This window comes from Leuresthes tenuis, unplaced genomic scaffold (genome assembly GCF_036924035.1).
Source record: "Leuresthes tenuis unplaced genomic scaffold, fLeuTen1.0.hap1 SCAF_11, whole genome shotgun sequence".
Lineage (NCBI taxonomy): Eukaryota > Metazoa > Chordata > Actinopteri > Atheriniformes > Atherinopsidae > Leuresthes > Leuresthes tenuis.
The window spans coordinates 21,758,653-21,897,898 of NW_027325365.1; the positions used below are offsets into that span (position 1 = coordinate 21,758,653).

Genomic DNA, 139,246 nt, shown 5'->3' on the forward strand with positions numbered 1-139,246 from the left:
TTTCTGGCTCAGCTGACTGGAAGGTTCTCCACTCATTCTGATTTTATAGCTCTATGAAAAGCCTTTGAGTACCAATTACCCCAAAGTTGTTCTTGTCCAGGTTTACCTGGCAATAAAATGCAACTCTGGGCCATCTCTGCATTCATTAGATGAGCAATCTAACTGGCCCACTAAGCTACAGTCACTTCATCCTGGAGAGTCTCTCTCATTTCAGTCTAATCAACAGAAATGCTCTGCCGCCCCACACTGCTGTTTAATAGGATATTAACATCCTGATCAATCACCTTAATTGATATTTTTTAGGCATTAACGCTCTCAAAGTCTAACAGATGTAATTGTCAGATCGGGAGTAGGATCCCCATCGGCAGTAATTGGGCCATTATGGATGCAGGCATGACTGAGAGATTTAGAATGCCAATGACATGGGAGATGGATAGAGCTGGGGCTTTTGTGGGTGGATCTGTATATCACTCATGCTTGGGCACCAGAGGATTTCCTGGTGAAACGATAGCACTTGATGTGATTTTAACAATCTTATGTGTGTGTGCACGAATGCATGTGAGAGCAATGTCTGTGTCTTCTCTCAAATGTCCCAGCGTTTCAGCCCAAAACCTTCCCTGTGTGTCGGAGGCAATGAGGCCATATGGCATGTTGTGTAGACTGCATTTGTGTTGTGGGCTGTGCTATGAGAGCCAGGAGCCAAGGAGTGTCTGTGGCATCTTCATTAATCCTGGCTAACTTCTGGGTTTCCCGGGAAGACTAGTTCCTTGACAGTCTGCTGATGCTTGCACAATTGTCACAGCTCACTCAGTCAAAGCCCCTTCTACTCTTGGTGCACAGCAGGAGATGAGAGGCAAATTGTTTGCAAAATACCTCTCATTCCTTCATGACTCAAAGGATTTGAAGTGAATATGTGTGAATTGTTGTCCATTGCTAAGTTTACTAGGAAAAAGTTTCCTTAAGCGTACTCAGCACTTTAATTCTCGTTGGATACTATCTGTGTTTCTGCTAAGGATTCATATCAACTGCAACCTATGTGTGTAAACTGCATAAACTTGTTTACTGGGGTCAGAAACAGTGTCTTAAATAAAAGTGTCTTACATTTTTCTACTTATGATATTAAATAGAGCTCTAGTAAAAACAGAGCAACATATTATTCCAGAGTAGGAAAGAAATCACAGCATAAATCATGCTTTATTTGATTAAAAAGAAATCTGTATTGAGTTTTTTTCATTGTCAAAAATAATACAAAGTGTTTCACATATCTTGTTTCCATAACAACTAGCTGCAAGTTCCCCTCCACAGAACCTGTTGCCTTGTTACAGACATGTCAGATTATTTGACAATGTTTAATTATTGCAACTACATTTTTTATTTTTTTTACAAAGATTACTGTTTTTTTTGTTATGGGGAAATATGAACCCAGCTTTTCCAGTGTTTTAGACTGACTTGGAGCATAAAATCATGTATCAGCATTACCATATGTTGCTGCTAATAGTCATTTTTCTGTAAGACAGTTGCACTCAAACACAACTCGAAACAGAGACAACCAACAACTACATCTGTTTGATACTTAAGGAAAAAAATCCATACTTAGCTGACCTTTGCTAAATTAATTTCTCACATGTTTTCAGCAATGTTTAATTGTACTGCCAGTAATCCATAATCCATTCACTGGTTGGTGTGGCCAATGCTTCAAAGTCATGCATTGTTTTACACTGAGTATTTAGAAAATAGCTGATTATATGTTACTTTAAACATACAGGAGCATATATCTTACTGATTCATTTCAAAATGTCATTAATTGTGCATACTGGTGATTCACTATCAACTAGCCATTCTCATATATATATATTGATCAAATACAGTTTCTTGTTCTGTGGACTGATATGTGATTAATGCCCAGTCAGTATTACATACACAGGCTGTATATTTACAAGCACATTTCAGTGAAACTACAGTTCTAGTTCAGCTAGGTAATTTGACTGGACTACTGTCCCTGTCCCAGTATACAAGCACGTATGGCGACAGTATGCCCCCTTCAGCTTGTTAATATTGGCCATTGCGCTAGTTGACCTGTTACATCATGGAGTAAAACATTTTACAATTTAGCCGGCAACAGCTTAGTAGTCAAGTGCTGAAATGAATAGTTTTAAAGCTCTTATCATTACATAAGCGCAGTAGAGTTTGCTCTGTTATCTTTTTTTTTAATTTACAAAAAATATCCATATTATCCTTTATGATTATTTACTAAACACTTCTAGTGTTACTTTGAGGTCAAGTCCTAGGACAGTTTGTGAATTTTTATTGTAACCTTTATTTAACCAAGAAGATCCCATTGAGATCAAGAACCTCTTTTTCAAGGGAGACCTGGCCAAGTTAGGCAGCGGCAAAAACAAAACACAGTTCAAAATTAGACAGATAAAAAGACAAACAAATGAAAGAAAAAGTATCAAATTTACAAGCAGATTATGAAAAACAAGTACATGTAGTGGAGTCGGGCTCAAGTATTCTCAGTTTGGATTTGAAGGCAGTCAAAGGGATTAACCCTGTTAGTTTCCAGTCATTCTGCAACATATTCCATGCTGGAGGTGCAGAGTAGCCAAAAGCCTTTTCACCCAATTTAGTACGGGCATAAGGAACAGAAAGCAACGCGTAATCTTGAGAACGGAGGGAGTAAGGACCAGCACCTCTCTGAGCAATTAAGGAACAAATATAGGAAGGCAGTAGACCAAGTAATGCCTTATATATAAAAGTATACCTATGACTGAGTCTTCGGGTGGCCAGAGCAACCCACCCAACTCGAGTGTATAACTCACAGTGGTGTGTCAATGGTTTACAATGAATGATTGTTAACATGCTAGATTGATTTGACTCCCATCAGTATTACCTGGGTTTATTAATTTGAATTTAATTTAGAACAGTTACAATCAGGCTAACTTATTAACAGGCATTTTAAATGTCTGTATTTTCCGACTAACACAGTTGATATCTTAACATTTATATTTAACAGGTGAGTCAAGCTTCGGCTTGAATTTGACTCGGACATTGATGTTTAATTTTTCTTACATCTGTAAATGTACTAAATGATTTGAAGGCACACAATATAAAGAACCTCATTTGTATTGAAGTACACCATTTAAATTACCTGTGATAAGCAGCAGACTTATTCTTAAGTAAAAGTGCATCCAAAATACAAATTGACAGAAATCTTGAAGTGATCAAGCTTTAAACTCGTACCTGTGTTTCAGTATTGCTTAGAGGAATATGACTATGAATTTCACAAGGTTTATTTTCTCAATAAACTTTATGTCCCAGGTACTTTATGTCAGAATCACAATTCTGTGATTCTGACATAAAGTACCTGGGACTTACTTCCATACCTATATTGTAGACCAGATGTTTTCAAGGTGGGAGGCATGCCTCTGCAGACGCGGCTCCAAATAGTTTCAGGGGGCAATCAGTGAAAGGAGGTGAGGAAATGTTGAATTAATTTTCAAAAGTTCTGATGTCTTTAATCCATCAAACAATATCACAATGTGGTTTCTTTCTTTTTAACATTATCTTAGGGGATGCTTGCTGTCTCAGACTCTGAAAAGCCCCGTTATAGACTAATGGTAAAATATTGTGGGACCCCTAAAGGCACATTGTTCTGATTTGTGGCTTGGAATGCATGATTTCATTGCTATTATTCTGTATATGGCTGATAAATTTATTGGCTGTGGTTGTCAGTCATTGCAAAGGAAACACTCCATCCGTAACCCCAAGCTGTGTCTCATTCTTTTGTCGCTTACTGCCATAGCCTCTGCTAAAGGCAAGCTGAAAAATGAGCACATTTGTTTTTTAAATTATAGTGATTCATTGACTCTTATCTTTTGATTAGCTCTTATCATACTTTGCTCAAGCCATTTTAATTCCAGAATCTTTTATCTGTCACCATGTTGCTGTGATACCAAATATTTAGCTTTTGAACCTCTTGATGCCTGCATTGTTGCCCTGCTCACTATGACATGATGTTATGACAGAGCAGGAAGGCTGGTTCAAATAGAGCTGTTTCACCAAAATCAGCTGTATTTGTTAGGACTTTACATTATCTCAGTCATTCTGCTTTAGGGCCAGTACATCTGCTCAACTAGCAAATGAGCTCAGAAAATAACATAATGCAGACAGTTTCCTTCCTGTATTGAGGTCAGAGTGTCTGGTAGTTAGAAAGGCAGATAGATCAAACTCCCTCATCGCCAGAGGAGACTCTTTTGTCTCAAATTGTGCCTTAACGTGAGTTTTGTTTTTTTTTAATTCAACACTTCCTCTGTCTTGTATGTCAGATTTATTAATATACAATTTTAAGGTTTTAATGCTTGTAGCTGCAGAGAGTGGTTATTATTTTTGCTTAGTTGTTCTCACAACAGTGTGCTGAGTTTATGAGGTGACATTTTATGCGTTTTTCTCCATTCTTTCTGTAAGATGTTCTGTCTTTTTGTCAAATATTCTCTACTGAAATACACATTGATTAGGTATTGAAATTAAGTATGAATAGAGCAGAATATGATGATGATGATGGAGCTGCTGTGTTTTGTCACCAATTAAAGATTTAGGAAAATAGGCCTGATGATGGAGCTGCAGGCGGAAAAACCTCCAATTATTACAATTTGTCCCCTGGAAAACATTGTCAAAAAATGTGAAGTTCTTCTGTTTCGACTATGACCTTTGGTTTTTGTGTCTGTCTATCGTGAATTATAAGTAACAACTCGAGAACCACAAAGATCAGTGTCAAAAGTTTGATGTCAACCTGTCATATTTTAGAATAAATTGGTGTATCAGGTTAAACCAAATCATCAAGGATGTTCACTGCCGAAACCAGATGGAAAAGACAAGCACTTTCAAAAAAAGTAATTACCAGACAACTTGATGAGGTATTGTGTTCCAAGAATCCAGCTACATCACAAAGTAAATTTCTGCAACAAATCTGAGGACTGACCATCAAACAGCCCAACATTACCGTACCTACTGTGATGTGACTGCCATAAGGCTAAAAGGCTGGAAATAATATCAAACAACAGAAGACATTTGGAAAGAGACCGTTCTTGCTTTGCATGTCAGAATTAATTAAGAATTAATTGGACCCACTATAAAATAGTGAATCGCACTGATTGTGAGTAATATTGGTAGATTCTCTCTTTTTCTGTGTGATAGAAAATGTCATAATACTGAGAAAATTGCCACTAATCTCTGGCTCATTTCATGAAAAACGATGCAGATTGGCACAAAAAAAAGGCATGACAGAGATGGCACTCAAAATACTCAGAGTAGAATTAGCTGCAGTGACTCAGAACTTCAATCACAGCAAAAGGTCTTACAAAAGGGTGGTGTCATCAGTTGATCTCAATGCATGAGTTGTGTCTCTGTCATATTTTGACAAGTGTCAAGCAAAATTTGGATGTAAAGTTGCACCTCTTTGTCAGCACAGAGAACTTTATGAGAATAGATGAGATAAGTGTTTATCTGACTGCGGGCATTCTTTTGGAGACGGGCAGACTGCTGCCTGACTTGGCACATTTGTCTTCTCAGGCACTGGGACACATCAGCAGTTCATCTTGATAAAGGAAAGGGCTATGTGAGCGGATTGGGTGAAATAACCTTTTGTGACTATAATTTGGCAAGAAGTGCAGGGGTGAGTTTCCAAAATAAACGGAAAAGAAGTGACTGGCTCATCAAACATTTCATCTGAGTGGCTTTTCCAGTGTTGACCCGTGCCACATGAAATCACTTGATTACAGACGCCAAGAAAGGGCTTAACTGCAATAGTTTATTTTGATGCCATTATCTCAAGATCACGACTTGATTATTCTGTTGTCCCGAGATAACACAGCTCGTTTTCAGGTGATAAGTTTACTTATCTTGTTTTCTGAAGAAATCCCTATTTAGAGTTCTCCACATCATGACATATAGTAATTAGTTTTCACGAGAAAAAACGTGCTTTGGTTTCCTGAGATCACAAGGTGATTATGGTGAGCTGGAAAATGCAATGAAACCAGTGTTTGCTGTTACATGAAAACTAACTTTACTAGGCCAAACAAACAAAGTATATTCACCATTATCTCAAGGAATGCAAACCTTGCCAAATCCACATAACATCATAAACTTATCCATAATCACAACAACATAGTCATTGTTATCCTAAGACAATGACATAATTAACATGCTATCATTGCAAAACAAACTTTGTTATATCAAGATAAACAGAAAATTAATTGTGATCATGAGATAATGACTCTTCAAGAAATTTTCAAGCATTGCCACTTTTGGGCTCTGTACTTTATTTACCATTGCAACAAGTTTCTATCTTATTTGAAGTCAGTTGCTTTCTGGAAAATATAGTTGTAAGGTTGAAAAAATAAATCTTTAGTTGAAAATCATTACTTATACGGACGGTAAAGTGCCTCAAAGATGCGACCCGAGATATAGTTCCAAGTATGAGTGACAGAGGAATATAAAGTAAAAGTTGTTCTCCGAGTGTTGTATTAGTGCATCCAAAAAAAAATAAAGTATTTTATGTTAATAGGACAGTGAAGTGGCGAGATGGACCATGTGAATGGAAAGAAACTGCAAGTGGGACTCTAAGAGGCCAAATGGAACCCTCTTCAGACAATTAGAGTCCTGGACGGTACAGTGCAGTTAATCCCCATGGTAACACGGGTGAAAGGAATAGTACTATGTGCTCCTCTTCTGTCCCCATCTTTTCACAGGGAAATGTATTCCATTGTTTCAAGCTCCTCATATGGAGATGGCTTTCTGGGAAAAACACCTTTTCTAAGGAAGACATATGAGAGAGGAGCAGAAGTGCTCAAAAAGCACCAGAGAGGATATTTCTGATGAGATGACTAAAAAAAACTGCCAGGATACAGACGTTGTTTACCAGTCGTTGTTTTTTTTGAGGAACATAGAAAATGTACGTTGAGTGCAAGAAAGCAGGGATTCAGAAATACATTAGCACATGCATCAAAATCAGACAAATCCATTAGCATGATTGTCAACATCATGTATGGAAATACAAGACTTGCTGGAAAAACGGATGGATTTAGAAACCAAAAAACATGTTTGTCACAGCTTATTTACATTCATTTCACCCATAGTAGTGCAGGTAAAGCTCACACCTGTGGTCAATGCCTTGGGGTTGATGGGTTGAAGACTTGTTTGCTTTGAGTAATGATTATGATTTCAACAAACATTTCTATTCTTTTTTCTGAAATGTGTGTAATTTAATGCATGTTGTAGATTTTATGTATGAAACTAACATGCATATGTGATCTTTAAAGGCGTTTCACAGAACAGGAAGCTGAACTGAAGCTGTGTAATGTATGAGTGTGGTAAATTTGAGAGCAGAATCATCATAGGAAAAGGGAAAATATACTGTAGAAGTTTTTTCTTTAGATCAAATCTATGTCAGTATCCATTTACAATGCATGTAAATTTGGAATTTATTTGGTTTTGTGCTTGTATTTTATTTTTAAAGTATTTGTTGTTCTTCTCATAAAATTGGCAGAAATTATTTTGGTGACAAGATGATGACAAAGATTAAGAACAATAACAACAGTAAATGATGCCTCACATTGTTTTCTAACATTGCACAGATCATATCTTGGGAAATGAATGACTTTGTTGTGGAAAAGATTCTTATGAGGGGCCCAGGGGGAGATGATGTAAACTTTCTTTCAACTCTCATTTCTCATTCACACAGGTGAAACTTTGTACCTCATACATAAGCAACTTCACATACTTCTGATGCATCCATCAGGGACAGAACTGAACTGTATTACCACATTAATACATGGGGAAAAAAGCAATATTGTTTTCATCTTTAAGAAAAAAAAAGAGGAATTTAGGTATTTTAGTAATGCAGATGATGTTTCCATTATGCCTTACAGTGCATTCCAATTTCATTGTTGGTCATGTTAGAAAACATTGGAAATGCTTGAATCTGAACTTAGCAAACATTTTCCAAGGCTTGCTTTTGGAAAATTATTAATTGAAGGAGATGGAAACTCTAAACACAAATCAGTTCTTATATACTGACCTTGGAACTTATATGACTGATCTCTAAAACCAATCAATTGTTTCTGCTACTGGGGAAATGTCTAATACTGATGGACATGGCAGAATGTACACAACATATCTAGCTAGACCTCTGTTATTCTCTCATATGGCAGCGAGTTTTGTTTGTTGTTCCTCCCAAAAGCAACTTAATTGTCTCTTACTGCCATGTATATCGTAGCCTATACTTTGCAAAGGATAACAGCCCAGTTTCTTCGCTCCAAGATAATAAATAGATGTCTATTGCACGTTTTCTATTAAGTCAAAATTCAAAAGTTTGCTTCTAATTTGCTTTGCCACTAAAAAGAAATACAGCTTTAATCCCTGACCGTGCACATCTTTGGACGGGCTGAGTGAGACTCGAATAGTTATAGCCTTGTCAATTTACCAGCTCCAACTTTACACCTGTAAGGCTACAATTATTAAAACCATTTCAGGTAAATGTGTATTTCTAAAATCTACGAGGAATTAAAGCTCTGTTCTGTGCCCAGTCTATCACATGCTATTAGGAAGGACCTCCACTTCTGCTTCTGTCTGGCACAGCAGGGTAAGAAGCACTTAAGCCCTTACCAAAATTATGACAGCCTTTCCCTATAATGGTATTTGTGTGTACACCTATTATGTTGATCTCAGAGTGTGTATATGAAAGAGTAAATGTGTGCACGTTTATGCACTTATGCAAGCATGCATGTACTTACAAGTGAGATTAGATGACCACGCTACAGTAACAGAAAAAAAAAATACAATTACATTTGCAGCTTTCCCTCAGATGAACTTAGTTGCTGTGATTGTGAACATTTAGGGGAGCCTGGGGGGATTCGCCAATCAGAGCAGGAGGTAGAAATAGTGTGAGACAGATGGAAAACAGGAGAGGAAAGGGGTAGGTGTGTGAGTGAAAATGCTCAATCTGGAAGAGTGGAGAAGAGCTATAATAGCTTCAGAGCCGGCAAATCTTGTAGAGTTGAATAGTGTTGAAAGTGCCAAGATGGAACACCGAAAACAGAGCTTAGTGTTTGATGAAAGCTACTGTGAAGCAGAGGTCTCATGCAGAAGGACATATGAGTCTAACATGGTTAGACTGCGCACATCTGCCTCGTGTGTGACAATGACGATGAGCTTGTTGGCTTTTCGCTTTTACACAAATTTCATTCTTTGTGCTCTTTAGATGACACCAGATGGGCCACTGACCACAGTACACCTTTATCATACACTCTGAACCAAAGATGTATCAAACATCCCAAATACAGCTGCTGCCAAGATTTCAGTGTATGAGGACACAACGATGGAAGAACAGAAGGTACAACATTCAAATGTCAGATCAAAGCTTGTTTGGAGGAGGGCACAGGATGAAAAGATTGTGGCCTTGATCTTGGTGACACATGAGCCAAAACATGTGCTCACACTTACAGTCTTCAACAGGAAGCCAAGTAGATGTACTACCTCCATACTGTTCATCCAGATGGCTTAAAAGATGAACCCCAAATTAAAAATTTTCCTCAGAGTTAAAAAGATGCTCTGAGACAGGTTGGATAAAACCGGTATGGGTAATGCAGGGTCAGCTTTATTTGTATAGTCTTATTTACAGTAATTATACTGCCTAAAGATAAATAGACAAGTTTATTGATTTATTCACAAAGTGTTTAACAATGAAACACAAAAGCAACTGTCAGCAAACGGGAACTTCCTGAATTCAGAACAGTATCACCATCACAAACAGCATTTTCTCCCTGTATTGCCCTGGAAACAATATAATTTCAGATGTGTGTTACTTCTGCTAATGTAACTTTAATACTGACAGCTAACAGTAGCATTTGTTGTATGCTAGCCATACATCTAGCCAACAAATAATAGCTTAGCTTGCTAATTGGGTACTTTAAATAGCAGTAGTAAACAACAATAGTTTGTTTCCCAGTTGAATGATGCAATTTATAGTTTTGAATGTTACGGTCTAATGGAAATTTATTCTCTTAAATTACATCCGTTATGATGATATTACTTACAATAATAATAATACACATGGAAAATTCAAAGCTTCTTTTTTTTTAGTTTGGAACTCAAGCGCAATGGGTATAACTATTCAACTTAATGTGAAGTGTTGAACAGTTGGTCAGTTCTTTCCTTCACAGTCAATCTGTCTGTCTGTAAATCCTCAGACAACAGCTCATATGTGACACATTGCTGAAGGATGTACATGCACATTCAACAAAAGAGAAGAAAGAGTGTAACGAGATTTGTTTTGTCACTCAGAAGCAGCAAAGAAACTTGACATCTTCCCCACTCATTTGGTGGCTGTTAAGAATTTCCAGATAAAAGCGGCAGCTAATAATCTATAACATCCCATACAGATATACAGTCTTCCGGTGTTGAAGCAAATCCTTGGAGACAGACAAATAACCCACTAGTTGCTCCTCAGAGATAATGAGCCGCTGAGTGCTGAGTGAGATGTTTGTTGGGCCAGAGGGCTGGGATTGGAGTTGGTTCACTGACTCTGTATGGACAGGGCCCAGGCTCAGCTCTAAATTAGTGTGCCCTCTGGATCAATGTGGGCTGTAATTAGCTACTATTGATCCCAGACAGATCAGCCACTACAGTAGGCCACAGCCAAACACCCTTCAATGTCCATCAAACTCCCTCCCCACAGCGCCGCAACACAGCCTGAGATCACTCCGGGAGCAAACAAATAATATCAGCCAGCACACTCAGCTCCTGGTAAGTGCACTAAAGATATGGTTCGACATTTCAGGATTCACTTACATATTCCATTAGGGCACAGTGCAATGCATCTTTTTGATTCAGTGTTTTATCTTTGGTTCCATTAAAACTTATAGATTACATTATGTGCTTGTGTAACATGCAAGAAAAAAAGGGCCAAATCTGTGGTTCTTATCCTTATGCATGAACCATAAATCAGTTGTCATTAGTCACCACAACCGCAGACGACTACCGAGATGATTTTAATGCAATTTGCCATTTGGAAAAAGAGATTCAATCTTCTCAAAGATGATCACAATCAGGACTTTTTTAAATATCTCATCAAAGCGAGGGAAGTGATTTTGCTCTTTTCACCATGCTAATCATCTTGGCGTTCATTAGAAATATGATAGGTGTTTTTCTCTGGGTGGCTTGAAGTGATTAGCAACAACAAGGCTTCATGTACCACTGTCAATACAAGTTGTTCCAGATTACCAATCATTTCACCCATTTTAAGAATTGTAGCTGACGCTTATAAGTTTCCTTCTCTTCTTTGTCTTTTGCCTGAATTTGTAATCACAATGAAATATGCAGTTTATAATTAAACAGGGCCTGTCTAACAGAGATTAAAAAAAAAACTGAATTCAAAGAATTAAGTCTGTGAAACTAATCTAATTCTAAACAAAAGCAAAAGATCTGTGAAATGTAGTCAAAATTACACTCTTTGTGTTCAAATTTCTCTTTATGACCTAACAACTAAGGGCTTCATGCTTTCACACCTAATAGACTTGAAATGTCTCCACGTGTAAGTTAGAAATGATCATGCTCTAACTGCTTCACAAAGCAAGCTTCAAATAACAGTAATGACTGCATTAAAGATGCAAAACTGTCCATTCTGTTAGGAGAGAGTTCATGAACATCATCTTCAATGTCACAGGGACATTCATTCTTGCGAAGTGTATAATTAACAATGTTGACCTTTTCTTGCAAAACAATGTCTTTATTTAGAATTGCTGCCGAGAAAAGATGATCCTAGCTGATGGGGGGACGTAAAGTCAGGCCCCAGAAGGAAATCAGTGGGATGGAAATAATGACTGTGAATATTCTCAATCATCTAGGTCATAAGATATGTAATAAGGTAATGTTAAAACAGTTCATCCTGAAGGTTTCATCAGCTCCACTATTTGCTGTAATTACAGCATTTAGATGTGTTGTTTTATTTAAAAGCAATTCAGACTTTGGCCAACTTTAGTGTTGAACATGAATAATAATGTATTTGCCTCCATCCAGTCCTGCCCTAAAACTTATTGAACTACTGGAATATCCAATTTCGCTCAGTCCAAATGTCCTTTTGCTGCAGTCTGGCTTGGTTAGATTCAATATTGTGGTGATGTGTGCAATTCCAAGCCCAAATGAATCTCCCAGCACAAACCCATCTCAGAAAAGATGTTTCCAGAGATTGAAGCACAGGGATACCAGGTGGAAGAGTAGTGGTGCAAAGTGAGTGAGAGCAATTTGCACTCTGCAGGTTAAAACAAACTTTTATTTACGTATATATAAAGAAACTGGAATCAGCATGAAAAGACCAACATTTTCTTTTCGAAAACAATCTCTAAAAAGAGATATTGTCCCTAGATTACCTCTGCTCACATGAGCACTATCTTGTTGGTTGGTTGGAGGGCTTGTTGCTCTTTGCAGAGCTGCAAAAACTCTACTTCAGTTTTACTGCAAACACTGAAAATCTGGGGGTGGGACACATTTGTTCAGAGAGTAACTTTTCAAATCTTTACAAAATATAGCAATCATGATTATTGTTTAGATTCAGTTTCTAAATGGGTTACATGTTTGTTCCACTACTGAAAGAAAATTGTGCTGATCACTGTAAAAAAAAAAGTTTGAAATAAGAAACAACACAATACTCTTTATAAAAAGAAGAAGCTGTATTTTGATGTGGTGTCTATGCAGAAATGTATCGCCTCAGAATGTTTCAGAAGGTCAGTTTCTCTTTTCAATCTCTTCATGACACTTTGCACATAGTAATGCCATTCAAATTGCCCTGCCTGGATGACTGTGTTTGAGATTCTTGCTTTGTTACATCCGGCAGTGTCCACTGGAGTCAGAGTCAGCGCTCAGACTTCGAGATGTGTCAGTGGCTCCGATGCGGCTTGTCAGGCATGCTCTAGCTTCCGGCCAGCCTGGTCCAGCCAGCCACAACTCTCCACACACTCCTGGGACAGTACAAAGACAGCCATCACAATCCCAGTCTCTCTCTATCTCTCATCCTCTCATCACCCGTCTTCTTGTCCCTCAATCCACACCAGTGGAGTGTGAACATCAAGATTAGGTAAATGACAGGAGGAATCCAAAGTTGACTAGGCAAATATCCTTGGGGCCTGTCTTTTATCCTGATATGTGGACTTTGGAAAGATGGCCTATTTTTTAGTCCTTTGAGTTGAGAAGTTTTTCATTGCTCAGTATTTGTGTTAGTTTAATCGATTGCAATCAATGTCTCCATCAAATGCCTGAACAAACTTTAAAGGTTTTTCTTTCAGCGTGAAGCCAATCAGGAAGATTTCCCACACAGAGACCAGGAAATGGAAACACGCAAGAATGACTCACAGCACTTAATGTCATTACCAGAAGAAGGGAGGCTGTCAAAATGAAGGTGAGCTTCACTGCATTACACCTCCATTTCTCAGGATTCTCCTGTGTGAGGGTATACTTTTAAACAAAGCACCCACTCCTAGCACATTCACAGGGTTTCATTTATGTGAGACGCCTTTCACTTGATACTATTCAATTCACTAATTTCAGGAAATGAATGAGTTCTGAATGTGGAAAATAAAACGTATTCGCCTCTGTTGCATTAGATCAGCTCTAAGCTGGGTAAGTCTCTGCATCTGCTTCTGCATTTGCGCTGGTTTTAAAACAGTGATAAATCTTTACTCATGGTCGAATCCTCAGGGACGGTTATTATGTGGTTGTTAGTTTACTTTTATCGACAGTAAGGAAGTAAAATAGTAAGACTCTTTAATACTTTTAAATATAATTTGGCAGCTCTTTAATATTTTGCTATTTTGCCATAATGAATACCCCTGCTATTGTAGCAGTGATATATTGCAGTATGGGACCAGAGTATGGAATTGTATTCAAAACCATTTATTGTGCTGCAAATAAAGAGCCTGCCAGTTAGCCAATAAAAAGTTTCGTATGGAAGTTCTGGTTTTGGAGGCATGATTTATTACGGGAGTCTTTCCTTCTCTATTTGATCGTCACTTCATTTTGTAAGTCTTTCTCTTAACTGACTTAATTATGTTCGTACACCTCTTTAGATGTTCAGAGTCTTGTCCATCACACATCGCCATGCTTCATCACATGTGACATGAAAAGAGAGTCTCGCAACATAGCCCGGATCTTCACAGCATCAATACAGTCTGGGATTACATGAAGAAGGGAAGCAAATGATCAACACAAGAAATGGTTCATGCCCAAGACCATCAGGATATCCTATTTGCCACGCAGCTTGCAGAACTCAAACAACTTAGTATTATTTTCAAGAAAAGAGGTAGCTGCAACATGTTGTTTTTTTATGTTTTCTTCATTTTGCATGAAATCAAATCATGAGACATAAACTCATCGCTTTTGAGATGTACTGAAAACACCATAGTATTGTTTGTACAAGAACTTTAAACATCCAGATACAAATCTACCTATTAATGCTCTTATCATACCTCACAATGGAGGATATATAGTATTGGTGACTTGGACTGTATCTTAGTGCTACACATGGTGGTTTAAGTATCTCTCAAACTGCTGATATCCTGGGATTTTCACACGCAACAATCTACAATCACTGACAGTTCTGCAGATGGAAATGCCTTTTTGATGAGAGAGGTCAGAGGGGAATGGCCGGCAGTTTCAAGTTGATAGATAGGCAGCAGCTCAGATAAGTACAGTTTAAGAAGACCGTGACAAGTTCCAAAGCTGTCAGCAATGAGCAGAAATCTGAGGAGACTGCACTCGGCACAAGCTCACTCAAACTAGGCAAATGAGGGCTGAAGATGGTCTGATAAATCTCGATTTGTCAAGCACACAGATGGTACGGTCAGAACTGTGGGTCAGCAGCATGAAACAATGGGCACAACCTCCTTTGTGTAAACAGTCCTGGCCGGTGGTGGGTAATGGTGTGTGGAATGTTGACTTGGCACACTTTGGGCCCCCTAAACACAAATCAATCTTCATTGGAATTTCACAGCTTGTCTGAGTATGTCTGAAAATTTACCATTTTTTATGATGACAATTCACCGTCTCCAAGTAGCTCCTTCCAAAATGATATGCAATGTCACAAAGCATAATTTGTGACAAACTAGACACACGGATTAGAAGATAAAGCTCAATGTACAGCACATGAGCTGCCTCCCTAAGAACCAGATATGAATCCAGGAGGGCAACTTTGGGATGTATATGAATGCAATATTAGCAGCTTGAATGTACAGCTTACAAATCTGCTAAAACTATACACAGTATAAAAGTGGGACAGAGTCTCCAAGTTACATTTCCCACATCTTGTGAAATCTATGCTATGAGCAGCTGGGGCTAAGTGAGGACTAAAGGAGGCCCCATCCATGATTAATATGGTGTTTCTAACAAAGCTCACACTGATATGCATCTGCAGTTTTGTTTTGTTTTTTTCAAACACAAAAGGTTAAAAATCTTACATGTTGAACATCTGTCTCTTTATCACAAGACAGCATCAATGCTGACGAGTAATGTAATTAAGATTTAAAGAATACTCTGGCAATTACCTGTCTAATGGGGCGTTTATCAGCCCTCATTCTCCAAGCTGTCTGTTTTGCTGGCTTGCTCTCTAAGAGGCAAGCAGATGTATATGAAATTGCTTCCACTATACAATAAAGTGAGAAGTTGGTTCACCAAGATAGGCATCATTCTGTAAAAAGACCTCAGGCCTGACAACTCTGGAGCCTGCTTTTTCTCTGCTTCTGTCCTCACGAGGCTGATTGGAGTTATTAAAGGAGGAAGGACTGATATCTTTGTATGAAGAATAAGTATTTGATCAGCTCAGTGACCAACAGGCCAGGCTGCTACTTTCTTCAGGTCCTCTGGCACACATGGTTAAAGACAGGACAGCACCTCTTGCAGCAGGAGCGTAACCTGGAGCATGGAAAGATCCATATTCAGTGATGCAGTGATGTGGATGGGGTGGGGTTACCTTTTCCATCACTGGTGACACCTGAAAGACATCCAGCAGTGTGTTACCCTGACAACACTTATGAACCGCCGTGCCCCCCCTCCCCCGGGTGAGAAGTCAGGGTTGAGCGACATCTTGTCTTTCTGTCTTCTTGCTCCAGTGGGTGGTGCGGACTGATTGTTGCACAGCAGGATGTATGCGTATGTAAGTTTGAGCAGCGTCTATGTGTGTGTGGAGATGGGGGAAGCTCACCAGAAAGAGGCAAAGAGCTGTGGAGTGTGTCGGATGCAGAAGTTGATGGTGAGATTAAAGATGGCAAGTGGGGTATTTAAATAAGTTGTAAATGGGATAGAGGGTGGAGGAATTAAGTCTCTGGATGTTAATTTAACTTTCTTATAGCCTAATAGAACAACTTTTTCACTAAGGCAGTGAAAGTGTGAAATGGTTTTCTTTTTTCCTGTTTTTAAAGTCTACATTTTTGCAGCAGGACTTGTGGGGAAGTGGGGAAATTGAAAATGGAACTTACAACAATGATATTGTAGATATTGAAAAGGGTGTTTGTGAACCCAAATAATAACCTTTTCTTAAAACTTACTGTTGCCTGAATTCGTCCAAGGAGTTTTTAAAGCAGCAGTCTCACCAAACATTGACTGAAAATGAAATTATGATCACAAAATGAAACGTAGTCAACAAATAGTGTTAGAAAGTAATGATAGAAGAGAGTGATTGAACAAGAAACTGAACTCTCTGTCTTCTCCGTAGAAGACCTGTGACCTAAAATGTACCAACACCACCATTTCAGCCTCCTGATGCAGGTGGACTTTGTGTGGGGTTCTTGGTTTACAAAGTCTAACTAACTTACAAACTGACATGACAGCCATGTGACATGCCTGTTGGTCAATAGAAAACAATATAAATCCAGTTAATGTAACATGTTCCATCAAACCTTGAGCTGCCTGCAAATGGTCTATCTACACACAAGCAATAAACACCCTATAAGTCAAGGCATGTTTTCTGGCAATCTCTGTTGAGTTTCTACAAATTTGAGATCCCAGAAAAGAACAATAGAAAAATTGATGCTGAGCAAATTTTCGTTCCCCAACTCAATTGGGAGGGCAACACCGTTAAAATCTATCAGTGTTTCCCACAATGTATTTACATCAAATTACAGTACATATGATTAATTGCAATAGCTGCTGCTTGCATCCATGTGTGCTCATTTCTAACTCCATGGAGAGCAGGTTCATAGAATGTTTCAGTTTCTGGTTGAGACCAATTTAATATTTTCAGTACACAACTTTAATAGAAAAGTTTGACTATGCTACACCATGCATGTAATGGGACTACAGCCTATTCATAATTCAGATTTGGTAAAACAAATTTAAAAAGAATAAATATTTTAATCAAATGAAATAAAATTTGAAAAATATGCAAGATAAGAAATTTGTAAGCTTAACTGTAACATGCACTTGAGGTTTTGTTGAAGTGAGAAGGGAATAAAAGTTACAGTTTCTCCCATTATTTGCCACAGTGCACTAGACATGCAGTCTGCTAATTACATAAATCCAGCAGAAATGAGAGCGAGGGTTGATGAGTGGTATGGGAAGTGTTCACATTCAGAATTTATCACCACTCCAAAAATAATCCATTTCAAATTAAGAGGAATTACAAACAGAATTTCAGTTTTAAGGGAAAACTCACCAATTTACTTTTTGGGTTTGCAGGTTATGCTACTGACACTGTTGCTGATGCTATGCTTAATCAATGAGTAAACTAATGTTCTGTGTTCCTGTAGTTGCATTATGGGATGAAGTAATGTTTACTCTTCAGAAATGCAGATGTGACAGCAGTCACAGCCTGCTTTTCTAACCACTGACCATAAACATTATGAAGCCAGGAAATTCCATTGAAATTTGTTTGAAAAAAAATGCACCAATATGAGTTGCCAAATGGTGTTTAGTTTTTGCCTTTGTTTACGAGACAGCTGCCTGTTTATGTGAGTGTGTGTGTATGCTGAAGTACAAAAAAAAACAGTTTTGTCCACATAGATTGATCAGTGGGGGGAGGGTTGTTGATTCAATTGGCCTTTGTGGTGCATCAGGTTAGTGGTTGTCAGATTCTAGCTTTTAATTGATTGATTCATTTTCATAAGTCATGTAATGAAATTACATATTGACAAGTCAGGCAGGCTCATCCTGATCAATAAACACTCGTAGTGGATATGGTTTCAAGTAACATTTTTTGTTAAGCCTTTTCGTTTAAATTTCAGATATCATCAAAAAACAAAACAACTAATATTTTAACAGTTTAATTTCATGTATATATTTCACCATTTCAAGGTCATTTTTTTACTCACTTTGGATGATTATGAGACATTACTGTGTTCACCATTTAACAACTCAAGACACATAAATCATTTAATCACACAAAGAGAATCTGACAATTCAGATTTGTCCATCTTTATCAGAATAAGGTGTCTAATGGAGCTCACAGTGAAAATATGTATTATAACAACTTTTATTTGACAAACTCTTGTAGAACTTAAGCCAACATGCGTTGCAGTTTGTAATGTACGCATTTTTTTAGGAATGAAAATAGAGTGCAGCAATAAGAATACTTTTATTAAGTCATACAATATTGTATAATCATCAGTCCTATGAATTAGACATGACAAATTATTTCAATAAGAAAAGTGAATGTATTTCTGCTCAGCTTTTCCATTCACCTGAAAGAAATTGTCATAAGCCTAAGGGTATGTATCTGATATAGATTAAACATCATATTTCAACATCTCACCTTAAAAAGTCAGGGAATGCATTTATTTGACCATCCAACCTCCATGCTGTTTTCCTAATTGAGAACAGCATGGAGCTTGTACCCCAACATTACTTGGGTATTTTGTGTTTTAGGCAGTCTCTATGTTAATACTCCCTTGCTATTCACTAGTTTGTTTCTACACTTAGCTGTCTCTTTTTGCTGCAGGCATCTGCTAATAGGAACCTCGCCCGAGGCTTTTCACCTAACGCACATCACATCACTGCCTCAATGCTGGGGCATGATATGCACAACAAAATTGACCTTTTTCATTAATTCTCTTGTACTTTTACGAGAAAGTGTGGCTGTTATTAGTCTCTTGTATCTTGTCATATTAAAAACAAATAGGTTATTAATACAAAAAGATGGGATGATTGCTGTGTTCTCTCCTGTAGGCCATTCAGAGGACATTATCTGCTGCAGCATGCTGGGTCCACATCTTTACCTACAGTCTGACCTAGTTACAAAAGCTCTCTAAGACACAAAGATGCATGCAGCTCTCTAGCAGGTATTCCAAGAAATAACTGCTGTTCTTTCCTCAGCAGAGTCCTGTGGTTCAGCATCTGTGTAGAAACAATACAAGAAGAGTTGAGCAAATGGAAAAAATTGGCTAAGAGGACCCTATTCAATGTTTTTTTTCTGCAGTGTATGCATGTGATGCACATGCTGACTGACTTTCTTCTTCTGTCAGTGGCAGAGCTGCTCTCTAGCACACATAGCTCACTGTTCCTTCCAGTTCAGACTCCACTCAATCAACCAGCATTTGCGATCATTCCTGCCCCCTCATTCTTCCCCTCAGCCCCACCTCTTTCTCTCCTGCCATAGTAGTTTCTCTCTTTCTTCAAATCAGTTTTTTTTTTGGCTATAATTTCTCTTTTTTTATTCTTATATGTTCACTATATTTTGTTATTTTTCTTTAATTCTATATTGTTACGTCATTGTGAAACATGTGGCCTGCGAGTAAAACAAGGAAACTGCTTAAGTCAATGTGCTGGTTATGTTAGAATTCTCACCTCATTTCTTTAAACTTTGCTTCCCTGAAGCAAAAGCAAAACCACTTTTCTAAAGTAGTCTGGAGCAGTAGTTCTCCAGGCTTTCTGAAGGTCTTTGAAGTTTTTCTTTGGACATTTGCTGCGTTTTAAGTAATTTTCAGTCCAGTCCATGTACCTGACCATTTTTTGAGGAATGTGCTTTTTGTTTGATTCACCACTTGACTGGTTTGCAGCCTATCACAAAAACACATAATTTGTTCCCATTTCTTCAGTTGCATCTACAAAAAATGTCAAACGCCGTTTGACAGGCATAATTCTAATGATTCACAGAGAGCTATTAGCTGAAAACATGGCTTATCTAGAGTGCAATGAAGAATATCGAAGATAGTGAGGAAACTGGACAAGTGGAGGACAAAAGAAGAAGTGGCAGACCTAAAAATTGCTATCTACAGCAAATGAACAATACCTGAAAGTGATGTCCTGAAGAAATAGGGAAATTATCCTGCAAAGACCTGACACAGGATCGTAGACATGCAACTGGCCCTTGAGTTGAACCATTTGCTGTTCACTGAAGCCTCATCAGAAATGGTCTTCATTGAAGGGTGACTGTCAGGAAGCCATTCTGAAGGAAGGGAAACAGGGAGAAAAGGCTGAGCTATGGCAAATTACACTAGACTAGACTGGACTCAAAATCAGTGGCAACAGGGGTGAAAAGATCCCCAGGGCCCAGACCTCAACATTATTTAAGCAGTGTGGGATCATTGTGACAGAAAATGGAACAAAAGGCAGCCAACATTCAAGGAAGAGGTCTGAAAAGTCCTTCAAGGAGCCTGGGGATCTATTTCTGAAGACTACACAAAGAAATTTCAAAGAATCTTTTCTAAAAGGGTTCAGATTATGTTGAAGAATAAAGGTGGTCTAAATTAAATTACAATCTCAAGCTTGGTAGAATTGCACAAACTCCATTTTTGCAGAAATATATTGTATGTTTCCATATACTGGAGCATCCTTTTTTCCATTTTCCTACTAGTTTACATTATAAAGACATTAGGGGTGGCCCAAGACGACACTGTTGCATGCCTGAGAAAGTGGTTAAATTCTCAGAAAAGTACCATTGTGTTATAACACAGCAAAATGCTGAATGTGTTTGTTTTTTCTAAATAGTCCCATGAAAAAAGTGAACTACAACCTGCATAAGAAAAAATACATAATACTGAAAATATTTATATTATGTAATGCACATAGCTAAAATAGCATGCTATGAAGTGTGTGGGTGGTGGAAGTCTGTGATGGAATAATCTGCCTACATGCAGACATGAGTGTGTGATATGTCATGGGAATAACTGGCCTGTTTATGGGTTCGTTAGTATGCATACAGAGGGTCAGTACCCTTGAGGCTTTGGTCTGCCTGAAACATTGACAGAGAATGTCTGGAGGAAGGGAATGGAGGCTGATGGCAGACTTGTAGCCCAAGGCGTGAAAACCTGCATCCAGCTACATTTAATTTTTCTGTGTTTCTCATTCATCCCATGGACTCCTACAAACATGTATAACTTTGAACCAGAGCTTTTTTTCTACGTCAAGGCTGTGCTGTCTAATTCTTGGGGAAGAGGGTGTATAGTGTATGTGTTAGATACATGGATTCATGCCATGGCTGGAGTGAGCTCATGAGGTTTTTTAGCTTAGGTGAATGGCTGAGGCAGAAGTCTGTAGGGGGGCAAAAAGCCACCATCTTTGGCCTAGACTTTTGTCACGAGTCTGGCAGTGGTTGCTGTGCTGCAGAGCCCAGGGATAAAGTGCCTCCTTCCTGTCCTCCATGTTGTGCGACTCACTGGTGCCCCGGAGCTTGGAACCATGACATGGAGCATAGCTGACCTAACTGTGTCTGCCCTTATCCCATCAGCCAGCTGTTGCAGCCCTATGTGTGAAGAGAAAAAGTGTGCATGTGCCTTTGTGTGCCTCAACTAGCTGAAAACTAAAGATCATGGCAACGTTTTTAGCTGCATCAAGGCCTGTACTTAATTGTTTTGGTCAATCCGATGGGAGATCACCTATTTTGAAATCTGTTGAGAGTTCAGTCTGTTATTGAGCTTACTCTTCACCTACACCGTCAAGTTCCCAATGAGAGTGTCTCGAGGATCCATGCAATTTTGCTATTAAAAAGCAATTTCTTCAAGTGTTATACAGGCCAGTCCATTTCACAGAATACATGTTATCCATTGACTAGCTGATTTGCAAGAGCAAAAGCAGCCTTGCTCTCACTACAGCTTCACGTGTCCTTTGATGTGCCAACATTTCTAAATTATAAGTTATTCAGCCATTCTGTCTCATCAAAATCTTAATTTCTAGTGGGAAGCAATTAAAATCTGATTGCTTCATTCTCTTGGAAGTTGACCGAATCACATTGCTATTTGCACTCAAATAATTAAACAATAAAACATACAGTGAATGTTCAAAGTTTTTCTACTGTACAGAAGTTTTGAGCCACTCCTCATTTCTTTATATTTTGTTTCCAAGCAGACAGGTTTTCTTATAGTCTCTTAAAATAGTCTTGAACAACAGCTCTACAGGCTTACTTAAGGGCTTTTAAAGTTTGTCTTTGGACACTGGATGCTTTTTCAATCATTTGTACCAGCCAATTTTCAGAGGAATGTGTTTTTTTTTTTTTGTTTGGCTAACCACTTAATACTGACCTCTGAATCATTCAGTGGTAGAATCAAGCCATCAACCATTTTCTAACACATTTTTATTGATCTAAGCTCAAATAACCAATTAAATTGCATTTTTAATGTTACAATTGGGTTTCAGTTTCTATTGGAATTCATCTTTACACACCTTTCTAATGCCATTCTGTATTCACTAATTTCTTTGCATATGGGTATTGCCCTGTACAATCACAATTTCTCACAGTTTAGGCACCTACATATATATATTAGGACACATGAAGACACAGGCATATATGTTCTTCAGTAAACTTAGACTCACCAATTAACTTAATGCATATGTTGTTGGACTGTGAGTAGAGCACAGAGTGACTGAAGTCTTGACTCGTAAATGTTTGCCAGGACAGGCGTATACATAGCAAAAATCTGAAAACGACTGACACAAAATAAACTGAGCTGTGCCGTACAATGAGGGATACTGTATGTCACTTACTGTAAAGGTGCAGCTCATTTTAAATTTGAAAAATTGTTCTTGTGGGAAGCTCTATTGGATGGATGAATAGAATTCATAGGCTTCCTCTACATAGGCAAATACAGGTTAAACAAATAAATCAAATATTGAAAAGATAATCAAAATTATCTATTTTGATGCTGGTCCACAAGTATGGGTCTTCTATGAGTGAGTTCAGATATTTGCTCATGTCTCTGTTTATCTTCCCTTTTTTGTCTATAATTTAAAACAGATTAAGTAAAAAAAATAAAAATAAATAAAAGCAAGATATGATAAATGGTTAAAGCTTCAAACTTAAGTGGTTGACGTTAAAATATATATATTTGGTGAGTTCTTCATCATTTTAGAAGTAAAAGTAAAGGCTGTGTGTGTTTCCAGACACATTTCTTGATATGCTGTGGTGACAGCGAAAGCTGTAAATTCCATCTCGTTGCAATATGCCTTTTATGGTTCTGCCTGATTATGTAACCCCTCCTGCTGGCACAGAGAGCAGTGGGAGGTCTCGTTAATACGCTGGTTTAGGCTTTAATTTAACTAAAGGGGTCAGATTCATGCATTTTGAATAATAAACATCAATTTGCATTATCTCTGCTTTGCATGTGCATACGCATTTATCTATCTATCTAACAGCCAAAACTGACATTTTTGAAGATACAGTGCAATTATTTTTTAAGATAACACATTGATCCTGATTAACTGGTGCTGAGTAACTGTTACCAATATTCATACAATAATTTATTATTGTAATGATTTAATTTCCTTTTGAGATAAATACTTTTTTTCCCATTTAATTTATTTAATTTACTAAAAAAAACAGCATTATGGAGCTGTTTGTCTAAAAAACATCATCCACTAGTTTTTAAAAGTGGAATTAACAGATTGTGTTATTCAGGTTATTTATACCAGGTGACAGTGTCACTGTGATTTTAGAGATTTGAAAATAAAAATTATTCTTGGCTTGTAGTAGTAGTAGTAGTAGTACCTATTTTTTATTTTTTTTCTACTGATTAAAATGCTAAGCTTATACAAGCAGCTTACTAACTGTTATCTCCTAGCTTCAGAATGACTGACCTAAACGTTCATCCCGACTTTATCCAAAATTTGTCCTCTTTAGATGAAACTGTACCAACTATATTCCCTTTTATTTCTAGTGTTTTGAATTCAACCATGACCCAAGTCACTTACCCCAGGGTACCCCATGTTACCCAGAGTCACCCCTTAGTTCCTCTGCCCAAGGCTATGCAGCTCCCTCCTTTGTCCCAGATCCCTCTCAGCAGGATGCTGCTTTCCCCTTAACAACCATGATGTCAATTTGGGCTTGCTCCAGTTTCAACCAGAAATATCTGAGACAAACATTCCTTAGACAGACAACTACAAGCATACTTTCATGGTGTTTCTCCCCCTGTCATGCTGTCTTTACACTACAGGTACATGTAGAAGAAGATGACTTTGGGACAATTTTTCCCAATTAATCTGTTGGTAGCTGTCTGCCTATGTGGCCTTATTGATATTTTCAAACCAACACATATAGAATGAGAATGCATAAACTCATACAGTGGCATACATTTATTTCCTCTTTTGTATTCAACTGTCCTCTTTTTCCATGCATGGACATACTGACCCTAACTCTTTAAAAGTAACAAAATAATCAGTCAAGCAAGCCAAATCGTTTTCACATATTTTTTTTAAGACACAGAGAATTTCACATCCATAAAAAGGTACTGTAGCCTTAAGAGGAAGCTTCTGATATGTCCCATGATCTGCGCATACCCATGCAGACACAAATAAACACATAGAAGAGTGCTCCTGGGGTAAAGACCAAAATGTCAGCATTAATGGGTAAAATAAATTAATTAATTAAAAATATTCCAACAATTATGTTCTCTTTTTGCTCATTCTCTCTGTTTGCCATCTGTTGAAGGCCTCTCTTCATCTCATTTCTATTGATCTGTGATCTGAGGTGAAAGTGCCAGAAGTTGAAGTCACATGAGGGCAAAAACAGTCCAAATGAACACAACATTAAGCTTTCTAAATCAAAGCCATAAATAGACTTTTGTGCTAGGAATGTCACAAAAGGATAAGCTTGCTTGTAAGTCAGCACAGACACACACACACACACACACATACAAAGCAGGCTGCAGCAGCTTTCAGAGGGTGTGTTGACTGCTTTTAAGAGCACAGTCTGGCTTTGCTGCTGTCCAGGGTTCTGACCAGCTGCCATAAGTTAGGAGCTGTCCGTAGTACTGAAATCTGCTTCGCCTTCTGCATACTGGGCAAACGCAGGAAACTTGTTGACTCTAGATAAAATGGCAAGGATGTGTCAGGTGTGACAACAAACAAACAATTGTAACTTCCATACCTCATGTTTTTTACCCAGGTAGGTTTTTTTTTCCTTTTTTTTCACAAACATGCTGTAGATGTCACACACAGCTGGGCCATGGGCGAAATTTCTATGGTACAGTCTGAGTCATAGTGCTGGTGGCAAACCCACCATTTAATGTGATTTCTCATACTTCTCCATACTTAGCAATGTGGGACACAGTTCAAACGAAGAGCTCAGACAGAATATATCGGGGAAGCTCTGTGTATGTGTGTGTAACTGTGTCTATGAGGAAGAGGGCAGGCTGGTTGATGAAAATTGTGAGTGTACAGCGTCGATGTGTTTCCACAGGCCTGTGCATGTATGTGTGTGTAGGCATGCGCTTTCACTAAGTTGGGCGTAACGATGGATTCAAAGGGAGCCTTTGAAGTATTTTGATGTTCCTTGGCTGCTCTCTTGCCAGTTTCCTAAATAGGTCAGAGACTCTGCTCTCTGCCTTCTGCAATGTGCTAGCTGCCTGCATGAAAGAGTCAGAGAGGGCAAGAAAAGATCAATCTAACTTCACATAATCTGGAGTGAACTGAAAGTCATGCTATCCTGTTCAATTTTGACTTATTTCATATTTCAGTTTGAAACAAGTGTTGTGTTTACAAGACACTCAGCAGTTGCACCTTTAAAACCTGAAGACTGTAAACATTTACAGGCATAATGAGGAATGACAGATACAAAGATAGAAGACAGAAGGAAAGATAAGGAGAAAAAGACTGAGATAGAACAAGGTGTTAATGAGAGGGATGCCTCAGATAGAGCAAGGGAGACATGGAATGAGAGGGAGTTATGCAAGTGCTGGTGTGGTCCTTCAGGCCATCTGTTTACGGTGCTGCATGAGTTCTGGCTTCATGCTGCTGGTTCCATGTAGGCCAGTCATTTGCATCTTCCAGCCTGCTGATTAATTTGGTATCTGGAGGAAGCCTTTTCTCAGACATATCAACACAGTCATGTCATCTCAGTTTGCGTGTGTGAGTGTCTCTGTGTGTGTCTCTTAATTCTGTGTTTGGAGGAGGTCTTGTTGCAGCCTCCACAGGCTCAAGGGTGGGTTCAGAACAGTTCACACTCAGACTTGTGCCAGCCTCACAAAGCAGCCGCCATGTCGGGCAGTAAAAAGATATCAAGGTGGTCTAAATTTAGAATAGCAGAGCTGTCTTTTTGTCCTTCTTGTCTCTTATGCTCATAAAGTACCAATCATACATTTGGACACACCTACTCATTGGTTTTGAACGAGTAGGTGTGTCACGCAAGCAAGCATTCTTCTCACCATTCTCAGGGATCCTGTTAACACCTCCTCTTATCCTGCAATAGCAGGAATAAATCACGGGGAGTAAAATACTTGTTTTAGTTGCCAGTGGTGGCATGTCCAAACTCTCTGGGGATGGGGAAGTGGAATGATTTATTGTCGAGTGGCACAAAGCGAGAAGATTCTGCCATGGGAACAGGATTGACATCCCCACAGAATGTGATTTCCCTTCTGCTGGGCTGGACCATGTTAGCAAATAAGGCAGAGCCCATCCTTTGCTCTCTCCAACAAATGCAAATGATGAGCCAGAGGAACTGAGAGTGGGAGGCAAGTGTATGAAGGAGGAAAACATTCCTGTGTTGCAAAAAGCCAGATCCAAGTTTCTCTCTGCTCCACCCTGCTCATCGGGATCTTACAGCACCCCCACCCCCCCCCACCCCCCCACCCCCATTTACACACACACACACACACACACACAAAATAAGATTCTTCAACTTCTCTCTGATCTCCCTTTTTCTTCATTGGTCCACTCAGCAGGAGGCCTGGACTCAACCATAAACCATCGGCCTCCCTCTAGGCCTTTATGGTCTCCTGCATGTCCCTATCATGGATAAAAGCTTTCCTACATCTTCACAGATGTTAGGCCAATTTTCCAACACTCAAGGCCCCACACAGATGCAGATGTTTGTGCCACATTCAAGGGCACCATCCCCCACACACCCAGTCAACACATCCACACATCCACAGACACATAAAACATGCAGATCTGTTTACTGACTAATGTGTGTCACAGCCGCATATGTGTCCCTACAGAGTCCTAGCCTCCTTAAAAAGACACACTCCCACATACAGCCACATGCATTTCTTCTTTTTGACAGAAACTTGATGCACTTTTTTGCTGTTGTTATGTAACATGTTTCTGCAGAATAACCATGAGATTAAATGGAACTAACTGAAAACTAGACAGATGCCCCATCACATTTGAAGCATTGCCGCCTGCTGTGTTTTGAGAAATGAGCGTCTATATTTGAAGCATGAACGTCGGGTCTGCTACTCTCTACTGTTTGTCTTAGTTGACTTCCCATGGGGGATTGTAATGCCTGTGTCAGTAGGCACACTAATAGAGATGTGTGAGGTTAACACCATTGTATATATCAATGCTGGGGATCTGTGCTCCACCATTATAGGCCTGTCACCTTCCTCCAGGGATTATACAGGTTTTAAATAGAGGAATGGCTTTTTACAGTACTGTACTGAGGGGGTTTAATCTAGACAAACAACACCTTCATATGAGGTATTATAACAAACTGTCATCCTCCAGATCTCACTTCTTGTGGAACAGGATGTAGGGATTCTCTTGGAGCGTCTGCTGTAGAACATATGAGGAGAGGATTACAGTGAATATTCCTGGAAAATCTAAATGTGTTGAAACCTGATGTCTGAGCCTTAAATAAGAACTATGTATTAGCAAGGTCGGGAGGGTTACTTTAAGAAACATAATCTGTATCAGAATGAAGATTTCCTACTGAAGATTCCACAGGTAACGTGACATTTCATGTCTTTTGAAGTGCAGTTCCAACCTTTTTTTTCCAGCTGTAATATAATCCTCAGCAATACCAGAAGTGTGACTGAGAAGGCTACAATGGTCTATCAGTTGGCCCACCACCATTGTCCAGACTTGAATAAAGTGGACTCCTGTGAATGTTAAATACCTAAAAGATATTTCTGGACCACTGGTTAATGGATTGAACTCAATTCCTCCAGATTTTTACTGGTTTCCTACAGTCAATACTGTGTTAATTATTCTTTTGTCAGCAAGGTGTTAAACATGCTTTAAAGAGCTGTTAAACTCTTCACTTTCATCAGTTATTCAGCTTTGCGAAACAAAATGTTGTGATTGCACTTGGCTGCGGCACTTTGGTTTTGTTCTGAGTTCTAGGCGGGGCTGAGCAGGTATCCAGGAAGTCCGGGGTGGAGTCTGGATGGCTCCTGCCTGCACACCTGCAGCTCGTCTGCATTCATTTAGAGCTGGCTTCTTAAGGATCTGCAGGAGCTCCAGTCTTTGCCAGATTGTCTCGCTGTTTCTGTGGTAATCATGCCAACCAGTGTTCCACAGTGTTTGAAGAAAGCTTTCTTTTTTCACTGCCTCTCCCTGTGTTCTCAGTGCGACCTTTCTTCTCCTGAGCTCTTGGATATCTCCGCTGATTCCATCTCAGTGTCTAGACTGACAACCTGCAAACAATACCATTTTCCTGCTTTTTGTGCCTGCCTGCTCGCCCTGCTGCCATGTCAGACAAACCACACCACAGCCTGCATCGCTCACTTACCCCTCCTTCACTGGACCACTTCTGGAAACAGTAACCATTCACTGAGCGAACAGATTGTCATTACTGAATTCTCCTGGACCAATCTATCGATCCCCTCTCTTCATAGAGATAATCACCGGACTAGATTCTCTGTGGACTCACCTTGTAACCCACATCTATTAATAAATTGGTTTTCCTTCCATATTTCTGTCAGTCTGCGTTTGGGTTTCACCTTGTGTGTATCGGCTATTTCATAGCACTGACACAAAATTTATTTTCATAAGAAAAAAAGCAAGTACTTTTTTTTTTCTCCCTTTTTGTTTTGTTGAAAATATTTCTTCAAGATTTTGGAAGCCTTTCAAAACTGGGCGCTCTGACAATGATCAGAAAGAATACTGCTTTTTTTTTCTCGTTTTCCTTAATGATATTATTTGTCTTAGAACATAGACCCAATGTTTTATCATGCTTAAGTGGAAAATCAGAGCCAAAGAACAATTGACATGTTTGGCCCAAAAAAATTATGAGAATTTTAAGATTTTCATGCAGTATATAGAGAGGAAAACAATCCCTGTTAATGAAAGGCTCCTAAGAGGCTACCTTTAGTATTTGTTTATTTTTGTGTCCATATATATTTATATATACATACTTCTGTCTCTGTAAGGGTGTGCTTGAGTTTTTGTGAATGCAATTCTTTCTTTTCATTTTCTGAAATGGCTATCTGACCTTTTCATGAAGGGTTTTTCTCCTCTTTTGTGCTGTTGGCCATATTCTCCTCACTGAATCGATAGCTGTTGCTTCTACTCTAATGGCAAGAAGTGGCTGATGGCATGCATTAGCCATGTTTAGTAATGATAGCAATCTCAATCTAAAAACCTTACCTCCTACCTTATTTTTTTTCTCTCTTCTCTTTGTCTTTCTGTCTCTTTGTGAATGTATTCATAGAGTCATTAACCAAAAACCAAATGGCTTTGGCAAAGGCCTGATAGTCACGTAACAAGTGGAGGGAGAAAACACACCAAACACTACAGTCTTCATTTACATTTTCATTTAATTTTTCTTTGGCCTGTAGCGCTGTGTACAGAATCAATCTTTCTAACTCTATTTCCAATATATTACTGGAAGACAGAAGGAAAAGAGGGGAGGTATTGATTGACTGAGTGTTCATTGTGTCTTCACACAAAGTGCACACTTCATAAGAACAGCAATGAAATTGCTGTTTGTTTCCTCTTTCTGTGTCTTTATTTCAAGTGAGAGATTAATAATGGCTGTTTTGATTTGGCTTGGGTGTGACAGTCGATACAAGTCTGTCTCTCCTGCACAACACGTCTTCTCCTGTTTTGTCTTGACTCACTTACCACCTATTCTTAAAAAGATACAATGCTTTTGTATTGTGATCGATTCCTATGATACAGTACTTCACTCAAAAGAGAATCTAACAAGGCTTTTGTATTTGTATGCTTCTTCTGAAGTGTTTCATCTGTTAGAATTTACTCTTAACAACAACTCAACAAAGAAGACAATCTGCTTCCTTTTCTTTTTTTTTTTTGTTTGTATATTTTTCATTGCAACAAAGTTTTGGACACAAAACTTAAGAGTTCCTTAATTAGCTCCTCTCTGCCCTGAACAGATATTGTCCGATCATATCCTGGCAACAGTAACTAGGCACCACAGGTTTTTGCAGCTTTGGTATTCTCTGGTTCCGGAAATAGTGTGCTGGACAATTATTTTCGACTCATACTTTGAATGACTCATTCGCCTGGCATCTTGGCATGATACAGCAGTTTCTCATATGAAAAAGCAATTGTAACAATAAATGTCCCCACCAACTGACTGTTAGGTAATTGGTGCCATTAGCTGTACTACAGCTGTTGTCAGACATTGTCATTGTCAACTGTACACTAGAACCAAAAAGAGGTAATATTTTTCTTTGTTTTTACATTTCATGCAATCATACTATTGCCTAATATTGTACTTTATCCTTTGCACATCACTACACTTGATACCATAAAAGAAAAATATGTTGGGATGGCTTTAAACCAGTGTCATCTGAAAATGACATTAGGTCTGAACAGATGTGTTGGTTTATACTAAGTCCCTTTCCCTCACAAAAAATTAAAAACAGGCCATAGGTCTTTTTCTGATTGTGCTGTCATGAGCTTTAACATTTTACATGCTCACCGAGGCCTGTAGATTCTAAGATGTAGCTCTTTTCTTTTTTATTTTTTTCAGTATCTCCAAGCATCACAAGGCCTGGCCTTGAGGCTGAACTTGCTGGAATGTCTACTCTTGGGAGGATTGGCAACTATCTTGAGCGTTGTCCACTTGGCGATGATCTGTCTCACTGTATAATGATGGACCCCAAATCATTTGGAAATAGCCTTCTAACCCTTCCCAGATTGACAGGCAGCAGTAATTGATTTTCTAGGGTAAGAGCTGATGTTTTTCCTCCTTAGCATTGCGCTATCACAAACCTGAATGCTCCAGTCAGGTAAAACCTTTGCTTTTTTTAAAGGTGCTCACACTGGCTGATGATAAATTCTTTGAGTGGATTTGCTTAGTAGCACCTGGCTACGTACCTTCTGATTTCCTATGGATGGAGTAAAAATGTACACAGTGTACCTGCATGTTGGCTTAGTTTTTGTTCAATGAATGATAATAAGGTGTAATGTGTCATGTGCTGTTATTCATCTGAGGATATATTTACCAAATCTTAACACTCGGTAAGAACCAGATGACTTTTCATTATGACCTGATATGTAACCCCTTAGATCAAGAGGATGCATATATATATTTTAATGCATGGCTGTACATAAGCACTGCTGATAGTCGCTGTTATTAAAGCAACCTTTCAGAATATAGAGATGAGATGAGAAAATGATACCTCAAGCAAATCGGAAATCTTCTCATATTTTGCCCTGCATAACAGTTCCAGTTGTTTTGTTTATATCACAGTCGGTTAGATTAGTTATTGTGGTTATTAATGTTACTGATATTTTGAGGTTCACATTTTTGCTGAAACTATGATATTAAGATACAATTCAATTTACACGCCGTCAGGTTAATTTGGCTTCAACTTCCTCTTCTGTTAGTGACAGCTATTTAGTTCACTGTTTCCAGTATGCTTGTTTCCAGTGTTTAAAGGTTATACATCTGTTAACTGAAATCCTGACACTCATTCACACCTTCAGCTGGAAAAGTGGCCATTCTTTGTTAGGAAAAGCCCTCCACATAAAGTGTCAAATTGCCGAATCTACTGAGATTCCAGTGATTTTCAGTGAGGAGCAGCTACTCCTAATGGAGGTGTATATTAGGCAGCCAGCTGTCTGTTAGTGCAGCTTTGTGATTGATGGGAGGAGACATGCGCCATTTACTGGCCAAGCTGGAACTAGAGGGAATCTCCATCTTCTCTTTCAAAGCAGTCACAAGATGCTTCACAGAGAAAATTGGCCTGTTTCCAAGAGGGTACGATCCGCTAAATTCAGCTCCAGTCACACAGAAATACAAACAAGTAAATAATGTGTTTGCTTGCACACAATATACCTGGGCACTCACATGGACAGTAAATGAGAATCCACAAATGGTTACACAATTTGGAAGATACATACATTGGAATTTACTTGTACTTACAGCATAGTTTTAGGACACACCAAGCAAACACATTCACTCATTAAAAAAAATATGAGTGCAAACATCTATATGTAAAATTCCTTTTCCTCTTTCACCCACTTAAAAACCCAAGAAATTACAGCCCAAGGGATTTTACAAGAAGCATTTGTAGAAGTTACTGCTTTTTAGAGCAGTCAGGCTGAGATCCTTTAGCGTGATTATTACCAGCTACTTGCATGTAGAACAACTGACAGCATGGCAGTTAATTAAATAACGATCATGTTTTCTTATACATCTGCTGCTCTGTGTTTGAACATTGTAAATGTGTCTCTGACATATAGCATGTTGTCATAGCCCAACACATCAAGCTCTTTGAAAAGAATGGGCTGTTTTGAGCCAGCTCTACTGTCCCTGGTAGTCCAGTGGTTGATGGGAGCCAAAGGCAGATGCCGTCTCATCCTTCCTAATTTGATTTCCACTGTGTGCTTATAGCAACTACATGGAATGCACATTAATTGAGATCATGCAAATAAGACAGATCCAAATTTATTTCATTATAGTACCCATTCCCTGGCTCCCAAAAGTATGTTTGTCCCTTCTAACTTTCCATTTATCAGCATCCCCTTACAGTGTGTTTGTAGTTGTTGACAGCATTGTTTGATATTGTTTTTTATTTAAATTTCTTAGCTACATGGAACTGATGTGAAAAACATTTTTAGCCTGTTTTCTTCCAATATGTTATTGTCAGCTATGACTGTTAGAAACTGAAGATGTGCCAAAACTGTTTTTCAGTCAGTTCCACAGCTATGAAATTAATGTCAACCATTCCGCCTGATGTTTGTTTAGAACAAAGATAAACTAAAAGGAGGAGATGTTAACACAGAGAGCAACAGTAATTTGCTTTTGATAGACATCCTTAACTGTCAGTGCCCCTCTTGGCAGAATATTTATTGTGACAGAACAATATAACTCAAGAGACAATGCTTCCCAGAGCCATCCATATGAGGCACTGCTGTCTTAAAAGGCATTCTGAATGTCTTACTGAAATGTCTTTAAACTTGCTTGGTTCTGATCCAAGGTTTTTTTTTAGATTGGATGTGCTTCGTGAACAATCACCTTAGAAACCAGGGAAATAGTAATTAATTCCTTATCAATGCTTGACACATCAGTAATACTCTCTTAGAAAGCATTAAAAAGACTTCTCGATTACCTTTGGGTCAAACTTGGGAAGTATTTTTCTCCAGGAATTCGGGTATAAAGCTTTCTCTTCTTCAGGAATAGTTTTCCAGGCCTCTTGAAGGACATTCAAAGCTCTTCTTTGGATGTTGGCTGCCTCTTGTTCCATTCTCTGTCAAGATGATCCCACACTGCTCCAGTAATTTTGAGGCCTGGGCTCTGAGGAGGATTCATCTGTTGCCACTGATTTTCTGTATAGTTCTTGTGTCACTGGGCATACCTCAGCCTTCTCTCCCTTTTTCAACTTCCTTAAGAATGACTTCTTGACAGCCACCCCTCAATTGATAGCATTTCTAATGAGGCTTCAGTGAACAGTAGATGGATCAACTGAAAGGTTAGATCTATCTCTCAGGCCCTGTGTCAGGTCTTTGCTGGATTTTTTCCTATTTCTTAAGCACATTACTTTCAGATCTCGTTTAGGTGCTGTAGATAGTTGGGTTTTTTTTTAGGCCTGCAGCATCTTTTGTCCTCCACTTGTCCAGTTTCTTCAATTTTTTTTTTAAGTACACACTGCACACCATGCTGATATATGCCAAGTTTTTTGGCTAATAGCTGTTTGAGCTATTTTATGCCTGTCAAACTGTGTTAAATTTAGCACTTTTAGTCACGGCAAGAATAAAGAAATGGGTAGAAGTGGTGTGTCTTTGTGACAGGCTGCTAGTAACAAAGTACCAATAGACACTATTTGAATAGGTTCTTTGCTAAGTTGTCTGTTAAGTGTAGACACTAGTTAATCACTTAGGTCGGGTGCCTTTTTATTCTTGAATGATTCATAGGTCAGTGTTAAGTGGTTTAACAAACAAAATAAACTGAAACGGAAAAAAAAGAAAACTTCTGAAAAACCTTCTGAAATCTTGAAGAAATACTGCTCAAGACCACTTTAAAAGAATACAAGAAATTCTGGCCTTTTTGGGAGCAAAATTTGAAGAGATGAGGGGTTGCTTAAGACTTTTCTCAATACTGGACCTGCAGTCTGTGGTGACAATGCAGTGCTGGCTCATTAATACCATAGTTTCTTGACAGATGTTTTTTTGATATTGTCTGTCAAACGTAACCTCTGTACCAACACATCAGATGTTGTTGCAGAGGCTTAAGAAGTTTTTTAAATAAACTTTCATAGAGCATTATTTACATCAGACTAAGTCCAATTTGATAAAACAACACAAGAGTTTACTTCTATCATGACTTTCTTGAACCCTGAATTAATCTTCATGGCACTTTTTGGAAAATTCTGTTAACCCGATTCTTTGCCTGGGGTTTGTGCTGTTGTTTTGAAATCTCACACCAGCAGAGTGAGAATAGTGTTTTAGCCAGTTTGTTACAGTATGTCCCGGGAATTGGTGATCCAGCAGGCAAAAGTGTCAAAATGAATGATACATTTTTTTTTCCAAGACACACATATATCTGAATGCATTATCACAGTACAGTCAGACTATGATTCAGTGTATATTCTTATGCTCACACAGACTTAGCAGCTGCACAGTATCTGTGTTGAGGAGGCACCTGTGGATAACCGCTATCTATCTCAAACATAATAACATGAAATAGCGGAGGCTGAACTCTGATCCAGGGAAAAGTTGAGGAATATCAAAAGCAATATCTCACAGATGGCCACAGCTTTCATTCACATCTGTTTATTGGGCTCCGTCTCCTGCACAGTCACTCCAGTGTACATCTTGAAGACCTCACCATCTTGGGCAAACATCAGCCATCTCACAGGGCTGGGGATGCTCCCTCTGTGTGCTTAATACACTATCTGCGACTTTATTGGAGCATTACAGCGTTACTTATCTGCAGCAGATGGTACAAAATGATATCAGTCACATCAGCAGTATTGTCAGGCTTCAATGATTTTTACTGAAAAGCAGGTCTACTATTGTGCAGCCCGTCATGTGGCCAAGTACATGTTTGGTGAACAAACACATCATTTCCCACCTATACAGCCAGTGCATCACAGCTGCCCACTCCACCTGCCTCTTCCACTTCTTTCCCCTTGAGTGAATCTGATAAGATTAATTGAATAGAAAAGCAAGTAGCATCCTTAGGCAGTGTTACTGTTATTATTATAATTAGCAAACGTGGCATGGCCCACTGTTTCTGCAGCCTGTTAGCTCACGGGCTAAAGCATCTAATGAGATGGCAGTCGTGTGGTGTCAGCTCCATTGTGTAAGAGCAATGTAGACAAACTGGAATGGGCTCATCATATCTTTGTGTGTCCGTGTGCGTATCATTAGTGTGCCTATGCAAATTGACATGTCATGGGTAGGGTGCAGAAAGGGCCCCTGACAGCTTTCAGATGCGGTCAAGAATAAACAATTAGGATGGACCAAGAGCATTTTAGTCAGCTAATGCACCAGTTTAATTTTCAGTTCTGTTGCCATGTTAACGCAGACAGTACACTACTGTAGGATGGCAGTACGATACAATGGCACCTACAAAAAACATAGAGTCAGATTTATTTTAATGGAAGGCATAATTACTGTCAGAGCACACATGAAAAATGAACTGTGTCATTACTGGAAGGAAAGATAATTGTGAAGATGATTACATCATGACATCATCCAAGTATAAACACAAACATGAGTGAGCTTTAACTATACAGGAAGTCGTTAGGAATTTATATAATTAATCTTGTTTCTTTTTTGTTGCTTTGAAATGCTTTCTTTCTAAAATGTGCATCACACATTTTCTGACAGCTTCTCAAAACAAATGACGCCTTAATGCCTATTTGCACATTTGTTCTTACCATTGAAATTCAAATTCAGGCTGTTCACATAGAGTAGAGGTATCATATTATGAGGGGTTACACTGATAGCCATTTCTGACTGTTCTGTTGCTTCTGTTGTAGCTCTACTGCTTATTTCAAACATGGACCTTGATATCACTCTAAAACACATTTACAGTGTTAGCTGCTTTGTGCAGTATACAACATACCAACATACTTTGTGTTTTGAGATAGAGCAACAACAGTGGTAGAATCAATACCATTTTATCGAGCTAATTAAGTGTTAAACGTTCATGCTCAATTATCAAGTGTTAAAAAGTTTTGTCGAGTGTTCCTAAAGCAACAAAAACAATTAATAAATAAACAAGAGCAATGAACTTTGTTTTCACGTCTTCATAGATGAATGGCCCTTTGAATAAAGATCAGCACTATTAATGTTTTATTATATTTCAAGCCATAAGCTTGTTTCTGTTTATTGATGATTAGTCTTTGTATGAAAAATGGGAAATTGTCTTCTTTTGTAGTTATATTATTATATTACATTTTATGATCATTTGAAAAACACGTTTTTTTTTAGTACATCTATAAATCCTATAGAAGCTGTAATAAAAACCATGCATTAAGTTTTCCCAATTGGTTCCAGGTTGTAAAATACATTATTTAGGTTATAGACACTTATTTTGAACTGTATCATTCTGGTTAAAATATCTTAATGATACCAAAAAGGACATAAAGTCCTGTTTTTATCTGCAATGCACCCAACCCAGTCTCACAGCAAAGTGTGTCTCACAATGAAATCCCAAAAATAGCTTTACTAAACTTTTTTGGCTCTGTAAAACCAAAGTGGCAAATTTTAGACCTATCTGACCCAATACTGTCAAAGGAGTTTTCATTTTTCATTTTAGCAGTCAGCTGTGGCTAACAACCCCAACCATGAAAATCGTGGTTAGGGTTAGATATTGATATGTACTTAATTAGGAGCCAGTACTAGATTGACTCAGCTGGAGTAATGTTGCAGAGCAACACCTATAACTGCAGCCATGAAAGGATGGTTACTTTTAATCACTCAAAGTCTCTTATTGTAAGTATTGTATGTTGTGTTCACTGACCCAGAAGAGACAAAAAGGTCCAGTTAATGCACAATTATGACAGTGTCTCTCTTATTGCATTAACTTCAGCAGCAGTATTTCTTTATGTTGTATTTCTATTTTTATCTACAATGCACTTATTTTCTGTTGTCTTCCCATTTGATATAAAATCTCTGTTGGAATAATTACAAATGTATAATTTGTAATCCGGGTTTGGCTAACGCTTCATGTGAGGAATAATAGAAAAGACAGTTAGCAAAATATTATTTCATAAAGTGGCAGTTTTTTATCGTAAATGACAGCTAAAGTACAGTAGATCCTTCAATTTACAGATTAAAGAGACACAGATGTATGTCTCTCACTGTCTAGAAACCTTAGCTTGTGAGAGATTGTGAAATTGTCACAGCTAGTTGCCTAGCTGACTCAAAGAAAGGCCCAAAAGCTGACAACGACACAAGGAGATTGAGTGAAGACAAAGTTTAATAATAAGAAGTAGTGGGGAGCCAGAGGAGAAATCCAGGTGAACAGGAAACTCTGAGAGGAGAGGGATATGATTAGTTAGGATCTGATAGAGAGATGTATCCATTTAATAGTGTTGGTTTGTTGTTACTGAGTCCAGGTGGGGTTCCAGTGTGGAGGGGAGGATGCTAGCTGTGGTGTAGTGGTTCTGAGTCAGTGGTGGGGTGAGCAGGCAGGTGGAAACGGCAGGTAGATAATGCAGGTTGGTGTCTTGAAGTCTACAAAAGAGTGCTGAGACGTAAGTTTAGGAATCCAGAGCGAGGAGAACAACAAGGGAACGGCTGGGAACACGAGGAAGCGAGGGCTAGGGTTAGGTTAGAGGTGATATTCCTTTGGAAGCACAGGAATCTGCCTAATTACCACATATGTAGTTAGACAGTATGGCAAAAACTGGTTGCTCCTGTAGATCATTAAGAAGGTACCTCGATGAGGGCAGACAAGGAACAGGTGTGAGAGCAGGAGGACTTCCTGGAAACCTGCTCAGCTCAGCCTAAGACCCAGAAACCAAAACAAACACCACAGCCAAGCACCATCACGACAGAAATAATTTCATTCAAAAGTTGAAAACTCATACAATTACAATATTTTCCTTACTTTGTACCCTACACAGAGGCAACTTATCCTCCGCAATGTTTTTATGCCAGACATGGCACTTTTGTACATCCTTCCCAGTCACTATTTCTTTACTTGTCTACTGATCTCTTAGATTATAGAATGATTAGAGTTAGAATTTATGTAGATAGTTAAGTCCCCATATTGCTAAATGCATGACTGGACAGTTACAAAAATTTACATTATGGCTTCCACTCTTATATATTTATGTGTTCATTTCAATCAGTACAAATGAAAACAAGCAAGGTATAGCCTACGTGATGTCACATAATTTATAATCATAGATTCTGATGCTATTGCATATTGGAAGAGTGGACACCTATTATACATTTTCTAGTAATACTGAGTTGACTATACAGTACTATTACTATGTTTTCAATTCAAGCAGCAGAAAATAAATGTATGTGAGCATTATGTTGCAGAGCATTATGTTGCCTTTCAAAATAATTATATGAGCCTTACCTTTGGTGGGTAAAAACTAAAACCCTGAGTCTGTAATATATGAAATATTGCAGCAATGTTAAATTACATATTTACCTAGCTTAAATTAGGTTATTTCTGTCATGATGAAAAAATAATGTTCTAAAGTAAATGAGAAAAAGAATTCCATGAAAGGAGAATCTCTTGTAAAATTGGTTTCTGAAATGATGTATTATGAGAATCATCTCATAACCGGCCATTAAAAGAGGGAAGAACGAAAAGGTTGAATATGGGCGTAACCCAAGTGCTCCCAATTGAGATCAAAGGCTGGAGCGAGACAGGAGGCAGCGTGATTGTGGTGAAACTAAACACTAAGATTCATGGGAGTGTGCAGCTGTTAGAGACCTTGATTGTTAGAAAGCCTTATCCAACACATGACCAAAACAAAGCTGGTATGGAGGGTCTGTATGAGGGCTGCTGCCATACAGAAGTGCTTGGTTCCTCTGAGCCATCAGCTGGGAAATTGCTGAGTAAAAATAAGTGAGTGTGTATTCGTGTGCACTTACATGCAGACTTTGAAGTAGAGGGGGAGACTCAATTAAAAACCAGCTGTGCCCTATTCCTCTGTAAGCCCTCCAGCATTCCTCACCCCCTCCTCTCATGTCTCACCCCCATCCCAACCTCCTCCACTACCCCCTGCCACAAACTCCCCGCTGCTCTGTAAGCCGCCTGTAAGCTTCGAGACTCATGCTGATGGATCTAATGTTTCCTCGCAAAACACACACATTCACACACATATGGGCGTGCAGACATGTGCACACGTGGACGTAATGAGACGCACACACAAAACAACACATGGCCTTCCCCTCAAATGCACTCTAAGTGCTCATTTGCCCCCCCTGCTAATTGATGTAATTTCAGCAGACTTGTGTGCCAACTTAAGCCGACCCCCTTCCTCTCCTCCACCACTCTCTTCTACTCCCTGAAGTACCTGTTACTGCCTCATATATAGCATTGGCACTGGGTGGAAGGAGGGATCAGCGGAGAGGAGGCACAAATACAAAGTCAAAGCTTTATTTACTTAAGAGAGAAACAAGCAGACGGACAGAGAAAAACAGACTGAAAGAAATGCCCAGCAGCCTGTTATTATGGTCTTAAATAACCAGCTTCATTTTGTGCGGCAAAGGTTAGTGTGACCATAATTTAGCTGAAGATATTGTCTGCCTAACAGACACTACTATGAACATTACTGTTGCTTTTCATTCATCATCAGGATAGACCGAAAGCACACTACATGTTAAGTTTTCTTTTATTCTCGTCAAACTATTGTGAATAGCTTTAATATATGTTTTATATCACTACCAATGCTGAGAAATGCTCAGTTAATATAGCTTAATAAGGGTGTAGCCAGAGGGCAGCAGTAGTGCTTAGCCAGCTAATCAGTGGTAATTCTATAAGTTCAGGTCCTTTAATTAACTAATTTGCATTTTCAAAATTAATCACATTGATTATGTAATTAACAGCACAATGCATCTTCTTCTTAATGTTAGCAAGGCACCCGACTTCACCCCACAACACCTACAGACACTGTCTGCACTGAGCATTACCTGTTGAGAATCCAGAAATGATTGGTGGTGATACATGTATGAGAGAGAACTCTTTTCACAAGGTTAAATAAAACTCCTGACACCTGCAGTCTGTAATAGTGGAGATAGCACTGGGAACACAATTCACAAATACAGTGCTGTAGGGCTCAAGGACCCCTTAGCAGGGGCTTTAAGCAATATACCTTGATAGGTTATACTGGCTTGTGCTAATATTGGCTCATAATAGAGAAAGGTCAGCCAACTCATCTCCACGTAAAGCATCTGACAACTCGCCTCAGGATTATTTTTCCCGTTTTGAGTGAATCTCAAGCCACACATTTATTCAGGGGTCAGATCTGATGACACATCATTTGAAGATGGTGGTTTCTAAGTATGCCAAAGTAAGAATAGATGGCTGGGTAAGCAAGACATGAAACCTTAAAATTCAGTGGTTTTTGATCTTTTGTTTCATTGTGAACTTTTTAGGGTCATAGTTCTAGTTGATTCATTGTGTAGTGCTGGGTTATGAACAAGTTACACGGATCACACAAGGAGGCCAAACTGGAGGAGGGGGATAAATAGCTGACTTCCAAGCAATTACGCTTGAATTCATGTCTAACCTTGAGATTGTTGTTTTTCACTTACTTTTTTGTGTCTTTATTTGGACTTCCCGTCCATCAACTTTACAACTTCATCACACATTAAAAGTTCTTAGTTAAGGTCACGGAAAGCTCATGGCTAGATGTTGAATCATATGCAAGTAATGAAATATATTATATTGAGAAAAGTCCTTATATTACCAGATAGGAAATCACTGCATGGCCAAAACTAATGCTTTGGGGGTACCCTCTGTGTTTAAAAGCAACACAGTGGGTTACTGACCAACTGTCAGCATGTGAGGACTTTAAAGTACTAACAGATTTGACACTTCAGGCAGTCCTCACTTTCTAACACTCCTCCATAGTAAATGGCAAATGGTCTGCACTGATATATTGCCTTTCACTTTTAGCTATGCATGACTTTTAGAGTAATTTTTCCTAACCTGTTCACACACACACATTCACACTTGGAAGGCACTGGTCTGTTAATGGCAGCAGTATTGGGGCTCAGTGATGACCCTGAGGACACTTTGAAAATTGAAGGGTATAGAAACTCCAACCCTACTATAAACAGAAAAAAAACTTTCCCTGAGCAACAGCTACCCAGGCCAAAGAACTGTTGCTTGAAAGGTTTGCTGTTGCGGTTGAGCTCAATTTGTGTCGCCACTTTAGGTTGACAACACTGTATACCACAGCGCATACTTTTAGGTATGCTGTCGTCTGACTTTCAACTACCCAGAAATGTGGCTTTCCAACTTGGCAGCACAGACAACATCCATAACTGTGATTGATCTGATTGGTATGCTGTATTTACACAGTATATTGCCTTTCTCAAATACAACCGTAAAGGCGATTTCAATTAGCTGTGATTGCATCAACACAATAGCCAGTATTCCACTAGTCTCGTTAGATGGCTCATTCAGTACTCAGATATTTAGAATTATAATCCAGTAATTTCTGTCTTCTGTTACCTTTGTTTTTAGTACGCAATAAAGCTCCTTACTCATTAGCAATAAATCCTTTATAATTTTTGCTTTTTAGAAGAAAAACAAAAACATTTAAAATTTAAAAAGGAAGATAGCCACAACTGACCCTGTTTAATCAGAGGTGGAGCTCACAGACAACCTGTGAGGAAGTGAGTTAAAAATGCTAGTTAGACACCCATGGTTGCAGCATCTGGGTGATTTAATCTGGGTTTGCTCACTGGCCACTATCCACATTTAACAGGCTGAGTGTTGGCTTTCCATGGACCATATTAAGGTTAATCTCTAGGTGTGTCCATATGCAGGGATTTAAGTGCAAATGGAAAATAAAGAAAATTTTAATACTGCTAGCATCATGACTTTTAAGTCTAAAACAAGCCAGGAGGTCAGGTAGAATTTAGGTCTTACAATTTCATTCAATTAGAAGATTTTGTAAATGTAAATATGCTCCATGCAAATATTACCAGCCAAGCCTTGCCTTTCTGAAGATGGACCTCTGGGTAATCTAGGTGTTAAGTATGTGTTAAGCTGCACTGGATCAGTTGAAGGGGTGCAGTCGAGCAGAGCATACCTGCAGCTGAGAAAGCATGTCAAGTGGTATTACTAACTTTGTTAGTTCGAATGACCAGGTTGCAGAATACCAGACATAGTCTCAGTAAAAATGTGTAATAAGCAATAGACGAAATTTTAAACTCTTACAGGTGAAAAACATATTTCTTAAATGAAGTATAATAGTTACATGTGTTAATAAGAAACAGCTCTGTGGTGCATTACCGCCATAACAGCAATATTTACACTTTTTTTTGTCATATTTGTATTTGCTCTCAGTGGAATATATAATGGAGTTTAAGATGGGGTGAAATTTAATGCAGGGTAATGACATGATAATATTTTTGTCAACTAGTTACTTTGCTTAACCTTTGCATTTAAATTTTAAAAAGTGATATACAAAAATAGTTTCAACGTTATCCTTGTTGTTGTCACCTTTATGGAGCCATAAGTCAACTGATTGTATAAAAGAAAAGCAAAACTCTGGAATGGACAGTTTGGGGCAACATACAGCCCTGGACAGTCTGCACCTGCATGATTAAGAATGGATACCATGAGCTAAAGTCAAGGCCGTTATTAATTAATTAATTTATTTTTTACTCGGGTGTCACTTGGGAACTTTAAAATGGTTCAGTATGCTTACTCTGATCTGCATTTTTCATCTCATTCTGCACCTGTGTTACCCTCCCGAGATCCAATGATTCCTTCCTCTTTCCTCTCACCTCGCGCTCTCGACTTAAGCATGCCATCTGTATATTCAAATCAATTGGAGTTTTTTTTTTGTTTGTTTGTCCTTTTCACTTATCCTATAAGCTGACATCCTTGTTGATCTCAATCAATGTATAAGTGGCATTTAAGGTGATGGATTACAAAACCAAAAAGGGAAATGAAAGCGTAAAATAAAGAAAGAATGAAAGCCAAAAGAGGTGAGGCTGATGTCCCTTGTCGATCCCCAGTAATGCATAAAAATGCCTTTGAAATGAAATCCTTATCAAAAGAGCCACAAGGTTCTCCTTACAAGGTGTTTTCAAATAAGCAAGCGTTATTATCATACCTCCATTGGGAAATATGCATTTACAGCTTGGAGAGTGAGAGGCAATAGGGTAACTGTTAACAATGTTTTCCCTAGTTACGGTGCATAATTGCGTGCCTCTGTTATTGCACCTTTCTATTGCTACTAATACAGAGAAAGCCCATTAGGCAGTGCGCTAATGTGAGCAGTAGCCCGCAGTGCAGTGGGTGCACTGTTTAAAACGCGATGCTTGAGGACTACTGTAATGAGCGCGAGGCCATAGAAAGAGGGCATTAACACCCAAAGCAGGCATGCTCAGACTCTGAAAAATAGAGTAAGACTCAGCTGTGTCTCTTAGGCTTTGGAAATGCTGCTGCAGAGATCTGAAATTAAGCATACGATGTTATCCAATAGGCCTATTGTTTCTACAAATGAGAAAACAGCAGAAAAAATGACATAGCATATAAAAAAAAATATTATTATTGTTGTTCTTTCCAAATTTATATAGCCAGTACAAGGGTTTTCAGTTGAGAACAAGGACCCCAAGTGATTACGGTATAATTAAATATTTTAAACTGTAACTGTTTAATCACTACCACTGCTGATCCCTGCGTGCCATGTCGCGAGGATGCAGCTGCAGCCAGCAGTCAACAGAGGATTATACGCTGTTAATGACCATTGACTTGTCTCGGTCGTGAACGCGCGCTCCGCAAGTCTCGGTCATTCCTCTCGACTGTGTTGATGATCGCTCCCTGAGTTCCGCCGCGCGCAGCCTTTACCTACGGATCGTCCGTGTTCAAAGAATCAACTGGAGACTTCTGCGCACAGCTGTGCTCGTCCGTTGCGGCGCATCTTTGACACTCCGCGGTGTTCCCTCTGACGATCAGCTGCGGAATGGATTGTTCCGTTTGATTCCACGATCCGGTGAGATGTTGAAAGCCTCTCCATCAGCTCTCATCTCACTCCGTGTGCGATAGCGGCTTGTCAGGATAGACAGGGCAAAGAAAAGTATGCAGTAAACAAGTGTCAAGTAGCTTTGGTCTGTTCGATTGGAGGGAAGGAAAAGTTGAAGTTGAAGAAGGAGGATTATGCGTTGAGTCCCACACATAGCTGTGAACAGGTACGTCATATTTTGAAATGTATTCCTATGGTAACGATGCTTACGCGTTGCTGCTGTTTACACGCCAGTCTTTGTGGCCACAAACAGCACATGTGCCTCAGTCCTTGTGGCAGACAGGACGGGAAGGGCAGCCGTGACATTGAGGTGCCTTTCATCGGAATGACATTTGTGCTGCTCTTTACTTGACTCGCAGTAGACACAGAGGGTTTTCTCGGCGTGTCTGCACTGTCATTTGTGTCATATTTCGAGCTGTCAGGGTTGATAGTTTGATAGTTTGTGGCTTAAGGGGATTGCAAACAGCTGCTGTGAACTGCACGTCAACAGTCACGATATTTCATAAATACTCTGGGGCTTCTCTTTCTCTGTGAGGTCAAGGTAGAGTGTGTGACTGGTCTTGATTCATGATGAGAAGCGAGAGCTCTCTTTTTTGAGCTATACCGCATCGCAGCATCCCTATTTCACCACTTCCCGCCAGAAAGTGAGCGTCCCCCGAAAAGCCTGATTTCAGTTAATCATGCAAATGATGCGGTTGACTTGGTAGATTGGAATTGGCTGTGTCTCCTCTCCTTACTACGGTTATGGCTTTGCGGTGAAGCCGCCTGAAAGCAGACGCTGCCGCCTAATCCCGTGTCTCATCTTCTCTAAGGCATCGATTACCCCACTGTATCCTAGATTCATACTTATTTATACCTTTTTTTGTTTAGTTTTCATTAATGTTTCACCCACTCTGCCACATACTGGACAAGCCGTCTATTATGCATTCTGCAGAGCTGAACCAGAGGTGAAGGCAATGTAGCTGTGTTGAGCTGGGTTTAATATATCTCCTTTCCTGCCTTGATCTATATTTTCTAGTGACACAGAAAGGCTGACAGCCACAGTCCAGCTGGTCCCCCTCAAGCTGTATCGGAACATGATACTGCAGGACACTTATAAATGAATATTCATTGAGCTTGTGGGACTTTTAGTTCAGGATTAAATGTTATGTGCACGCATAAAGTTTAAGGATACATTTGAAAAAGTTTTGTTGGGAGTCAGTTGTGTATTAAGCAGGGTTTCGAAGGATGAGGCCCACACACCAGCTGTAGATCTCGAGACCTGGCAGTCATCGGCACCTTATGAAATAAAAACACACACACACACACACACTCACACATACCACAGAGATCTCGATGATGAGACGCCCCGCTGAAAATCACACTTCAGTCTAACTGGAACAGTTTCTCTCTGCGGTCCCTCTATCTCCTCCTCCACCTTTAGCTCTCTTGAAGCCTGCCTGAGTCTGTGTGATCTCTGACGCTCTTTGATCTCTCTTCTGCTTTCCATCCCTCCGTCTTGAGCTTTTGACAGAGGCGTAGAAATCAAAAAGGATGGAAAGCCCTCAGATTTGCATGTGATCCTCACTGACAGACTTTAAAATACATACATATGGAACCAAGTGCACATGTTTTACTTTGGACATATGTCTGTTTTACTCACTCGTACGCAAACTCGACTGCCTCCCACGCTGTTAAATCTGCCAGGTGTAATCATTATGACCCACTGTGTTGTGTGTGCATGTGTGTTGTGAGCCACAGTCTTAAGTGCTAAAAGGAGCTCACACTGGATAGCAGCAGGCCGTGTCAACCACAATCTCCAGACAAGCCCTCAGGGTGTCCTATTTGGCATGACCACACGCACAAGCGTGTACACACTCACACTTACACGCTAATGGGCCAGAGATGTTTGACTTAAGGGTCTGAGCACTACAGATTCCCTGAGTCCCAGTCCGTGTTGGACATTCACAGTTAAGAAACAAGATTAACTCTCTGCTGTTGACCTGGAAATGCACTGTTGATTGACTTCTACATGCAACCTTTATACGCATACAGAATATTTTTCCTAATACAAACATGGATATGATTAGGGAGTGAACATTTATAAATGTGTCTCTTCCCTTTGCCTTTGCTTCTCTATGTGGGTTACATATTTATACATTTGACTGCAACACCTGTGAGGCTTGGTAAGAGGTACATCAATCTTCATTAGACTGAAATGAGGCTGGCCTTGTTGAATAAATGACTAGCAGTGAGAGCACGAGTGTGTGTGTGCTTGTGTGTGTGTGTGTGTTTGGCTGTTTGTATGTGTGTGCATGTGTGATTCTGTTGAGCTCTGTGGTCCACTCTGACCTGGTTGACAGATGACTGCAGTGATTTCCAGGGTTCAGCAGATTAGGGGATTAAAGACTGAAGGCTTCACACAATAACACTAATGCATGTGCGCGTCGGCAAGCGCACATCAAACAGCGTATCGGACAGACGCGCACTTACACTTGGGGGCTTTGGGGAGGTATGGTCAGTGACGTCCAGTGTGACCCATGTGCTGTTTGTTGTCCCAGGTCACGCAGAGCTATCTTCATATACAGATGGAAAACCTCAAGGGTCTAATTTCCCTAATGCAATTTTCGCAGTGCAGGCATGACCTGTGTTGGTGCTGAGGGCCCAGTTAATACATTTGTTCTTCCCAGCAAATTCAGAATCCACTCAGTGTTACAAAATGAACCAGCATTGTGGGTTGAATGTTTGTGGCTTGGCCAGTGCAATTTTGCCGCTGATCTAGAGCCAAAAGTCCTTTTCAGACACAAACTCAGCACCGTTGTGTTGGTTGTTTTATATTCTGCCAATTGGAAATGCATTGCAATGAGTTAATGGATGTCATCACAAAAAACTGCTTATATGTCACTCAGGTGTAATTACCTGAGCACAGCAATGTGTGTCATGTTATAAGGCTTTGTATGATTTCATGTGTTGACAGGTTTCGTTTTGGAAAGCAGGTCTTTTCTGCACCGTATTAATATTTTTCCTTTACCTGGACATTTCCACAGGGTGTGAAACGTTGAGCTCTGTTGCTACTGACAGCGCAACCATAGCAACATTAGCAAGTTTTGAAACACTTTGAATCCATCAGAATTTGTCTTGGTGACCAAATTTTTAGGAAAGAACCTAAGTCTATGTACAAATCTACACTCGCAAAATCCATTTTTTATGTCTATGTCCTGTTTCTTTTTTTAAATAGGTTTCAAATTATTGAAATGTCCTCTCACCATCCAAAAACATGCATGTTAGGTTGACTGACTCTGAATTGTCCTTAGGAGTGAGTGTGTGTGTGGTCATCTATCTCTGTGTGGCTTTGTGATGGACTGGCAGCATGTCCAGGGTGTACCCTGCCTCTCGCCCAATGATGGCTGGGATAGGCTCCAGCCCCCCCTGTAGTTGGATTAAGCGGGTATAGAAAATGGATGGCTTAGAGGTAAGCAGGGTTTTTTTTTTCAAATAGCAAACACTTCAGTTGTAAGCCATATTAGACCTTAGTACTTTATCATTTGGGACAAGATGATACAGCTGCAAAAACAGCCTCTTGCCACTGCTGATTAACGAAGAACGGGGACCTTGAACGAGTGGATGAAAGGGATATTCTTGGCCAGAATATGAAAAAGGGGGCACTGTTTATACTGTCGCTGTAATTGTCAAGATGTGCTCTTAAATTGAAAATTCCAAACTTGGTGGCATAGCTCTATTAAAGGCAATTCAGTGTGCCCACTACCCACTCAGCTATTTCACAAGCTCAGGGCTTTTTTGAGCCAGATATACAATCAAGGGAGTGTCATAAATCCATATCCATATAGAAAAAAAATGCTGCAGTAATAGTTTCATTCCTGTAACACTGCCCTGTCTGGCCTCCTGCACAGTAGATTTTCTGGAGTATGACATGCAACAGTGAAAGAGATGCTTTTATTAGGATGAAGCAGCTCAGTTGACCAGTTGTGCTTTACCCTTCCCCCTTTTCTCTATTTTGTCGGTGTAGTTCTTAGTTTGATTCATTAATGAATGCATTGTTGTCTCTGTTTCGAAAATGATTATTTCCAGAATAATTTTTCTGCCTCGATACAATACCAAGGCACATGCAGGAATACCAATATGTGCTTTTTTTTCATTTTATTGTTTGAAATGCTTAGATTATAAAGATTTATTGATGAAGAAGCAAATGAAAGAGGAGTGTGGATGAGAACAGACCACAGCGTATGAAAGAGATTTCTGATACATCCTGTGGCTTTTGGAAGAGACATTTTAAGCCATGGGAAAAGAGGAGCAAAATGATTTTTTTTTTTAACAAAAGAGCAAGATATAATTTAGCAAGATCTTGATAAATGTACTGTGGTCCAGTGTAGTCGAATTTGTTTGCTTCAACCATTTTTTAAATGATTGCATCAGTTCTCTTTGATAACATTACTCATGCCTTGAGCTGTTCCAATTGAACTGAAACACTCGAACATCATATCACCTTCATATCTAAAAAAAGGCTGTGAGGCACATGTCTACTGCTCTCTGTATTTTTGTGATTTTGAATAAGAAAGGAGAGAGCTGTACCCCCTGCTAAAGTAGAGCCTCGGAAATTTCTCTTTTTGGAACATTGATCCTTAGAAACGCTGCCAGGACACAATATAGACGTAGTGAAATTAGCCACTGAGACACCAACTCCAACAATTACGCATGCTTTAGCTGAATACATAATAGTGTCATATTCCACTGCTGCAGTATGTTGTTTTTTCTGTGAATTATGTATCAAATCTGAAAGCCTTGAGCTCCTCTCCAGTCTGTTCCCAGCACACTCCCTTGCGACCTTTATGGCCTTTATTTTTTCTTCGATGGGGTTTGTGTTGCTCAGACTGCACTGCTCACTGTAGTGTGAAGATTGCATGCATGTGTGTGTTTGCGTGCGTGGCGTTTGACATCCAGCATTAGCTGGTCTTTAAAGAAAGTGACACTTGTAGAGTGCAGCCTTCATCTTGGATTATCATGCCCATGGATCCTGTGGGTTTTCATGTTGGAAGTAATGGCATAGTGGGATGATATTTACTATATCTGTCTGACAGCTGACTGACTGCTTTTAACTCATCCTCCTCATAGGCTCATAGTGCCTTTGAGTTGAGCTTCTTGGTTACATTTAAGTTGGGGGGATGGGGGAGAGTCTCTAGCTCATGTGCTAGCTGGAATATGTGTTTGTGAATTATGTCAAGTACCAAGTCTCTCATGAGAAAACATGTTTTCAAACAATATGTTTGTCCACTTGTCCAAAGCATAGTTATGTCACAATAAAAGTGCAAAAATTGTGAAATGGTAACAATTTGCTTTCTGTTTTGTATAAGGAAGTATTCAGGGTTGGGAATGGAATATTCCGAATAGAAATCCACAAAAAAATACCATGTACCAATTAAAGAAAATGCTTCATGTCTTCTTTTAAATTTCTGAGTGTTCCCATATACAGGTCCTGGAAGGACCATGAAAGGGATGCTAGCTAAGTTCTACAATTCCAAAAATCTTTGCAAATAAAGCATACCTCTCTTCTAGGACCTGTGTATATGATTACACTGTGCATTAACAAAAAAAAAGTAAAAAGTAAAAAGTTAATGATTTATGTTAGGATATTTCCTTTGAAAATTAAATATTACATTTTGAATTTAGATATTTAGTATAAAGATGTCTTTGTTTTGTTTTTTACGCCCGACCCCAACCAAACATGACTAACAACAAGTAAAAAAACTAAAAAGGTTGAACAATATGGTTTCGGATGGGACTTAAACTTGGCTCTCTTCCCTGACCACAATGGTTAGCACTGTCAGTTCTAAAACCAATGGCATGGATAATAATTATGTGGTTGCTATGGTTTATTCAACAAAACTAACTGTCCAATTTTAAAGTTGTTAACAACTGGTGCTCACCTGCAAAATGTCCAGGCTTCATCTTACACAGAGCTTAAACAATAACCAGAAAGACTCATTTATCTGCCCTAGTTTAGCAGTAAAATGTTTTCTTTCCAAACTGTTTCCCATCAGTGTGGAGAAGTAAGTAGATTCCTCTACACATGACAAATTGGTCTACTGCTGTTTCCTGAGGGATGCAGAGAAAAGTGGACATTTCCTCTTCTGCTACTTAGAGTAAGGTTTAGCTGGCTGATTCTTCCTGGTCATTGGTCACACTTAGAGAGTCATCGAGACCCGACCCCTTTGCTCCTCCAGACAGGAACTGTCACAAGAGCAATCACTGATGATACTTGAATAACTTTTGTAGGCATGAACATGCCCTCTGTTTGTAGGCACAACTGAGTGTTTTGGATGAGTCTGCTATATCCCCGACTAGTGGAGAATATATCATCAAAGGGGCACATCAATCACATACTGTATGCATCCAGGAATACACACATGTATTATACACACACACAATATTATTTCAAGGTAGGAATTACTGTGACTTTTCCCATGTACAGTACTCCTTTCCCTTTATTTGAGAGATCATTCAATTCCATGCCTTTCACAGCTGATGGAATTACACAAACTCTCTGTGGCAGCCAGTGCAATCAGCATATTTAGTGTACCTTCCGTCCTTCTGTGGTTTATCAGCTCTCTCTTTTTCTCCCTGTCTCTCTTTCTAAGCAGGCATGTCTGGTTACAGTCTAAAATGGCCTTGTGAAAGAGGACGGGAGTTAAGATGGCATCCCCAGAGACTTTTCAGTGAAGTAATTTAATAAACTGTGATATTTTCCCACTCCACAAGGGAAAGGGAATAGGTTCAGAAAGTAATGAAACTCAGCTCTTGAATTTTTAATATGAAAGAATCAATTTCCTGTTCTTGAACATAACCGAGTAAAGGGTCCGCTCTCTTTTACCTGTTTTGCAGCACACACGATGTGGCACTGATGTCCAGATAACTTCCTGTTCTCACCGTGAAAGGATGTAAAGGCTTTATGTGAGCATTTGCTCAATAGTGTCTTTTGGCTCCTTCCAATCATTCAGCATTTGAGTAGCAGCAGCAAACATAGATTTTCTGAACCACTGCTCAGAAAGTGGAAACAAAGCTTTTATTTTAGATTTGTTCTTATATAGGAAATGCAACCAATCATAGGTGTTATTTAGAGGGAGTGGTCAGGTAAGATCATATTTTGTTTCCTAGTTGGTCAGGATAGCAATTGGAATTTCCAAAGCAGTGCTTTTTTTGTAATTATTGTGCAAGACAAAATCACCATATGGGGAAAAAAATCTAGATGACTCACCTTATTTTTTATTTATAGCTTTCAGATTCAGTCTTTGCAGAACATAAATTTCGACATAACTCCTATGCTATGATCATATCATTATCATGTGGTTAAACAGAGATGCAATTGCAAAGTGCTACTTTGAATCCAATGTATTCCAAATATCTTCAAACCTATGTGCAGTTTATTCAGTTTTGAAGCACAAACTTTGTGCCCAGTGCTAGTTTTCATCTCCTTTATGTAGAATGTTTGAATGTAAGGTTGTGGTGGTCTGGGTGGTGGACAGATATGTAGCACTGGAAACTTCACTCAAGAAACCTAACAATTTCCATGCAGTCCAGTGCAAAACTAAAAGACAAAATAATGGTCTTACTCATTCCACCTCTCTCCTCATTCATCCCAATGTGGGCTTTGTTGCTCATGAGTAGAACATTGTTTTACAAGATGAAATATAGACAGACGTGTTCGATAGCACGTCATATAGCCACTGTGATGTTGCCCACAGCTTTGGAGAATATGGTTTTAAAACCTTGAGTATGTCATTGGACCCTTGAAGTAAAAAGTAATATGCGAGGGATGGATTTCTCTGAGCAGCAATCCCAAGGACACAATGCACGTCTATTGGTTTGCACCAGTGGCCTCACCTTGAATGATCCATAATTTCATCTTTATTCATCGAATTGTAGAAAAAAAATCATCGCCCATGCAATTTTATTTATTGTTCATTTATTTTTTTTTTATACATTTTCATAAAGGCCTGGAAACATGTTATTTCAGCTGTATTCAACAGTGGTCTGTTAATCATTTATGAAGCCATCTTCAAGTGGCCTTTTGAGGAAGCGCACAGTGCGCTGTTTATGACATTTCTGTGAAGGTTTCATTTTGATTTCTTGGTTTTTACTGTGACGCCATGAGTGAGGCATCACTTTGCATGTTTATTCAGGTTTGCTGAAGGGTTCTGTTTCTGGACAAATGAAAGACTTTCGGAGATTCTGTCAGCATTTGGAAGTCCTCCCTTTTCTCCAGATGTGGCAGAGGCAGCTAATGACAATATCTCTTTTTGAAATTGTTTTGATCTTAACGGGTTACGACAAATATTTGATCCAGACGTGGGACTAATATTTGACCAGTGTTGCGGTTTCCTGCCTCTCACACTTCTGTCAAGGCTGCTGGCTGTTTGTTTTTTGCAGATGTGCAGTGACATTGCTTTTACCCTGACTCCGTCGCTACGTGTGGCAGAGAGAAAGAGAGAGACAGAGAGAGAGGGGTCAGGTGATGATTTATGACCGAGATGCTGCATTCCAGCACAGGATGATTAATCTCTTCTGGGAACACTTCACGAGTACAAGTTTAACCTACCTCGGCCTTGCACACGCATGTACGCACACACATGCTTGAGAGAACAAAGCAGCATAAAGACACACAAGCATAAGCACACGCACACTCTGCATGCTGGACATAAATGCAGGGGCAGAGTGCATGTAGGTGCTGTTGTATGCTATCCATGCACAACTACACCCCTGCCTCCCTACACTTACACTCCTCTTTTAGTCTCTGCCTCCCTTGCTCTCTCTGCCTTTTTTGTTCTCCTCACTGGTCTCAGTGGTGCAATGTCTCCCATTCAGTCCTCTCCTCTTTAGCTTCTTCCATTCATCACAAACAGTCACAGACACTCACACTCACATAGGGAGACCGAGAGTGAGAAAGCCTCAGTGTAAGGCCACTTGGCCCCGGTATCAGTGAGCATAAGGCTATAGGATTAATACTGCTAGGTGCTAAAAGCGTCAATGTCTTAATAAGCACAAAGGAAGGCAGGGACTGGCCATATCTGTGTGATCCAGCTGTGTCTGTGCGTAAACAGGTGCTTTGCATAGGTACAAACTTTCTTTAGCAGTCATGGGCCAGCACATTGAGAGAATATGATGTGTAAATACCACAGGCTGCATCTCAAGCTCTATTACTTGAGCACACTTCAACAAATTGTTCCACAGTTATACTCATTGAAGCACAGGGGGAGGTTGAACACATCTTTATTGTAATTAAGTCATTTATAGTAATGGAGAGCATTTACAGTCAGTTGTTGCACACTAAAAAATCAAGGTTTATGAATGGTCCCAAAAAGGTACAAAAGTTTTGTTGCACCAGCTGTACTCTAAGCTATAAGCACTTCACCCTGAAAAATTACTTTTCTGTACCATCCTGTCTCTGTCTCTGACTGAACCATTCTGAAATCCCAGTGATAAAACGTGCCTTTATAAAGAAATATATCATGAAAAACAGTCATCACAACCATTTTAGAATCACCAGTAAACCTCACATGCATGTTTTTTGAGTTTGGGCGGAAAAACCCATGGAGGTAAAGAGAGAACATGCAACCTGGGACATAAAGGCCACATCTGAGATTCAAATGGGGATCCTTCTTGCTGTGAGGCAGTAGTGCTAATCCACCTACCACCGTGCAGCCTTCACATATCCATGTAGACTCTAGTCTGTCATCATTGGCGGCTACCCTTATTTGCACTGATTATTTTGCACTGTTAAAATAGAACAAAGGTCCACAGTATTTACTGGAATAAGGATTTCTGTAGAGTCAACACAGTGTTGTGCAGTAATGTGTAATAGCTATGTTAGTCCACAGTGCAAAGCATTGCAGTTTCATAAAGGTTCAAAACTTGTAAAATTACTACATTTATTGGGGATACCAGATTGATATTTGCCTACATATACTTTTCAAAATTGTAACATATCTATGTTTTCTTTAGCAAATTGTAACATATTCAAGTTTTGTGAAACTGTCCAAATGGGAAATTACACTTTGTGGGGCGACTGTAGCTCAGGAGGAAGAGCGGTCGCCTACCAATCGGAAAGGAGGTGGTTCTCCAGGCCACATGTCGACACATCCTTGGGCAAGACACTGAACGTTGCCTACCGATGTGTAATGCAATGTTTCATCAGTGGTGTAAAAGTGCTGTAAGTGGTTAGTTAGACTAGAAAAGTGCCATACAAGTACAGTTAATTTGCTCCTATTTGATAATGTTGGTAGAGCACAGACTTTTCTACAACAGAACCAGGTTTTTAAACATTGTTCAACATATTTTCACGTTGGTACAGTCATAGTTGGCCAGAATGAGGGATAAATCGTTCATAAATGTTACAGGTTCCATCATGTTGCCTGCATCCTTCTTCTACTTAATGAAAACATGTGGACAAATGTTCTTGTACTGGTACACTCACTGTCTCTTTTACATGGTCAGCTCTCAGACACTCTCGTGATCAGCTTTGGCTTCTGAACACAGTGACCCTCTCTTTCTATCCTGAGACTGGGATTATTTATGGGAACAGGATTTGCAGTGTTTCCAAGGGTTTTTTTTTTGTTGTTGTTGTCGTTTTTGTCCTCACGCTGTCACGCAATTAAATTTTTTTAGAGAGGCCTCATGTCAGCTGGCAAATAAAGTATGATTTATTAGGAGGAAATGTGCCAAGAAAAAAAAGTGACAGGACCAACTTACAAAGTGATTGAGAACATGCAATTAAAACAAGTTATGATCCATTTAAGAGACAGGGTGTGAGTAAAGGTTGTTATAAAATGTATCTCTTCATGAGTCAGTCATCTTTATATCAAAGACTTGCAGTTAAAATACATACATCCCTAGGACATTCAATGTCTTCATTGAACCTTATGTACCATGAGTTTGCTGTCATAAAATGTTTACCAATTAACTCGCATTGCAAAACAGCCATAGAAAAAAATGCACTGTAATTAATCATTATGAAAGCTGCAATCCCAATGCACTCAGTCTTACTTTGCAAGACCAGTGGTGTTTTTACCCTCCAGATGAGTGGTTACAGGCTCAAAGAGACGTTTGATGTAAACAGCCTTTAACCTTGGAACTGTTCAGCTATTAATTTGCCATATTGTTCCACTGCAATTTACGCTGACCTACTGTCAAAAAGTAGACACTTGTGAAATTAATTAAAAGATGGCACTAAATGGTTAATGCTGACCATAAATACTGGTGGTATCAAGTATACGACAAGATTATAAGAAAACACATTAGACTGTCACTAAAAAGTTGGCAGTGACATATCCACAATTAGCAGCTGCCTCTAGATAGCAACCTGTTTCACTGAGTAATAGTTATATTTAATATGATATCCACAATACACCAGAAATGCATTTAATCTGCTCTGCTGTAATGTGACATGTGAACGGATTTTACTGAAAGCATGTCATGCCATGACTCCATTCATGTTATTGCCACAGGGGATTTGCCCTGCCCATCATGAGAAATATGAAGATGACTTTCTATATAAATAACAGAATTACTTAAGATGCTTTCAGAAATAGACAACACACTGTTATTCTGTTCTCAGATGACTGACTTAGAATCTAAAAACTGATGTGGAGGATTAATTCTAACTGACAAAAGTTCAGACTCATATCTAACGTAAACATACTCACACACGCGCTTGGTTTCATATAGCTCCTGCTCTTTGGATGTTAATCCTTTATCTAACGCCAGCTCAATTCATAAAGTAACCAGTGTCCATTATCAAATGCAAACATTTGGAAGCGCATAAGTGGGCTGTATGAGGAGAATGAATGAAAATAATATAATCTTTTGTGAAAGTGCCATCTTATCGCTCGGTCCTACTCACAGGCTCGCTCTCTCTACATAATAGTTGAATGTCCTGGATGATTCTCATCTTTTAACACACATACATGCACACACACAGAAGCGCGCACACAGAGATGGCTTGTATGCACTACATTCATATTTTATGTACAATTCACACATGTGAATAGTAATGTGCATGAAAAATGACTATACTTCTGCATGAATATGCCATCGCATTCTTTTTCTGTGTGTGTGAGTATGTGAGAGTGCCTTTTGCGAGTGTGGTGTGTGTGTTAATGTGTCAGAGTTATGTAACTTTTGCACAGAACGATTTTTTTAAAGGTTAATTCTCCTGCTCTAAATTGGTGCCAGGTGTTGTCATGCTGGAAGTTATTTTTGTTTGTGTTATTGTAAAGTCTTGAGGGGTGTACTACAGTCAGTGCAAAAGGCAGATTAATGGCTTGAGCACATATGTTGATCCGGAAGCCAGAGTTTTCAATGTCACAAAGGTCGTTGTCTTATACTCAGGAGATTATGAAACAATGAATGTTATTATGTGTGATGAAATCCGTGAAAGAAAATGAATGGGAACATGCACAGGTGAACGCATTTTCTGAATCTATTTCCATACATATGTATTTCCATATTCTCTAAGATAATCTATATATATACTTATTATATATTTATATTACTATTCTACCTGTAGTTTGTAAATGTAATTTTCTTTTCATATAATTCCCTTTATTGATTTTGATCTATTCGTTATCCCAACTGTTTGCCTTGTGGCTTAGGCTTATCTCCTTTCTCTGTTGCTTTTGCTATTTGTTAATTGCTATTCCTTTTCCCAAGCCCCAGGTGTTTTTACTATTTATTTATTTATTGTTTGTGTTATTCATAAAAAGGTAAAAACTGAATATCAAAATATGGTCTTGAGCCATCAACCTTGTTCATCTAAGTCAGTATTTTCTAACTACAAAACAGTATGTATACATGCTTAAAAAAGTATAATGTATTTCTATATCTTTAGTCTATCTTTCTATCTTTATTCTTTTGTCATTGTTTTTTCTTTCTGTATATGACACATTCGATTCTCTTTGAAAGATTTTCAGATTCTCAGTTTAAGGAATATGTTATATATGCAAACCATACACTGCGTGGTTTGAATCCATTAGTCCTACATGAGAAATTCACCAATTTAAAATTTACTAACTCTAATATGCTATAAACAACTGGCACGGAGTGGTAAAATAAATATGTTTATTATGAATTTACTCAATTAACCGTTTTCAGTCAACACCCCCTTTTTACCTAATATGTAGCAACAATGGGGATTTTTTTTTCTAATGTATTTTTTAATCATGTGTAGCTCTCTATGAGTTGTTCCACACGACAGGTCAAATATGTGTTAAACACCCCCATTTCATTCCCACAAAAGGAACTAAAGATTGCTCAAAACTTTGAAAATAAAATGTGTGTCAGAAAGTTCATAACGACTGCTGTGACTAACATTGTCTCTGATTGGCGTCTGAGGTCTAGGTTTGTGGTTTGTAGCCATCTGATTGGGCTGGCAGTGCAATGTGGCAGAATGTATGCTAAGAGCACTGCACATCACAGTGTATGTATGTCTATCTTGGTAGATTGGTTTAGTCTCCAAATCCACTTAACAGTCCTCCTTGCATTGCTGTTACTGAGCATTGAGTGAAGAATGTGTCTGCAATTGAATCGTGAGATTAGAGAAGTAATTGGGATCGTTTGGGGAACAGTGTCTTTTATGTATGTAATAAAGTAAACTGGATCTTAAATGTTTGAATTGTTGGTTTGAGGCCTGTTGGTTTTGATATTCATATTTAGAATTGACCTCAGCTTCATGAAATCATTTGTGCATCTGTTCAGCTTCAAGTAGTAATCTGTATTTCTTAACTGAACTGAGAAAGGATAGAATTTTCACATCTATTCTATCTACACAGGCTAAAAGAATAAACAAGCCGATCTACTGTAAAAACAGTAATAATGTTTGTAACTGACAGACCACCAGTTAATATGTGATGCAGTACTGTAGGTCAGTGAACCACTTTTGTACTCATTGTGAATCTACGAGTAATCTAAATGGACAGAAAATGACTAATTAGGCAATCTGTCACAGCGGTTGGAATAATTATGTCACTAACTCATTACAGTAATAATTGATTATGTTATTTGACTTGAGAGTCAGTGATGTTGCAGCCAAATTAGGTGCTTAATAAACAATTATTTGTCCTGCTACTACCTGCAAAGCAGGAGCTGAAAGCTTTTTGTTCTCAAGTAGCACTCTGAAAACAAAATGTTGTTTTATATCTCCAATGTAATAAAATGCTATATCTTAATTACAATGGTTTTGTAGTGACAGAGAAACGTATTGCACAAAAAAGCAGTTTATTTTTAGAATTTTCTGTGATTAGTATTCAAACTTGAATGAGGAAGGTAAGGTTTGAGAAGAGAATACAACTTTTTAGCAATGCAACCATATCTTAACATACAATCAGTTGAGTTTGCAAAGAAAAGAAAATACATTTTATATTACAATGAGTATTTTTAGCTAATTTAAACCTGCATTGTGTTGTCGGCTTGAGAAAAACAACATGATTTTGGCACAGACTGAGTCTTACCCCTGAACTGCTTTGACAGCAAAGCTGAGGTCTGTGATTAGATTTTAAATTGGAAATGTGCTTAAAACTGAAATCACTCCAAATATCTGCTGTTAGGTCAATGTAAGATATGTGAGCAGGCTTACACACAATTTGGTCAAAAGAAACATTTTGCTTCTACTCAGAATGCATCTTAGGGCAAACATGCACATGCTGTGCTATTTTCATGGATTTAGTTGCATGGATTTTCATGGATTTGTGTTGGGAAGGCGCACTGACATAATCACTTAAACTGCCTTCATGTTTTTTATGAATGCCTTCATTTTATTTTTGTCAGCGCAGATTTTATAGGCCCAAAAGAGCTCAATGCAGCAAGTTTTAAGCAAGACAGGACTAGTCAAGTTACTTTTTGTTTCTGTAAACCATGATTCAGAACAATTTATTCAATTTTTTACACATGAATGGAAAAATAAATTTACACTTATGCAAGTGTTTAACAAATTTAGATTCACATGTACCATCCATTAAATAATGCCAACAGCTGTTAACATCAGCCTTACTCACTACTTGATTCCTTGATCAGCTTTGACAGAATGTTTTGTTCCTGCCAAGCAAAAATCTGTGACTGGGATTTGGAAGGGAAAGCTTTGAACAGCATTACAGTCATATATCTGTACATTTTCATTCTTATGAACAACATTACATTTCTCTCTTGGGTCTTTATTATTGCATCTGCTTCAATACTGCTGCTCTGTAACCTGATACTTTCATATTTCTGGCACAGCCAGGTTAAAATATTGCCATCTATTCGTTTGAGTCATGTTTGCTTGGGGAAAGAATAAAAAGATTTGTGTGGATGCTCATCGGCTGACTTGTTGCCTCACATCTCCTCCCTGCATCTGTCTTAATTTTCATCTCTAATAAAAGCACACACTATGAAATATGAATCCTAAACAATAAGAAAGAGAAAGAGAGAGAATCAAATCATTTGACTGCATTCAGACATGTTTTTTGTTCTACGGAGAGGATTACGATGAGGCTTTTAAACTCTTTCCTCATTCCTGCTGCTTTTTAATATCTTGTGTGATCTACTTGTGTCCTAAGCTGCTAATAGCGGAAGGGAATCAGGAAAACACAGCAGGGGTGGTGCTCAGATAATGGATTGGTTGTTTTATTTTCTACCCCAAAAAGAAATGAACCCCCCCCCCCCCCCCCCCAACACACACTCTCCTAATATATTAGAAAAATTATCTCACCTATGTTATGGTACTTTAAAAATTCACTTAAGCACCATGGTTGTTGAGAGTAACGTGGTGCCTTTACTTAGTTCAAGCAAGGGCACAACACAGTGTCTATAGTGAATTATTGTAGGATTGAATTTCAGGACCCTGCACTCACTCTTTGCAAGTGGGTGAGCTGAACGAGTAGAACTCTATCCCAGTGGGCGAGAGGGATTTTTGAAAGCAGTGAAACCGAATTCTTCATTTCACAGTCCCAGCACTGTTGTAGCTCTGATAATATTGTGCCCTAAACCTGACTTAAGTAGGTTCTTATTTAGGCTGTGAGGCTCTCTGTTGCCTGACAATTATTCAGAGAAAAAGTACTTGCTTACAATGCACACACATACTTTCCCATCCCTTTTCCTACAACTGTAATGTGTCTTCAGTGCAGTTAATCCTGTTTTGAGCAGGGTACACGATAACTATTTTTTCAAATCACTTCCTCACATCTTTATGTTATCGGGACAATCTGAAAGCTAATTCTCCAATAATTAGTGATGAATTACAAAAAGGCAAATTAAGTTAATGGATGTTTTTGGGGTGGGAATGGGGTGTAAACTGTATTTCTCCTCTCAGTTCCGCATAGCTGAAGATGGAGGACGTAACTGACAGAAAAACTGCTTCATGCATTCACATCCTCTTTGATCGTCTACAGAGACCAAACAATTCTCTGTGGCAAATACTAAAAGCTGTAATGTTGGGCGATGTTGCATAAATGTTTTAGAATCACAGTGCTTGTTATGGGCTAGACCAAGCCTCAGCGGACCAATTTAGGCTGCCTTATAATGGCATCTCTAATGCTCCAGTCTACACGAAAATAAACAAGTCTGTAAGGGCGAAATATTAAGTGCACTGTAATATTGCTTATTCCCAAAGAAACAAATTGATGTTTTTATGACATTCAATCTATAAAACAAGGTGATGGCTATTTTACAACTGTTGCCATAAACAAACCAGCGAGCTGCGTTTTATTACTTTTCATATCCACAGAGTAGATAGAATTTTTTTAAAGTGATTGGCTTCAACTGATGTGTCCAAAGCTTGTGAATGTTGTAGAGTGTTTGTGATCTCTGCCCTAGCTGAGAAGTGTGACTGATTCCCTGATCAAGCAGGTTAAGGAGGGCTTTGGCTCTGTGCTACTGACCCATCTGGACTGTCGGGAGCCTCTCTCTGCTCCTTTACTCAGTTAAGACCCTCGGCATTACAGCTGTGACAACATTTTAATGGTTATTGACCCAATATAACAATATACCTCAGAAGAGTCTGTGAGGCTCAATACGTGTGCATAATCCTGTGCCAGATGTGGTTCTTGCATGACCCACAACAACACACACACACAACCACACACAGGCACAGATATAAAGAATACAGATGGATAGCTCAAATTATTTTTCCATATTTGTTCTGTGCTGTTATTACATTGATACTTTTCAATATGTTGTTGGTGACTTCAGCTGCTGTCCAAATATCGTGTCTTCTTGCTTTTCTGCCCATCTTATCTCAGGGCTCAAGTCTGATGTGACCCTCCCTACACTCACTACGAAAGCCAAAGAGGATCAGTGCTCAGATCCACTCAGATTACCACCCTCTTTGTCACCCTCTCTGCGTGTCTCTCTCTGTTCTCCCCACTCTTCCTTTCCCGTCTACCTATAGAAAAGGAACATGGTAATGTCATGTCCAAGTATGACTTGGGGAAAAAATACAAACAATAGATGGACAAATAGATGTAGGTGCGTTGTAGATGCACACACACACACACAGGCGCGCACACACACACACTTACACAGTGGTAAACACTGCTGCGGGCCTGGGTAACATTTTAAGAGCAGGAAAATGTCAGTTGACCAAGGCCTTGGTGGCTCCCAGTCATCCATGGCTGCCAACTTCACTAACATCAGTTCCACTACACAGTAATAGCACAAAGACGGCCTGCTTTTTCCTGTAGCTTTTAATAGGGCGGCTATCAGTGTGTGAGTGAATCAGAGGCTGAAAGAAGGAGAAGAGGAGGAGCATAGTAAGCATCAATGGGTCTTTGTGTCTTTTTAATACTTGATGGAAGACGGCAGGAGGAAGCATTACAGTCAAAGGATTGTGTCTCAAACATTTCAGAAATCAAATATCATCATTTATATTTTTCTTTTCTGATTAAGTCAATACAGTATTGGTGGCTATTAGCTAAAGAATAGGCCAGCTGTTTTAGAAATCACACGCTCTGGCTATGTGGCTGAAATGTCAGCAGTTGGATTGTGAGAGTTGTATTGTGGGCAAAGTAAGCACAAGATTTCACCAAGGAAATTAAATTTTTGAAACAGAGAGGACAGCATGTCTAGTTCTGCACAGTCAATTTTGATCCTTTCTTTTAATTTGCCCCCAAGGTATTGTGTGAGTGTAAGGCTAAATCTGTAGAGTAATCCCTAAACTTCCTCAGTTACTCCCTAACACACTCATTTCTAAAAGCCTGCCATTTCTGTGCTGGGAAAGGACGTTTACAAAAGCAACAAAACTGATGCCACATTAACATCTCTTTTCTTATTACTTGTTTTTTTGTCTTTTATTCATTTAATATCCTTGTTATTAATGTTTCTTTCCTGTGTTTCAGGCTAAACGCAAACAATATTTACCGCTCTTTTTTATATTCTATACCGTCGAGGTATTCCTGCTGTTTCTTCAAACCTCTCTCCTCCATCAAACATCAAACCAATGCTATCCCACCCACACACATATGCATACACGCTTAGAAAAGCACATTTTCACTGACCAAACACATGTTTGTGTGGTATCAGAAACAGTACCGTTGAAATCTGACACTATGGTAGAGATGTTGAGGTGTTGCATTGAAAAAAGCTGTGATAGACACATGTAGTGATGCATATACACACAGGCACACACAAGGCAAACTGCGTTCAGTTGGCCGTTCTTACTTAACTCCCAGTTATCCTCCCACACAGCAGGGCAGCCAGCCTCTTGACACCGTTCCATTTAGCCCACACTCCTGCCGGAGGATTCAGCTAATAACTCACATAGGCATAGCGCGAAACAATTACTTTCAAGAAGAAACAGAGGAATCAGGTGAAATGAGGGGAAGCGTAACCTTGAGAGAGGATAATGTTTTTTAACATCAGCCAAAACCCCTGTGTTGAGAGTGATGCGGCCAAGAAAAAAAAGAAAAAGAAATTCTCAGTTTGTTAATGAATCTCTCGGTTGAACCTAAGTTGCATTCCAGCATACATTCATCACTATTCAAGGCCTTTCTCCTGCTCTCTACAGGCTGGAAAAAGGGTAGTGAAATAGACTGGAAGAGAAATTAGAATAAAACAAAACAAAAAAACCCCACTATGTTTAAAACTGAAAGGCTCACCCACTAGAAACTAAATCACAGAAAGCAACCAGAGACATTTAGGACACAGCCATACCATATATTCCATCAAAAATATATATAAATAGTTTAAAATACAAAACAGTGGGTATTGATTGTATGTTTCTTGAAAATTAGCCTTCAGCAAAGAGCAGAAACCCCCATATGAATGGATATTTGACTGATAGATAATTGGCAAGGGAACAAAGAAGAAGATATGTGCTGTTTCAATGTGGGTTTCTCCTCTGTCCATCTTTTTCTCCTATATTCCAAAGACATGCTAATTATATGAAGTAGATATTCCTCATAGAATTGGACTGAAATTCCCATGTTCTCTGTTAGACAGCGTGAAAACATAAAGCAATCTGTTACCATGTTCCTAGTCTCCCATGCATTCAAGAAGTAGGTAGAATAATTTAACATTTTTGGGCATCTACATCACATTAAATGAGAGTGATCAAAGTACTGTTTCTGGTGATTTATAACAGGTAACATGATGTAACACAGATATATTGACAGTGCTAGAATTAGGTTTGCAAAAAGAAAAAAAAACAATTATTATTACAAGACTATGGTGGCGAAAACCTGGCTTAACGTTACGTGGTGTGAACATGAAAGGTAAGTGAGGAATTCGCAATGACTGTGAGTGAACCTGGAAACTAGATACTGTTTGGAGGTGATTGGAAACGAGGTGCAGCTGTGGAACAAAAAACAGGTGACTTGAGTGAGACTAAGTGACAGGGGAAAAAACATGACAAGAACCTGAAAACATAACAAAGAAACTGAAAACATTATGAAAGACCTGAAAACAAGAATAATCAAAACACAAAACGTGACATATACTCTCAGAATCAAGTTTATAATCCATCTGATTATAACAATGTATGTTACAAGGCATCCTGGGAAAATATAGGAAATCACTATATACAACATAAATGTAAATTATGCATTTTATTCATAAATTAACCTGTGAAATGTTTGAATATCACAAGTTGGAAATAGTAGCTGAGGTTTGTATTTCTCTTGAAAAAGATCATACTAAAGCATGCTTGAGTTAGTTATTTTTAGTGATTCTTTCGGGTCTGTTAAAATGACTTACTGTTTGCATCTGTGTTTAACTCACTCAGTAGTATAGCAGTACTAAATTCAGCTCACTACCCTCGTATCCTAATTAAGCTTATTGTTTTTCTCTCTATGACAGCACTCTGTATGGCAATAGAAAAACATATACACTGAGGCTCACAGTGTGATAAAAGTATTAGTTAAATAGCTGTATTTTCTATTTAGTTAGCGGAGCAGTTCTGTACCAAGTTCCTACATTTCTGCAATTATCATCAAACCTTCCAAGACATTAAGATATAGAAGCAACCGTTAGATAAACATGTAATGATGCACCTCAGAGAAATACCCTCTGCATGTGTAAAATGCTTACATGAAGACCCACCCTGCATGTTACATAGCTGGTTGGTAAAATAGCTTTTCAGAGCTTTTAACATCATGGAAAGGGAACAAATGGTTAAATCTTAGGTGTCTGATTTGTGGAAGATATTATGTAAAGGGTGATTTCTTTTTATGATTTTAATAAAGCAGTGGAAATAGATGCAGATTTTATGGGTATTGAAGATGTAAAATTAATAGAAAAGGTAGGAGGAAAGTAATTTTTTTTCCTCCCACCATCATGGTGACCCTGTGATGTGATATCCAAAAATTCCAAGTCAATCAGCCCCGAGTATTCATTTGGAATTAGCACTTTTAATCATTTACAAAGAAAAATCTTTTCGACAAAATCTGAGCCACATCTCAGCCTTTTGGATGTACGGTGTATAGATGGTTATACTATGTATATATGCTTGTGGGTGCACACATGCATGTGTCTTGAGTGTCTAATGTGTCTGACTGTGGCTGACTGGAGAGAGACCATTTGAGAAGATTTGAAGAGAGATCGGGGAATTCCTCCGACATCGTGCTCCCATAAATCATCTCTTTAATCAGCCAGAAACCCCCTCCTAGCGCACAGCTGACAAACACATACACACAACATCATAATGCAAAAAAAAAGAGGGAAAAAATAGAACAGAAAAACCCCGCTGCAGGTTGATGGAGTGTGACGGTGTCACATTGTGGGATGAACGAGGAGTAAACCAGAGATGAAGGTGTAGTGACTGAATGAAGGGACACTATGAGATACAGAGTGGAAGAGACATACTTCACTCAGGTTGGCAGAGTCAGTGCCGAGCCAAGTAGTGCCAGGTAGGTAATTGGATCGGAGAGTCTTGGGGGAGGAGCACAGACACTGGGGAAGGGACAGGAGCTGAAATCCTTGTCTCCTGAGCACATCAGCCAGAAGTGGCCAACGACTATATTACACACAGTCATTTAGTTGATAGAATTCCACATCGTGTGTAAACAAGGCCCAAACCTAATCATCAAATTTATATATTTAAATATATAAGGTCTTTGCTGGAAAGCATTTTAATCTGATATACATAGAAATGAAATGTCTGAAACTATAGCAGAATCTATATTAATAACATCATTCTCTCTGATGTTCAGCCTGAATGAGAGAGACAGAGGGATAAAGAAAGAGATAGAGTTGTCCAATGGTTGTATTACAGTAATACCTCGGTTTAATGGATGTCTGGTTTGGAATAAGGCTGTACTCAGTCCAATTGAGATTGTGTTGTGTTGAAGGGATGAGGTGCGCCCCCCTCATAAATCCTCTCCTAGATGAGATTGGGGTTCAGAACGAAGGAATAAGCGGACAGTAAGAAAGACAGAATGATGCTCACAAATCCAGCTGAGGATTTTTCTGTTGTGGCTGTGTGTGTGTTTGCATGTGTGTGTGTGTGATGGAAGGAAGGAAGAAAGGAGGGAGGGTGAATCCTACATATGGGCTCTGTTAATCCTCCAGTCTGGTCTGACGCTGTCTATGTGACACACACGTTTACTCACACCTACACATAGGAAGAGCTAATGTTTCTCAGACACGGCTCTTTGGAGTTGTTTGATATGCTTTCTAGCCTTCTTTTCTGGATGTAAATAGGCATAAAAAAGTTAGACTGAGGATGTAGAAAGACAGAAGGAGGAGGGGGAAAAAGCTGGAGGTGGTAAAGGTCAACAGTCCAGTGGTCATGCCATAAATTGTTACGCTGCTGTTGGATGTGTAAGCTCCTCAATGTAAGTACATTGAAGGCGCAAGGAAGACAAGTGGAAGTGTCAGAGCAAATGGATGGAACAAGCTGTAGCAAGAATGGGAGAATAGATGGAGTGAAGACGATGACAGGGCAGCATGAAAAAAGTGAAACAGAAATAAGGTGGTAGACATTGATGATTTTATTGGGTTCTTGGAAAGCCTGCAGGACTGTGGAAGGGTCAGGTTGCCAGTGTGTAAACAGCAGATGTGCAAAGCTGCCTGAGCATGCCACCACCCTGGGCTCCAGTGAACTGCACAGTAAAGGACACGTCTTGCCATCCATCTGCTGTTGCCTTAGCCCCCATAAGCTTAAGGTCTGTAAGTACATTGACAGTGACAGCTACCTTACGCCTTTAGGATGCAGGTGAGATTAAAGCAAGTGTTGTCTCAGTTGGGTTTTACACACCATAGTCAGCATTAGGACGAGCAGGTCCGGGCATGTTCGCACTCATTAGTCGTGTGGACTCTCTACTGGCAGGGTCTTAATTGTTTTTGTCTTTAACTGAGCAACTCCATCAATAATCATTAAAAGGTGCTCAAGCAGGAGGGGTGCTCCTTAACTTTGACACAAGCAGCACAGAACAGATAAACACCAGTTCACGCAAACACAGAAAGGAAATCCCTGTCATTTTCTGTTTATGCTTATTTAGTCTGATACTCATAGTGTTTTTGTGGGCCGCTGATAGAAATAGAAAACAGAACATCTAAATCTAAATAAATAGGAACATTCCAGTGTACTATCAGAGATAAATAAGACTGAATCCAGATCAGTGGTCATCACTTAAACTGAGAGACAATACATTTGATTAGAGGGTGAAAGAAAGAGATTAATTGAGTTATGTTTAGGTAAAGGTCCGGGCTCTGGAGAGGATTCATCCCTCCATGAGACCTGATGCCACTGATGTTCAGTTCAGTTCTTTTGTCATTTGGTATATCTCAGCCTTTTTTTCCCTCTTTCCCTTCCTTAAGACTGGCTTCTTGATCAAAATCTATCTAAATCTAAATAAATAGGAACATTCCAGTGTACTATCAGAGATAAATAAGACTGAATCCAGATCAGTGGTCATCACTTAAACTGAGAGAGAATACATTTGATTAGAGGGTGAAAGAAAGAGATAAATTGAGTCATGTTTAGGTAAAGGTTTGGATATTATTTTACCACAGAGCAGACCACGGTTTTAGCGATGTATGCTTTGGATTTGTGTGCTGTGTTGCCTGTGTTATACAAATATCTCTCTCTATGCACAATCCATTCTCTTGCTTACTGTTGCTGACATTTCAACTTTACATTTGGGAGCATGCTGAGTTCTGAAAAGGTTGTCATAGCAAAATCTCAGGCAATGTCTCTCCCCCCAGTCACTCAGTGTCTCTCCCAATTGCATCTTCCTATTTCTTCATCTAATCCTCTGACACATTCTCATTATCATTAAGTAAATCTGTTTATCTGTTCTGCCTTCTTTTAAACTGTGTTTTCACTGTGTCTTAATTGCTCAGTCTCCTGCCTTTTCGTTTCTTAATAACATACGATTATTACATACACCCATAGTGCTATTCATAGTGGCTAATAATTCACACTCACATGACCTGCATGATAAACACCGCTGGCTTCATCCGTACAATGTGTATCTTTTCAGTTTTGCTAATTTAAAGTTTTATATATATAATATGAGGAACTATGTTTTATTAGTGTTGAATCTTGTGAAAACCAGAATTGTTTGTGTTTTTGATATTTTAGAATGAGCAGCTTTTGTCCAGAAAAGCTCAGGTTCTACTACCATAGTGTGCCACCATGTCACTTCAGTATCCTGGTCTATCAGGTTTTCTGCTTACTACTTTGGAGTCAGGTGGATGTCACCACATCCTACACACTGGACCTTTAAGCTACAGTTTTGTGGTTTTATTTGTTTGTTTGTTTGTTTTTTTTGCTTGTGACCAGCTCTTACCCTCAGTCAGTACTGTGTCACGCTCTTTCGGGGGTGATCTCGCTTTTGTTTCGTTCTCTGTGCTTCTCTTCTCTCCATCCTGTCATCTGTTGCTGTTAGTGGCGGCATATTAGAGGAAGCCAGCCCTGGGGCAGCCTATTTGTATGGGCCGTGTGTTCTCACAGCCTGCAGAGCTGACAGAAAAGCTTTACTGCAGAACACATTGTGTGTTTGGTTCCACACTTACACACAAATCACTCTCGTTCATTTACTTTTCCTGTCCGGAGGAGATGTCGTCGGGCTCGGGGAAAGTTTGCCTGCCTTCCCCCGGCGGGGCCCGAGTTCTCTGTGTGATTATGTATATGTGTGTGTGTGTGTGTGTGTGTGTGTATGTGTGTGTGTGTGTGTGTGTGTGTGTGTGTGTGTGTGTGTGTGTGTGTGTATTTGTATACTAAAGCCAACAAGTTAGCATGTTAGGAAATAGCTGAGGGGACTGAATGGTTTTGGTCCCCGTAGGCAAGCGTGAGTTGAAGACAGAACTTAAAGAAACCAAAGAGCCATATAGTTGTCAACACAGACAGAACAGGAAAAACATGTCGCCTATTTAATATGTATGAATGAAACAAAACTTTGCTATCAAAAAAAGTACTAGTGATTGAAAAACTAAGGCTGCAGTTCATAATCTTGCATTTTTAATGAAGATTTTTTTTCTTTATTGCATTTTTAACATCATGTCCTCTTTATATAAAAAAATAACTTCCTGGGAAGGGTGTTCCTCTATAGTGAGAAAAACAATGCATCTGACATTTAAAGAAAAAAAATCCCTCTCCCAGTACTTTGCTCTAATCCTGTTTTCCTGTCTATTTGACATTTGTGTTATGGTGTGTGAGTGACAGCGAATAGATGTGAGTCTCAAGCAGTAATTAAATCAAGGTTTGCTGCTGTTAAACATGGGGTATCCAGGGGTGACAATGATTATTGACAAAAATCTACGTAAATGTCAACTGCCCCTTTCTAGTCCAATTTAATGTTATTTATCAATGTTGTCGAGCTAAATAGCTCATTTGGAGGCTCTGAAGTCAGAGTGAAAGCCAGTAATTCAAATGCACAGATATTTTAGCTGAAAGAGAAAGAAGGAAGTGAGCACTCATCGCCTTTTTTAGAGATGATGTCTTTCTTTTTCCATCTCCTTCCCAGTGGCAATCTCTGTTTTTGGCTTCTCCCTCATTTGGCGCTTGTCTCTTCTGTACAGTTAGTGTGGTATCTCTCCTTTGGCTACTCGCAGTAACAGCGGCAGGAAGACAGGAGGAGAAGCAGCCGCCGGAGTCTAAAAAGGCTGAGACAAGAAAATGTTCTGTGAATTTTGCACCTGTCTGATTACAGATTTCCATAACCAAAGCTACGCATGAGGTGTATATGGCGACGAGGAAGAAACATCCCCAGCAATTTGCAATATAAAAGATCAAAGATGAGTGCTAAGGCAACAGTTAAGTTCAAAGGCTGCCCTGTGAGAATCCTAATAGTTCACAGAAAGTTGCCTGACATTTTGACTCAAATACACAACAAAGAACCACAAGGACACGCAACTCGTCAGAACTTAAGCATGCACCTAAAGCACATTTGTGCACACACAAAGAGAAAACTGTAGTTATGTCCGTAACCCATCGTGATTAAATGAGCAGTGTAAAGCACAAAGCACAAAGGGGAGAAGGAGAGTGAGAGATGAAACTAAAGAAAAGAGCACTTATTGGTATGATTCTTATGAGTTGGCCTTAATAAGCATAACGAGAAAACAAAAGGATTGAAGGGGACAGAGTACATACTTCTAGTTGCTGTGGAAATTAAAAATGAGTTGAATAAACAAAAGTCAAAGTCTTCATTTTAACCTTTTAATGTCCTCTCTGACATAAAGCAGAGGAAAAATGTTTTGTATTTTTTCATATCCTTGGGGCAACAATAATTAGAATTTCCTTTTTTTGTTTTTCTGTAAACAGTTTTGGTGATCTTTGATGGTAAAAATAATCAGAATTTGAAAAAGTAATGTCATAAAATATGCTTTCTTTTAATATTACATACCTCAACTAAGTGGTAGAAATGGCTCATGCTGGTTTGCTTCTACAAACTTTGATAAGCTACAATATACAATAAAGTTAGATGTCCTCGATCAAACAATAGAGCAGGCATTCATGGTTTGAAGCAGTAAAAAGGATTAGAAAATGATATTGATAATATGAGGCTACTTTTAAGGTCACCAAAATTTAGTAACCAATTGATGAACTGCTCATGGCAACTCATATGAATATGAAAATAATCCTTGTAAACAAGAAAATCCATGGGGCCTAATTAGTTTTATTCAAATTACCACCACTAACAGGGAGAAAATGATTGTCATATATTCACACTGGCTAGTTTGAAGACATTAAGACGTACAGTACCATGCAAAAGTCCTAAGCCGTCCTTGAGTTCTTTATAAATTGTCAGGAAAACAGGAAAACACTGGATCATTTAATTGCTTATGTGCAAACATAAATTGACCTTTTCACAAGCACCTCCTGAACACTCCTAGACAAGCTTTCTTGTCATTTATTTAGGTAGTCTTTAGGAGTTCTCCAGGCTTCCTGAAGGAGGTCCGGGCTCTGGAGAGGATTCATCCCTCCATAAGACCTGATGCCACTGATTTTCAGTACAGTTCTTGTGTCATTTGGTATATCTCAGCATTTTTTTCCCTCTTTCCCTTCCTTAAGACTGGCTTCTTGACAGCCATCCTTCCATGGAGACTATTTTTGATAAGGACTGAATAAACAGTAGATGGATCAACCAAAGGACACATCTCACATGTGTCCATTTTTTGCTGTATTTTTTCTGCTTCTTTTGGACACAACTGTCAAATACTCTTCTTTTATCTCCCACTTTTCCATTTTCCACAGTTTTTAAAAGAATATTTTTGGTGAACAGGTGTTCATTTTAGCTGCTCATGCAAAAATACTGTTTTGTCTCCTAAACTGAAATATCTTCAGCATTTATTGTAGATCTACTAAAGAAATGGGAACAAAATTATGTCTTTGGGACAGGAGGCTAACAGTGCCTGAACAAACCATTAAGAGTTGGTTCTTTGCAATGTTATATGTAAACACAACACTGGTTCATCCCTTAAGTTAGGAGCCTTTTTTAGTCTTGAATGATACATAGGTCAGTGTCAAATGGGTTAACAAAACAAAATCATATTCCGAAAATGGTCAGATACAAAAAATGGGCTGAAAATAAAAACAAAAAAAAACAGATTTCTTAAAAAACGTACATGAAGAAAATGGAAGAACAAGACCCCTAAGAAGGAAAGGGTAAAGAAGAGGAAAACATTACTTTTTTTTCCAAAAAGACAGACACTTGTATCATGCAAAGATCACGTGAGACCATCGAGGCTTTTGTTTTTTCCGAAGAGCTGTTAAATTAACAAAAGACTGTCCTTGGAAAAGTGTCCTCTTTCCAAGTGGTTGTGTGGTGCCAGAACTCCACAATAAAGAAGACGAATGAGATGCACAATGAGTGAAAGTTATTTCATCTCCTTACTCTGAAAGTTTGTAAGCCAGAGGCTCAGCACAAATGCAGGTATTAATGATTTTGTTTTCTCTGTTACTTCACCTTGTGTTTCCTCATTTCTGCAATCATTTCCATGACTGAAGCTGCAAGAAGTATGATGAAAATGGAGGTTTACTAATTGAATACAACAAAAGGCTGCATATGTATATCCACAGTGTTCAGTTAGTAAAGCTTAACTTGTTTGCAGGGCCCCAGTTTTGTAACTCTTAATGTTTTGGACAAGCAGCCTCGAAGCCAGAGACACACATACAGTACTGCTGCGGCCACTTATTTGCATGACAAAGGCTTGGTTAATTATTTAAGGAGCCTTATTTGATCAATACAGGGTAGCTGTATCCGACTGCAGGGACAATCTGAGCCACTGGATTCTATAGGTCTCCATTATTCATGAGAACCACAGAGAGGGACCAGGACAGAGGAAGAAGAGGAGAAAAGAGAGGGAGCAAAGTGATAGAGAGCAACAACAGAGGTGGAAGGGTCTTGTTTCACGTGTATTAAAAGTTTTCCTTTTTTGGTGCTAATGAATATTTTAGAGGTTTGAAACTTAGATGGGACCTCTCTGTTGTAGAGGTGAGAGCAGGAGGGAAAGGGTTAGGTGATGACACTGCTACTGTGGCGATTGTGGTTTGTCTTTGGGTGAGGAGGGTCACAGGAATTAATGCGGTAAAATTTTGTTTTTGGTTTTTGTAAAAAAAAAATAAATAAAAAATTTAAATTTAGAAAGCTAAATTTCTGTATCCTTATTCAATTATTATCTGTAATGGCCCATACGTCCTTCATAAAGTCAGATGTTAGGACATGTGCAGTACAATTAAAAACACTTTGAGTGTTGGCGTTTTCATTAGCATGCAGGGGGAAACTGCATGCTAAGTGCACAGATTCAAGCAGAGTTTGTTAGCATGCTAGTGTAGTGGATTAGTCATAGATACATGTCTGCACTCTAGTACAGCCAGAGGATTCTAATGTAAACATAGTCATAATCGCAAAGGAGTGGGAGTGTGCAAGTGAGTTTGTCTTTACTCCTTTGTCCCTTCTGGAAAGGCCTGGAAGGGTTGGAGGTGACGAGCTGTTGGACAAAAGCTCAGAATTGTTTTTCTAGCATTTATATACAGAAATAGGCACACAGACCCAGCATTCGTGCATTTTGGTTGCTGTTTGGAGAGAGGCACCTATGACTATGAACGACAGAAAATGAAACACTCAAATACACAAACACACATACACATATCTCTATATATGTGTGTGTATGTATATAGATAGAGAGAGAGAGAGTAAGAGAGAAATAAATAGACACAAAAGCAGTGCAAAATACTGAGGTACACATCATCCCGCAACAAAAACATAATTGTTCCCTGGTTGAAAATCCATCAACTTTTATTGACTTCTTCTCTGCTGCGAACACGCACCTCATTTAGATCTTGCTTCATCAGGGAAATTTTTTATGCAGCCCTGATGCGGCTCAGCCTTTTGCAGTGCAGACGAGTTATGTCTCTGTATAGTGTAAAGTAAGCAGGGAGAGAACAGTGAAGCCAGGGGCCCACAAGCAACTTCTGCTGGAGAGATCTAAGTGAAACTGAAAGCAGCACAAGTTTTGGCTGCACTGTCTTGTTGTTGTTGTTTTTAACTCCTTTTGTTCTTGCATTCACCAAACTTCTTTTTTTGTTCTCTTGTTAGAAAAAGAATGCAGAAACACTTTGCTGGAAAACATTTTATCAGGTCAAGGCAAGGGAAAGATCCTTTGAGGTGGCATTTTTGGACTGCAGCAGTAGATATCAGCTAGGTGTGAGGCAATATGGGACTGTGGAGGATGCTCAGGGAGTTGCAGAGAGGAACTGAGAAAGAGAGTTATATTTGGAGAGACATCTCTGGCTCACCTTTCTGACATCTGTGGGGATGTTACCAGTGTCCAATCTCTGTGTGTATGTGTGGGTGTCTGCTTACATGCACATTTGGCCAGACGTTCATAATTGGGCCCAGTAGCTCGTTAGACGTTGAGTTGGTGCTGTCGTCATGCCAACCAACCTCTCTCCTTTTGTGTCTTTTTTATTTTGCGTGGAGATGGCAACAGCAAGGAGATGCTACACACAACACAGTAAAATGCACCAGTCATAAGACCTCAGTGTGAATCCTTACCTCCTTGGACTGAGTAGTTTCAATCCTGTTTTTTTGCAGTTTCTTGGCAGACCTTTAGTCTAGGTTACAGACAGGTAAATGTGTCAGTGGCACGTGCTGTATCTTACCTGCAAGTGTGCATGTGTGTGCGGCACCTTAATGGGGTGTGTGCAGGATCAAACTATGTCAGTGTGCTAGTTTCATTAAGAGCTTACTCCTTTTCTTGGACACCTCTCTGAGTATCTGATTGGACTGAGACGCGCTGATCCCTACCTATCACAACACCTGCTGTGTTGACATCTGGAGAGTAGGAATCACCAACAGATTAGGGGTGAGAGAAGACAAAGAAGAAAAAAAGGGAGGAGATCAAAAGCAACAAAGATAGAGATAGAGTAGCTGTTGGCTTATGAATTATATATAAAAACTGCAAGACATAAAGAGAGAGAAAAGGCTTGGATGAGTCCAACTTCTTCAGTCACACTCAGTACGTAAAAGAGGTTTCCTCTCTCCCTGGAAAGCAACTCATAGGCAGCCATTCCTGTGTCTAAGACCTCTTTTGTTCTCAAATATCCTTTTTTTTACTAAACTTCTTCCTGTTAAAGGCATCAAAGACTTATCAAACTTGACCTGTACTACATTTACATTTGCTTCTAAGTATATGCTTGTTGTTCAAATCTGTTTGGCAAATAAGGTAATTGGATTAAAACCGTTTTTAATCACACCAGTCTGTCACACTAACCAAGGGATTATGCTGTGATTCAGGGTGAATTTAGCTATAGATTCTAGGTCTGCATTCAAATGTCACCCTGAAACTTTTATTGACACGATGCAAGCATTTCCTTTAAAAAATAACCTGCTTGTGTATATTTATATTTTCTGAGCGGCATAGCTTCTTTATGAGTAAAATCAATGCATCTCAGCTCTCTGATCCAATTGACCGTTATTTGGAGCTACTTAACGAAAATTCTTCCAGTTAACAGATTTTCAGTGGGCCAAGGTATCCATGTTCCCTTCCAGTCAAAAAACTGAGCTCAACTTGAGGTTTATCAGGTTACTGAAGCTGAAGCATTGTTTTTGGAGTGCAGCTCAATCGGCCCCATTAAGGGATTACTAGGCAGCATGTAAATGTTGCTTGGTCTCTTTTGTGCTCTCATAATTGTTAACTATGAAGTTCACATAATAACTAATAGCCAGTATGATACCCCGTGCTTCCGTTGCCAATGGCAACCAATAGAGTCTCTTTCTACGGCTGAGGTTGAATGTGAGCAAGAGGGAAGATAGACACAGACAGAGCCAGAATAAAAGAGCATTCTAAAGAGAGAATCAGAGGAGATAGACTGGATTCTGATCATTCAGAGGGAAGAAAAGAACACACGCTGGGTCTCGACAGATGCAAATGTCAGCTGGATTGTTTGATTTGAACAGTTATGAGGGGAAAATACCTGTGTCTTTCTCTCCATTTCTTTCCCTTAAAATGTTTGTGTGTGCCTAACAGAGGCTGTGGGGGCTGAGGCACACAGCAGAACTATAGCAGACATGAGCAGCCTAAAGGAAAGTATCATCCTTCGCTGTACATTTTTTCTTTAACTCTACAATATATGTCAGCCTGCAGTGTGCATTTAGCCTGCACTTGTTTGTTTATACCTGTTAAGCACACAGTTTTGGGGAAGGTGAAGTAAAGGAGAGGAGGCACTTCATGCAACTCATCACTGAGCTCACTGCTACTGCGCTGTCTGCTTAAAGAGTTCTGGCACCCCGCTGGGAAAGATGAGAGGCTTGATTACAGTCAAATTAGCAAATGAGCAGGTTAATTACGGAGCAAAATTCCTGTGTAAGGACTGTCATTTTTCTGAGAGATGCTCCTGCTTAAAGAGCCTAAAGTAAAGAGGTAGGAAGGAGGGTGGAGGAGAAGAAAAGGCAGAGGCCGGATTCATTTTTCTTTTTTTTTTCAAGAAAACTCCCTGGTTTCTGCCCATTTTTGCTCTGAAGCTTACCGTTTGAGGTTAAGGGGAAATGGTTGCATCAATGCGCTATTATTTTTTTTTTTTGGAGGACACTTTTTCTCCCCTGCATTTTCCTTTTCTCTAGCTCCCTTTACCCTCACTCTGGAGACCACATCAAACCCCTCACTCCAGCTCTTACCCATTCACCCACTCACTGGCTTTCATCCTTCACTTCACAGGAGCCTTTGGGAGGCTTCAGATTTTTTATTTGTTACAACCACGTAGACAAGAAATTTCTGAGACATCACCTAAAGTTTGCAAGGACATTCTATTTCACACACACAAAAACTGAGCTTTATGAAGAGGGCAAAAATAATGAAGGAGATAAGATTACTGTGAGCCAGTTTTGATCTGTTTGTTCATGTAATGAACCCACGATTTGTGATTAGGCCCAATGTTACGCTCAGCCCTGCATGCTCTGCTTCGATTTGACTGATGGTTTTTCGGCTATTTTTACGAATGAGAGACATGAATGAATTCTGTGGGCAGATGTGCATGAGGTCTGGAGCAAATGGAGTGAGAAGCTGAGCAGCTGGCAGAGGACAAGAACTAGGCTAGCAAAAAAGATGGGAGATTCACACGCACCCAAACCCATATTCACACACACAGGCAATGACTAATCGTGGTGGTGGTGTGCACAAGAAGTGACATGACTCACATCAGTTCACTACCAGATGTCATTTGTGTGTCATTCTCAGAGACAACCCACTGCAACACTCCTAACTTAATTCCTCCTGCCTTGTCACCCCATGTCATCGTCTGTCATCGACTCAGTAAATTACTCTTTCATTGCAGCAAGTGTTTTGTGGGAATTTTTCTTGGATGTTGTCATATCTCTTAATGGATTTAAAGTTGTGAAAGTTGGCAGTTGGCTTTTTATAGATTTATGTGTGCTGCTGCAGCCAGAGGGAAACACATCAGAGGGAGAGACTTTGTAACTTTGAGAGGGCAGTTTAGTCACAGCAATGTGAGGGTATCTATATTTTATCCATCAATCATGTTTAAAAGGGAGAAAGGTAACCATTTTCCTAAGTGCATAGCTTTACAGAGGTCTATCAGCACTTGCTATACCTTTTAGATCACTAAATCAGCAACTCTGACCTCTCCTCTTGCTTTGTTCTTCATTTCTCCATCTTCCTACATTCATAGTTATGTCTTCCTCTCCTTTTTCCTCCACCCACTTAGACAACTCTATTGGATTTTTAGTCCATTCCAAATGAATTGAGCTGCGGCACTCATGTCGAAACGAGGCAGTCGATTGCTTAAATGTAACTACGCACAGTTATCGTGACTGCAGTGCAAGCCATTTGCGGGAAGCCTAAACATTATAAACAAATAAAGCAGCCGTATTGCCTCCAGGCCTTTGGTTAGGAATGCACTGCAGTGTCTGGTGAATGAGCAGCCAGCGTGAAATCCAATATAGGTCTGTGTGTGTGGAAGAAAGAGTGAGAACACTCCACTCCAATCTTCATCAATAAGGCACTATACAAGACTGGTATGGCTTTTGCCACCAAAATACAACCACTATTATTTTGACCACTCTCTGCTACATCTGATAGTACAAATACCAATACTGCCTGGTAATCATTTTACTACCGTACAGACAAAAACGGGATTCTGATCTCAGGATTCCCCCACAGAGCTGTAATACATCTCTCTTACTAATCAGAGCAAGGAACTTAGGTGGCTCATAGAAGTGTCTTCAGATGACCTGTTGATCAAGAAAAAACATCCCCTGATACTGTCAATTTCAAGCATTTCCTGAAATATTGCTGAATTAGATTTTATGGCAGAATATTGAATACAGAATACTTGCTTTAGTGGCAGCCATCAGCGCATATCCTAGAAACGCTGTTTTCTAAAGTGCTGATGTAGGTGTAGGATAAGAGGGGCAGGTTTTCCCCTACTGCTTTTGCATATAAGAAGGTCTAATGCAATCACACCTGACATAAGATCAGTGTTTGCTGGTGTAGTTTCAGTGCCAGCAGAAGCTGTTATTAATGGCCCTAAAGGCCTGATTAATGTTTGTTGGACAAAAAAGAAAAGCAAAGAAATCACCTTGATCATTATAGATGGGATTTCACATGACATTGAGCAGGCTGTGTTCTCTCCTATCTAGACCACTAACTCTGTCCTGGACTGTGTTTATCTCTTACTGTTGTGTCGTAATGGTTTAGTATGGTACAGGAGCTGCAAGGGATAAATCACCAGGGGTCTGTGTGCTGCAAGACATGCACTCCCAGAGGAGTCCTTTCGCTTCTATGATTTGCTGAGAAACCTCTGGTTACCATGGAAACCCCTTTATCACCAGCAGTTATTGGAACATTGACCCAGAACAGGGGCCAGGGCTAAGTGTGATGACCTCACAGCATTTGTTGCAGGGTGCCTTTTACTGACTGTTTCTGGGGAGATCTGCTTCATGCGACCACATACAAAGGCTTGAGCACTCGCATATCCAGAGCCTTTTTGTGCTGGTTTATTTGCCTCAAGCACCCTGGTTGGGCTCTTTGTGTGTGTGTGTGTGTGTGTGTGTGTGCATAAAAGTGTGCATGGCCACAAACATGATAAAGTGCATGTAAATATATCAAGGACAGGGATAAAAAGGGAAATATGAATCCATTCTTATGTCTGATCCCTGAAGATCCTGCACCATCCTATTCTTTTTGTGCTGCTCAGAACCGCCAGTTCTATCCAGCTCCAGCCTCATGGCTGCCGCCAATCCTAACTAACCTCTCAAACAGCCACATTAATTACCACAACCTCTCGCCCGACAAACAGCATCCATCTTGACAAGTCATTTATTCTCATTTTCAATTTTAAAACTTATTTGCCATAACAGAAGAGAAGCAAATCTGCCAATTGGATGTGATAGCTCATTTGTTTCTGTCATGCGTAAGTGGGACATTTCTTGAATTAAGATTTTAAAGGAGCGGCAGTCAACACACTTGTTGCATAGAAGTTTATGTAACATGTCCCAACACCCCATTGGGGAGATAGGACAGATTATTTTTGTTAATCTATTTCACATATATAGTTTTTTACGAGTTCATTTTCTTTTTTACTGTGAAAAAAATGTTTTTGACTCATTATGATCTACTGTATCCCAAGATGTAGCTTGAAAAAAACATGTGAATGTTCCTGATGTCATATTCTTACTCCATGTAGTGTGCCTTTGATTTAACTTCAGCTGTTGCATTAATTTCATCCATCCATCTATTTCTCTCTATTCAATAGGCTTTATGGATATGGCTGGTTTATAAAATATCTTTATGAGACAGCTTTGGCTTTTTTGTACAGATATAAAGCAAAGTGGCCTTTGCAAATGCCTAGCAGTCGTTCTTCAGTCTCCCCCTCTTACCCCTCATTTCACTTCTTCTGTATGCCTTTCCAGCCACATCCTCTCTAATGAAGCTAAATCTAGCATGTTAAATGGGACCAGTCAGCTATGTCATTGGCAATGGAGCAGCCAGGGCTGTCTTCTATAGGCCCCAAAGGCACAAACACTCCAAGGCGGTGACTTGGTAGCATTAGAAGCATTCACACTCTTCATGCACAACAACAAGACCCAAGTAGGCAAAAACTTACCTGGGAGCGCTCTGAAATATCGATGCCATGCATACACCCACAGATAGATGCACCTATGTGTGGGCTGAAGAGAACAGGTAAAATTACAAAGTCAAAATGAGTATGTGGAAGTGTAACTGTACCTCTAGCTTAGAATGGTACTGTACCAGTGATCATGATGAGAGAGATGTGCATGGTGGGAGACCATTCTTTAGATTGCACCACTCTCAGCTTCAAAGTTCTCAGCTTCAGGATTTTTGTTTAGAATCTAATGGCTTTGGAGTGTGAGTGCACACGGTAACATAAGTGGAAAAGCACCGTAATATAGGACCCTACATGGCAATCCAAAAAGCACACACACTTACTGGTACATGCACTGGCATGCACACACAGCGTGTCAAATCTCTTGCTGAAGTCCAATATATCCCTGACAAACCCATTAAAGGTGCTTCATACAACAGCCTCTCACAGAACACAGAGAGAGGGAAGTGGGAGCAGAACAGACTGAGAGGGAAACATAGAAGAAGAGCCATATATTTGTTCGGTGTCAAGAACTAAAAGCCATTCTGGTATCCATTTATACTTTCATACCCAGATTCATTTTTGTGATGTTTTTGATGGTAAAACATACAGCTGTTACACTTGCTCATTAAGTGGTTTTGGACTTGTAGAAAGCAAAGTAAAATCACATGAATCTTGTGTGAAATGTCATCAAAAGTCACTTAATGAAGACATTCATCTTTCTTGTTGTGTGAAAAAAAGATCGCAATGCTTCTTGTTTTCTTCGTAACATACCTATTCTGGCAAATGTGCTTTTACTACAATGGGGAACTTGATTAACACTGTAACCTTTTACACAGTGTCAAACCCGGATCTTGCATAATTTTACATTTTTTTGTATTAGTAATTGACTGAATAAGCTTGTGCTTACATGACGTTCGAAAAAACAAACTCTGTTAGTACATCGAAAACCTTCAAATTACTGTCTGATTGAAATAATTCTAAATCAAGTCAAACTAACATTATACTGTTTTAATTTGAATTACTCATGCATTTATATGTTCTATAGAACTCAAATTAGCCCAGGGGCATTGTGAATGCTCCACTGTTCCCACCCCAGACTTTTGTTCCAGAAATAACAGAAGACGCTAGTACCCAGAAGTAAAAGAAGCCAGCAATAACAAAGAATAACCACAATGAATGGCATCTCATTTATAAAGTAAAGCAGTCTAGTACTACACACTTAAAAGAGGGCATATCACCACCTACCCTAGTGTAGTCAGACATACTTCGGTTAATAAATGACAGTACCCTCCCTTGTTGGTAGACTGCAGAAAGGAGAGTAGACAAACTATATGTGCCAACTCGAGCCATTTGCTTAACTGGTGACAAAAGAGATTTTCTACCTAAAAGCTCTGGATTAACCCCTTCTTTTGTCAAAACAGGGTTTAAAATTTATACCTGCCAACTGTCAACTGCAGGTAAATTTTGGGTTTGTCAGATGAATTGAAAACTGAAAGCAAAGTGAAATTGCAGGCTGACTGTTCACCATTCCCACCCTGAGTAAATCAACCAGAGCAGTTTACTATTCGGCACTTTCCAATCTACGATTTTTTTTATCAATGTGTTTGGCATAGGAAGTTAAAGTACAACACTGTCATTCACTGGAAAAAGGTCAACTAAAGTTGTCAGTCTGATGCAGTGTATGTATGCTTTAAAGCACTGCTAAAGATGATCATGAATGCTAACAACTCTGTAATTCTTTTGAGGCAAAGACTGCATGATGCAATGTTGTGAACCATAAAAAGTTTCAGTTTAAAAAATTCCCTGCTATTGGCAGATGAGCCAAACAGTTCATTTTGGACCCTAGTCAGACAGCAGAATAAGCTAACTAACAAGCTCAAGTTCAAATTAAACTTTTCAGTTACCGAAGTCATTTGAGCAGAATACCTGAGCAACTCAAATTACGCCTTGGGTCAGTGATGCAAGATAGTTTATAAGTCCAAGAATGTCAAATTTGCATGTTAATATTATCTCCTCCTTTAGTGCCATACATGTTCAAACTTCCTCTGTAGGGGAGTGTACCTACAGAAAGGTTGTTGTTTTTTTCAAATGCTAATACAACCTTGTGATGGTTTACACAACAGTTCATAAAAATCATAGAGGCCAGTACTCTTTATTGCCATAGTTTTTTTCTTAAAATTTTTAGGCTTTTTTCATCTTGCAATTCTAGGCTTTTTTTCATATGTCCTTGAGACATCCATTTTCTTTTCCCATACTTGATCCAGTTTATTAAAAATACTTTTAAGGCTTTTGAATTAGCAAATTCTATGTTTTCCCTCAAACAATAAAAATAATTAAAGTAAAATTCCAATTCAGAGGTTAGATTTTGTTCAATTTCATCATCATCATAAACAACTTTGCATTCCCCCTCCCATAAGATTTCTACCCACAGATGGAAAAAATGATGGGATAGATTAACCAGTTCCACCAGTTCCACAGTTAAATTTAATGAATTAATTTCTCTTGTTTTTTTGTCTACTTGATGTAAAGTAAGATACCCATATAAAGCTGACAATCTGTTCCCCTCCCTGCTCACCCTCTTTTTGACATTTCAGCCTGAGGAAATGAATCTTCTCTGGCATTTATTCACTGCTCCGGGGTTGCACAGCCCTATAGCTGCTGTCATTTACACTTTTTAATATGGGTGTTAGTGCTACACTTTTCTGTTTACCTAAACAATCACTGACTTTCCTCTAAATTGACAGGATGACAGAAAAAAACGCTACAGCGTCCCTCAACATTTCACCTCTGCGTAGAGTTATGGCATGCACACACATACAAAGGCAATGCATGTTGTACACTTAAAGCAAGCCAAAGCCTCCAGTGTGTCACCTCTGTCATAGTGTTAATTAGACAGTGTCACCGTCTGTCCCCAGTGACATTTATTGCACATTTGAATATTTTACCCAGACAGATGGTAAGAATGTCAAGGCATGACACTGAGTTATTAAGCCTTAGCCCTCTCCGTCTGCGACAGAATGCAGGCCTTGTCAGTACTCGATTGTTTTAATAACTCACTGACAGTATCGTAGCAAAGTTTGCCCTGACTCCCTGTGCTGCAGTGAGCTCCTAGGGCATAGGTGAAAAAGCCAGCACACATGCTCATGTGTGCCCAAGCAGATGCACACAAACCAGCATGAGTTAGACTTCACTGAATGAAGATGAAGAGGAATTCCCTCTGTGACTAAAAGAACAAGTAGCATTGCTCTGTGACCTCTACACTGACGTTATCCATCTGCAGACTGCCATTTTTTTTTTTTTACTGTGCATGACCTTCACCCACGTTAACACTCTTTCTCAGATGCACAGTCTACCTTGGATGGTTGCCATAACCTTATAATGTGACACCAACATGTTATGGTAATGCCTCTTATATACAATCAAGACCCTTCTTATAAAGCAAACTACTACAACAAACAGTCAAAAGTTCACCTGAATAATCGTTTGAATAATGTTTCCACCAACAGAATTACGAGAATTTCTAAGAATATGTTTGACCTTTTTTTTTCTGTTTTATTCAACCTGCAACGGCAAAGACAGCGAAACCTACTTCAATGATGTTTTACTAGCAAGCACAAGGTGCTAGATCTTTATCAGGGGACGATCAAACCGTGGCAGATTGTGCACCAAAAGCTGTGGCAAAAATCCCATTGGCAGGCAATTCATAGTAAGGTCCTCTTCAAGAGAAGTAATTATCTGTAGGAATGCCTCATTAAAGTGTCTATTATGTCTGAATAAGGAGTATTGTATTGATCACAAGGGGTTATGTTACAGTTGCTGCCATCTAAATACCATCAGATCAACACTAATTCACACCTGCATCTGCAAAAAAAAACAGTTAGGAAACCAGATATATGACCTCATTATGTACATAATATACACTTGATTACTAATTATAATTTTTAGTGCTCACTGCCTCTACATTAAGGAAGTGCAGTGAGATAGCATGATGTTACTGTGCCTACACACTAGCACTGCTTGGCAGTATAAAGAACTTGGTTGTGGGTTTGTTACTTTTTTGTCTGGCTTAAGGAAAAAGTATTTGAAAAGTTTACCTTGAGAGAGCCAAACTTGTGTGTGAAGAAGCCATAGAATAAAATGAGCCCACTTCTCAACACTATTACATGCTGTATTTGCAAAATGGACCCACTTTCACTGAGGATTATAGTGTAAAATTTGGATTAACAACTGACTGAACACAATTTCGTTGCTTATTTTGTACATTACTCATTTGCCATATTGAGAAGAAACAGACTAAAATTGTGTGAGGGACGTGGAAAGAATGAAAAGAACCTCCTTGAACACCTGTAACAGCTGTGGCATCTGACCAAAATGGGTTCTTATGGGGTTTGCGGAGAGCCTTAGCTGAGCAGTAAATTTGGAGCATATTTTGTTACAGAGTGCTGTGGATTTGAAGGTCCTTTAATATAGATAAACACTTGACAAATATTGATTTGTCAGCACTTTATGTTGTGTGTATATTGTAACAAACCCGTCTCACTTAAGGTAGACCCCACATTGCTGATGAATAAAATAACTTCATACTCCTCAGCTGCTTTTGCAACACTGGCAGTCTATAAAATAAGAGTGTTTGTCATTCCAAGTATATCCATCCTGCTGTCGCCCTGTCCCATTCCCACAGCTCATTCTCATCTTGTCTGTTTTTTCTCCCTTGAGTTTTTGAGCTATGTGTAATTACCCCGTTTGTTTGCACCTTGGCTCTAACTGCCTGTCGTCTCACAGCCAGTTTGTGTTCACAGTAAGCATGTGTGTGTGCACGTTTGTGTTTGAGGGCCTGCATGTGCCAATCAGTCTTTAGTAAATATGTGTATGACAGGCAAGAGTATGCAGGAGTGAAAGTGTGTTTTTCGGCACATGTGTGCATCACCCTGAGCCCACTCTGGCAGACACAGCTAGACAGAGTGAGGGACCTTGTCGTTCCTAATCCCTTTGTTTTGAGTCAGATTAGAGCTCTGCGAGGCGTTCGCGAGGCCTGCAGAATGTGGATTTAAGGATTAGTCTAATAAACAGAGACTCTGTGGCACTCTGCAGCCCAGTGTGGAGATTACACAGACACCAAGAGCAAGGAAGAGAGAGGGATGCATTTCTCCTGACTCCCCCCCCCCCCCCCCCCCCCCCCCAGTTCGTTCATTTCCATCCTGACAAATGGGAGGATGAGAAAGGAGACGTAAGGGAGAAAATTGAAGGTGGATGAGATCTGTTCACAGTTCCTGATCAGTGTGGCAACTTTCATCCGTCTCAACTCCCTGCAGGGACTAGAACTGTGAGTCACATAAGCAAACCTTGGGATATGAAACTCCTAGCCTGTACTCTTGTATGACCTCAGCAGCACTTCATAACTACAGCACTCAGCCTGGCTAATCACAAGGGATGCTTCCTCATTCAAATACAATACTCAGCAAAGCACCAGCAATGTACAGAGGAAGCATTCCGTATAAAGTGAGAAGTTTAAGAGGAAAACAAAACTATTAGTCCACTAAAAGTCATGCCTTGCCTGCTTTTCTGCAGTATTTTTGCTTTCCATTCTGTTTCAGTACAGGATAACAACTTACAGGCACACTAAATCCAATAGAACTGGCTGAATGAAAGAGAATATATCTCATTTTATATTTGTAAGTGAGCTTATTGTTCTGTGGCAGTGCAGATGAAAGGCAGCCTAATTTGTAAAACCCACTATACGCACTTACTATGTGCTCACTTGCTAATGAGGGCCTAGAAATGAGATAGGGGAGTTTTCTGTACATCACTGCACTCTGGAGTTATGTTGTTAGGACATTTAAACCCAGAATGTACACAATAATCAAACTTGGACATCCCTCGTCATGTAAATTTGACAGCTTCATCTATTTTAGGGGCAAAATATTTATTTTTCCTTCATACAATCTGCAATTAGAAGAATACTTTCCCTTTAATCAAAATGACTTCAGTGCTCCAGCGTCAAAACAATTAATGACAAAAATAAACATGCCAGCAAACAGTCACTGAGCCAGAGAATACAATGACCCATCACACTTAATGTAAGCACGTGATTTTTACCTGTTTGGCTCAGATAGCTGCTGGACGTAATGGGGTGAGGTGTGTGGGACAGAGGGAGAAAAAGAGAGATGAAAGATGTTTCCTGTCCTGCACTACCCTCTCAGCTGTTGGCTCACAGAACCTCTTGGAACCAACATGGACCACATTTTCCAGTTGAACTTGAGCCATCCAAGCCAGCCCATTGCCACCCTTTTGCCTTGCGTGTAATTACATGCATGTATTTTGGTGTGGTTTTGTATATGCGCATGCACTTTCAATACCACATGAGATTGCAGGCATGATTTATGACTCTTGGACTCTCAGTCAGAGCCACATGCACAGTCCATACATGGCAGATTTGTATGCGTGTTTGAAAAAGAATAATAGAGGCCAGAGTGCATTATAAATGCAGCTACATAGAGGAATATGCCTATACGTGTATAATTCAAATACACACACTTCTGTCTGAGCACAAGCAGTAATCAAGATGCTCACAATGAGACAACACACGCACACCTTTAATTTGATATCCATACAGTGAAATTTTATGTACATAATGAGACATTTGTTGATTAATTACAGTGCTTCACTGTGTGCACTGTTTATTATACCCAAAGAAAAATAATCATGGAGAATAGAACAAATTAGACATTAGGATAATAAGGATTCATACTTAGGGATGTGATGTCAAGTGCATGCTGCTCGTAGGACAAATCTGGAAATATAATTGGATTCTCAGTTGAATTGTATGTATAATGTTTTAATCTTGACTATGTTTGGACTTCTAGTTGGATGCTTTTGCCTGAGACAAGATGCAAGCAGGGTTTTTTTGATGGTGTGTAATTGAGTACAAGTCTCATTCAAGGATTTGTTTTTTTCTCTTTATTCTCATGCAACCTCTCTGTTCTCTGCTCTCTCCCGGTCTACTCCTTTGTTTCTCACAGTCACTGTGAGCCTTCCACTCTTTGTCTTTGTGAACAAACTGTGTAAACAACTTAATTTGAGCAGCAGCACAAAAACAGCGGAAAATTGAAGCCAAATGCTTTATAGCCACTATTCTGATAACAGAGCCAGGTTTTCAAAAGGCCATCTATTGCCATACAAATTTCATTCAAATTAGAAAAAAAAAGAGACAGAAAATGAAAAAGACACCAAATGAACTACTTCATCTCCTGTTGACAAAGATTATTAGAAGAATGAATGAATTTTCTGATGGAAAGGATCCATGGGGCGTTTTATCAGGCTTTTTAGCTGCCAGTCTTGTTGGCTGGTTGTCATGTTTGGTCTGTTTACGATTGAATTAGATGAGCAAGGTAATAGTTGATTTGCAAGCCCTTATATTCCAACAATAAGATAACATAAGTCAAGCTCTTTGTTTTGTATCTAGTTAGAATAAAAGGAATTTGAAAGTGTTCCACTGAAAACACAAAGTGGTGTATAAGCATCCAAAGAATGAACAAATGAGGCCATGCGCCAGCATTAACAGATGTGACATTAACAAAATGGATCCACCATTACTTAGATTTAAAAGTATAAAATGAGGATTAATAAGGGAGTGAACACATGAGATATGTTAAATAGAATAAGATGAGATAATGTGCTCATTTGAAAACATACATGCAGTAGAAATTATGAAAGCTTTGGTATATACAGCTAAAAACACCTAATGTTCTCATTACCTGACAAAAATACATATATGCAATTATTCTGACACTCCCTTAATCTGAAATTTACAGCACATATGTGTGTGTACCGAAATACAAGAAAAGAATAAAAAAATAAACCTTACAAACTTTATTATCTCGAAGGTTAAGAACATGTCAGTAAATGTCAAGAGACAATGCAGTTTGTAGACAGGGACCGTGCCCTGTTTTTGCTCCCTTCTAGTTGGCTGCAATTAGAGTCATCTGGACAGGAAGTCTCCCACAGTGCGATGGCTCTAAAAAACATCTACACCAGCACTCTCACATCACCTTCATGCTTATTTGTTAGAAAAATGAGCGCTGGGGCTGGATGGAATCTTTGTTGCTAATTGTCTTTGAATGTCTTGCCAACGTACATGTAACCATTACAAATGCAGTGAAATAATATGCAGAGTCGAACTCAGTTGAGTGTGAGCGTCATGTTAACCGAGCTGGTTGCCTCTGCAGTAATTTCTGCAGGGAGATTTGAGGCATGATGCAAGAAAACACAGAATACCTGAGGAAGGTTCCAACCATACATGCACTATTACACATCTGTTTGCTTTTCTTTTTCCGCAAGTCAAGTATTCCTTTGACAGTATTTCAGCTAAAAGTATATAGTAGGATTGTTGTTCATCTTTAAGACTTGTTTTTGCATAATGTTTCAAATACATGCCTTCTTTTGGTTACAAAAGATGAAATGCTTAATTTTCATGTAATAACACCTAAGATTCAAATGGACCAAAACAAAAAAAAGCTGCCTCTTAATCTACTACCATGCTTAACTTGTTTCTTTTTCATATATGGTTTCTCTTCTTTTAGAAGATGACTGGGTTGAAAGGGATACCATCTTGTTTGATGCTCACTAATCCACTGATGTCATTAACTTCCTATTAACTGGGTGTGATTTCTGGTTACAGTGAATTTACACTGTGCCGTTCTCCATATTTTTCTTTGAAGCTGTTATTTGCAGGGAAAAAAAGGCCATTATCTGTCCCAAACTCCACCTCTGTAATTTTGAAAATGAATTCTCCACCCTCTCTGTCATCTTCCAATTACATTTCTCATTCTGCCTAGATTTCATGGTCACTTCACGGTTGCATGCGCGTCTCTTTTCTCCTTCGTCCAACTCCTTTCTCGCCTGTCAAGGAAATGTAGTTGCGTGCAATCTCATGCAGGTGTTGGTATAGTTTTGCATTCATGTGTCTGTTTGTCTGCCTGTCAGCTTAGCCTGCCTGGGTGTTTGTATGAATATGCATACAGCTGACTGGTGGCATACCTTGAAACTGTATGTAAGTGGTCCGAATAAGAGCAAGTCGTTGTACTTCTGATGAATGAATCATCATTAGTGTGATGATCTGTTGACACCAGAGTAATAAATCTGATAAAGTTAGCTGTATATGGATATAAAATTTGATAAAAAGCACCTGTGTGTATTGGAGATGATTACTTTGTCTTTAAAAAGATTTTTAACAGGGATAGAACTCCTATAAATGACATCTATGCCTCCGCCTCCTCCTGTTTTCAGAAAATTGCTGTGATTCATCAGGATTGCCTTAGTGGTTATCACTGGGTATTGGATGATACATGGATTAGAGGACTTCATTAAGATTCCAAAGAAATACATCAGGCAGCCTTCAGAAAAACTTGGCCTTGGGTAGCACTGGACATTAATATCATTATTTGAATCATACAGCTGAAGTGGTCAAGAAATAGTTGAAAAAGAAAAAATGCAATGCGATATCATGAACATCCAGTCAGAAGAACAGTATTTCTCTCAAAAATTTACCACAACTGAAAATTTGGAATGAGTTTGATTCATTTTTGCACATAATTGTATGAGCTCTGCTGTCTTCAAATATCTGTGTTACATTTGTACAAGTTGTCTGCTGGATCATTATCTGCCTCAAATTTCTGATGTCAAGAATCATTCTTGAAGAGACACATCTCAAAGAGAACTAATTATTGTACTCAGGTAACAGGAGATACTGCAGTAAAAGAGCCATGAATTGATTTCACAACAAAGTTCCAGCCTAAGATAGGTCCTGTTGATGAAGCTTCACTCTAAATCATCTTCATAAATAACAGTGACACAAATATTATAGGTTAAAATACATGCCAAAGGCACTCACAAAGCCACCATATTAAAGCTAAACCTTACAGATAATGAATACAGAATTATTTGTCATTTGCGATGTGGATCAGATTTCCCTAAATTAAGTTAAATGTTAGTTAAATGTTTGAAAAAGATGCATATGCATGTGTGCATAAGATAAAGAGACAGTGAAAATGTTAAAAAGTCAACATTCATAAGTCATACGATCTGTGCTAGCAAAACTTTGCCTGTGGCTCTCTCTGACTGTGGTATGTGAAAATATCCAAGCTGATGACAATGAAAGCTCACAGTAAGTGCTCTTTCCCATGTATCCGTATCAAAAACAGGAATGGTGGTGGTGTTAGTCTGCCACTTAAGCAGGAAAAAGCTATGAATGAATTTACTGTGTGTGGGATATTCCTTTGAACAATGACATCAAAAGAGGATACATTTACACTCTACAATGTTAAAGAGACATTAATTATCTGATATCCAAGAAGTATTCAAATGAGCCTACATTACGAAGCAATTATGTAATTTGACTTGCTCTTTCATTCTGCTCAATCTATGCTTAGCTGTTTAGATGTGAGCTGTTTTTGCTAATTTAGTTTCGAAGATAGCTTTTCTTGAGTAAGCTTATGACTTTTTAGGATTTAGTAAAAATCAAGAATATGAAAAAAAAAACAGTTTTGTGTGGAAAATTATTATTTCTGTGCCTAATGTTTTTCTTTAAGCAGCCATCCATCCAAAGCATGAGCATCATCTGACCGACAAACAATCTGAGTTATTCAGATGCATTGAGCCCTCTGCAAAGCTAACAATAAAATAATTATTTCCGCACCCTCTGGTGCATCTGTATGAACTATATAAAAAGGGTTGCCACTAAAGTAGACAGTAATACTATGAGAAAATAGCAACAGAACCAATAGGTTTCATTGAGCTGGAATTTTATCTTCAATTTTACCAAAATACACAGGTTTTAGAAACACCATTTAGAATTCCCACAACTTTTCAGAGTCTTGTAAACTTCCAGTTAACATTTTATCAGAATTTTTGACTTAATCAAATTTTTTAACATTTTTATTTTGTTATTTTATATTTGCTACAATTCACTGAGTTAGCCATGACTGAGGATTTTTGCTTTGAATCTGCAAAGCAACACTCAAAGTCACAGAAAGTTTTAGCAGATTAGCATGTTTATAGAGCCCTATTTACTGATTGAGGAAGAAGAGGTAGAGTCACATCCTAAGTCATTCTAAAAGGTTTTCCTTGCAAAAACTTCTAAATGTACTATTTAGAGTTACACAAATACATTTTTTGGAGGGTTCATAACTGCTAGGGGGAACTTTAATTTTCTGAAACATACATTCATATCCTCAAATTAAGTCTTACCAGCTTTGTAAAACCCTGAACGTCCAAAGATTTTGCCTTTGGGGTACTCACTGACACAGAGGGCTCGTGACTAACTGTCAGTGAGTGAGAGGTTGGGTTGCTTTGGCCCCCTGCCTGCCCAAGCTAACTTTCACCCCACCACAACAAGTTACAGGATTACAGGATTCTTTTCAGGCCCTTGTATGATAGTTGCATACCGAAATCCATTTACTCTACGTGGGATGAGAACAATGCAGATGGATACATAGTTACTATTATCCCCAGCTCTGTACTATAAACAGAAGACACGCATTTACTTAGTTCTTATTGTCTCATGTAACTTCTGTAAATAGAAAAGAAGAAAGTAAAAAAAGACAAATAATCCTAAAAGTTAGATTTTAAAAAATGGACAGCCCCTTCAACACAGTTATGACTAAACATCCACTACTATTCACCTGATAGACACAAACACAGTTATACTACACAATGCCAGCTGCGCTAGTCAACTGTATGCATAACACCAGTCAAAATGTCCCCACATTCCCTGAGCCCATATCCCACTTTATTTCCTCGTCCTCCATTCAGGGAACAAACACATTAAGGTTGGACTCCTAATAGCTTCTGTGATGGATACCCAGGCATAATGAGCTCTTTATGAGACTTAATACCTACTGTTAATCAATGGACATAGCAGGGCACTTTTGAATACTACCTTCCAAGCATTTTAAAATGAATGAATAGATTGACTTACATAATGTAACCTTTTCTCTTTTTTTTCTTCTCTCTCATTTTTCCTCCATTGCAGCACGCAATTAGCTACATCACATATTCTAAATCAAATGCTGCCTGTTCTTTATAAATGCCCTTTACTGCTCCGACACGTGATAAACGCTGTCCAGACTGAAAGCTATTGTGAAGTAAATGCAATGGTGCGCTGTAATGTTGTGGGTGGACAAGACTTTTCCTTAGCCTCAAGTAATGGAACCGTGGATGACCTATTTATTGCCATAAATATCAGATCAAGGCAGCTGCTGGAAGTGTTCCTGTCAATTACTGCTGGTTCTAGTATTGTTTTACTTTGATCTTTAGTTCCGAGTGCAATGCATTGCTCAAGGGTGCTCCACTAGTATCAGACTTTATTAGCATCACAATCATATATAATCTGCATCCACAAGTGTAAGGATGGTGAGATTAAAAGTATGCTGGTGTTGGTACAGGAATGGGTGGATGAGGCATTAGCACAGAAGAGGAAATGTCATAATAGACATGTTCAGTTGTGATACAAGTTGTTTTACAAGCTGTATCAAGTTCAGGTGACACAGTCTTCTCATGTACTCTGTACTTTCATCTTTGTGTGTTTGTAGAGTTTTGCTTATGTGTGTGTGTGTATGCATTTGGGTGTGTTTGATTATCCCTTACAGCTTCTAAGGGAGCCAGATTCATTCTCACTCTTATAATGAGGGAGAGACTTTCAATGCCCTCAAGTCATTTCTCCTCTTCTTCCATCCTTCCTGTTGCATCCGGCCTCTATTCTTTCTTTGCTGCCTTTAACCTTGTTCTAATCTCGATAATCTATTTGTTTTGTCATGATTCCTTCTGTCTCTTCTCTGATTTCTGCCCCTTTTGTTGTATTGATGCATCACTGACATCAGTTCAAGTTGGCTGGACCATGTTTGAGTCACTTTCTGTTTTTATGTAATAGATTTGAATGCTGGCTGACCATTTTTCATCAGCGCGGTCGATGGCTGACTATCTCTGTGGACCACAGAGCTGGCAGCTCTGTTTCTCCCCACAATAGCCCAACTTATCCTGCATCAATACTCCAATGTGTTGTATATTTGCCCGGTTGCTCAAATGTCCATTCGCAGTGCTCCCTTTTACCTAACTCTCCCTGTATATTCTACAGGGAGCGCAAGGCTAGAGTGAGTCACAGCAGTGCATCCATTAATTTTATACCAACCTTTCTCTGTCTTTTCCACTCTCTTCATCTCCCCTTCTTACTGTCTCTTTTTCCAGGTGACTGAAGCAGAGGCTGACATTACGGGGGCCCTTTAGGAAGGCCCTCCATTTCCCCCCACTGCCTTCTCCTCCTTCTCCTCAACACCCATCTCTAACCCTTTGCATTCCCACCCCCCTCACCCAACCTCAGCATGGATCTGAAGGACCGCAGGCACCGCTCTCTGACCAGGGGTCGTTGCTCCAAAGACACCCAGTACAACACCTCCTCCCTGGATGCAGACGAGTGCCGCGTACCTACCCAGAAGTCATACAGCTCCAGTGAGACACTCAAAGCCTTTGACCACGAGCAGAGGCTGCACTATGGTGGCTGTGTGACTGACTTGGTGCACCATGAAGCTGATGAATACTCCAGACAAGGTGGGTTTGAGGACCAAAGTTACCCTCTTAAACATTCAGTCAGATTTGGGGCTTCCTCCATACTGTGCTTAATTGAGGACATGACATGAGAAATTTTGTCAGTTTAGGTCGTTTGAGGACTAGTTCGATTCTTTGGAATGAGAGTTTGCTGAGAGTTAGATGAAAACGTGTTGGTTTTGAATTATGACTTAGACCAAGAATATACTTACTTTTTTTAACCTATTAACAAAAATGAACAAAAATGAGTGTTGTCGGTATTATTGTTCACTTGTCTGTGCTTGGTAGCCAGGAACCAGTAGATTCCACTCTGGGGCATAGTATAAAACTCAGACTGAACAGTACTTCAGCATTTACAGGACTTAATCAAGGAACATGGAGATGATAAAGTAAGCTGATATTTGGTTGCGTATATCCAGTGAGTATATTCAAGTACTTAAGGGAAAACTGCTTTACTGGCTCTAAAGTTTAAAAAAGTCCACCCAGCACACTTTTTGATTTCGCTATCTTGTTAAGAATAATCATAGAAAAATAGCATATGGTGAGTTTAGGGAGTTCTGTGTATAATTTACATTATTTATAAAGCACGAGCAAGACGATTTTTTTTCACTGACTATCTATAGAGAATATTTTATATCTATACATAATATTTTTGAATTTCCCCCACTGGGGGATGGATAAAGTATTTTTCTATTCTATTCCAGAGGTTGACTTTTTTTTTAACCTTTTCCCATCATTATGTCCAGATTTCAGTCGTTGTGCTTATCAGTCTAAACTAAGCAGTCACTGATGATAGTCTTAGCTCCTGTAAAAGGTAAAATGTCACAATATTGCCTTGATCAATCATAGTTCCATTACATAAGATTTGTATAAGTATTGAGCATTAGAAGAGATTCTTGCAGGTGTCATCAAAGAAAAAATTGCTGATGCAGATAATGAACAACTGCTAACGACAGCTAAACAACAATCTCACCCAGTACTATGTTTTTATCAAACATAAGAAAGACATCTTCTATCGTACATTGAACACTCAGTGTTGTGTGACTATGTAAAAAAAGTCCTTTTTTTAAGGCAATGTGTTGTTTTTAAAGAGCTGTGTCGAGCTCTTAATGTAATCAGATGCTCTAAACAGTGCCAAAGCAGACCTTTTAACACTAGCAAGACTGTCATAATGAACTTCTGTATCCCACCGCGAGCAAGTTTGCCAATAGGCCGATAGGTCATTTCTAAAGGGATGGGTCAGCTCTCATAGTCGTCTTTAAAATGTGTGCTTGTGCATGCGGGGTTGTGTTTGTGTTTATGTGCGCATGTGTATAGCTTGCAAAGGGACATGAAACAGAAAGTATTGATCCTTGGCTAGTGAAAGGAGTCAGACTCAATAGGATTGATCTCTGCTAAGCTCTGTTTTCTCTGCATGGACACAGACAGAGAGGAAGCCAGCTCAAAGCAACACAATATAGTGGAGGGTTGGGTAAAAAAAAGAAAAAGCACAGAAACCCACCTAAAAAATAAGTGAAGGTACACAGCAAAGTCCTCAATGGTATTTTTCCAAATGGAATATTATCATTATGGCTTGAAAAGGGAAACTTGCTGCCAAGGTTTCATGTCCTGCTGTGTGTGGTTTTGAGAAATTACAAAAAATCAATCTGACAGTGGCTCATAGAAGAAAATATTCAACCGCACCCTCTCAAGGGAAAAAAGTGTTTTAAAGAAAAGAATACAACAAAAGAACATACTACTGTGGAGGTAAAGGTAACAGCAGAAAATTGAGGATTGATTGGCAGAATCCACGATAGACTAAAAGTCAGTGGTGTGTGTTGCTCAGACACACTCCAGTGCTGCTCTGAGCTGACCTCACACCAGGCAAGAGCTGGTCGATACCACAGTTCTCTCAGCCTATCGGCTTCATCGAAAGCCCAGAGCCACAGATGCATCGTGGGAAGTGTGGCCACAGGAGACCAACAGTGTTGCAGCACCATATGGACTGTGACACTATGGGAGGAGGAGTAGTGTTGGAAGGATGGGGAAAGAGAAGGAGTTAGAGTGAGAAAGATAGTGTGAGAGAAGCAGCACTCAGAGTTTTCATAATCTTTCAAATACATATTTTTGTAACCAGAAGACGACTGAAATTGCCGGGGACTGAAACTGTGTCTATTGTTTAGAATAGCTTGAAGTTTTGAAATAAGATGGTAAAAGAGGACAGAAAATCCATTTAGTTTGAGAATTGGAAATATAGGAGAATGATTTCAGATCATATCCTTTTTGTGTCATTGACCATCTAACAGGCAGTTTGAGGAAGAGTTTTGCATGAACTGGACTGGAATATTAGTTTTTAATAGCTGATGGCCCCACTTTAAAAAATATGATTAACTTTGATTAAATTACAATGTTTTTTCTCGTGTTTGGGTGAGCTATCATCACTTCTCTGCTTATTTTTGAGATGTTTCATGGTCAACTGAAGCTATTCTCAGACTGTTATTTTGCTATAATGGTTCTCTGTAGCACAGGCCAATTTACTGTACTGTGGCATGTTAATGAACATCGGTTTGCACTCAGCTGCCATTAGATTACTGTGTCATAAAAGCACATAAAACAGCACAAACTGTTCCTGAGTTTGATATTCCTAAATATGTAATTGAGTCATTAGGAAAGCTTTAGAAATATTCATACATATGAATATTGACATAATTTGTATTACCACTTCTTTGCTTTGATTACCTTTATCATACACATTCTAATACTGCGTAGGCACACATACAGTGCATCAAGTAGTTATGAAAGTTGATAAAGTTATGTATAACAAGTATTTAACTCGTGTTGGAGAAAAAAACATTGTTCTTCTATTAATAACATTATTTTTCCTCTTACACAAACAGGTTTATGATGCCATAAGTTGGATATATTAACATTTTCGTGATAACTTAAATATCACAAACTTTTGTTGCTATTTCTAATTGTGTAATAACATAATTACATAAAAACGCATAATAACTTTACTTAAATTTCAGTGAGTCCAGAGATATATATTCAGCACAAAAAAGAAAGAAAAGGTACACTTTGAGTGTTGAAGTGTGTGAAGTGAAGCTTTGGGTCTGTTACAAGTGCTACATGTTTGCATTTTTAGTATAGTCTCCGTACAATGTTATCTGACGGCATGGTAATATGGTGACTTTACAGACATCAAACGTTGTACTTTCTGTTTATTCTATGTCTGCTTTAGATATTATGTAAGGTTGAGTTCTCAAACAATAAACAGAAAAACATTGATTCAGTCAGACCACTGCACCCCCTCAAATCACCACCTACATATTCAGGTTAGTTCAGTTATATAAGTTCACTTGACTGCTGTATCCAACAAAGACAGCTGACCATTCTTGACTGCTTTCCTTCAAGAAACAGTAGCATAGGTGATAATGGCTTATTTTCTAACTTTGAGTTAATTTTAAATTGAAGCAACCTCTAATGGTCAAGTGGTTTTCACACATTAGATATGTAACAATATTGGCTTTATCAGTCATTTAAAGCTATGGCATTCAGTCAGTCACACACACTACTCACATTTATGTTAGAGTTACTCATCACGCATTCAGACCTGCCAGTGAAAGTGATGGAAGAACCACCGGTGAGCATGCCATAATTTCGGTTCATGCAGCATTGGACAGTGCATGAAGTCCTTAGGTCCTTATATGGCTATTACACTAAAAGATAACAGTCCTTCACAGTTTTCCTACAACACAATGACATATTGCCATAACAATTCATGTTTGTGTACCAAGCCCATAGTATTCGCTTGATTCGGCAGCTCTGGATGGGAGCAGCTGAAGATTTTCTACGTTTCTACTTATTGAACACTCGTCAGGGTTAAATTGTAGCACAGAAACAGCTGTAGTACAACTTGAGGAAAACATGATTCTGAACATGAACATGTTTCTTTCATCAAAGGACATAATCTCCACACCTTCACAGGGGGTTGTCCTAGAAGAGATTAATGTTTGCTTTTCCTTAAGAATTTTTATCAAGCTGACAAACAGAAATGTGTCAAACTGAGGTGGATAGGAGCAGTTGAAATGTTGATATGTGGTCAGACAAAGAGCACAAGCTTCAGCTGTTAAAACAATTTTCTCTTTTTCATTTATCTCTTAAACCAAGTTAAGAAAATAATTTGTGGCTGCAGCTGAATATCATAGGTAAAACTATAGCAAACGAAAGGTTGAACAGCGCTTTAAAGGTTAAATTACCCTGTAAGGCAGCTGGATTTGCTCTACATTTGTAACATTGCAATCACAAGAGAATCTTACCTTCCAGAATGTGAGGTTTGTAGTTTTGGGTCGAGATACAGCTGTTTCGCATCAATCAGTGTCATAAACTGACAGCTATGAGGAAGTTTTAGGTGTGATGACAGTTGAAAATGGTGCCCCCTTTAAACAGGTCAGGATCGACTTGTAGAATCATCTATAGCACAACAGAACAGCATTTCTTTAATGATAGAAGGATAAAGAACGACACTGAGAGCTTTTAGGAAAATGTGTTGTGTCCCTTCACCTGGGGAAACGTTTGTTTTCCTGGTTGGCTTATCTAATTAGTTGAATGTACCTTGTGGAAGGCCCAAATAGCAAGTTAAAAAGAATATACCTCAGCGGAGTTTCTGTTGCACCTCTTGATTTAGAGGATGTAGAGTGGAAACTTTGAATAGAAAACATTGCCACTAATTTAGAGAAAAGTCTATTTGCTTGTTTAAAATTTGATTCGATGTGTTTAAGGGCAAATTCAGAGACTTGCAAACATATATATATATATATATATCTTGTAATACTGAAACCACTGATTCAACGTATATAGACACTTCAGGCCCAAATGGCTTCTCAGAGAAATTACAGTAAAACAAGCTCAGGTGTGTCTTCTAACAGACCCCCCACTTTCATTGTATCTCAACTTCACTGTTTCCCCATTACACACTTATTACTTAGTCTGCTTGGATAAGCACAGCCAAATGACACATTCTTCTCTCAACATAACAGGCAGCAGCCTGGAAAGCTCATTACAATTGTGCGCTATTTAACACCACAAAGCAAAATATTTGAAACCGTCGGTGATGCCAATAACACACGATTCTTACCCCCACAAAACTCAGACGTTTTTTTTTTTTTACTCCATTTTACACATACTGTAAAACTCTAACTAGTCATAATACCTGTCATATTTTTTGGTGGATTTTAGCATAAATCACTGCCAAACTAATACCATAAAATACAAGCATTTTGGCTTTCACCTTTCTGTCCCTCTAGTCTTTCACCTCTCACTACATCTCTTTGTCTCAATTCCAGTCCCTTCTGCTGCTGCTATTTAGCACATCCCTGGGGTGTGTCATCCCTCCAGGTCCACCTCTAGACAGCAGGCATTATCACAGCCGCTGCAGTCCCTAGAAGCTTTGGCCTTTTCTTTCAAAGGATCTAAATGAGCCCCTCTACATTCTCCTCCACTGTTTGCCCCTAGGGCGGGAAAGCACTCTGCGAATCCACCACCCACACGCCTGCCTTCCTGCCCGGACAAAGCTCACCATCATCTACTGTCCCTTCTCAGTTGTCTCTCGCCGTCTGACTCTCACTTTCTTTTCTCACTTTCTTTTATGTCCTTTTTTGCTCTTCCGTCACACCTTTCGCATCTGCTTTCTCTTTTTTTCCCCAGTTCTCTCATCCATGCTGTTCCTGTAGTGTTGCTTTATTGGTCATATCACACATTTGTTATGTCTAGGCCCTCTTTATAGGTTTTAGGACAAGTGCACAGGGTATGTCCTCATTTTTGATTTCACACAGATTTCGCCTGTTATCTGAGCCCTTTAGTTTTGAACTTTCATCTTTTGATATACATTAAAATGTGGATTATACACTTGTAGAAGAAAGATCCTTGAACCTACTGCACATACATTCTGTACTGTCACATTTTTCTCATTTTGTATTCCCTTTTGTCCATTTGCTTTGATGTTAGAAATAACTACAGTAGCCATGTGTTGCTTTGTCCAAAAGCTCTGCCAGACTGCAATTCGTATGCTGGCATGACTGGATTTGCACTCAGTACTGACGACTGAATGGCAAGGAAGAGAGATGCATTCTCTGTCTCTTCTATCCTTTCCATTCTTTAGTAAGACTTCCAAGTATCTTAAACAACAGCAGGGGCACCTTCATATCCTCTTCAGCAAGATGAAGTGACTAACCCTAACCTTTTAAAGAAAACCACCTCCTGAGTGAGAGTGTTTGCACAATCCTCTGTGAAAGATGAGTTGACCTTCAAGAAAAAATTTGATCAAGTCTAATTTGTAATATAAGTTTAAAGTCATTGACCATTTGAAGACTCTTCTGAATAAGAGATCCATTTTATAATACAGTTGACCTCCCAAAAATATTGCACCACTATAACATTGAGCATTATCATGTTTAATAACTTAAACTGCTGGAAACTCCATATTAGCTCCTTTTTTGTTTTTCTTACATTACCACAAAATTTCAGGCAATTTCCTCTGTAATCACAAACAGCCCAATGTTTTTAAATTGGTTTGCATTAATATGTTCATGTTTTTTGAACACAACTTTCTTTTCTTTTTTTACATATATGTCTACATGAAACTAGAAGAACAATTGATTTAAGCCACTTAAACCTGGACTTGCTTGTGAACACGTCAGTCCAATCATATCAAATCAAGCTTCTCAAAATCGGGCTAACAATTTGATTGGAGACTTCATTACTCCTGCATGTATATTCTCAGCTAGTCTGAAAAGGGACACGCTCTGTTCATGCTCCATGCTAGTTACATACTTAGTAAAAACAGAGAAGTGTAAGTAAATGTCAAAACAGCTAAATTCCCTAACAAATCTGCTGTCATGTATATTTTCTTCTGTTTTTTTGTCAAACGTGTAATCCATCGGAAATTTAGATTGAAAAGCAGATCATTACGACAACATGTCAACTCTCGTTTAAAGTGTTTAAAGGGGACATATTATGAAAAAATCATTTTTCCAGCTCTTCTACACTAGTATATTTGAATTTGGGGTGCAGGCTGTTGTTGCCTGCTGTGACCAGCACAAGACCCTGCATAAGACCTGAGTCTCAGAGGACCTACAACAGGACTGAATAAAGTTTACTTTTGAAGGTGAAGTTCCGGCCACGGTCGGCATAAACCTATCTGTGTGTCCCAAACATTTTGACTTGGACTGCTTCCACAATTTGGGTCATTACAATGCAGGACTGGCAGCAAAACTTTTCCTAAAAGAGGGATCAATACCGATCATCCATGGGGAAAGGACAGATGATGTAAGTGTGCTTTGCGTTTCTTTCGTCCAATAACATGAGCAGGCACAAACGATGCTAAAATAAATGCTAAAATAAATGCTTTATACAGCAGGTTGTGTTACATTAGAGTATATACATTCTCAGGGTCTGACTCTGGCTCAAACATATGGTTGCAACGCAGCCATGACCAGTGCTCGTGCTCAACTGTTGTCATAGCAGCGTGAAGCCGAAACAACCGAGGGGCGGAGTGAGCATTAGCAGCCGCAGCCGCAGCAAGATAATCCGACCGCCTCAGAGCAGAGTGCTACAGAGAGTGTACCGAGAGGGCTGCTGTTTTTGATCCATGAGGAATTTGACCAAATAATTTCACAGACATGTCATTAAGGTGCCTGGGACCTGTGTGACAGTGTGTATAATTATTCTCCTTTAAAGTGATGTTGCTCGGATAAAATATCAAATAAAAAAAAATGCAGCCTTATATGACAGAATTGCCATTCAAGTCATTTTAAAGCGTCTGTACAGTGGATTCAGCTAGACTCACATGAAAATTGGTCATGGCAGAATGTCTGGAACATTAACTGACATAGTTCACAGCATTTCAGCTCTGAACGTAACTCAGTAATCGGATTCCCCTTCCATGTATCTGGGACAAGGACAGCGGCCCGGGTAAATGTCCATGTCAAACTCTAACTGTAGCTCGACTCATCAGAGCACATAACCATACGGAGGTATTTTTAAGCAGACTTTAATAAGTAAAGTGGCAGAGTTGTTGTTTCTTCTACCACTGCAGAGACTTAGTGTGTGATTTGCGATGGAGGCGTCTCTAGTGCTTGCAGCAACACCGGTTTAGGTTATCCAGGTGCCAACAAGCATAAATGTTGTGCACCTACCACAGATCCCACTCCTGGTGAAGTTTTTGCTTGCATTGGCAAGTGACACTATGTGTCAAAGAGGGAGTATGTGTCTGTTCGAAGCCTTACAAGCCAGCATAATAGCACCCAGTGGCAAGGACTGCAGTGCACAGACATACATGAAAATACAGAACCTATGATTTGTACACTCATGAGTCTGTATTCATGCACACATGCTCTTCTGTCCATGTATGCCACTGGGTTTCAGTCAACCTGGACTGCTTCTGATCAAAGAGAGAACAAAGCAGCTGTATGCTATTAAAAATAAATGTCAGTGAGATTAAATACAATTCCTCTATATCTTTTTCTTCTCTCTGGCATCCGGTGCCTCTGCCAGCTGCTGACACCCAAAAGCATTCTGTAGCTGCAGCAATAGCAAAGTGAAGTTGCTGAACAATATCCCGGGGTCGACTCCACACATTCCTACAATCCTCAATGCCTTTTTCTCTTATTTTTTCCTCTCACTCCATCCCCACATGTGCTCCTTAGATTGCAAACTGTTCAAGCAAGTTTGTATATGTGACCCCAAAACACGCAAGGCGTGCTTTTTAAAGGGGTGTTTTTTAAAGGTTTTTAAAGGGGCTCCAAGTAGGATTTTGTAAAGCGTTTTATGCTTTGTTATTCACATTTTAAACACTTGTCAAAGGGTCACTATTCATAGACTTACTTACCTTTCTTTTCCTCAAATTACAAACGTGTTTTCATAAACTGTGTTCATAACTGAGATAATGTGATTATTAGTTGTTTTGACAGTAAGTACATGTCTGTCAGAAGCTGGTGTGCCCTTAGAATTATTGCTAAAAATTTCCACGGAAACAAAAAAAAATGTCCTTGTTTAGTTTGTCATATCTTTTCAACGATATAAAAGTGAAAACTGCAAGCTGTCATCACAGACTTCAGCACAGGTTAATGCATGGACAGATGCAAAGACTGGGTAACAAATGAGATGAATAATATGAAGAGGCTGTGGGGATGAATGCTGAAGGTGGTTGGTGTTTAGCACCAATGCTGGATCCAGTTCACAGCCACACACACACACACGCGCACACAAATATTAGGTAACAAACGAGACAATTAATCGACTGAGTCCAGGGAGATGCCTGCTGATATCTGCAATTTTCTTGGAATATAAATAATTTATCAGACAGTTTTGTGTGTTTTGTGAGAGTTAAGTTAATCTATGTTTACTATGTAATGACCCTTTTTGACTCCGCTTTGGCAGCTTTTGATAAATGAGGCAGATTGTAAATGTCACTGTTATCAAGTGTTTTTTGTTCTTTCACTCTCTCAGTGGAGTCGCTTGCTTCCTAAGCTGTAATTAAACACGTTCCCGAGCTACAGAATTTCGGTGTGTTTGTGTGCTCCGCTGTATATCACAATTCATAGCACAGTCTATAAATTTACTTTATTATTGTGTTGCTTCTGCCATTGTTTAAGTGAAAAAAACTATAATACCCAAAAAAAAAAAATCAGCTATTCAGCTATTGGATTAGAATAAAAAAGAAATACACAAATACATTGTTGCAATTTCAATGCAGTCAGACTTTGTTTGTATTAGCAGGCTTCAAGAAAACCTAAACCTCCTCCCAGAGATGATGAGTACTCAGCGATGGTCACAATCTCTTTTTGCTCAGTCAGGCTTTCCTCTTCAGGCTCTGCGCACACATAACATAACAGAGAAAAGGGAATTTTGCACATCATTTGACACTTAGTACAAAAATATACCACCTGGCACTCTATTGTAAGAAGAGCAAGTTGGAGAAGTGAGAAGAATCTGATAAGAATCAGTTAGAGAAGACTGGGGCCAGAAAAGTGTTGTGCAAATTAGTAAGTTAACACCTGCCTGTCATTGATATCACGATAGTTGCAGATATAGTTCTTAAACTTTTAACTTGGTAAGGAGAACTATTAGCCTCTGAAACATGAAAATATTGAAATCTCAGAAGTCTTTGACCAAATGAAAGCATTTTCTTTCTGTGAATATTCTCTGATGAACAGGCTTAGACTTATTCATTTTCTAATCTATACTAGAAATGTAGAATGGACTATTCAGCACATTTGACAAATATTTAATTCAATTGAATTCTTCATTAATCCCCAGAAAGGAAATGATATTGCGGCAGTAAAAAATACTGTTACAGATATGTTTTTGTTGTAGATAGCTAAGAAGAGGAATTAAGGTAGAAAGAAATTGAAATTCCATTGACAAACTTTTGGAAAGCTGAAGTACAGCTGGACTTACATATGGGGTCACCTCCCCCAGAAAAAGCTGGAAGCGACAGAATCTCTTGAACGTTTACTCGCAGAAACCACAGCGTCAACATACTTCAGCCTATAGCTCGGTTCCCCTCCTGTGTATGTATACTGGGACAAAGACAGTGGTCCAGCTTAGTGGTACAGTAAAGCTGTAGCTCAACTCAACTGTGCATGTTACAGTGCCGACTGAAAGATCTGAGTTTTAGCTCAAAATAGCTCACTAAACCACTAATCTCCTTTTGTAGAAGCCTTCTGGTTAGGAGGACAAACTATGGTATTTAAAAAAAAAAAAAAGAACAGACAAGGCAGAGTGGTGTTTAGAGCTAGTGTTTATTTGACCTGAAAAAAACTTAGCTTTGGTTATAAAACCTTGTTATGGGATTTCGTTCTTTTCCTTAGCAAACGTCCGAATGGAGTTGTTGAAATGTTTTTTTCATCTTTCTTTAAGGTTGTTTCGCTTTTGTTTCGTCTTCATTATTGCTCGAACATCTTACTTATGCTTGATGGGTCGATATGTTCGCCTGAAGGGAAACTAGGATTTGGCCAATGGCACACATTTAACAACTTGTTCATTCTGAGGAGGGTTAGCTTGCCTCTTTGGTGTAGATATGTGATTGGTCACAGTGTAACGGTGTCACCAAGCTATAGCTAGCACAATGTCAGAGTAAACAACTGGGTGCGTCGACCAATTTCACCAAGCTTTGATTGTGGCGCCAAAGCTTTTTTTTCCCTTTTTTCTTTGTTACAGCACTTACGTGAATGTTTGGGCAGGACTCCAAAAAAATCTCAAAAATGAATTGCTTCTTTAAATGGGGCATTTGCATTATTATGCTGTTGTGCATTTTTATAATTATATAAACAAGGAAAAAAATCTTTATTGCAACATTTCTGAGGCAACATGTTCACTGAACAAAAGTTGTTGCCATGACATTTTTTCTTAGGTTGCAATTATTGAGATAAAAAAAACCTAAATGGCAAATAAAGGCGCACAAACCATTTCAACGTTTCACAGAGAAGAGCGAACCGAAATAAATGTATTGTCAAAGATCTAACTCAATATCCTCTTGTAATTTGTGTTAATAAGCAGAAATTTTAGTTCATAACTACTCATGAAAGGTTTGTCTGTTTTGACCTGAAACACAAAGGTTAGTAATTTGAAACAAGAGTCTGCTCAAGGATACTCATCTGATTGTAGTGTCCATTAGTTGTACATTGTGAATTATATGTTCTCTACCTCTTAACAGTGAGCAACAGAGTAACAACAAAAATGTACAATATCCACTCATTAAGTAGGTGTTGGGCGGTTTGCATGATCCCCGTTTATTTTCCAGGATTCCAAAGAAGCCTGTTAACCTCTGTATTGATTTGTCAGTGGACGTGCAGCACTCCTCTGTTACAACCAGGAGTTAGGTATGTCTCCTCATCAGTGGGTTCATCTCTGTCCCGCTGTTCATGGATGAGAGGTGTTTCACTGCGGAGCTGCTTTTTCCTGTGACAAGACCTCCTCCAGAGTGCATGATGTTGGCTCATGTCCTGTCATGTCGTGTGCTGTCCCGTCCCACTCAGACCGCAGTCCTCTGGCAGGAGCAGAACCAGCTTAGGATTGGATGACATTTGTCACACCTATTTTGGTCTCCTCATTAGGAGGTGCAAGGGCCCCCGTGGCTCAGGCGGGAACCAAAAGTACGGATGTCATATGGGAGGTGTGGGAAGTGTTTGACCATGACACTCCTATTTGGACATATTTGTTAGGTTGTTACCACACTGCTAATGGTGGTGTTAATGACATGCCACATGCTATGGGATATGTATGTGTATGCATGCGTTTGCGTATTTATATGTGATCCCCATGAGATTCACTGTCAGCTTGTGCTGTCATTCTCCATCACAGTAAATTGGCATTTTGTGAGACAAGTTGAAAGGACAACAAGAGCTATTTAATTAAACTGCAAATGTGTTTATATGCAAATTAAGTTTTTTGCTTTTTTTTCCAATGCATTGTGAAAATCTTTTTCCATTTCAAACCAAGCTTACTTTAATTTCTGATATGCCCAAGGATAAAGGATAAAATGATTGTGCAAGACTTTTGAATAACACTGCCAATGGTTTGTTTACTTGAAATGCAGTAAAATGCATGTGTTTATTACAAACTTGGCAGTATTACCTCCACAACCAGCTTTGTATTTCTCTCCGCAAATTAGATTCAAAGAATATTCTTTTTCTGATTTTCATAAAGTTAATGACTGAGATGTGTAATCAAGACTTTTTAAAAATGGTTTAATACCAATCAGCCGAGCCACAATGTTAGAATTACAAACAAGTTCAGAGAACAACATTAGTCATCTTGTTAAGATGCAATATTCGACCATAAAACATTGAAGTGTTGTGGTTTTCTTTTGAATGTTTTATATTTTTTGGATGCTTCCTCCCAGTCAATGACTTTCCTGAGTATCAGCCTTCTGCCAGAGCAGAGCAACGCTACCAGCCACAAAACAAGACACAAAACAAGCCCAAAGCATTGACCGTGACCTCCAAACTGATCAGATCCCAATCCGAACAAGCATCAGCCCAGCCCGACCCTACGGTGTTCACAAAAGTAACTTTTTTTTATGCAATATCTTTGAATTAGCTGTTTTTTGTTGAGGTTCAAGTGCTCCTTGAGGCATTGATTAACACACTGAAGAAGATGCAGTGGCATTCCGCAATGCCCAAGTGTGTGTTTTGTCAGACAGGAGAGGAAAAGCTAGTGTTTAATCTGTAATTCAAGAGGTCCCTTTGTGAAAAATGTCATTTCAGCTGCTAAGTACTCCACCAGGCACTCTGTAATGTCTCTCAGCTTGTGCCTTTTCACATTGCACCTTCATTTTTGATGTGACATTAACGAGTACAAATGATGTGTTATCTAAACATAATTATGACCTGACATCATCTTCATTGTCCGGCAGGAAACCAACATGTGCAACAGCAGCCGCTCAGGTCAACTTGAAATTATGCTAAATTTGCCAGCATTTTCCTTTTTTTTCTCATCCATAACTGATCAGTTTGACTTTTTCTGTAATTGAGAAAAAGGGCTTGTTTTTTGTTATGGTTAAAAAGAGACAGAATTCCTCAGATATCTAACCCTCAGTATTGGTTTAAAGGTCATCTTTATTAACCTCATCACCTCTGATATCTGCTTGTATGCAGCCATGCAACATTCCCTTTATACACTTGATCAGCTCATCCATCCATTCATTATCTTTACCTGATTAATCCAATTCAGGGTTGCGGGAGCCTATCCTAGCAGCCACTGGATGAGAAGCAGGGTACGCTCTGGACAGGTTGCCAGACCATCACAGCGTCACACAGAGACAAACGACAAAAAAAAAAACTTGCACACTCACTCCAAGGGTCAGTTTAGAGTCACCAGTTAACCTACGGTGAATGTTTTTGGGCAGTGGGAGGAAGCCTGTGCACCCGGAGAGAAGCCACACACACACGGGAAAAACCCCAGTCAGGATTCGAACCAGGAACCCTCTTGCTGTGAGGCGATACCGCTAACCACCACAACACCATGCAGCCCTAGCTCAGCTCATCACCATGGAAACTTTGACTTGTGAAGCTATTTATCAGTATTCTCCATGACTGCACTGTATTCCTGTGTGCAGGTGTCTGTGTGTATCTGAGGAAAGTAATTGATGTCCAACAACCTCACAAAGCCCTTTCTTGTGTTTCAGGCAGACAACAGTTAGCTTTAACCTTAGGCTTCGTGTAACATCCATTCAAGCCATTGCCAGTGAGCTTTCTTTAGCTTTTTGTCTCCCTACTGTCATTAAATCCACTAAATTGGCTTATTTTCCAGGTGTATACAGTCCTAATCAGTTTGTGTGCTCTGTCTGCATCATCTCTCTCTCTCCCTGCAAAAAAGTGTTTACCACAACCGAGGATTTCATCAGTCTTTAGTTCCTCATCTTATGATCCCCATTTTCGTCATCAGCCTGCCTCACTCTCTGTTTCACTCCTTTTTTTTACCCCTTATCAGCCCTAGAGGATGTACGTTTTTATCATCTCCTCACAGTGTAGCACAGCAGTCGACTGTGCAAACTAAACTGTGGAACGGTTTTCACTGCTTTGAGATGACAAATGGAAAAAAAAAGATTTCAACAACCAGGTATTTTGAGATTTATTTATATTTTCAACCCAGCAATTGTGTCTGGGCTGGATCTACATCTCTTTTCACATGTTTACATGTTCCTTTTCTAATTTCTTTGGTTATAAATAATGTTCGCAACAGAGAGTTATGGCCAGAGAATTATAGACTCCGTGTTATGGTTAATCAGTGCATTTGGTCATTTGCTGTTACTTTACTTTTGTAATGCAATATTGTTTTTTAAATGGTAAAAAACAGTAATATTCTTGAAGCAAGGCACAGAAAACTACCATGATTTTACATAATATCTGTGAATTTTTTGGCTTTTTAATGTTCATTGAAAGATGTTTATGTGAGTAATAACAATTAAATTATCTTAAGATACAGGTAAAAATAGCTATCATAGAACTTACATCATGATTTTTATTATATTTCTTCATATCACTATTGTCATTACATAAAATCCAATACTAGACTATATAACAGACTATAACTGAACTTGATGAAGTTATTTTTTACATACATTCAGCATTAGATTAGATTAGATCAGCTTTATTCCTCCCACATTGGGGAAATTCAATTGTTAATGCAGCGCACAGGAAATAAAGTATAAAGTGCAAAGACAGTAGCTGATACACGAAAAAACTGAAAAAAATAATGAGAGATTAATAAGAATCCAATTTGAAAGTATTAAAATATAAAAAAAAGCAAACACTGTGAAGTGAAAATTGCAAAAAATACAAAAATTAAATCCATTAATAGTTAAGCAAGCTCTACAGGCGTAGGTTTTATATAAAATATACTGGCTGTACTAGATATACTATGCAGAATAAACACTGACTGAGCCTCATTAGCCGGTTGTTCATTAAATTAGACACTGTTCCCATCCATTCAAGCCTTGGACAGAAATACATATCATAATGCTACCTGTTAACTCATAATCTCCACTGTGCTGTTACTGGGAGAAGCAATTGTCAGAATGATATACATTACACTGTTCTTCAGCATACTGAATGTGACATTGTGACAACTTTTAGGCCAAAACCCTTTGGACACTATGCAATGTGTACATAAAAACATCATGCAATGATTTGGAAATGTGGTAGATTAATATTTTATTCAAGAGAACATAGAGGACATCAAATGTTGTTTGTGTAGAGCAACATGTGAACATTTGCAACATTTGAAACCCTCCCAAAAGTTGGGAGGGTTTCAAACTGTTGGAGTCTTCTTTGTCATACTTGATATTTCATGGTATGTCAAATATTTTGGTTTCTAAAAGCTCTGGACTGCAGGCAGGCTAATCCAGCACCCAAACTCTATGACTATAAAGCTATGCTGTTATAATAGCTTCTTGCTGAAATATGTCTTGCTGAAATATTCAAGGTCTCCCTGAAGGAAAATATATCATCTGGATGAGAGTGTATGTTGCTCAACAACCAATATATGCATTTCGGCATTGATGGAGTCTTTCCAGATCTGCATGGTGCCAGTTCTATTGGCACAAATGTACCCCCATATCATCAGAGATGGGGTTTTTGACCTACTGATTACAGGCGAAATAATCCCTTTCTTCTTTAGCCCACAGTTTCCAAAAGGAATTTAAAATTTCGATTTGTCAAACCTTTTCCACTTTGTCTCAGCCCATTTTGAATTGAGCTTTGCCCCAGTCAGGACAGCTATGGCTTCTTTTTTGCATGAGAGAGCTTTAAGATAAGAAAAAGATCAGATAACATAGACCTTTACTTGTCCCACAGTGAGAAATTAAAGGCAAACTGTGTTCACAGACAATGATTTCTGGAAGCGAGTCCTGTCTGGTTTTAATTCACTGGCACCGCAGGGCCCAAAGATCATGGATATCCAGTTTTGATTTTCAGCCCTGCATTCACTTGCAAGCAGAGATGTCTCCAGACTCACAGAATCTTTCGATAATATGTCCTGCAGGTATGGAATACTCAGTCTTTCTGAAGTTATGTTGAGGAACATTAATCTAAAGTTGCTCAACAATTTAAATATGCTGTTTCTTGTTGAACCTCTCTGCCAGTCTTTGCTTTTGAGACACTCTAAGGTGCTCTCTTATGTCCTACCATGTTCCCGACCTGTTGCAGATTATCGTATTCACCTGTAGTATGTTCCTCTAGCTATTTCTTCTTAACGCCACTTGAGATTTCCACCTTTTTGTTGTCCCGATTCCAAGGTTGGAGACATGTTGCTGCCATCAAATCCACTTTTCATGAAATAGTCAAATGTCTCACGTTCAACATTTTATGTATTTTCTAAGCAAAATATTGATTCATGAGAGTTCCAAATGATTGCATTGTTTTTATCTAGTGTCCAAACTTTTTTCAAAATTGGGTTGTAATGTTGTGTGCAGAGTTGTGCAAACACTGCTCAAAATAATCCATTTTGAATAATGTTTTTGTCTTTTATTCTTTTCTTTTGCATTAGATTCTTAGAATGCACTAGGCACTGATGTTTATTTCCTTTTCAAGTTCACTTTATTATGCGCATTACTTGAGACAAAAGAGGGGAAAGTCAGCTCGGATTTATCGTCAGGTACATCTTAATTACTGAAAGTTGGGTCCTAACTAATGATTTGACCCCACTTTCTCTGACTCCCTTAACTTTTTCTTCTTCATTTCCTCACTTAAACTTTCCATCATATAGAAAGAATATATGTGTATATATATATATATACATACATATATATATATATTATTTCTTTTAAATGCAAATGAAAGAACTTGCAATGAAAAGTAATTTTTCTTTAGGTATACTAAAGTGCAGTGAAAATGAATTTTCAATTGGGTGCAAATGAAAATGGAAAATATGAAGAAATGACACATTTTGGTATCTATTAGCCTCAAATTCGAGCATTTTCTTCACTAGGACAAAGAAAATGAGGCTTTTACTGTTATTAACAGTAATCTATTTCAGGGGATTGCTGGAGAACCCACAGTGCACAGTGGGCTTTGCTTCCTGATTTTGATGCATGTTCCACTGAGGTGCAAATCAGTTCACTATTTGAGCACTTAAAGCCAAATCAGAACTTGTTGTGAGCTGGCACTCCCTTGAATGCTCAAAATGACATGTCCAAGGGTGGCCCGGACTGTAAACTGTTCGATCTGGAAAAAGCAACATAATTGCAGACAATGAAATCCACAACTTCTGCTTGCTTTACATCCACTACAGAATTACTCAGTGGGGTAAGGCAAAGTCAGCCAGCATAATGCAGAGTCCTGCTGCCTATACTTTTCCTGTCAAACTGCTAACAAGCACAAATGATTTTTTAATGATAGGCCCCTCTATCCCTCAAAGCTGTCTACTCACAAACAGTTGGACTCGTACAAATTCAACACACTGCTCACACTCGCTCCCACACACACATAATGAGTTTTATCAAGGGAAGTACATTTAGTTTGATGAATCTCTGCCATTCTTTGCCACTCATACTACTCTATTGTTATAAGTTCCAACAACATGTCCCTTTCTTGATACACACCATGCAATTTACGAATATTCTAAATTATGATGTACCTCTGGCGCAGCCTAAAGTTAGTCGCGAGCAAAGAAACAAGATAAACAGCAGCTTGACGTATGTCATGTTTCAACCGAATAAATGGCCCCATACATATGAACAGATGAGAGTCTGAGTCTAGGTACATCATATATTCTTTTCACAGGTGCCTTTCCTTGACATTGTTGGAAAATGGAACGATATTAAGGAAAGCCGGTCAGAGAAATTCATAAGGACTTGGAAAAAGATGAGAAAGTGACCATATGTCACTAAGCTGTGATATGGGTATGCAATAATGAAACTAAAACTCTTTGAAATGTTTTACTAAAATCACTTTAGGTACTTTGTCTAATGCAATTTTGTCACATTGTTCCACAGACACTATGTCATATACAGTATATTATATCAATATAATTAGATATGATTTGAGATATGGCTGTTTTTGAGGTTGGTCTTCCAAAAAAGCTCAATTAAGTTGTCACATTTGTCACAGGCTGCTTGCTGATGCTGCTCATACCGACTCTCATGTCCTCTTAATGATTTGCATACATTTCTGCTAGTACTGTTGCATGAAAATAGTTGTGTTGCTTTGAAAGTTGCAGCCACAATTCATTGTGGAGTGGAATATCTCCTTTCTAGTCATGGTTATGGTACATACCATGTGTTTCCTTTGCCAAAGATAATAAAGAAAGCACTGACTCTCCTTTCCTTGGCATTTAGAAAATTTGACCAATACTTATTATGGCTGCTACTTAGACGCTTCTTGTTCATTTTACTCGATTAGAAACCTTACTAAACACAAAGGAAGACCCTCTGTGTGGCCTCTACCTTGTTGGAAAGGCAAAGGACTCTGGGTACTGATGAGATAAGGAAATAGGATCCAGGAAGTCCTGTTGGAAAAATAGATCCACTAGTGCAAGGCTTATCGGATGGCAAAATGGTGCATAGTGTCTTACAGTATAACGGAAGCTGCTATTACTGCTCATCGTTTTATCTTTCCTGGAGATGGAGATGAAAACAGCAGAATCTTTGTGTTCAAGTGAAGCACAGGAGAAGTGCATGTGTTTGACTGACCAAAACAGCGTGCTCTGATGTTCCAAAAGCTTCCCCACACTGTGTTGCCTGGGTTCCTGTACCTGCAGCCTCACTGCTCTGGACTGCAAGATGAATCCATCGTAGGAAATAACACTTGACAGAAGTACAGAAAAATCCCTGTAGGCAGGAGGTATTAGCCAAACTCCTGGTTGTGAGGAATTACAAAAACATTGTCCAAACCAAAAGAGACTTCCTTTACTAACCACAAGCACATCTTCAAACTAGCCAAGTGTTTATTTTGGTAACCATGATTACAAAGCTTCCCTATTTTAACCTTAAGTGAAATGCTTCTCTAATCTCAGCTTGACTTCCCCCAAACCTTGATCCACCCTAGTACTGACCAAAGCTGAATTCTGCTCTAACATCTTCTTTTTCTAGTGTGTTTTCAGGTAAACATTCTGGATAAGACTCCCTTAGTCTTCTATAGATGTCTGTGCTCACTTACACACAGCCTCATTACCTACTTTGCAATACTGTACAGTGTAGTACTTTCTTTTTTTAAACTATTTCTTCTTGTTATTCCTATTTAATTCATCAAAACATTTCCATGTTTCAATGAGACTGATTACACTAATTACTATTATTGTACATCTAGTGTTCTCATTTCCATGAACAGTGATAATCAGTTCCTAATGCAATACCTTTCTATTCAGCGGTTCTCGTCCTCTTTCCACACACAGTAATGCACACAGATAGACTCTCTTACTATCGCATATTTTTTTGGATATGTTTTGTGTATCCCCCTTCCCTCATTCAGTCCCGCCTTCTTTTTGTGTGTGAAAAATGCTCACTGAAATATTTTAAATCATAATGCTTCAACCGTATTGTGCAGTGTCATTCAGTCAATATATTTCTATTGAATATATAGATCAATTAAGAGACCAATCTACAATGGGGGCAAAAATCTGGTACTCCATCAGGTCAAGATATTCTGAAAATGTAAAATGTATATGAAATCTTCAATATGCTGTTAAATTTTGGGGTCAGCAATTAACTTTTGGCAAATTTATGGCAAAACCATGTTAGATTTGTCCTCAAACAGCACAGATTTGTATCTCCTCCATTGAAGCACTTGTTCAAATGACCTTTGGATTTGATTTACTCTTCAGAAGTGTGTTCAAGTAAATCGCCATACAGCCATTCCATGGTCTATGATTACGCCGGCGTGATCAGATCACATGACGTCATTATGGCTCAGACCGCAGAGGGATAATATGGGACTGCCTGAAGTTCCATTGAGGAACTGATAGTGGGAAACTTGGCATCGGAACCAATGGGTAGGGGTCCTTTCAGTGTCAAATGACTGCTAAACTGGATGTCTACAAGGGGCATGACACTCTAAAGCCCTTTGTACAAACTGGATCATTTGTGTCCAGTGAACAATTTGGCAGAGCAAAAGTGACCACACAAACAGAGGATCAATCCATTGATCTTTGTATACTGAGAGAAAAGCAACTTGATCGCAGATGCTGCAATTGCTAAATAAAGAATGCAGGATTCAACTGAGCAAAAGAGGAATGTTTAGTAATGGTCTCAGAGGGTTGGTTGCTGTCACTTTATCACAACCTAGGAGGGAAAACAAGGAGACTTGTGGTTTTCCATGACTTAACAGTGGGTGATTGGAAATAGTCATAGTTACTGATGAATCCAAGAGATTTATGGCAGCAAGATAAAGAGATGATGAGGAGAGGAAAATTTTCTTTATTAAAGCCACAAAGCAACTTGCTGGTAGAGAAAATCACATCTGGGATGGTTTTTGGCAACTTTCAGGTTGAACACTTGCACTTATTTTATGCTCTGTCCATAGGAACAAATTAAATTCCCACTGGTTTGCATTTGTGTGGAGAGAGATTTATTCTGTGGCAGGATAATCAGTCCAAACACACCTTAAAGCTTTGCAATAAATGCTCTAAGGACCTCACTCCACAGTCATTTAACTTCAACCTCATTGAAACATTATGGGCTCACTTGAAGGCTAACAAAGTCGACCATTCACTGACGTCAGAAGAAGATCACTGTCAAAACAGGTTGGAATGGCTTTCCCAGTATATAGACAATTACCGGACATGTATGTGCTTCGCCCAAGGCAGTTGCTGAATATTGTAAGCCCAAGTATGACACTGTCACTGTTGTAAAGGCTGATAGGAATTGATCTGATTAGAATGCAACACTGCATTATGCCCCCACATCTGTCATAATATCACATAACAAACATGCAATTGGTTTTCTATTTGTGGAATAACTAAGATAGATTTTCGTGTCTGCTTCAACCCCTCAAACCAATCCATCTTTCTTTGAGTACACGGGACATTGGGCTGAGTCTACAGCTGATGGTGATAAGGAGAAATTGGATTTTACATGTGTAATCACTGGTTATGGGATGTTAATTGTACAGAGCAGTGTCCTGTGGGATGTAATGTTAGATATGTGGCAAACACACACATGCACACACTTTGTGTCCACGTCACATTTGTTTAGACTAGCTGTGTTTGTGGAATTCGCAATGTAGTTTGACTGAATGGTTTTCATGAAGACTTATTCTAACTGTGAGTGTGGAGTAGGTTCAGTATAACATTTTTGACTGATTTTAAAGAACACATGTGCTTTACTCTCTCAGGCCTCCTGGAGTTCTCTCCTGTCCTCCTACGATACCTCTTCTCAGGTACGGGCTCAACAAGTATAGTTTGATCCTGTGAATTTGTAGCAGTATTGTAGTGTTCCTAGTGCCTAGTGTTGTAGTAAAGTATGTTCCTTTTTTCATCCTTTCTGATAAGTTGGAGGAAAAGACAACAAAGCAGGGAAGTCCAGGAATGGTAATGTTCCCTGATGTCTTGCAGTGCTTGGGTGCTTTTGCACTGTAGCGCTTTGGAAGCTTAGCAAGCTGTAGGATATTAGCTGAATCCACCTGTGGAATTATTCTCCTGCCACTGCTTCCCAGTCTAGTCCCATCTGTTTGTCTGAATAGATGCATAGAGCCTTTCACCTCTTTCCTGGCTAAGTTTCCTTTTATCCCCCTCTTCATCATTTTCAACACAGAGTTTTAGAGAATCGACAAAGAAGAGCTGTGAAGATCCAGCAGATGATTCTCATCTGTTTGATTCTTTTCTTTCTCTGATTGCATCTGTACGCCTGATGAGTCACAGTTAACCCAGCCACACAGCTGTGTGATCCCCAGTGCACTGAATCATACAGTCTGCCATCCACAGTTCCAACCTCTCTTCATTTGCCTCTTCCTTTACCCTCCGATACAAACTGCTAATGAAGTGAATCACAACTGTTTTTCCCTGGATCCCTTTACCCCAACAGCTGATGGTGAGCAATTGCATCCACAATACTCTTTTAATTAGTATAGAGAATAAATTGGTTGGGCATTCGTTTTTTCTTGATTGCTTTTTCCTCAGCTTGGATTTAATTGGGCTGCAGTGCTGTTTATTGATCTCCTTTGATGTGCTTTAATTTGGATAATTTTATATATTTATTTTGGACCTGACAAGTTGCTTTGTCTTGAGGGGAAAAGTGCTGGGCATCGGTACCAGTACTGCAGAGGACTGCAGTATATTCAGTGAGCCTGAGGTTCAGTATGGGATGACAACTCGGTGGAGAGATGATCAAACCCAGAAGGCAGCAAAGCAGCTCCACTACATTCTAAGAGGCCTCAAGTGAACAGTTCTTTGATCTCACATCAACAGCTCATGAATGCCAATGTGGATCAGTAAAGCGAAGGAAGCAGGTTTTCTAAGATACCGTTAACAGGCCTGCAGGCCAGTACATATTTCCTCCAGCAGCTAGCTTGTAGTTTGTGCCTGATTCATCCTGCGTCATCTCTCCCCCTCCTGCTTGCCACAGCAAAGCCCAATTTTTCATCCTTTGCCTTTGTAGTTTCCAAATTAGCGTGCTTCTCTGCGTGTAATTGTGGGTTGTTATTTTTTTTGTAGATAGGCGTGTGCATTTGTTTGTGCAAATATTTATTCGTGCCAGTGTATCAGCTTTACAAAATTCATCTATATTACTCCCTACAACCCCCCTTTCTAACTCCTCTTTCTCCCCCACAGGGGGTAACTTCACCCTGGCTGAGTTGGGAGTGTGCGAGCCAACTCCCACTCCGCATCCCGCTGCTGTTCCCTATTGTCCCGAGCTGGGACTCCTCCAGAGGGGTTACTCCCTTAGCGCTGGCTCAGATGCCGACTCAGACCCAGAGGGGCCCCTGTCTCCAGAGCGAGCCATCCAGCTGTGGGCTGGGCGTGGAGGGGTAAAATCTCGTCGCAGCTCAGGAGTCTCCAGTCGTGAGAACTCAGCCCTCACCCTTACCGACTCTGAGAATGACAACAAGTCTGACGATGAGTCAGGTAGGATTAAGGACACTTTAACATGTGACCAAAAAGGTTTAGTTTATCAAAGTAGTGTCTATTGATTTAGACAAAGAAATGAAGAGAATGAAATTTGATCAAAGAATAAGAACAACTTGGGGAATATCATGTTTAACGTTTAATGGGGTCATGACAGTCAACTATTGTACGGTATGAATTGCAAGAGAGTAGGTTTCATTGACAGAATCTGTTTGTGATCTGAAGGACAGTAGCTAGACAGCCCCAAGAGAACCATCCCTATTTTCATCAATAGCACTTAGGCAAAGCCCTGAAACTCCACCCTCTTAAACCAGTTATTTGCAGAGATCTCAACGCCGGTTTTCCTTTCTTAAAAAAATGCTTTTAATTGTGAATTGCATTTTAACCTCAGTGATGCTAAAATGCAAAAATACAAGCAAAAACAAACCACCTATATGCCTTTTTTTTATATCAGGAACATTATGCTGTTATAGATGTATTTTACCCACAACTTCTTGTGTGGGTGCTCCCATCGTCATGCTTCCTCATTGGATAGCAGTCTAAAAGGTCTACTTTGCAGCCACTCCCAATCCAAAAGCTGACAGTCTTAAGCTCAACTGTTGGTTTCAGTAGCAGTTAATCTTCTTTTTGCCTTTGCTGTAAATATGAAGCCTTTACGTCCTATTTACAGCAGCAAGTGCATGTCTAATGTATATAAATGCTGATTTTATTTGAGATTATGGTCCTCAGATGCACATCTCAAAAGGGATCATAGTAGTTTGGATGTAGCCTGAGAGTGTAACTGTTCCAAGAGTATTTTTTTCCTTCAGCAACCTTGTTCCATGTCAGATTTCCATATCCTCGTTAATCCTGACGCCGTCATAAACCTGTGCATCTTCCCCAAGATGTCAATGGAGGTTAATGAAAAGTGGATGAAAGGAAGAGCAACAGTCTAATTAATTGACTTCTCGGCAGGCACACATATAAGCTTTGGATCAAACTCTGTTAGACTGCAGGCCTCAGAAACAACTTCTGTTGACTGATCAAACTACTCAACACCTATTAAACACGTCAAGAAACACCTTCCCTGAGACACGTCTCTCATCCAACCACCCGATAATTGCTTTGTGGTTAATTATCAAGCTAATCTTGCAGTCACAGATATCAGCGGAGACTCCACTCTCCCTCTCTCTGTCTCAGGGCCAGAAGAACGCCATCAAGTGCTCTGTTGTCCACATATCCAGACCTGGTAAAATCAGCAGATTAACCCAACTCTATAATGTGATAATCATTTGCCCAACCTTTGATGTCGCTGAGCAAAGATCAAATGTTGTGGGGTTTCTTTTCTATCTTAATTTTCCCGCAACAAATTTTGTTTAAAAAATGGTTATTCATGGATATTTTTAGGTTCCTACGTGGGCCAAACATTCAGTTGTCTGTTGAAGAAATTTGTATTGATGATTATGCAGAGCATCCGCCACATCAAACTCAATAAAATTTAATTCTCGACTTCAAAAGGTTGCCTTCTATAGAAGTGTTGAAGGGAACCACCAGCTCACACGTTTAAGCTCATCTGATGCTTTTACAGACTAAAGATTAGATCAGGCTTTGCACTGGTGTCTCTGCCAACATGAGCAGATCAGAGGAAGATGCGGCAGCACGATAAAAAAAAAAGAAAAAAACAGGTGTGCGTTTGTCTCTGATCTAGTCAATTCATTAGTCACTTACAGTTGACGCTTGGAATGAGGAAATCTCACCCTTTCACTCCTGTATCTCCCTGCAAATATAACATCTATTACTAATGCTAGCAGAGGAAACATTTCACTCCCACTGGGCCTAACCAGAGTGTGCACCCCAAACAGTGTGTGTTCATGTGTGTAAATGTTGCTGGGTCTGTCATGTTATCTTGTTTGTCTAGGCGTGAGAGCATATGAGCCCAAACCCTTCACATGTGAGTGGAAGTGTGATCCAGGTGTAACAGTAGGTCCAATGTCAAAATAGCAACGTGATGATCTGAAGGTCTAATAATGGAGACTGACACAGGAGCACATCAGAAAGCACATGCTAACAAATCAAAAAGACAGTGACGTGCCAAACACACCAAACATCATACTGCAGTACTCTCATCTTGCTCCATCTTTAACAATCTTGAAAAGTCTCACCCTCTCTTGCTTTTCCTCCTGCTTTCTGTTTACCTTCTCTCTCATCTCTCAACTTCATCTTTCAAGGTTCTTCTTCTGTCCTCTGTTCCCTAACGCTCTCACCAACTCTTGTTATGCTCCTGTCAGCGCAGCTTGGCAGCGTGACTGACAGGTGTCAGTTTAAGAGTCAAGGTCTCTCCTCCAGGGCAGGAGCGTATATGTGGTTGAATGTGTGTGTCTGTGTGCCCTATTGCCAAGTTCAGTACCAAAATAGAAAGCTCAGAGAAATAGTGTCAGTTATTAGAAACCTCTAGGTTACTATAATTTGTGTTGGTGGGAGAGTGTGTGTGTGTGTGTGAGGGTGTGTGTGTCTGTCATATTTGCTGTGTGTGCGTGAGTGTGTGTCAGCAGGGCAACAAGCTGTCGAGGGAGTGATGAATATATTTAAACATTTCTTTTGCATAATTTCTTTGATCTTCATTACACCATATTATGTCACGACAGGGACAAATGAACTCTAAAGTAAAACATGAATATTTTTCAGGTTGTCTAACTACAGATGCTATTTTTAAATCTTTTGAAAGACATGAAAAGCCTGGAAAACAAACAAAACAAAATCTGAGTCAATAACAAATTTAAAAAGTGTGATCCTTGCATTAGATGCCTCGTGCCTTTGCTAGTCTCAACACAGTTAGCACTACACATACACCTGGTGTAACTAGAATTCACATTATTGATGTACTGCAGAGTTCCTAGGACAAAAGTTTTATGTATTTCTTATTATTAGCATTTTAAAAGCTGGAGAGCAATGCGAACTAATGTTGTTACATGACAATGCATATTTTTGTTCATTTGTGCAGATGTATAATAGAGGGAGAGATAGGTGGAAAATTATATAAAAACAGAGGATAATACATAGAGAGAGATAATTAGAGAGAGCACCAAAGGTCAACATACTAATAGCCATGTCTGCCCCACATTGAGGTTTGTATTGTGGATCAGTTGTTGTACTTGCACATAAACATGAACATACTTTTTACATTGCAACTGAGACACAATTTCAGTCTGTAAGAATAAGCAGTAATGATGACAACCCACTGATCACGTTTACTCTACATGCTTCAGTATTTGGCTACCCTGAACATTAGTTCAAAACTCCTTTGAAATACTGCCTTGAAACTCTTCAAATACCAATTTGATGGGATCTGATCTGTGAGAAGTCTAATCTACAAAGACCCCACCCCTCAACCCACAGGGCCCAAAGGATCAATTGGCAAGGCAAGACAGCTTTATCTGTACAACACATTTCATACACAACAGCAACTCATTGTGCTTATCATAAAAACAAAATGACATTTCAAATTCAGAAACGCCAAGATTTACAATTTAAAGTCAAACAGAACAATAAAAAGAGAAAGAAAACAAAAAGGTTGACTGGAATGGAAAACAATGCTAAACTGAAAATTATGCTGGTGCTAATGTTACGCTACCAAACACTTCGGGACACCGTGTCCTGGCTGGTCATGAGCAGGACCTTCTCAATATTAGGCAGGGGTCATAAGGTTAGCGGCTCATCAAGGGATTTTTTTTTCTTTTCATTCACATGAAACATGTTGAACTCTACACCAAAGATTTAAAACACTGATAGATAGATAGATAAATAGATAGATAGATAGATAGATAGATAGATAGATAGATAGATAGATAGATAGATAGATAGATAGATAGATAGATAGATAGATAGATAGATAGATAGATAGATAGATAGATAGATAGATAGATAGATAGATAGATAGATAGATAGATAGATAGATAGATAGATAGATAGATAGATAGATAGATAGATAGATAGATAGATAGATAGATAGATAGCAGTAACATAACATACATTGAACATACATTAGATTGAACTTATAACACAGTAACCATATTGTATGTTGAAATTGACCTGAGATAAGATGTAAATTTAAATGTGTAAAGAGAAATTAAGGAAATTAAGTTAAACATTTGTAGTAAAATTAAGCTTTAGCAGAGAAATTAAACATTTGTATAGAATTTAAATATGTACAGAGGAATTAAACATTTGCATATAAAGTAAAAACAGGACTGTGTTAAGTCAACCCGTATTAATCGTCTATATAAAAACTATTTGAAAACTAGAAAGTATCTGTAGAAGTAGCAGATTATCATCACTGAGAGCTGTTGTACAGCCTGATGGCCAGAGGGACAAAAGAGTTCTTGAGTCTCTTGGTGGAGCAGGATTGAGACAGTTGTTGCAAAGCAAGTTTCAAACGCTAACAGGGCATCAGACGTGCGTAGAGAGACTGTGTTCCTCATTCAGTTTACACTGTAGTAGTTTCTCTGCAGATTGTTGGCACCTGCATCTACATCTGAAACTCTTGATTATAGTGTTCTTTTTTTGGTTGATATCGTTGTTAGTGTTTTCATTTACTGCTAAATTCCAATTATGGAAGAGTATATTCAAGCTGAATATATTGGTTTTGTAAATGCAACTCAGGGATTTCAAAGTTTCCTTACGTCCAGCTTTATTGTCAAGTATTGAATAGAAGACTTTTTATAGCCCCTTCCAGACACTATAAAAATAAAAAGACCACAATGTTGACTTGGCAGAGTTTCTTGCGCACAAGCTCAGTAAGACCAATCAGATATGGGCATAGAGACCAGCATCGGGTGATTTCATTTTGGCAAAGAGAAGGAAAAGATTTACCGTCACACTGTGCGCTGCCTCGTAAAACGCCCGTCTGGAAATACAAGCTCGAGAATAGGAGCACTTGTAAATTTATAAAGCAGTGCCTGCTGGCCATATCCAAACTACATTGTTTAGGGATGAGAATGATTCAAACATGCATTAGATTAAATAAAAATAGGCTCTGGCGTTCAATTAGCCATGCAAGACAGACCTCATGGCCACAGTCCATAGACCTGTGCTCTATATATATACTTGCGTGAAGAGGAGACTCCATATGCCTCTGTGCTTTCCCGCTCATTAAATAGCAGCCTGTTAAGAAAACAGACAGAATCTCATTCCACTTCCGAGTTGTTTCCCATCAATAAATCTCAGCTTTACTTATACAGCAGACTATATATACACAGACTGACTGCTCACTGCATGGCCAAAGCCCGGACCAATCACACATGCATGCTGATTAGGTGCTTTCAGACAATCTCGCTTTCCTCGTTTCTTCACTGGCTCAATCTCTCCATCTGGTCGTTTGGATAATAAATCACGGGCTACTATTGTGACGTATGTGGCAGGATGCATTAATCTCATAATTAGAGAATGAAAAGGTGGCGCTAAATTTAGTGTGGCCTTTCTGACTAACCCTGCCCCCATCTGGGCATGCTCAATGGCCCGGTTTCCTTCACAGACTACCTCCTCACTCCTCATCAGCTTTTCCTTGGAGCTTTTCTGCAAGACTTTTATGGTGTTAAAAAAAAAAAGAAAAAGAAAAGTGGGACTGTAGAGATTAACTTCCTAAATTTGATTTTGTTTTGTTTTGTTAAGTTTTCCTCTTTTGAGCTGGAACTTTAATTGTGCTTTATAAAAATACATTTTTGCAAAGTGCTTCCTCTGATTAACTAATCAAATCTACTAGTGCAGGTGGCAAAGTCTCTGTGCCAGTTCTGGTCTCTTCTATGTTCTTGTGTGGAGTGCCATAATAAACAACAAACCATATTCAAGTCATCTGACATGTTTTTTAGCCAACAAAGTGAAGATTTAAACTTATTGTCTTGTAATCAAGGACATTAATATAAATGCAATTGTAACTTCATAATGAAAAGGGCTCCTTACCATATAATGCACCTTACAAGGAAACTGTATGAGAGTCGCTGATTGGAAGACCCTTTTCTTTCAGACGTTAGCAGTTAGATCCCCACCGCAGCCACTCTCAACCCCTGTAACTTAGTTCATGCAGCTCCTGTCTATCAATGCAAGCAACACTTATGGAGTTGGGCTGGTGGGGTCCCACAAGACCACTGCTGTCCCCTAAGGGCCTCTGTGAGTGTGTGTGAGTAAGAAACTGAAAGTGAGAGCTCACAGATGTGTGTATGTGTTAGAAGGGTTGGGGGGCATTAGCCTCTGATTGAGTTTTCAGAGAGCAACGTGGGGTGCGAAAGGCTCCACAATGGTCTAACAGAATTAGTAGCTTGTGATGAATGGTGTGTGAGAGCAGCACTGACAGCTCGCTTTCACAAATACACACCAGTGCGAATGTGTCCAAGCGTGTGTGTGAGTGTACACCACCATACTTCACCCAATGGTTCAAGGACTTTTTGTCCACGCGCTTAGAGCTGTGCATGCTGGAATGAGGAAAAAATAGCTGCGGACACACGCACACAGCGGATATCTGTATGTGCATGTCTTCCATTTAAGCCTGCGGTTTAAAAAATGTCCTGCATTCGGGATCAATAATGACTGGCCTATGCAACATGCTGAAAACAGAGCTCAAACATGCTCGTACTTTGCAGAAACAAATTGATGACCGAAAAGAAAAAATGTTTTTCCTCTTGACTATTTCTGACTGAATAACCAGAGCTGATACTGAGGAAAAGGCTGATGATAGATGCAACACACAAAGACAGACAAACACAGACTGAGACGCATAAGAGAGAGTGTTTAATAAAAGCGCTGGGGTATTGATCACAGTAGATGGATGCTAACTCACATAAAAGGATGGGGAGTTTGGAGTAATGGAGGGAGGAGAAGAAGAAGCATCTTAATGGTGAATGAATGGAAAGATTTCGAAGGGATACTTACGCACAGATGAAAATTAAGTTGCGTGTGAATTATGTGTAATTGGTGGTGTAAGCAGGCAATGAGGGTCCACCTATACTTGCAGAATTGTTATCAGGTAAAAGACATTTGCAGATCGGGTTCATTTCCATGGCATTGGACTTGGAACTTGTAACATCTATCCTGTCTCTTGATCTGTAATAGCTCCTCATACTGCCCTTAGATCTGACAAATGAAGAGCAAGAAAAGTAGCACTGAAAACAAATATAGAAGTCTTCAGTCGATGTTGAAAAGTAAATATTTCTCTGTGAGATACTGAAATGACTTTGGTAGTTTATTACTCTGTACTTGGCCTCCTGATGAAGGTTGATGACATCAGAATGAAAAACAAAGGTAAAAAATGATGTGAGGGTAGGGTGGCATTTACTTTGATTTCTTTGGCTGTATCTTTTATTTCTGTCAAGTCATTTCTCTGCCTCTCTTATACAGTTTAAGTTTAGTTTTAGTTTTTTTTCTCCAATTCATGCTTTCATTTTTTATTTCTCATAATCTTTTGTTTTTTTATCTCTTTTCTCCCATCTTTTCTTTCTTTCTTCCATTTCTTCTCCTCCAGCTTACCTTGAGGATGATGATGATGAAGATCCATTTGGAGACTATGTGATCAGTAAGTTACTTATGACTATACCCTCTCATTGAGTCATCAAAGCATTTCAGACCTATCTGCTTAAATGTGATTCTATTTGACTCCCTTGTTGTACTTGTTTGTGAGTAATTTGCTGAATCGTTTGTCAGTTGCTGTCTATAAGCAGGGTGTTGCACACATTATAACTTCAAACTGGGCTCCAGCTGAGAAGGCTCAGCATTGTTTCTTAAATCTGTGATTGTACTTTTACTGTAATTGTGATGGTACTCATGCTATAATTCAGAATAGTGCATTTTCTTCAGTCATTGTAAAACATTGTCTATACATAAGTGTTCAGCAAGCAGGGGGAACAGCGGAATAATTGGTTTGTGTACATTACGCTTGTGTTTCATCTGATTCGAGGCAAAGCCACAGTTCTTGTTCACATGCCTCATCTACATTTATGAGCGCCTTTCATTATGATCTCCTGTTCATTAGCACACGTCCAACTGGTTAATCTCTTTGCACTTGATCAGAGGAAATTTCCCAGAGGGTTTGTGTTTTTTTTGTCCTCCTCTGCTATTGGAAAGTCAGTCGTATTTACTTGAGATTGTTTGTCTCTGTGAGCGTGAATTAGTGTTAATGCTCGTGTTATTGGGCTGTGGAGTTTTCATCAGTTTTCATTAGTAAGACATGCTAGAAGTAAGTGAGAGTAGAGTGTGTAGTTGGAAAAGACAGCGTTTTTTATGTGCATTTCTGTTTCAGAGGGTGAACATTATCATTTTTTATTTTATTAGTTTTTCCATTTTTTGCCTTAAGGTTTGTGCCAAAGGATTTTTTTCTGCTTTTTTCTTTTTCAACTTTATACTTAAGGTTGCAACCTTGAGATGAATAGAACAGGCTTGTGTATTTATGCACTTGGTCGCACAGTTCTGAAGAGCTGTTGGTTCACAGATAACCTACAGGATCATCTAACGATTTTTCTACTTGAAGCAATTTTGAATGGATAGAAAATGGTGAATTCATGCTACAATACACACCATCACAGGGACAAATTTGTATAGTAGATTAACTCACGTATATACATATATGGACAACAATAAGGTAACACGGACAGATGTGGGGTTTGTTCACAGGTTGTAATTAGCAAATGAACAATGAGGTATAATGACACCAGCGCTTTTAGTGACATTGCTGTTCTGGGTGCTCTTCTGGGTGAGTTGAAATGATTATAAAAGGGGATGTCTTCAAAGCTGATATTTACTGATGTTAATTTCCCTCCATGCCTTATTTTATTGCTTTCTGTCTGAAGAAGTAGGAAATGTGCTATTTGGTGTGGCCCTCTGTAGTGTCTCTTCCTTAGAAATGAAAGTCTTGAGATATATTGTATTTACCATACAGCTCATACAGGATACAGTCCGGTGATAGAAAAGGGCAACATCTTCACCTTTATTGCATTAGAATAGCAGTGATGAAAATTATTTGAAAATTCAAAGTAGCAGAAAAAAAATGTAACTTTCTTCTATGAAAGATGTTGGTCAGTGCGTTTTTGTTCAGGTGTCCTGATAAAGATGATCTGATTCATTCAAGTAGAACATCTCACTGCACAAATCAAAAAGCTGTTTTTCTAACTGCAATTATTAAAGCTGCATTTAATTTGGGTACGTTATAACTTTTCAGGATATCACTTGCACTCACTTTCTAACCCTTGCTGATATAAGGCAAGACTTTAGAAGAGAAAGAGACAGACAGACACCACATCTCTCACAATGGCAATATTTACATGGCAATAAGTACAGTGTGTATAGAATGTGGTGTAACACTTAATTAAAAGTTTATTGAGTGAATCATTCATTCAAATGTCAAATATCAAAAAGGATGATATACAACTCAGACATTGAATGGAAAAACTGGGAATGCTGTCATCAATCTTCTCAATCGCCTTATTGGCAGTAGTGTCTGTGACTGATATCTCAATGTTCACAACATTTTTTTTTTTTATCAGGTAGACAAATAGGATACAGCTGTCAATACTTACTACATGTTGTGGTCAATGCCAATGCAATGGCTTTGAAATTACACCTATATCCATTGGTCCAACTAGTATAAAAGTGGTTTATTACCTGAGAATGGCTCATTTTTGCCATCTGTAAGTCATCTACCACTTTTTTTCCAGAGAGAAGTATCTCTGTTGTGCTAAGTCAAAAACTACAGAATCAGAAGGGAGTTTCAAACAGATGTTTTGAAGCATGTAGAGTACCCCTAATTTTTAAATGACCTTGTGAAAGATGTCAGTATAAGCATTAGAACACTCTCAAGTTATGTTGTTGATCTTTTTGACCCATAATGTCATTAGCCTGAATGAGTTTGAGTTTGGGCTCTAGATGTGCATCACATGTAACTATGCACCTATCTTCTTTAGTTGAAGATCAGAGAAGGTCATTACTGTTTACTGACCAAAGATTGCTGGGGTTTATATGTTTTGTTGTGCTCCGTGACGTAATATGTCAGGCTTAAGGGAATCAGTTTCCGTTGCCTCCTGCTGCTGCTCCAAAGCACAGCTGAATAATGCACCTGACCGAATTAATTATGAGTCATGCAAGTCAGCCATCTCTTAGGCAACAAAAGTTAATGTAAATTTACAGTTTATGAATAGAAAAATTTTGATTGTGTGAGTATAAAAATTTGCTGATTTTACCAAGAATGATATGGTTGCATATATGCAGATATGTCATACTGTCTCTGCAACAAAGTCAACTCCTCTAAGTCATGTTCATTTTTGTTATTATCATCCGCGAGAGAGGAAACGCAACTGCATTTGGTTAAAATACTAAGACAGAAAAGCCAAATAAATAGTACATGAACGAGCCTACCGGCTGCACACAGCTTTGAACTGTACAGACACGGTACAAACAATTTCATAATGAGCGAAATTAGTGTTGCTCTGTCAGTGTGTATGTAAAAAAAAAATAAAAAATTTTCTTAATTTGGAAATGCTTGTGTTGTTCCTCTTGCTGTGTGATGCTTCAGGCATTTGTTAATTAATAATAATTTTTTCATGCTCACATGAAAGAATTTGAAGACAGCGTACAGGAAGGTGGCGGCTAATTTGAGCTGGTCTTGTACAGTTTAGAATTGGTTGTGTGACTACGTTTGGTTGGTGAGAAAAGTAAGAAACTAACAGCTGTCTCTGCTCAAAAACAGTCAATATTAGACCTTATTCAAAAAAAGCACACAAGGGCTCGAGGGTTTGTGTATTCAGAGGCATCATGTCATAAACTCGATAGTTAGTTTGTAGACGTGGGCTGTAGCAGCAGTCACGCTGTGGGAATTAATCCTATGTTTCTGACCCTGTCTTAAATTCACTGCAGGCTTTCTTTGGTCGTCAAAGCTCCAAATGGGAACATGACTCACTGCTCACTTCTCAGACCACCATTTGGATTTATGACTGCTGATTTCCCTGTGCTTCTCTCAAGACTCCATTTGCCTCTTTTTTTTTAGACAGACCAAAACTACAACAAGTATGAAACTCCATAGATGATTGGGTCAGGTGTACCAGAAAGCCAGCAGCTTGTCTGACAGAAACATACAACAACAAACATCTGAACTATAACTGAAATATTAAAAAAGTAGCCTCTCACAAAAGAATACAATAACTCTGTGTGCTGTTGTTGCTTAACTCGGCTCTCACACATCAGCGTATCATGTATCTATTTTGTCTGTTGAATAGTTGAGCTCTTAGAGAATGAAGCACTGCAAATGCTGGGAAAAAAAGGCCTTTGCACTGCTGAATACAACCAGTGGTTGAAATGTTGCAAGACATGTATTGTTATATTTACCACTTGAAATAAGGAACATATATTTTTATTGCATCATTTTGTTTTTATTTCTCATTCTTTGTTTCATCATTTGGTCAGTGAAATGGAGTCTTAACAGCCAGAAAGGACTGATAGTTTAACTGAAATGTGGATCAGTCACGCTTCAATCAATTTTCTCATCTTACTAACTCATTTTTGCTTTGTTTCCCAACCAGAATTATACAATCTGAAGCTTTTCCATTTGATGTCATGAATCATGGCATGTTTATTTAGATGTTTCTCCCATTCTGTGATGAAGACATGCTATGGCATCAAAAAGTAAAGACAGATAACTCATTTAACGGGGCACACGATGCATCACAGCATTTTGATCCGCAAGATCGTTTGGAGTGGAAAATTGCTGAGGTGTGAGAAGACGTGAAGTTGGCAAAGTAGTTTGCCTGACAAGAAAGCACAGTTTGACGGTGGTAACAGTCTGGAGACGCCTGACAGATCATAAACTGTATTTATTGTTTGGAAGTGAGCAGACATGGTGTCCTAATGAAAAACATCTTCTGAGACAAGTAGTAAAAAAAAAGAAAGAAAAAAAGTATGAGCCTGTAGAGTTCAACTTTTATGAGAGAAAATCAGAGTGAATAGAGAGGGGATGCTATGGGGGATTAGATATCATTCAAAGTCTGTCATTTTTAGAATGAACAGTTCCAACAGCTGTGACTTTATTGTTCTGGGACACAAGTTAATAAAAGGGAATGAAAATCAGTATAATCATTAACAGGATGGAATCAACAGTGTAAACCATCATATTTCCTTTTCTTTTTTTTTTACATATCTTAAATATAGAACACATCCAGCAAATGTTAAACTGAAGACCCTGTGTTACGCTGTTGGCTTTTTTTCACTTTCTCCACTTCAACACAAAGCAGCTGCAGTTGGCGTTCCGCGCTTCCTCCTCCAGCTGAGTGATTATGACAGGCTGATTGGTGTTTTGTGTTCTTGGGGATGAGAAGATCAATGCAGAGCTGATAGCGAGGGCTGGGCCGGCAGAGGAGAGAAAGGATAACAGAGAATGGGGATGAGGCCTTGTCACTTTCGAGCAGGAAACAGGGATCAGCAGATTTTATGCGGAGGATCGGATATAGTTAAAAACAGATGACAGAAAGGAGTTAGAGCTGGTAATGGGGAGAAGATTCTTGTGGACTGTGCAAAGAAGACAGAGAGTGGTGGATAAGGAGCAGCGAGCTAAGACGAGGAGCAATTGAGAGTTCGATTCAGATTTAACAGTACAGTAGAGGAGATGGCTGAGGATTAACATTCTGCGACTGTGTGCAAACGCCAAGATAATCTCTGGTGTCCTGTGGTGCACTGTGGGATATGCACAACTGCAGCAGGGGTTGAGGACTACTGCCACGGCTGTCGCTATTTGTGTAAGAGTGTGTGACACCCAGACTAGGTGTGGCAGGTGGAATGAGGCGCTGATTCCTGCCCCCCACCAGGCAGTTCTCAAAGCAGCTTGATGGATATGCCCCATGGGTGGCATGAAGGGGACGTTGCCCAGGCGTAGTTCTCCAGTGCCAGGGTGGCTCCTTAGTCCGAAGCTCGTTTATCAACAGCTCCTCATATTACCCCCATGATTTAAAAGGAAAAAAGTATGAACTCCAGCACCAGAATAAAATGTGTTTTCCTTATGTGTGCAGTGAGGAGAAGTCAGTAGATAGCTCCTTACAGTGTTTTAATCCATATTGATTTGTGCTTCATGCTGTCTCACCGAATGGAGCGCAGCACCGCGGGATGTCGCACAGCATGGTGAGGCACGCCACGGCGTTACCTCACGTGTCTCTACCGGCCAGTGTTTGTTTATGTGTGAACCAGAAAGAAAGAGGGAGAGTCTCACAGCAAAGCGTGCCATTTCACGGATGGCTTTTATTTGCATGTACATCACACGTGTACACTCCTTCGGAAACTCTCTGTAAGGCTACAATTAAAAGGGTATTCCTGCTATTAATGATCACCCTTAATGACACATACAGACCAGCTGGAGCCTGAAGCTTGTGGGCATGTTAAGCATTAAGTAGCAAATTTAGGTAATTACCTCTGATTGAACAGTTATTTCCTTCCATTGCCACTAGTGCTGTAGTGGTAAAAAAAAAAAAGGGTGGATAAACCCCTTCATTCCTCAACTACCTTAATGTGGTCCTTGACAATTAAAAAATGAGCCCATCAATCTCTGTATTGATATAAAATCTAACACAGTCCACACCCACAGTCTTCATTATAGGTCAGCAAAATGATAAAACTGTCTGATGCAGGAGGAATTTGCTTAAACTGTCCTGGTGTGTATGGACACCAAGCAAAGAAATAGTCCCGGATTTAAACCACACTGTTTAACAGAACAAAGCGGTAGCACTGATGTCAATATTTCGGTTAAAACCGTTTCTTCTCCACTCAATACTCACTGTAATAGGCTTGGCTTTGTTTTGTTGAGTCAAATGGGAGGAAAGAGATGAGATGAATAAATCCATATTAGAGTCTCTAACCTCTGATATTGCAAGTGCTCTTTGTTTAGCCACTTAACACTCAGAGCCCGCTAATCAAACACACATTTGACTTTGCCTTCCATCTCAATAACTGAGCATGGGGACAGGCTGGTATCTCAGCTGGTCCCAAATCTCCCTGTATGAAGCCTTTCCATGCCTAAGCCAAGTTTCGGTTGTACAGGCAGTCAGGCAGAAGCCAAGGGAAACAGAGGAAGATGACATTTTTTTAATCTTTTTAAGCTGACTGGGTTTTGCCTTTTTCATTATGACTTGACTTTGCAAACAGCGATGTTAGAAGTGTTTAGTCTAGCTTCACTAGATCTCTCTCCAATTTGTTAAGCTCTAAGCTTCGTCCATGTTATGCAGTGTATCTGCTGCCGTAGTTTGAATCAATAGTGCATCTCGGTCACCTTTATACGTAATCAATGGGTCAGCCTGGACTACCCCAGCTTTTGTCCCCAGTGGTTCCTTTGCAAAGTCATAACTATCTATTTTAGGGCAGACAGCAGCAAGTCACTATGATCAATAAAGATGCATAGAGAACAGGAGTCCCAAGCTGATCTTTGAGATCAGTCGCAGGGTCAATCAAAGCGTGATTAAATAGATTGGTATAAACAAGAGGACAGTGGCCTGTGTCTTTATGCACAGAATTTAAAGTATGTAAACAAGACACAATCACATCAGCACTAGTGTCAATGACAAAATCTCCCAAAAAGAAATGCATCACCAGGCAAAGACACCAAAGCTGCTTTGACTTATAACAAGCAGCTGCTTTGTACCCATTTCATAAACATTTGCAGGATTACCACACCACTAGAGTGCTGCAGTTGGTTGAAAACGCATGCTATGGGATGAAGAGAGGCTGTCCAAATCCTGTTCAAAGCTTTCAGTCATTGTAATTCCATACTGGCACTCCTCAATGCACATAAACTGTATTATTTGAAACACTTGTAATTCCATGTATCTGCTGTAAAAACAAATAAACACTGAAAGAACTCAATTTCTATTGGACAGTTAACTAGACAGTCGTGAATTAAAGTATCATTTTACTAACATCGGTCAGATTTGATGATATTTGCAGGTTCTGTTTTCAGCCACTTCTTATTTAACATCTCAGCAAACGACTGTATCAGAATTATCCAACCAGATCGATATTAGTATGCCTCAGTCACCTCTGGGGATAATTAATGCAGCCCAACCCTCTGAACCTTTTAAAATGAATTGAGTAATTGCAGATTGGTAGACTGCTGTTGCCTCTCTATTTCTATCCAAAGGCAGATGTGACATGACATTGCAAATAACAAGCCGTGTAAAACAGACGCCACAAAACGCTGTGCAAAAAGACTGAAAATATATGTGACCGAGCTGAAAGAATTTCAGTCTGATGCAGTTTTGAGTTCTATTGTATAGGATCTTGTCGTGGACCCTTGTCTTTATTTGATATATTTTTTGATTCCATCCTCTCGTCAATGTTGGCAACCTGAGGTGCTAAGATCACTTCAGTAACAGCATTTTCCTGTCTGTTGCCACAGGACATTTCCACTGCCTTCCCACTCTGAGCTTCTTTTTTTTTTCCTCACCATGTTATATTCTGTTTTTTCCACAAAACTAACACACTCCCAATTGGTCCTCCGCTATTCCTTCTCACGGTGTGCATGGTTGCGTGAGTTCTTGTGAGCTGTGAGGAGGCAGGAGAGCTATATCTGGCTCTATCAGAGTGAAAATGTCAGGAAGTGTGCAGAAGAAAGATCTGTCTGTCTTTGCTCAGCGGATTCACCTGATCTTTCAGCCTTTTGCTCTGCCAGTATCTCAGTGGGCTTTTTGTGTGCGGGTATGTTAGTACCTCAATCATTGTTTTTGTTTTGTTTGTGCCTGGGTTTGCAGAGACAAGCGCATCTGCTAAAAAGTGAGTGGAAGACAAGATTTACTTTTTCTAACAGATATCATTTTTGCCTTTCTTCTCCATCTCTCTCTTTTATCGCATTTGTTCCTCCATCTTTCTGTTATTCACACATCTTTTCTCTTTTTACCAACTAGAAGTCATCATAAAAGTATCTCTTGGCCTTCTTAGACCAAATATAGAATGCAGAATCTTTCATTTGCTTCTTCAATTCATTTTGTTGTTTTTTAGTTTTTTTTCCCATGAATCTTTTTATTTCTATTTGACTTGGAAAAAGTTGGAGTTAAAGATGAAAACAAGAGAAGCATGTTTGTTAGATCATTTAGATGCTTAAATGGCTATTGGAATATTCTACTACACACAGTGATTTACACGATCTATACACACTTTATCACACACATACACAGAAGAAAATGTTCACATGCATACACACAGAACTACACATACATCAGTTAACAATTAGCCCTAAGTATACTTGACTCTATATGTTAAGGACCCATCCAAAGATTGATGGTGTGGGATGAGAGGTATAAAAAGTGAGAGATTACTCACCCTTCCTAATACACCCACGCACACACACACATCCGTACTCACCTATTTCCCTCATCTCTCACCGTGCCTTTTACATGTGATTCAAAACAAAATCCTTTTTTGCCTTTTCATGCCCACACATTTACTCTGCAACACAGCAAGATGCACATTATGGGTCTAAGTAGCTCTGTAGCAATGTCACATAGCCAAGTCCCATCCTAATCAGGCCACTTACACACACGCAAACCCAAACGCACACGCTTTGTGGAGGCCATGTGTTGGGACGGTGATAGAGGGTTGGCAGTTGGCAGACAGACAGCAGACGCTGTTCTTCGACATCAAACGTCTCAGAGCAGAATCTCACTTTCATGCCTACTCACTCCCTCTCTGTCACACACACACACACGATCACGCACACACCGACACACATTTTCCTCTGATCTTGCTGCCAAAACTCAAAGACTCGGAAGGACTAACGCACACATGAGCAAGCACATACACACTGGCATATAACAGACCGTTATAAAGTCTTGAATTAAAATTTCGTCAGCCACTGTTGAAACCTGCTCCATTAGAGGTGAGTACAAGTTACCTGTGTGGTTGGAACATTGTAACAAACATATTTCCTCTTTAACTCTCAATCCAGTGAAACATCATGATCTCATCTTTAGCCACAGACAGGCGCACAGAAGTTTAAATCATACACTCACTGAGCACAGTTGTACTCCTAATGTGCCATATCCATGTACTGGCGCTTTGTCAGGACCTTCTAGCTTTAAAGTGTCATGCAATTAGCCTCTGGCATGTTTTAGCAACATTTAGAATAAGTATTATAAAAGGGTTTACATAAATCATGATTTTTTTTTCCCCTGAGCTTAACCAAGTACTTATTGTGCCTAAACCCTAAATAAGAAGTTTTGAAGACAAAGCTGAACCAAAGTGGGGACAAGAACTGCAGTGTAGAAGTGAGATCAGATGAGAAAAACAATAGTTCACAGTGATATTATAGCTTGTGATCCTCTCACAGTTCTGCTTTGGATGGGACTTGTCACATCCAAAAAGACACATACAAGAAATTAGCTTTACTGTTACTCAAGAGAACATACAATACTGTTATAAGTCTTGAGCCACCCTTGATTTTTATGAATTTCCTGGAAAACAGGAAAAAGGTGCAATGATTTACTGAAGTGTGACACAATACTGGTTCATCCCTTGAATGGTGCCTTTTTTTTGTTTGAACAAGTCATTGGTCGTTGTTAAATGGCTTCACAAACAAACAAGCAAATTAAATTAAAGATATTCCTCTAAAAACGGTCAGGTACAAGGACTAGACTGTAAGTGATAAATAAGACAATGTCCAGAGAATATAGAATTTTCAAAACCTTCAGAAAGTCTGGAGAAATATTGCTCAAGACTTTCAAGACACTTTCAAAGATTACAAGGTCAGGGTCCTTGGAAGCAAAATATGAAGATAAATCTATTCTCACACATCCAGTTCGTGGTAGTTTCACAATCCAGGGATCCAAGGCAATTGTTTCGTGCCATGTAGCTTCATGTCACATGAAACTGCTGTATAAAACTAGGCAGTGACAATGTTTATTTGTCTTACCCTGACCATGTATTTTTTAACATGTGAACCTAACCGTATGCATTAGGTCTAATCCCTAACCATGACCATTAGTGGGGGGAATCAAAGTAGGTAAAGATAAGTAACTGCGGAAGCAGAAAATCAAATAACATTGTGAGAATCAGTGAGACTACGATGGAAACAAAATCAAGATTGTTGTAAATTTCTTGGTTAAATCTTTACTTTGCCCCACTGAATAATTCAAAGGACTCCGTTATTCAAGATGGATGAATAGCAGCAGACAGTGATAGAGAGCGGATTCAACAGACAAGATGGAGAGACACTGCATAGAAATGACTGATATGATGAAAAATGATTCATTGAGTCATCTTGGCCCAGCAAGAGCCGCAAACGGAGCCAAGGGTGGCAAGAGAAGGAGAAACTGGCTTCTTTTGCCTTTGCAAAGTTTGGAGGAGGACTTGTGAAATAAATGGTGAGTGAGAGGAAGTGTGCAAACGAGTGAACAATGCATTTCTGTTCATGAGACTGACATCATCTGCATCATCGTGTCTGAGAAAGCTTTTTGTCACCTATACCCACAGACTTGCCCACCTTTGCGAGTTCACCATGTGCATGTATCCACCCACAGATCCACTCTAAACAGACAAGCTGCCTCCACCTTGACAGAAGTCTACCTTAAGATGCAGTATTGATTCAGAGAGCAGAGGCAGTGCGTTTTTATGAGTGTGTGTGTGTTTGGGTGTCAAGGAATGGGCCATATTTATTCTGTGCTGTTTGTATGCTTGTATTGATGCACATGTGCATGTATTTGTAACAGGCCTCTCCTCTAGAGAAAGTTGCTCGGCCCCTCTGCCCTTCAAAGTCATTTGGAATTCATCTGCAAGCCTGACCCTGACAGCTGTTTGTTTTTCCTCTCTGGAGAGAGGAAGAGGAATGGATGGATGGCGAGGGGGGTGTGGTTAATGAGTGGGAAAGTGACAGATATTGAGGGGGACAGAAGAAGGATGGAAGCATGACTTGGGTGAAAACTTGGAATAAAAAAGCACCAGAGGACTGTTTCTACTAGCGCTCTTTGTGGTTTCAGCGCTGTTTGGTTTGTTGAGCATTTGAGGCACACAGGACAATAAGTGGTGCTCTGAACGGCTTCCATTAGTATCCCTCGTAGACCACTAGTTTGAACGTGTTGAATCTGTTCAGGAGTAAGAATACAAAGCAGGGCAAGGCAGCTGAGATAAAAGGACGAGAAGTGTCTCCAAGCAATCCCTGGGTGTAAATATAGATTTTTCATAAAAAGAAAGTCGGTGTATTGTATTAGTGTGTCATTTGGGATCAGTTAAAAAAAAAGCCTCTGCAACTGAGTGTGATGAGGAGGAAACCCAGAGGGATGGAGAGGTTTTTGCTTTGTCTGCACTGGGTGTAGGTGGACAAGAACAGAAACACAGAGCAGGAAAGAAGGAAGAAGAATGTTGGGATGTCTTGAAATGATAGGGGAACAGCAGCACTGAGGGGAGGAGTATAAGGACAGTAGAGTCATAGGTGAGAGGAGAGCAACAGAAAGGAAAGAGAGGAAGAGGAGACTCGCGATTCGATACATAGGCAGAGAGTAGCAGTGTCAAGGGAGACATGCTCTCCTATTTTTATACTTCTCCTTCTGGGAGCCCCTACTCATTCGATCTATCCATCATAATGACAGAACCCCCCCCAAACTCACTTGAATTCCTCTTTTCCTCCCTGCATCTCTCTATTTTTCCGCACATATCCTTGCTCAATTTTATCAAGAATTTCAAGACCTACTTCCAACTGTATGCATTCGAGGCTCCCAGACAGAAATTGACTAACAATGACTATTTTAAGGATGCAACACTCAATCTGACAATGAGCTCACTCTCACAGCACAGCTACTGTGCTCCTTTCCGAGGCTGAATCGTCCTCACAAGTTTTTGTGGCCTTCCTAATTCCATCACAAGCAGTTCATTTGGTTATAGCTTGTGTGTGTTGATCTGTGTGATTTAGACATTGTGATCTCTTTCGTCAGCCCAATAAGGAGCCAGCATGGGATATATATATGGTACTCTCTGTTGCCTAAGATCAAATCCTTGTTTCCTGGAAAATACACGTTAGCTTATTTGAGTATAATGTTTGCGTATGAATGGACTCTAAAACTTTTTGAGCTTTATTGTGTGTTCTTTTGTGAAATACGGGGATACATCCAAGCTTTGTGTTTGTTTGTACTGTTATGTTTATTCATCCATGATAGGGTTGTTGCACCTGTATTTTTTCTTGGAGTTTGATGAAATTCCTCACAGAAGGATCATAATCTTAATCATATTTTGCGTGCATAAGCGAGAAATTACAAGCGAGCCAGCACCTGTGTTTGATAAAGCTCTTACCCATCTCTTCTTGTGCATTTTGTCATCTCTTTTCTTTATATTCTGGCATTTGTTCACATCCTCAGATCGCCATGTTTGCTGTGTTGGAAGGTCATTTGTCCCTGTGTTACAGCTCTCCTGTCTCCCTGCTAAATCCTCCAAACCTTCTGAGTTCCTCATCGTCGTCCAGATTTGTGATGGTCAGAGACTTGTATTTCTGCTCTTCCTTTCTATTTTTTGCGGGGTGATTTACATTCATATATGGTACTATGCAAATACTTGATGCACTTTGCATATTTAGAATCCTTTCCATGATGGAATGCCATCAGGGAGGCATCTGCTGGCTCTGGATTTCATTCTGCATTGCATGATAATGACAACAAAATGCTCAGCCAGAGTAAACACAAAATATATTTGGTGATAAGAAGAAGAAGGAGTCCGACAACAAATAGTATGCAGCTTCTTTAAACATGATGTTAATCGATTAACGGCTGCTTATTATCACGTTCTTTGTGCGGTTTAGCCTTGTTGTATTTTTAGTGCTTCAGTTTTTTGCAGCGCTATTTGTACCTAATGGCCCTGTCTGACTCCATCCATCATCAAATCCACTGCATTTTGAAAATAATGTTGCAAGTTTAGCATCGGGGGAAAAAAGTGTCACGCTGAGCCCATGATGAAAATATTCCACTTCTGGGAACCAGAAGTGTGTCATATATCACAGCTTGAGATAATATTTACAGCTGCAAAATTAAAAAGTTGTGTCACACATGACAGTATGACTGTCGGATTAGATTAAGGCATTTTGTTTTTTGAGCCCGTCAGCAGCTACTCCCAGGCTTTGGCACCTCCACCAGATTGCCACTCTCAGTGAAAGAAACTAAATTAATACACCCTGATAGAAAATGTTGACAGGTTCCACTCAGAAAGAAGAAAAAGCAGCTGGAGATCTCAATTTCTTTGTTGAGATCAGGCAGAAGAAAAACAAACTTTCTGCAAATTTGCAGCTGGGTCTAATTGATTTGCTTGGTCCACTAACTGCGAATTTCTACCAGACATAATTGTCGGAGTTGTGGTGTGGACCTCTCCTCATGGTAAAAGGTTTTTTTATGGTCTAATCAGCTTTGACTGGAGGGGGGAAATGTAATTTATGCTTGTGGTCTGAGATAAGCTGACAAACTGGTACTGTGAGCAGTTCTATGGTCAAAAAATTGTACAACTAGAAGACTGAAATGTTATAATCACCATTCTTGGAGGATGTTCATTTAAGCTGTTTTATTTTGTAAAAAATAGATAAATGAAACAGAATTACTGCAGGCCAATAAACATACCACAGATATGACACAATGTCATTGAACAGCTGAATCTTTAAAAAAGAAAATAAAATTGTTGCATTTTCTGGTAAATATTTGTTTTCTATACCTGCTTTATGAAATTCAGGGCCATGATGGACTGGAGCCTTTCCCATTGGGCAAGAAGCAGAGTACACCCTGGACAGTCTATCACAAGGCCAGCACAGACTAACAACCACGCACACTCACTCCTACAGAAAATTTAGAATCACCAATTAACA

General features: G+C 39.2%; 1 protein-coding gene across 1 annotated transcript; it reads left to right on the forward strand.

The window, feature by feature from the left end:
* The first annotated feature begins 44,677 nt into the window (after positions 1–44,677).
* On the forward strand, positions 44,678–119,993 carry LOC140317796 (teneurin-2-like). The gene is made up of 8 exons (XM_072395301.1): positions 44,678–44,946; positions 93,544–93,903; positions 117,145–117,438; positions 118,267–118,334; positions 118,618–118,666; positions 119,336–119,368; positions 119,706–119,764; positions 119,970–119,993. Exons 2-8 carry the CDS (start codon positions 93,678–93,680, stop codon positions 119,991–119,993), a joined length of 753 nt encoding a protein of 250 aa, XP_072251402.1. The 5' UTR covers positions 44,678–44,946; positions 93,544–93,677.
* Positions 119,994–139,246: the final 19,253 nt, after the last annotated feature.

Coding starts and splice junctions, on each gene's coding strand:
- LOC140317796 (XM_072395301.1), top strand. CDS start 93,678: ATGGATCTGAAGGACCGCAGGCACCGCTCTCTGACCAGGGGTCGTTGC. Junction 118,335..118,617: donor TCCCCAAGATGTCAATGGAG/GTTAATGAAAAG, acceptor TCTCTGTCTCAG/GGCCAGAAGAACGCCATCAA. Junction 118,667..119,335: donor TGTCCACATATCCAGACCTG/GTAAAATCAGCA, acceptor TTGTTTGTCTAG/GCGTGAGAGCATATGAGCCC.